General features: G+C 45.1%; 5 protein-coding genes and 1 long non-coding RNA gene across 9 annotated transcripts; 4 read left to right on the forward strand and 2 right to left on the reverse strand.

The window, feature by feature from the left end:
- Window positions 1-1,053: 1,053 nt before the first annotated feature.
- Window positions 1,054-17,989, reverse strand: LOC126545017 (uncharacterized). Its single transcript, XM_050192627.3, has 5 exons — window positions 17,743-17,989; window positions 15,615-15,990; window positions 12,445-12,661; window positions 9,660-9,878; window positions 1,054-5,565 (listed from the first exon to the last, which is right to left on the reverse strand). Exons 2-5 carry the CDS (start codon window positions 15,941-15,943, stop codon window positions 4,843-4,845), a joined length of 1,488 nt encoding a protein of 495 aa, XP_050048584.2. The 5' UTR covers window positions 15,944-15,990; window positions 17,743-17,989; the 3' UTR covers window positions 1,054-4,842.
- A 340-nt stretch (window positions 17,990-18,329) lies between these two features.
- On the forward strand, window positions 18,330-29,063 carry LOC126545025 (THAP domain-containing protein 1 B-like). Of its 3 annotated transcripts, none has more exons than XM_055078088.2 (5): window positions 18,330-18,803; window positions 22,854-22,941; window positions 26,263-26,370; window positions 26,440-26,574; window positions 28,428-29,063. In XM_055078088.2, the coding sequence occupies exons 1-4, from the start codon at window positions 18,474-18,476 to the stop codon at window positions 26,538-26,540; spliced, it is 627 nt and encodes a 208-aa protein (XP_054934063.1). In that variant the 5' UTR covers window positions 18,330-18,473; the 3' UTR covers window positions 26,541-26,574; window positions 28,428-29,063. The 3 variants fall into 3 exon arrangements, with proteins under 3 accessions (XP_054934063.1, XP_054934062.1, XP_054934061.1); XM_055078087.2 differs by having other exon boundaries at window positions 28,919-29,063; XM_055078086.2 differs by having other exon boundaries at window positions 26,440-29,063.
- Window positions 29,064-30,125: 1,062 nt separating this feature from the next.
- LOC126543695 (uncharacterized) lies at window positions 30,126-54,287 on the reverse strand. 2 transcript variants are annotated; one of them, XM_055078082.2, is made up of 4 exons: window positions 54,175-54,287; window positions 41,690-43,115; window positions 39,670-39,780; window positions 30,126-35,266 (listed from the first exon to the last, which is right to left on the reverse strand). In XM_055078082.2, exons 1-4 carry the CDS (start codon window positions 54,197-54,199, stop codon window positions 32,341-32,343), a joined length of 4,488 nt encoding a protein of 1,495 aa, XP_054934057.1. In that variant the 5' UTR covers window positions 54,200-54,287; the 3' UTR covers window positions 30,126-32,340. The 2 variants fall into 2 exon arrangements, with proteins under 2 accessions (XP_054934057.1, XP_054934059.1); XM_055078084.2 differs by lacking the exon at window positions 39,670-39,780.
- Window positions 54,288-65,364: 11,077 nt separating this feature from the next.
- Window positions 65,365-73,815, forward strand: LOC129388063 (uncharacterized). Its single transcript, XM_055078085.2, has 3 exons — window positions 65,365-66,358; window positions 68,550-68,644; window positions 72,389-73,815. Exons 1-2 carry the CDS (start codon window positions 65,518-65,520, stop codon window positions 68,591-68,593), a joined length of 885 nt encoding a protein of 294 aa, XP_054934060.1. The 5' UTR covers window positions 65,365-65,517; the 3' UTR covers window positions 68,594-68,644; window positions 72,389-73,815.
- A 9,642-nt stretch (window positions 73,816-83,457) lies between these two features.
- Window positions 83,458-105,859, forward strand: LOC126545027 (uncharacterized). Its single transcript, XM_055078157.2, has 5 exons — window positions 83,458-83,683; window positions 98,891-99,060; window positions 102,938-103,011; window positions 104,054-104,128; window positions 105,609-105,859. Exons 1-5 carry the CDS (start codon window positions 83,552-83,554, stop codon window positions 105,785-105,787), a joined length of 630 nt encoding a protein of 209 aa, XP_054934132.2. The 5' UTR covers window positions 83,458-83,551; the 3' UTR covers window positions 105,788-105,859.
- A 24,376-nt stretch (window positions 105,860-130,235) lies between these two features.
- On the forward strand, window positions 130,236-137,043 carry LOC140213604 (uncharacterized). The gene is made up of 4 exons (XR_011890506.1): window positions 130,236-130,406; window positions 132,041-132,114; window positions 135,142-135,222; window positions 136,793-137,043. It is a non-coding gene; the product is annotated as an uncharacterized lncRNA (long non-coding RNA).
- Window positions 137,044-143,046: the final 6,003 nt, after the last annotated feature.

Below are 143,046 nucleotides of genomic sequence, written 5' to 3' on the forward strand. Positions count from 1 at the left end.
CACTGTTTGCCTCTGCGTCAAGTGGCAAACAAGAAATGGTTTATTCGGTATGCAGCAGCATAAACAACTGCCTCGCTCATTTATACCAACGCCGTGAGAGAACATGGCCTACAAATGAGCACTTATGCGAGCATGGCACGTTAAAACTGTATGTATGATGGAGTTAAAGAAAAGCGAGAATAAGTTCATTAACAGCCCGTAATATATATATCTGGATCACAGTTGCCGTTGTTTAAGTGGTTCGGCCGCTCATATTTACTCGTCTCAGGGTGTAACAACATGGCACATATGCGCAGATATGTATGTTTTGATACATTTTGACCCTATTTCATATCAGCGATGGATCTTTTCCACAATATTTGACGATAACAACGACCTGCGGCTGTAGATGTTGATGTAAACGGGTGCACTGCTCTAATAAATCCGACGCAGAAGGCTGCGCTCGAAGAATTTTTGAATATGCGAAACGTCTAAATATAATGTGTAAAAAGAATACAAAAAGTGATGTCCAAGTGCAGAAATCGGTGACAAATTCCAAGGCAGCCGTGCCGCCAAACGGAACTCAGCATGCCTTTATCGGCCGCACTGTTTGCAGAACAGCGCACTCAGGCCTGCTCACCCAGTAGTCATTGAGTGCTACATGCCTTCAGGAACGACATGCTGTCCCGAAGAAGCAATTAGTAATGATTCGCGATCCACGAAACGCACAACTGACGCGCACTCAACGTGGGTGCAGGTGCACAAATCAACCGGCGAAAGCCCGGTGTCCCTTCCAAAACGTTTTCAGCGGCGTGCGACAGAGGGCAGCACAGCAAAATGAAAGAGGGAAACGACGGAGCATATTTATTAGAATGTGAAGACGTCTACCCAGCGGTCGATTTGGGCACCACTGGCCTCCTTGAAGCCCTTGGGTTCAGCGGGAGCAGTGGTAAAGCAAACACATCCGCAATAGACATTAGTAAGAGGCGATTGGAGGATTGGTGGAAGAAAAGTAGGGAAGCGACAAAAGACGGAGACGTACAAAAGCACTGTTCGCAATAGGGGATCAGAAAGTTCTTTTTTCATTGGTTAACCTAGGTAGGATATTACGCAGCATAGTAGCAAGAGCTTGGTGGCGCAACCCGAGTACTCCAAAGGGGATGCTCATAACATCCATCCATCCAGAGGCGGATTCCTATTTTCCATGTTTATTTCCCCTTCAACAAATTACAATATTCAAATAGCAAAAATACAAACTCACAATAATTATGTTTATTCAAAATTTAATGTGCTTTACGTCAACCATTTGGAGATTTGGGGTGCTATGTGGCAATTCCTGATCCCCATTTCACCGCAAACCCGACGAAACGACGACCATTCGGCGCCGCATGGCGACGCCACATAGCAGTCTCGATTATTTAGACGAAGCACCCGACCCGTAGTACTGCTAGCACAAAAATCAGTCCACAGTATGCCCCGCGCACCGCCGAAATGCGCGCCTGCAGAGGAGAAGGGGTGCTTCACTGCAACGCAGCGGGCATACGGTTTTTGCTACATGCTCTCGTCCCCTACTCCGCACGCTCCTCGCAGTCGCAGCGGTCGTAGCGTCAGTGCGTGTTCCGTGCCGCTGTAACTGGCTGCTGTTCACCCATCCTCTCTCCACGCCTGCAGCAACGTGTGTGCACGCAACGCCGGTCTGCGCCATTTCTTTTTGTGCGGTGGTTAGGGGTGTTGCAGCTAGCGTGTTCTTTTTTTTTGCTGAAGTGCCAGTGAGCAAAGATGCCAAAGTATAAGACATTAACGCTGCAGCAGAAGTTCTGCTTGATCCAAGCGGGTAAGAACATGTGTTCCAAGACCGAATTGGCTGAAAGGTACAGCGTGCCCCTCTCTATGTTGGTCACAATTGAAGAACAAGTCGAAGGTACTGTAGGCCTACAGCAAGACATATTCTTCGAAGCAGTCGCAAGTACAGGCTCCCATGTACCAAGATGTGGAATCAGCTTTACCTCGCTGGCTGCGGAAAGCAAACGCAGCCCACCTTCCCATCAATGGACCAATACTGCAGGAGGAGGCCAACTACTTGGCTCTACAACTTAGGCACGAAGAGTTCAAGTGTAGCAATGGATGGTTCAGTCATATTAAAGAGCACGATCATTTGACCTTCGTAGCCATCTGTGGCGAGAGCGGCAGCGCAAACGAGAGTGCCATCGACGACTGGAAGAAACACACCTTGGCTCCGTTGCTTAGAGAGTACTACGGTGCAGACGATGTGTACAACCTTGACGAGGCAGCCCCTGAACTTATATCTGAACTTTGAAAATGTTCGCAGCGAAGGACACCGCGGTCAAGGGTTGAAAGCAGGGCAAGCAAAGAATTACTATTCTGTTCGGTGCAAACATGTGCGGTCAACACAAGCTGCCGCTACTTGTAGTTGGAAAGTGTGGGAAGCCTCGCTGCTTTAAAAATGCACGGCTGCCGCCAAGGGATGAGCTTATCTACCGGCACAACAAGAATGCCTGGGTCACAGGGGCAATATTTGAAGATTACGTTTCGCAGCTTGACTGCAAGTTTACAGCCACAGGCAGAAATGTACTCTTCTTTGTTGATAATTACCTGGTGCATGGTGACATCCCACACCTGAAAGCTATCAGGATTTCTTCCTCGGAACACCACGTTGATCTTGCAGCCAATGGGCCAAGGCGTCATTCACCATATGAGGAAGATTTATCGCCACCACCTGCTCAAGCACATGCTCCTTTGCTACGACAACGGCAAGGAGTACTCCATCGACCTCCTCGGGGCCGTACGTCTTATTGTGTATGCATGGAAGCAAGCGGAACCCACTTTGATCATGCGGTGTTTTGAACATGCTGGCTTCTCGAAAGAAAGCACCGTCGATGCTGATGCTGACTATTCATGTGCACTTGATGAAGAAGGAGCCGAGAATTGCGATCCCATCAATGCACTCTGCGTAGAGGATAGCGAATCTGGTGCAGTCGGCTTCACTGCATATCTGAACTTTGAAAATGATCAACAAACGTGCCACTCAGACTTGGAGAGTGAAGCTACCACTGATGCGATGACAGCGACGACGACAACGGTAACGAGCCCTCCTGAGCACCCACTCTCGGGGAAGTTATTGGATCGCTGAACATTATCCACAGTTTTGTTGAGTGCCACAGCGGAAATTCTCAAATGCTGCACATAGTTGGCCAACTAGAAAACGTGGCCCTTGGAGCCTCGAACTACAGGACGTGGCAAAACAGCATCTCTGATTACTTTAAGTATTCCAAAGATCGCCGAATAAAGGTAGCGCATTCCTGAATCAAAATGTTTTGCCTGGGTTGCATTTTTTGGTGTGTTCGGTTGATTCGAAAACCTGCTTAATTCGAAGATTTTTTTTGGTCCCGATGACTTCGAATTAATGAGGTTTTACTGTATATATTTAGGTATATGTATATGCCACGCCTTGCTATACGACATGAAGTATATGCAGGTTATATATTGTCATACCATTCTACCACTAAAGTCGCTCATACCTTGTCTTACATTCTTGACGAAGTTACCCACGGAATATTGAGAATGACAGGCCACAAACAAATGATGTGAAACAGAACACCAAAAGCGCATGCCTTTTACCTTAAATTTTCCTAGACTTAAACATTAAAAGTGCAAAACAATAACAGAAACCTGAAAATTATGAAATTTTTTTTTTGTGTTGCTGTGCACTACCTTTGGGATCCACCCACGCAAGAGGCTGCATTTCTACCAGAAAGCTTGCCTTCGTGCACAGCGTTCGCTGCCAGTGTTTCCCAGTAAACATTACGGTTACATAAGCTGCAGTTGCAGGGAAGCATGAGAAGCAGTTGGGAATCTTTGAATGCTATCGCGTTCCACTCTTAAAGGCAAAGATTAAACGTCCTCCAAATTTTTGCTGTTTGCGCACCCCTACAAATCGTAATTGGTCACTAGTGGCTCTGGGAATTTCATCAAGTTACATTCCACACAGTGTGAGCCTTTCCCACATCATCAGTAATTCATGCAAGATGGTGTAATGTTTCCTTCAGCTGGTTATAAGTGTCCTTTTCGAGAGTGACATTGCAGAGAGCTTGGCTTGCAACTAGGGACAAAGACTACAGAGTTTCGGGTGGAGGCATTAATGCTCTTCTCTGCTACTATACACTAACTATGTGATCTGGTAAATGTTCTGTGCACCAGCCTCCAGAACACCATCGTGCGAGCAGGCCATGTAGGATATCCCGTTTTTGTTGGGCATCCCCCCCCCCCCCCCTCCTCCTGAATGTTGGACAGTCGTTACACTTTCTGTGTTGAAGCAGTTTAGTACATCCTGCAATATGCCTTTCAGAAGCAACTATATGGCCACTTGCCAAAATGGTGCACAATGATTCCTTGATGCTGGTAGCCATCCTGAAGAAGAGCAACTCCCACACTTTCAAATCACGTGCTTGTTTCACAGTGTCATGAAGAGTATCTTTTGCTTTCACTTCCTTGGCCTGTGCATCAGATCTTTGTCTTGTACTGTGCTGCTGTTTCGAGCACCATCAGCAGTTTGCATCAATGTTGCAACGCCCATGTTTGAGCAGACGGAGGCTTTTCACATGAATGGACACCAGAAGGCTTCAAGGCTTCAGAGGGGCGCTCATCGGTACCGTTAGCTTGCTTACTGTGCGCTACGCATGACATCATTCTGTATTGCACCAAGCATCAGTGTACTGATGTGGAGGTGTGTGCCCAATGATCAGCAGTGCTCCTGTGACGCTGTTCCTTGTCTTTGTCGATAGAAAGTCTCCACAGTTGGGCACAAGTGATGTCCAACATCCTCAACGAAGAGTGCAGAGCTTTTCACAGCTTCCTTTTTTCTTCGTCTTCTTCGTCGATGTGCGCTATACGCCAGATCTCGTGCTGCACTATGCCACCCTTTGGGAACTCGGCCGTGCAGGTCGTGCACGTTGTCCATGCCACCGTCACGCGTGGGTAGTAGTTCTGCACGCACAGGCGGATGTCGTAGCTGTCCGTGCTCAGGCGCTTGAGCACCGGCATCGACTCCACCATCCTGCGCACTTCCTCGGGCACCACACACAATTGTGGCAGCGTCCAGTTTGTGACGAGGGTGAGCTGCTCCATGACTGGATGGATGGGCCGCAGGTGCGATGGGTTGGGCGGCCCGCCGACATACGCCGAGATGATCCACTCGCCATCGAGGTAAAGGTTGGTCAGGCCCTCGGCGACGTTCAGAAGGGTGAAGAATGCGTCATCCATGATAGAGTCGCTGATCTCGAGCGATTTCAGTTTCGAAAACATGCCGGATTGAATCTTCTCATTGCAGATGTTGCAGCCCAACAGGGAAAGGCACTCGAGGTTTTTGCAGGTGCGGGCAATGGTTGAAAGATGTGCCCCTTCGAAGTACTTCAACGTCAGGTGCGTCAGGGCCAGCGCTTGCAGCATCTTGGTGATGTAGGGGTCGAAAGGGCACATTCCACCTTGAGCGGCGTACATTATGTTAACGCGCTTCAGCCTAGAGAACTCCGTGATGCGAGTAAGTATCTTCCGGGATGTCGTCGTCACCTGCGCAAAGGGTTAGAATAAATTGTGGCACTTAAAAGGACACCAAAGGCAAATACCGTATTTTCTCGCATATAACCCACACCAAAAATTGAGAAATATATATATCTATATAATTTTGTTTAAAAAGTGGGGGTGCGGGTTGTCTGAGAATATTCGTGAAGGGAGGGGGGATGGCTTCACGGCAACACACCCACGTAAAGCGGCTATTTGCCCAGTGGATGACTGACAGTTTACACACTCAAAGCGACGGGACGTGTGCGAAGGCCAGACATTACACTGCTGTGGCAGTGGATCGTAGATGTGTGGGGGGCGATCCTGGCCGACATGGTGCACAAAAGCTTCAAGAAATGTGCCATAAGCAACAGCTTAGATGGTTCCAAAGATTATTACGTCTTTGAAAGCGGTGATGGAGCCTCAGATGGCAGGAGTGAGAGCAGCGACGATTGACAGAATCGTATTAAAGCGCTCACAACCTAGCGGCGATAGTTTTGAATATTATTGTGACGAGAGCCTTAGTAATTTAGAAGTTTAGGTAAACGCATGACACAATTTCAGACTCCACTGGGACATTCAAGTACTAGCCCAATGACGCAGCGACTCCTCACTGTAGTTCTGGCACTAGTACTCGACCACACATAAGAAAAAGAGTGACTGATTTATTGATTGAAAGCTTTAGTTGCTTTGTCACAGTACAGTGTAAAAGGAGGTGGAGTGAAAAGCCAATCAAATGACGGCATGAGGAGTCTTTTGCCCCTTTTGTCAACTATGACAGCAGCAGCTGAAAGACACAGCACAATATCACAGCAATGCATTTTTTAAGTTGCACATTGTTTTAAATAATGATCGAGCCATAAAAAGAAAACTGAAAAACATAGCTTATACTATAAACAAAGCCGCTATAATCTCCTACACTTAAATAAAACACAACCTAGTTTACACAAAAAAAGCTACCAAGTCCTGCTGCACTTAAATAAGTTATTACATAGTTTGTACAATAAATAGAGTTGCTAATGCTGCTACACATAAATGAGACACATCTATTCCTACGCCATCGCAATGATTTAGAATGTGGAGGAATATACCGAAGCATTTGAAAGCTATATTTAGTACAAAAATGAGGAACTTTCCACATTTCTCTTTTTCTTGTTTCATAGACCTTTTTCATTAAGCAACGATTCACCATCTCCATGAACAGAAAGTCTGAGCTATTGCAGTTAAGACAGTACTCTCATAATAGTCTCTATTGATAGCGGTTGTTCCCTCTGATTATCTGATCATTGCATTGCTTTATAAGATGGAAGAAAATGCTAATTGTTTAATACTATTCAATTCTTAGCGTGCAGCAGTGGCGTATAGGTAGAGCATCCGTCTCGCGTGCAAGAGGACCGTGATTCAAATCCCAGTGCTGCGCAATTTCCCACCAAAAAAAATATAAAAAAATGCATGTTGATAAAATTGCATAAACAGGCCAGGAATGCAGCCTGATCCCGGTGACCAGAACCGGTAACGCACTCCATCACCAGAGCAGGGTTGGCAACCCTGGTACAGTACTTCGCCACAACCTCCTATATGGATACAACAATCAAACCCCAGCCCTCAGTCCCCAGCAGCTGCGAAGCAAATGACCACGGCGTAGTGACATATGAGCTCCGCTGAGGTATCGCTTTGCTGGCCCCAAAAGGCGTCCTTTAAAAAAATGTGGGAACGGCAGCATCTTGGCTTGAGAAATGCAGAGGAGACACTGTGACGTGATCGCTACAGGCACCTTGCCATGTACTTGGAACTGGCTTGTACAAGTAAACTGCATGTCCGTCAGCCTTGCCTGCTTTACACGAAGCTTGCAGACATCCTTCTCCGAGGCATCCAGGTGCTCCATGTAGTGAAGCAAAAGGTCCCTTGCAAAAACGAGGGTGTGAATCATCTACAGGACCTCCCGTGGGGACAATGTTGAGGCAACCTGCCCTACCGTGTCAGCGCTGTCGTCGTGGCCGCCACTGTTGCTATCCGATGCAAGCATGTTTGTGACATTGTCAGTTAGAAGCACTTCATTTCCAAATATATAGCAGTGCGATTTCTTTTCACCGGCAACGTCGTGCATTGCCGATGATCAGCGGGCGGATCAGCCATCTTCTGTTTCGGTGGTGAGTCAAAGGAGCCTGAGAAACAACGTGGCCAGGAACAAAGACAAGCACGAGCGACTTAATCTGTTAGCAGAATAGCAAAAGATAAGTGCTGTAGAACAAAGAACCAACTGTGAGGGCCCAGCGAGCAATCTGGAAGCAGCGCCGGCAGCGTTGTTGGCGCAGTTGGCGTGGTCCATTTGTATTTTTGGAGGGTGGCGCGGCACAGAACTATGGGTGCTGACCATTCGTGTTCGGAGGGGTGGAAAGGCAACGAGAGAGATGTGCATGAGGCTGGTGTGCATCTCTCGTGGAGAGAAGCACGCGGCGGCAGTTGGGGTGGTGTGCAATCGTGCAGCGGCCCGCATTTCACGTTTTCTATTTTCTTTTCAAGGATTTCGCATTCCACTACCTTTCAGCACAGACACCCAGCAGCCAGACTTCATCATTGTAACTGATAATGCGGCATGGGGACATTGTAGTAAGTGGGTTATTTCCCCATTTGATGGTGCAGCATCCTTTCACTGTTATAACCAATATATTGTTAAAACCGGTATGGTTATAAGTGGGTTCGACTATAGATGAATTATCGAGGAAACGGTGCAATCTGAATTGTGATGGTGCGAACTGAGTACAGCATAGACTACTTATAGCATAGTCGGTTACAGTGCAGTCGTGCGATACGAAATACTGGTTATAATGCGGGAAAATTTCACACGCAAGTGTGGGAGCGATTGCGCTTGGGAGAGTGACGAGGGCAATGCGAAGGAGAGGGAGGAGATGTGGAGTGAACAAACAAGGAACAAAAAAAAAAAAAAAGTAGACGCATTGTGATGCGTGCGCGTGGAGGTTGCCTAGGCAATAGAGAAGCCTTTGCTCAGCTGCTTATCAGCGGCGCGCCTTCCAGACCGAACATGTGCGCGTTGTCTCTCCTTGGCACCTTTGGCTCTTCAGCTAGCCAGTCACGATACATGTCGTCGTCAAGTGCAGATATTGCACATGCAACCTTGACTGCTGTCAGTTTAAGCTGTGTTCCACAAATTTGTTTCAGAGCTTTTAGGTTTTACATCCATATGCGAGCTTTCACCGTTCCTACCGGTATGTGCACCTACAAGCTTGGTAGGCGTTTGCAGTAGTTGCCACGGCTGGTTGCCTGAGAAACCAAACTGTGCTTCAGACTGGCTGCTGTCAGTTCAGCTCGTGTAGTGGCTGGTAAGGACCAACTAGCGCGCCTCGCCGGGAGTAGCCGACCAAAGTTTCTGTTTGGTGCCGAGTCAACAAAACATGTCGCAATGACTCTACATGATTTGCAAAGTGGAGGAATAATCTTGACAATGAAAGTGTGCGCACGGGCGGCACAGACAACACTCGAATGGTGGCCACTTGATTCACGGCCCCCGTGTTTTCGATATCGTGGATTGCGGCACCCGGATCAGTCGGAGAAATTGAACGAGACACTGTACGGCGTTTGAAATTTCGGTCGCCATTCTACATTAGTTTTGTGGAGTTGGTGGTGGTGCCATGGGGAGTGTTGAATAAACGAGTGGGTCTGAAAATTTTGTCGGCGAATCCCTTCCCTTATCTAGTTTTTTTTTGTTATCTTGTTTGCTTTATGCGAAGACTGGGCATTCTCAGACTAAACTTTTAATGTTCGTAAATTTAAACAGATGCAAACATCCCGATAGCATGCTTCGATTCTCAGATACATGCAGCTGCTTAGCCTACATGTTTTGCATGTGCGGAACAATTAAAAAAACATTTCAGTTATGGTACACTACTACTAATAGTGTGACTGGTGACTAGCACTATAAGCAGTCTATGCAGTATTTTCAATATTTGATGCCAAGAATGAAAAATAAAAAGGAAATCTATGAAGCAGGAATGCACCAGCAAGGTTCTACTGCATACACTTGCATCACCTCACTATGAACAGCCACACATGCCTTAGCTAAAGTCTCGCTGAGGCACACTTACCTGCAGCTGCTCGAGGTGTGGATACCGTTCGAGTGCCTTTTCGATGCAAGCCAGGCTTGCATCACCCATCATTATGGCATTGCGGTTCGGCCGTCGGAAGTGTGAGCCCAGCTTCAGCTCCCGGCATTCACCGAGCAGGGGTGGCGGATGTGGCGACTGTATCCGAAACCGGTCTGCGAGCAACACAATCTCGTCCAGTGGTGCCTGGATTTCTGACAGCTGTGAAAATGAGGCGAGAGAACAGAGCAAGAAATGTTTAGAGGAAGACTAAGCACAAATATTAATGTTGAATTCCAATGGCGGAGTCGGAGTGGCCGACGGACTCCGCGAGCGAGCACTCGACTCGCGTAGAGCAACGCCTCCAAATCCGCGAGTGGAACACAGCCTGCGCCGCCGGAGCAAGGCAGAAAGCAGAACTTCTATCGCCGAGTTACCCAGGATACCTTGCGTGTCGTCATTTCCTTCCGCTGTTTGCTCCCAGAACCGCCGCACCGGTCACTTGTCTCTTCAGCGCCGTTCACCTGTTTTTTTTTAATGTACGGAATGGATATCTCGTCAAGCCTGCGGCAGCTTTTGCTTCCTCGCGAGTCGTGACTGGTGGCGCCTCCCAGCAGACAAACGCGGTAAAGAAAATACGTCACGCAGAGTTCCGGTCCACTCCGCTGATTTTGGTGGAGCATCTTTTTCTGCTCCACGGAGTGACTCCCGCTCCAGATCCACTCCGACTCTCTCATTGGAACACCTTACTCCCGCCTTCACTTCGTCATTGGAACAAACTTGCTCCGAAACGAGCAGAAAAACTTGCTCCGACTCCACCATTGGAATTCAACATAAGTCATGCTAAAGTGATAGATGAGTGCTCGAGAACACATAAGACGTCAATATTATCGTGAACAGAGCTTTAGTAATCCAGAAGTCGGGGCTATGCCGGAAATGATTACAGACTCCCCGAGGACATTCAAGTACTAGGCCAATGACGAAGGCACTCCTCGTTATATCTCTGTCACTATTACTCAGCCACTCGTAATAAAAAGACAACTGCATTGCATCATAAGACGTAAGAAAATGCTACTGGTTCAGTTCTATTTGGTTTCTAGAAAAAAGTAATCATTGACTTTACCCTTGACAACATTGCGGGCAGTCGAAAGGTTTCGTTCTGTTTTCCCTGTGCTACCTGCGCTTTCACGATTCAGTAGTTTCGTTATAGCGTAGTGCTGCGCTGGTTTTGCTGGCTCGCAAGACTAACAAAAACTGCAAGTAGCAGAGAATGCCATATCAATGAGATGTTGCAATATTCCAGAACGGTTCACGCCACTTGACCAGGAGCAGCTATTGTGGCGAATCTAATGCTCTGTCTTGGCTTGGTTTCTCCGTTGCCGCGCATTTCCATTTTGCATAGAAAATCGTAGCGCCGTCTGTCGAGTACAGTTTTACTCACCGACGGCAGTAAAGGGCAGCCATGGAGTATGCAATGGCACCCCTCCCCGCTCGGGGGAGGGTGATTTGAACTGCGCTAAAGGAACGCAGACCTTTTCAAAGGAATTTTCTCATAAGCTAAGTCTTTTCTTGGCACGATACAAGTGCAGCGAGGTTTCTGGAATGGTATTTGAACAGTCCACGTCAATTTAGCATTTGTCTTTGGTGTCCCTTTAAGGGGCAGCTTTACATCCGAAACTCCCATAAAGAAAAAAAAATAATATCAATGGTGACTTAGCAGCAAATGCGAGAGATATGCACCAGCATTAGGTCACACAACTTTGATGTCCTGGATCAATGATCTAAACATTCTTCCCCATTGTTTGACGTAGTAGTTCTGCAGAAACCCGCAAGGTGGAGAGAAGTAATGAATAAAGGGAAAATCAGACATCCACCTGTTCGTAGCAATTGCTACAAAGGAAACCCATACGGGTTCCTCGAAAGAATTTTCCCTTTATTCATTCTTCCCCATGTTTCAAAGTGTTCAGAAGCTCACTCTACATATGTCCTGCCTCTTCGAGGAACTAAGTGCAACTGACAGTGGTGCCAACTGACAACTGACAATGCTGGCATGATGAAGAGAGGCAGCAGTGGCAAGCGAATTGCCCTTCATGCTGCCTCTCACTTCAACGTGAACTAGGAGCGCGAGAACACAGCGCACATGAAGCCATCAGCTATATCTGAACAACTAAACTTCAAAGGCCAGCGTAGATATTTCCCTCCAAGAGAGGACGCGCATGGCTGCACTCAGCCACCGCAGCTGGAGTAGAAATGGAGATGCGTACCAACATGCTCCCTCCTGCTCCCCCTCCTAGTGCATGAACATCTCCCCGCACCCCCCCTTGTGTATATGAGAAGACAGTGAACACTCTCTCTCCCCACCTTCCTCCCTTGCGAGTGTGTGAAGATACTGCTGCAACAAGCCAGCATCCTAATCGGCTCACCCTCGCAAGGTTTCACTTGCACCTACAGAATATGGCGTTCGGCCGCAGTGTTACTGCATTTGGACTTTATAGGAACATCATGGTGATGCCAACGGCGGACAACAGGGCATGTGGGTTGCATACGCACTCAGCCGTGCTGACGGCCTTGTGCAGCCACAGCCAGGCTAAAGGAGGAGACCCGTGCTCGCCTGTCTCCCTCAGCATGTGCTTGTTCACATCCTGAACTGGAGAATCAAGAGCTGTGGTGCAGCGCATCATGAATTGGTGGATGTGGTGCAGTGAACCATGCGTGAATTGGACGGACCCACTGGCTTGGATGTGATCAATATTCCGTAGACGGCATCAATGCGAAAGATCATTCTTACCATAGGACAGTTTGCAACCAGTGTAGTGAGCGTCAGAGGGCAAAGGAAAAGCTCTTCGGTGCCGAGTGCTGGTGTGGTGCCCCAGACCTGGCAGAGGTGTGACGTGTGTGCCATCTCCCGCACGTGACTTGAGCTCTCCATCTGCAGCATCAGGTCGTGGTACAGGATCAACCTAGTCACCTTGGAGAACCAGGACATCAGGTCTGCTACCAGGTCCCTGCATGGGCCTAGCTGTTTAACACTGGGTTCAAGAGGAAGGTTTACCATGGGGCCACCTTCTATGCCCTCATTCATATACATGTAAAAAGCTAAACTGTTCTCATTACACAGCCAGTAAACTGATTTCAATGAAATTTGCTGCATTTAAAGGAGAAAGCTAAATTCTAACAGCTTTAAGAAGCAGAATTTAGGGCTTCAAGTAAAAGAACTGCCAAAGATCAGCAACTACAAAAGAAACTGAACCACAAAGTTTACAAATCTCTAACTCAGTATCAGCAACAGCCATTGCAGTTGTGTAAACTGCATCTCTTAGAGCATTTGAATTTAACTAATGTGATACATGGGTTAGCAGCTTACATCAAATTGTTACAGTGCTTATGAGGGCTTTGCAAAAGCTCCACTCATGATCAGTGGTGCACAATACATTAATTTTTTTCAAATTAGATGTCTCCGTATAAGTGCATGTTTTTTGCTGCCGAGTTATGAGCTTGTCACTGGAGTTTTTTCATAACTTGCGATATTAAAATTTAAAAATAACAAATTTGATGGACTATTATAGTTATACCCTTATCTATATATATATAAATTCTTATGTATTTAAAGAAAAACACCTGAGGTAAAGCTTCCTTGTTCAACAGACACTCAAGTGTTGTGTCATGAATTGTGTGCCTTCCCAATCAGGTGGCAGTAAGCAAGCTAGCTAAGACTGGCCTCACTACGTCATGTGGTTACGTCACGTGTACGAGCAGGCAAGGTACTTAAGTGCAGCATGAAATAAAGAGAGAGTTCCATTTCATCTGTTGCCTCATCGCGTTCCTTCAGTCCCTGCTGCTTTGGCAGCTGTGGCACAGTTCAGTTAGCCAAGCATGCCCGTTCACCGGTAACACATCAGTGTGCCCCTTTGAGGCATAATAAATAATATCACAAGTATGTTAAAAGCCACAAGTATGAAAATTACACAAATCCTAGTACTATCACATTCAATATGAGCTGCAGTTCTTGAGCTGTGGACGGAGCGATGCTCTCGAGAAAAAAGTGGAAAGGGTTCCATCATTCCAGTAGGATGTATAGCCCCATGCTTCCTGTCATCTGCTGTATTCATGAAACAATAATGTACTGGCCCACCGAGCAGTGAGGAAGTCCTTAGCCCTTAATTGCAGCGTGCTTCATCATGGCACACTGCTGCAGTATCCTCGTGATTGCTCTAGTATATTTAAGCAAAGCTTTCTCTACCCTTTCCTTCAATTTTCCTGTTGCTGCTGGTTGCTATCTTGCTGAATACTTGGCCATCCTGAATACAATATCACAATCAGGCCATTGTCGACATAGCATTATCGTCCCTGTTGGCTCCTAATCACAGTTTTGAATGACTGGCAGGTACCGAACACAGTGCAAACAAACACTGGATTTACTACAAATTAAGGCAGCCCAATTGGCTGCCTTAATAGACACCAGACATAGTGGAAATAAGAACTAAATATAGCATGAATTAATGTGGCTCGTGATGGCAAGTGATACACATGCACAGATGTGAGCTGCAACACCAACACGCCACAGCTGTCATGCTGACATCGTCATTTCATTGCCTTCATGCCATTGTGATCATTCCCTTGCTGTCATGTCATCGTCATCTTTCCACCGTTTCCACTCCATCCTTGTCACTGAGTTATATTGTTGTCATCACGCTGCCGTCATCAATACGTTGCCGACATTCCGTTAATGTCACGCATTGTCATCATCACAGGGTTGCTGTGGTCGTTCCATAATTGTCATTTTGTCGTAGGATTCCATTGTCATTCCAGCTCTGTCACTCCCTTAGTCGCACCATTGTCGCCATAACATCAGCATCATTCTAGCATCAGCATTATGTTATTGTCACGCTGTTGTCACTTTAGCGTCATCCCACGGGTGGTGCACCGTTGTTGTCACACCATTGTCGTCCTCTGGTTAAGTCATCCCCATCAGACCCTCATCGTCATCTCATGGTTGATGTGCAACTGTCATCACACCATTGCCACACCAGTGTCGTCATGCTGTGGTCATCACACCATCATCGTCACTCCAGCATTGCCATCCTATCGTCAGTGCCACATTTTTGTCAACGTGTCATTGCTGCGTGGTTGGCGCGCCATTGTCGTGAAACCATTGTCGTCACTCGAGCCTCGTCATCCTATGATTGTGATGGGATCATCATCATACCATCGTCATCACTCCACCACCATCTCATGGTCATCATAACTGGTTGTCACACAGTCGTCATCATGGTCTTGTGGCTGTTCCATTGTAGTCATTTTGTCATAGTAACTTTAGTGTAGTTATGCTGTTCTTGTCATGCCTTTATCATCTTTTTATTGTCAGCGTTGTGTTGTCATATGTGTCAGGTGCATGATCGAGCACAACACGTTTATGTTGAGGAAAGTGGTTCCCTGTGGAAATGTCCACGTGGGTTGTGTGGTCTCAACTTTCACACAGTCACCAAGCAGCAACACCATTCTTCAGAAAAACTAATGAAAGCTTCCCTTAAACCAATTCTCACAGCGTGTGGAATCATTATGCAGCAATAGCTGCTCGGCGGGCCAGTTTATTATTGCTCCGCTAAGAAAGCAAACGACAGAAAGAAGGGAGTATGCGGATCATTGTAATAGCAAAACACTCTCCACTTTTTCCTCGAAAGCATTGCTGTGGCTTGCACATTGAAGCTCATATTGAATGCGATAGTACTACCCTTTACTCCCATGACAGCTGAACAATTGCCGTGCCAGGGTTCTCTTGAGTAATTTTTGTAGGACACCTTATGGTGAGCACGGAGCACAAGCAGCACTCGGTGAAAGCTGTCCACATTCTAGCAACGACAGGTATAAAATGCCTGGGAACCTGGCATCACCAGAGAGCACCAGTGGAGCAACTCAACAGGCACTGTAAAAATAAGGAGATGCCGTGGCTGAGCTTGCCTGTTGTGCACAATGATCAGCTCCTGTGCCTTGCCGACGATGTCCTTTGCAGCGGCGAGGAATCCCTTCGTTGACTTCAGCGCGGGTAAACCGGCAAAGAGCACTGTAGAATAGCACTGCTTAATAAGAAAGCTTCGGCAGCCTGTAAGGCCTTCCTGGTCTGTTGTGAGCACAGAGCGGCTGGCGTCGGCTGTCAGTTGTTGGGGGATGGTACGGCCACTTGGTAACGGCTTCTCCAGCTTCAACATGACAAGGCCTTCGCTGTTGGCAAGCTCATCGGGGTCCCCCATCTCCCCAACGGCTCGCATCATGTCCTCCCAACAGCTCATGGCTAATAAGTTGGTTCCAAGTCGAAGTTGGAGTCAAACTCTGATTTCTGCGAGGAAAAAAAACGAGAGGTATAATGTCAAAAATGTACTGACACACACTTTGAAAATTGTAAAGAATCTATGTGCTTTTTGCATGTAAGAGGATGACATTTAGTAGGCATTATGGTTGGGAAACATAAAAGCTGTTCTAAATTAATACTAAAGTTGGTCTCTAGATGCTGGAGCTGGCATCTGTTAAAATCTCGAGGAAGATATTAGAGTTATGCCTTAATGAGATGGTGGAACTGGGTGCACCACTAGTAATAAAAAAAAAATGGCAGAAACCATTTCCCGATGACTGTCGAAGATAATGCATTTAGCATTCAATAAATACAGTGACGCAATCAATGTACAGCCACCATAAATATGAGTTACGTAAGAGGGGTGTACTGCAGCACAACCTTTTTTTTTTTGCGCTTCCTTAAGAACACTCGGTGCCATCTAGCACCACTGCTGTGAAGTCTGCACGTGGCCTTCGAAATGCTTGGTGCGCTAGTGCTAGTCAACGCTTAGAAATGAGTAATGCAGCGAGCGGGCTCCACTCTCATGCTTCTTTTTGGACATGCTGCACCACCTAGTGGCACTGCAGTGAAGTTCATGCGTGGCCTCTGAGATGAGAAGCGTGGCATGCTGGCGCCTGCAAACGCTGAGAATTGTTCCCTCGCTTTCCGCACACTCAGTGACCTAAGTTGGCCAGAGATTCATTGAAGAGTGGCACGTACCGAGTACACTCATGACACATCTAAGGCATTGGCGTGACAGACGTTCAATGAGAAGCGGCACATGCATAGTACATTTGTGGCGCAGCCTGCTAAAGCATCGGGTTGCCGTCCTTACGGGACCCTTGTGAGGTGGGCTAAATTCCGCTAAGAATGGGAGAAATTCAAGGGCTCTTTTTCATCATTGTAGAGTGGCACATAACTATTTACCCAAGTTGGCATCAAAGATGTTAATTGAACAGTGGCACACACCTACCTGCACATACCCAGTAACCCAGTTTGTCATCAAAGAGATTCATTGAAGACTGGCACAGACCGAGTGGCATATATGCAGTGCTCCAATTCGGCGTGAAAGACGTTTTTCGAACAGCGGTACCTACCCATTCACGCATCCACTGTGACCCATGTCGGCACGAAAGATGTTCGTTGAAGAGTGGCACATATATACACATTGCCACATATTCAGTAACCCAAAATTTTTTCACGGCTGGTTTCGAACTCCATTTTATCCTCACAACAGCCCGATGTGCTACCAATTCGACCATGAACAACCTAGCGAACGAGGTAGGTGGGAATACAGCTACATACATTACATTACATACATACATACATACTTGGCCCCCGGAATGTGCGAAAAATAATAATTCATTTGTATTCAGAAAGGGTGTGCCAGTCATACAGGGCAGCAGAATGCATAACTGCCCGTGCCGGAGTGGCTTTCGTGCCAACCTAGGGCCATTTTCTCCGAATGCTACGTTAACATTATACTAAGGAAATAGGAGTAAAAAAGAATATAGTCCACGCAAATGCGTGCACGGCTGCGGCAATGTACTTTCATTGTTTTTTTTCTTCGGAATGTCATTCTTGTTGGTAAAATACACCGCCAAGGGGGTGTATCGCACTCATTTTAAATCAAGCTAAAAAGTACGCAGCCATCAGTGATCGAGGTGTGTGAAAGCGTAACTTGGGACTACAACCCCCGCTGTTAGAAGGTCTTCACAACGAAAAAAATGAGCGAAGTTGCGCAAGTAACAAACTTACTCCGCACAGACACAAAATTGCTAGCCTTGCTGTCGACTTGATGACCGACACTGCTTGACAACCCACTTTAACGATTCGCGTCGAGCAGTGGAAAACTGCGGACAACTTTCGTATACTATAATTTTAACTACGCCGCACGAATCGCGTGGTTCTTCGGCGTGCAAACTGCAGTTGGCCTGCGTGTATCCGCGGTCACGCAGCCACACTACTACCGCGCCATGCTCCAAACCGCGCTTGTCAGATTTGATTGATAATCGGCTTGGATGCGCGCAATATTTATGTGGCTTGCGAGATTGCTCTAAACATTAAGTCACTAAAGAAATATTTACGTAGAAACAATACTTTATAAAATTCAATACTTTGCGCAAATAACAAATGAATGAATCTGTATTTTAAGCACGTGTTAAAACTAGATGACATACCAAAAGAGGGCATTGCTTGTGTACACTTTTTTTTTTGTGCTACAAATACTGGTTTTACACGTAATTTTTTAATACGACAACCTTATAAACTTTATGTATGGCGGGTAGGGTTACAATGCTCTAGCTATTGCTGTAGCATGATGGATATCAGCAGCAGACGACGCGAGCACCTAGCGGAAATTAGCGTCAACAGCGGCCCCCGTCAGATGTGACGCATTGATGGCATTACGTGCGGGAGGCGTCTGTGTTGTTCTTAAATGACAGCTAGCCGGGCGGGCCTTGTTTCAAATACTTACTGAATATAGCGCCATGTGTACGACCTGTTCTGCGGTTGGGTGCAGGAACATGCCCCCGACGCCCGGAGTGAGCTTCCACACGTTCCCCAAGTGTCCCAAGTTGCGCAGGCTGTGGGTGCTGGCCATGAAGCGCGATTGCTGGCAGCCCACACCGAGCAGCAGACTCTGCTCGGCGCACTTCAGGGACGAGGACTATGTCCACGACCCGAGCATCGCCCTGCGAATGGGGTTCGAACCATTCTCGAAGCTTTTGAAGCCCGGCGCCGTTCCCTCTGTTTTCGACCACAATCGCAAAAAGGTGAACAAGATTCGAGGAGCTTTCGAAAAACGCCAGCGAAAGGAGGTGCGTATATCGGTGTACAGAGTGAAAGCGCGAGCTTCTTTTCAACCCTGTTTGATGCCCAAACACAGTTATGCATCAAGGAAAATTGGAACAAATTATTCCCTTATGTTTCTAGCCATGGAGAGTACATCTGCATTAATAAACGATAGAATATTATTGTTGATTTTAAACTTAATCTGTGTAGTAAAGTTAGTAATTGGATTGTTTACCAAGTTGCAGAAACTTCACTCTGGTATATGAAAAACCTAACTGTGGGCTTTGCGTTAAGTTTTATACGCTTAAGTCAGAATATTGAGGCATCAAACTCAGGTTAGCATATGTGATAGGCTGGGCATTGGTTAGAGAATCTTAGAGAGGATTGACTGGCAGTACACATAATATGCTTCTTCAGATATGACGAGAAATAAGATTATGCATGGTGCACATTGCAATGACACAGCATGCACAAAACATACCACAACATGCAACATACAAACTAATTAGTGCATCACTAAGACCAGCGTCTTCAGAGTAAAAGGACTGAACCAATTTTTAAGGACCTAGTTTTTTATGGCGCAACGCAGTGCTCACGCTCGGTACTGTTGCACCTGCAGCAGTTACTTACAAAAGCATGTGGATAGTAAAATCGTGGAAGTAAGCATGTTGAAGCAGAATTTTTCGATCTCAGCAGCCTCTAAAAAAGTAAGAGTCCCTCCTCCAACAACGCTGAGAAGTGAGAGCGATGTCGATAGCCTGGCTCGCAAATTGTGAAATCCACCCGTCGTTATGCTTTCACAGGAGTGAGTGTAACTGTGGTTAAGCATCTGCATTTTGATCTTTTCAACCACTTTTGAAAATAAAAAGTTGGTACAATAAGTTTGCATTGTTGTACAGACATTTCCTATATTTGTACCATGTTTTTCTCTAAGTACACACCTATGTCATGGCTGGCTGGCCCCTGTCGTTTTGTTGATAGATGAGCCAAGCCAACTCATAGAAAACAAAGCTGAAGGCAGTGCCACTTTCCTACTCACTGCAAATGAAGGCCTGTCTGCACATTGTAAGTTATAAAAAGTGGTAGGCGACCTTAATCTTTGACTTAGGTGTCTCTTAGTGGCACTTGCACCTTGGCATTGGTGTTCTTTAGGTTAAGTGAGCGAACGTCTTCTTCCTGGCAAGATATACAGGCGAGGAGCGAGGGAGGGTGAGGAGGAAACGCAGCATGTGCCACTTGGCAGGTCATAGCCCCCTAGTGAATGGCACATGAAGCGCACCTTATGCGCCCTCCCCGGTGCTAACGTCGGAGCATGTAACAAGCGTGCACGCGCAGCTGTTGCGAGCGAGCAGGTGAGCACGGGGAGAGCAGAATGCGATGTCACATCCGCTCTGCTAGGCAGACGTTCAGTCTGCCTAGCAGACTGAACTAACATGAATTAGCCGGTTAAATATCATGCCACCTTCTTTAGTGTGATGTCATTAGTGACGTCATTATGCCCACTTTCTACTTTGGGTTTCCAGGAATTTCGCCAAATTAGTGCTCATGTGGTGGGTCTCTAAAGTCTATGATTCTGTGCTTCGGTGTGTGGTAATCAGTGATTTCTAATTAGTTCTAATTATTCCAGACACTTAAGTAACTCAACTGTTAACTAACGTTATGCTCTGATATATGTATAATGAAACCCATGAATTTTGTACTGGACTATTTTTTTTTCTATTTCTTCCTGATTTATTTTGGATGTTGTTCCCAATCATCTAAGGAGGTGAACCGGAAGTGCTGCGCGAGAAACAAGATTGTCGCTTGCTGCTTGCACCACTAAAAAAACTTATAACAGAAAAAAGTGTACTGCGTTTCAATACCAATTAAAAGACCAGGAACCGCATACACTAATAGAAGGTCACGTGATAGGCCTCTTATGCAACTTCATGTTTTTACAGCATGGGGTGCCAAAGGTCATTTTTCACGACCGTCAGTGAAGAATAAAAAATATAAATCCACCTTCAATGAGAAAAATATGATTCATTTTAGCCACTACAATAAGCAATCTTTCCGTCAGTGAGGTTATCTCGATTCATGTTCTGAGCGGTTGTCTGTCGCTTTAAATGTGCCCAGTGTTAAAATTAGGACTGTGAATCATGTCAGTTCCTTTGACATAACAATCACAAAACTGCACTTAGACTGCACTTAGATTGTACAGATATTTTGTACCAGCCACCATGAGACACAGAAGACCATACAGGCTGGCATCCAGACTTATTGCCCAACTTGCAGCTATGCAATAAACATACGTTGGTAATTAAATGGGATACAAGTGATAGTGCAGGTTCAACAGAAAGATGAAAGCCCATGCCACTCTAAACTAACCCACGCGTTCTTAGTAATCATATTAGCCTGCTGAAAACGAAGGGAAGCTGTCAGCTAAACTGACTTGAGTGACCTGATTCTTGTGTGGTTTCGAGCCAGCTACACATGTTTGAAATGCTGTGCGATTGTGCAGCTTCCTGGCCTCCTGGTGTGTAAGTCTCACGACTTGGTTTGTGTCACCATCATGAAAAGCATACTGCTGCAGAACAGATTAACAATTTTCAATTCTCTAGTGAGTTTGTCACATTTACAGGATGTGAACGCAATTTGAGCACCATCTACTGGAGTGCCAGATACAAGAAAATGAGCTACTTCGTGTCTAGCATGCTTGGAAAGAACCCACCCAACCACTTAGAATTATGTGTGCTGGATGTGGAACATTGTACAATCCATAAAAAAAGTGAACCTGTACATGATGACATACTGATACTAGGGCTATTGTTTTTACCTGCACTTCGTGCAGGCTCGTGTAGACGAGTGTAGTGCCGGACAGAGGTTATGACGTCATGTGCTGCACATGGCTTACTTGGCCATAGCCAATCGGAGCAGGCTGTGCGTCATCTTCTGCATCGGCAGACGAAAAGAGCCTGCAGCTAAATGCAGACAAACTGCAGCTAAATACATTGCGAATTCTAATTAAATAATAAAGATGAGGTCACCTTCCTCTGTGACACGTGGTCACGCCAGCACTTCGCTACCGTCTTTGTAGCGAATATTCACTATTGTCGCTTTATCAGTGCTGACACTATGAGACAAAATGGTGCCATGTGTTTGCAGTGCCAGCCTGCTTGTCTGTTGTTGGCTCCCTACACCTGTTGGAACGGCAGTACAGATGGTGTAGTTTTCATGCTACACTGCAATTATAAGAAAGTGGCTTTGTATAGGTGAGCGAAGCTACACTTTTGTACACCCAAGTAAAAAAAAAATGGTGACTTTGTACACTAGCTATGCTCGTGTAGCCAGTGCAGGTAAAAAAATAGCCCTACTGAGAGCAAAAATTCAAACGTCTGACCTCTACCTAATTTTACGAAAGCACCTTACACATATTATTCGAACTTGCAGCTCAGGCCCGATCATAACTTTTTCAACATGCTTCCGACAAACTTTAAATGTCATTGCCTTCATCAGTGCTTTTATTTTCATCAGTGCATCAGGAGGAGCATACACTATCTTGGCTTGTACAGTTGTGCACGCAGAGCCTGGAGGGGTCATCCATTGTTTTGTGAGAGCTGCTTGTTCACTTAAATGCCCCACTTCAAAAACAAGATGTGGACCAGAAAGAGTTAATGGAATCCAGTGGTTCACTGAATCCCATCTGGTTGCGAAGAGGCATGCTAAAGAAAGAGACAAAAAAGAGAAGAAAATAAAAATCCACACATTTTTTTTTTCTGGTCTAGGCCATCAAAAAGGTGTACATATCAGAGTGTTGTCTATTCCTGTAAGAGTACACTAGGCCGTATGTCTTAGATACACTGGGCTGCAGCTCTGTAGTAATGCCTTTTCTCAATGCTGATGCGTTTTGTACTTTTCGCATTCGTGGGTGGTCAAGACACCGCGTCTGACGCTTGGCCTGGGGCAGAACATCAGATGCAGCCACTCACTAACGCGAAAAGCGCTGAAATACATTAGCATTGGGAAAAGGCATCGCTACAAAATCGTGGCCCAAGTTATCGTCAAACAAAGCAAATGTTTTTACTATTTCTCTTTAGATCGTCAATGAGGCCTTGGCAGCTTACGAAGCATCACCTGCAGCACTTCGAAGCACTACGTCACACTTGTGCCAGAAGCATATAAAATGTATGTTATTGACTATTATTTATTTATTTACGTGTTTATTTGTCTGATATCTAGATACAAATGTCTTAAGGACCCTGCAGAAGGTACTGCACAATGGGGGGTACAAAACACGTAATCATACAAATGCATATGAGAAACAGCAGAGATTATGAAGAAGTCAAGTGCATATGAAAACAATCTAAATTATTTATGCAGACAATATGCATTGTGCAAAGCTTTATCGCATGACCTAATTGCAATAAGAAAAAAAAAAAGCCTGTGTACTTATTTCTCCTGGCAAAAGGCAAGAATAACTTAAATTCGTGGTCAGCAAGGGCAGGTAGGACACAGAACATTAGGACAAAAGTAATGTAGCTCGTGGCACAATCTGAAAAAATTGAAAAGCAATGACGTGTGATGGCATTTCACATTTCGGATGGTCAAAGTGGAGTGCAATTCCTGTAACACTGCCATGTGTACGAACTTTTAGGGTGAGCTGGGATCCTGTAATATTCCAGGGTGTCAAGGGATTGGGATATGTGGCAGGAATGAGGATTCCAAACAATAGAGGTGTATTTCGACTGTGTTCTCACAAATGTTGTGTATACAGTAAACCTTCTCAACATTGACCATGTACAGTGTTTTATGCAAAAGTCCCCAAACTTTTTGTGCATGATGTGTCTAATGATGATGTATTTATTGCATGTAATCTGTGATAAGAAAAGGAAATTATAAAGTTTAACTAAAACAATTGCTTTCACCTGTGAAAGCCTCAGTGTTTGTTCTTTTGCTGAAATGTGACTTAGCTGCTGCACGAATTTTGACTGAAAGCAGCGTGTCTCGTCCCCCAATTTAAATCAGGCAGAAATGCACGGGGAGTTGCGCTATCCTTGCCAATGTGCCAATGTACAATGTGCCAATGCCAATGCCAATGTGCAATGTGCAATGCCAATGTGCCAATGTACAATGTGCGATGCCTGTGCCACATAGGCAAAATGATGAGCAAAACGAGAACAAGATGAAAGCAGGAGCCAACGTTTCAACAAGTGGGCTTGTCTTCTTCAAGGCGACATATGCTTTTCTTGCCATAGTATATATAAGGCGGAGTTCTTTTAAAGCGGAGAGGGCGTAAGGTGGGTGGGTGTGGCAACGAGCGAAGGTGTATTAGCGGCGAGGGTGCAGAATTCAGAATAAGGAGTGCTGTGCACAAGGCCAGTGACACGGCTGTCTGTATATCACGTGTCAACGGCCGTGTGTCGCATATGTCGGCTTGAAGAAGACAAGTCCACTTGTCGGAACGTTGGCTCCTCCTTTCACTTTGTTCCTGTTTTGCTCATTGTCTTGAATTTTCATCTTCCGCCTTCCCCGTGTTTTCCCTGGACATAGGCAAAATGTCACTCAATATGAACATTTACAGTTGATACTGTAAGTTAACTTAAGTAACTGGGAAGTGATAGTCGACACTAATATCACTACGCGTTATATTTGTATGACTCCCAGTATAGTTCACTGGTGTCATAAAGGGGCTGAAGGCAGACGTTGACGTTGATCAGTATAGATTTGTTAGATCACCCTTCAGGAAGTGCTTTAAACTGGACATATTATAATTTACTTGCAGGCAATATATGTGCTATAATTATTTGTACTGCAATTTTAGCAGGACAGCTGTGTGTTGTGAATGTCGAAAAAGAAAGAAAACTACTATAATTTTGCATGACTTGGCATCCTTTCTAATTTCATTTGTGCAAGCAGTGCTAAGCAAATTGAGCACCAAGTTGCAACACTTAAGCTGTGGCCCAATCCATTTCACACTGTCATTCTTTACCGAGCAAATTAACAGTTGGTTTTGACAAAGCGCGATCATTTTTTCAATGTTGTGGGGCCCTTTACTGGCAGAATCACCTTGAAGGACGTTGTCGCCATGCACATGGAGCGTGTTTACTTTTGAGATTGCGATATTCTCACAGAGTCTGGTTTGTACTTTCTCCCTCGTGAGAGACAGCTTATTGTAGTGTGTGTTGGAACGCACCGGTACAACAGAAAGCAGCCACATTCACGTGAACAATGGTAATTATATGCACTTCTGTGTAAGCTAACACATGGAAGTGTGCAAGGCCAGTCAGGAGACAGCAATAGACAATAAACATTGTACATCTTTTACTTGTTCGTTAGCCATTATAAGTGGGCAGCCCTGGCCACTTATGCCAATATTTGGCAAGGATAGCTTAATTCCCCATATATTTCTGCCCGATTTAAATTGGGGGATGAGACATGCTGCTTTCAGTCAGAATTTGTGCAGCAGCTCCTTCAGCAGGCGTCGGTGTGTTGAATTCGAAATATTTAAGTCTTGATTACCACACATCAGTTTCTATTCTTTAATTTGTATCCACTTTTGCTTCCTGAAGCCGAGGATGTTTCCAGGAGCTCTGGCCAACGACCCTTCATGTGTAAAGTGTGGGGGTTAACTTGCAGTTAAGGAATACCGACATTAAATTTTTTGATGTCATTTTCTTGTGTGTTACCATATCTTCTATGAAGCTCCAAATCCCTCTAAACTCTGGAAAAAGATACCTGCTCGCAAATTAAATAGTTTACTGTAATACTTCATCCTACGAACGATTTTTGGCTTTGTTACAGTAGAGGTAGACGAGTAGTGATATTAGACACCTGTCCACATTGTTTTGGTGATTGCTGTGGTTGCCATGGATGAGCACAGTCAGAAACACAATGTGCACGGCCCGTTTGTTTACTTCTTTATTAACACCATCATCATGCCTGGCCCTTATCACCACAGGTCAGCTAATTTTGAGGTGTCGTGATGTCAAGATAATGGCAATATAATGGCAACGATGCCAGGTGGGGCATTTCGAAAGCAACTTTATTATCAGATGAAGATATTCTTCAGGTATTCTTCAACTTTAATACTTGCTGTCATTGTTTCACATGCGAGAAGCTTCTACAAATTTGAAAATGTGCCAGTACTTGTAAGTTGCGAGATGGCACGAGCTTTTGGAATAGTCAAACCATGATATAATGAACACAGATATAACAAATTATTGGATCACCATCATCATCGCAATAATGATAACAAATTATTGGATATAAACGAAGTAAATGAAAATTGTCCCACTGCTATTACAGTGCAAGACACACATGCCTAAAACAAATATCGGATATAGTCAAGCTATTTTTGTGTCAGATGAGACTTTGTGAAGTTCGACACGTATTTAGAATGACTGTACTCAGTTATAGCCATAGGAGTGAGGAGCATTCTTGTATTGATATTTGTATTTTGCTCATGCTTGTGAGACATCACACATACAAAAAGCATGAATTCTGCAGGCTGTGACAAAGTGAACCAAAAAGAGTCCATCTCCATTGGAACGAACACGCACCACCCAAAGCGCAACCAAGGCCTGATGACAGAAAGGCCCATGCTTCGGAATGCAGGTAACGGTGTCTGCCATCTTGTGTTTTTGATTGCATCAACTGCAAAGCGCCTCTCTTTATTCCTTGCAGCCGTGCAGACTGGCAAACAAGTCATTTCAACGACGACCTTGTGTGGAATCCAGCTCACACATAAAAGAAAAGGAAAAAGAGGGCATGTACAAAGAAGATAGAAACTGAATGGTTAACTTGGTCCGACTATAAAAGGTTCATATGTGTTTCTTTTGAACTGTGCTGCAAATTTGACATAAAAATTGTAACAGCGCAAACACATGCAACCACAAAGTACCAAGGACGAGACACAAGCGCTGACACAATGTGCTGCAAATGCCCCCTTCTAACTGTAAGTGGTGATAGACTGTGTGAAAGTCTACCATTACATAAGCATTTGTCACACATGTGACACATTTATCAAAGATAAGCATGTTAATGTATGACATAAATCTGTCAAAGGTGCATAATTTTGTTGCAAGGCATTCATATTCCATTAAAATAAAGTAAGCGTGGCAAGATAATGCCTTGTGCACCTTCTAGTGTGTCATTGCAATTACACAGCAATGCTATATCGATTTAGCATACTGTAAATCAGGTAACGTTTGCTTATAAAAATAATTGAGTTTACGACCCAGAGCACGTCCACGAGTTAGTTATTGGCTGCAGGTGTTATGAGAAACGAAGAACTGTTCATTTATCATTGGTGAGGAAAGTAATCAAATATGGCAACGTTTTAAGTAAAATGGTCATGTGAAACAATACTTTGTGCATTTAAGTAGAATGAGGCCATATTGCATATGTACGAAGTTCAGTTTATGTGTATCTTATTATCCGTGAATTTTAATGCATTAGGTTTAAGAGGGTCAAAGTGGGAAAAAAATGTGTGCAAAATGAGGGAAGGCGGTCACGTGGTACAGGTAGAGAGGAGTATATCAGAATGTCAGAACTGGGTTGGGGCCTTGAAGACGCTATCCAGAAACATGAATGAAATAAAATACCTTGACAAACAGGACTTCAGTCAGTGAAACCAATCTTTATTTTTTATCCGCACAAGAACTATGCAGATTGTGGATCTGCCCACATGATATTACAAAAATAGACTGATGAGTTCGCCTTGTCATCTGTTTGCAAGGGGTCGACAACCTTTCACTTCTGGCCAAGCAGTAGCGTGATCATCAAGTCATCAGTGCAAGCAACAGGAGAGGAGTGATTGCTTAATATGGGGGTTCATTTCAACAGAAACATGTATTCTAAAGACAATGGAATCATTCTTAATACTGTAATAACAGCTGTATGTTATGAATACAATCAACATTTTATCTCTTTCGTTTTCCTAACACCGTTGCCTTTCCGATGATATATAATTGTAACAGTGCTTGATGAGTGCACATGTGCTTTTATATTATAATCAATGCAATAGGAGGAGTGTGCTCCATCTTGACATTCCACAGTTGTGCGTATAGAGCCTGGAGCGGTCATGCAATGTTTTGCGACAGTTTGTTCACTTCAGTGTGGTACTTCAAAAACAAAATGTGCACCGGAAAGAGTTAATTAAATCCAGGATAAGTCGCCACTTAATTGTTTACCTTCCCACCACTGGGAACAACTGCCTGTAAAACAAGTTGAGTACTCAAATGTTATATCGATTATACACGTTACACATCACCATCCTGGACTTCTACCCCGATGAGGCATCCCCTTCATGCGGTGACACTCGCACGCATGTTCTGGGAGTGTAGAAACACTTTGCCTGACTCTACCTCGGACAAGTGGGAGAAGATCCTATGAAGCACGCTACTCCGACCAGCAATGGGCCATCTAGCAGGCCTGTGCAGTGGCCGCTAGGTACTCCCTGTCGGTCCCTGCGTGGGAGATGCCCAATGCGTGCCGACGCGCGTCCTGCGGGAACTTTAATAACGTTTATACAATCCAAATACTCAAATGTGTACACATCTATAGAGGGTACGCACATTGTCACATAGTATATAAGATTTGTATTTGGGCACCCAACCTGTGTGGTTCTCTTGTCAATCTGAGCTTTTCTTTTCTTATTGAATTCCATTCAGCTTACCTTGTCCCACCTTGACAAGCTGCATTACTAAAGACTGTGGCACATGTTCTAGTGAAACGGTAAGCGTAATTTGTGGGAAAATGAGATTCGGTATGTGTTGTACTATTCCGCAACATTCTGTTGTGTGCATGTGACGGTCAGTGCTAGCTATCATTGATTAATGAAGTTAGGGGGTCAAATGTGGATTCGAGCCCCTTCTGGGATCTTCACTATGCTTGGAACTACACTTTTGTTAAAGTGTTTTGGTGTGCCAAAATCTTCTTTACAGCAATAGCTGTATAAGACACACCTAGTGGTGGTATGCTGTTGGCTGAACGCAACAGCTTATTGTCAGCTACTCCAAAAATACGAGAAAAAAGAAACTACGAAGGTTGTCATGGGAACTACTGGACTAAAACTGAAATCCCATAGTGAACACCAGCGAGTTAACCCATGTTGCACAAGAAATGTGTGCTCCTTTTGCTTTCTTTTTCTTCTTTTGCACAGACTCTGGAATTGAAGCTGCTGCCCTGCAAAATAAAAGGATGTTGCTAGTCACTTTGCAGTTTTCCTTTCTTAAATCTGCCATCTGGCAGTCAGACTACAAGCAGCGACATCTGTGAAAATTCAAATAAAGATATACTGCACCCCATGTAGTCCTGTGTTTGTACAGCATGCATCATGGTCGGCTGGAGTAAGTCCACCATGATTAAACGAAATCAGCTTCCAAACTATGGTAATGGTAGCGTTTCGCATGTTAAATGAAATTGCATATTTTTCAATTTTTTTTTTAATTGAGCAGAAACCATTGGAGAAACAATTACCCTCTGGGACGTTTATTGTACAAGTCAAGCAACAGCTTCCTGGTCTGCCGAGATATCCTACAGGGACACTTCTTGGTTAACCCTTTATTGACAAGTGTTGCCTACAGGCAACATACTAGAAATAGCCTCCCCCCCCCTTTTTTTTCCTTTTGTGGTGTTTCGGTATTAAGCACAAAGTTTTTATTTGCTAAATGCCTTCTGCCAACACTGAATCACATCACTTATTGGTTTAGAGGAAGTATACGGGATGAGGAGGAAGCAGCAGCCTGGCACACAGCTCTCCTTCTTTTGAAAGCAAAGGGGACAGGCTAGTGCAAGGTCTCCGACTACAGTGGTGGTGTACACACGTGATGTAAAGCAAATCAAATGTATACATATGGATCACGCATTAAGAGAACTGGCTGTGCAAATTCCTGACGAAGTCATAGGTGACTCGGGGTGAAGCCTGTTGTGTCGTCACCATTTAGGTAAAATGTGTAGTGGCACTCCATCACTGAGGTCTTGAATTGTATCTGAGATAGTACGCAAGTGCTTACGTGTGTGTCTCCGTGATGTCACTGATTAGTAGCTCTGTATAGGTATACAAGACGGCCACGTAAGTGCCTTGGGGATCTTTCCATTGTATTGCAAGTGGCAACAAACTTGTTCTAGCTAGTAGGCTCCTGTGTACTTGAATGCACAACAAAGCCCACTTCCGCTTTCCTCCCTGGTGTTTTCCACTATTGCTGAAAGTTGTTCTGCAAAATATTTTTTTTCTTTTCCTTGATTATACTTATCCTACATGTATTTTGCACACGCAAGTGGTTGCTGTGATGTATGGGCATGTCAGAGTGAACGCTGAAGATAGTCCTCAACCCTACCATACGGCGTGATGAGACATCAGGCTGATATACTCATTTTTCCCACACCTGTTGGTCATTTTATTTCAGCATCAATGCCACTTGGTGGGTACAGAAGAAATGCCATCTATCAGGCTCGATAGGATCTGCAGCCCTGAACACAGGCAACACAAGCAAAAATAAACTGCATGAAGAGTATATAGAAGCCAGAAGTCTTAATTGAAAAGATCATAAATTGGTTAACAATTCCTGCAATACGGGTCAAAAAGGGAGCATATTAATTTGTTGTGCAGGTATCGCTTGCACAATGAAACCAGCTCACACAAGTGCACAGACAACATACTGAATTGCAGATTGTTTTGCAATGCGGTAAAAAAAAATGATGCCATGGAAACTTGTATCATCACAGAAGGACACAGAAGTGTTAACATAGAGCTCCGAGTTATTAAGCAGTGCAGGTAACTAAAGCTTTAATTAAAGATAGATCGTTACTTAAACATCAGCTATTGCTGGCATGGGACAGGAGCCACAGTTGGTGGCTTTTGCTGATGTTATGACAGACGTCCATGAATACTGCTGGGGCAGCACAGGAATTGGAGTCCGCCACTGCCATGGAATTACAGTCCACAGCTACACTACCCCATAGACTTAATGAGTAAGGATGAACAAACTTTCACACACACCTGACAGCACGTGTGATAAATCGGACTTCGATTACATGACCATGTGGTAATTTCGCCACTGCGTTGAGTAGAAATAGTGATTTTCGCTTTTATATGTCACAGACATAGTCACCGGCCATATCGCCACTGCCTCCTCGACACCAAACCTAGCAAAGCCTTGTCAATATAGTAGTTGCCAATGAAGATTCTGAGCATATCTGTAGCAACATCATGAAAATGGTCGAGATACGGGCCACAATTTCGTAGCATTGCCTTCCGCCCAGTTATATGCTGCTCTTATCTACCGTTAATGGACAGCCGATTCCAATGATAACATGTGCGGAACGCCACTCTGGCCACTGCACAAAAAGTGTGAAAAACAATAGCATAAAAGACATTGCCAGAAAACTGCAGCCATGGACAGTCAAGGCCTAAAGGAAGCACATGAGGGTGCATCTACGCATTGACGAACTTGGAATGTATAACTGGACGACCACTTTGGAAAGTACCCTTTCATCTTTGAAATATTTCACGTGACTAGAATCGGACAGGCTGGCAGGTGGCAGCATTTCCACACTGTGATAAGACTGCATCCTTGGCAATGCCAAGAATGCCGTCGCTCGCAGTTGCTGATATGTCTTGTGCTAGTCACACGAAAGTGAATTTATCTGCAAAAGCGACAATTAGAGATTACAGCACACCTTTCTGGCCAGTTATGGAATAATGTCACTTATGTTTGGGTGGATTCGGTATTTCAAACCCAATTATTTGACTTTTTGTTGAGCCCAAATTGAGTACCTATTGCAAAGCGCCTGGAATGAGGCAAAGAATGCTTCAAATTAAAGAAAGCCTTCACAGATGCATGCCAATCTGACAAATGATACATTAAAGATAGCTAAGCTGTACAAACAAGTTCCAGTAATGTTGGAGAAAGCAAGTCTGACCTACAGACTTGCAAGTCCATAGGTCCACGAGATTCAGCTTCATCATAGATACGTGTCCGATAAATATTGAATGCCAACAGTACATTCACATGCACAGAGGCTCCTGTCTGCATCTCTACTGGTCCCAGTTTAATCGCTGTGCTACCACAATGCTTCCTCAATGCACCTTCGTTTGACTATTGCTGCAATTAAAGCACTTTTATGCTAGCCGTTATTGCAAAAGTGCGAGGACCACCATAACAATTCTGCATACACGTGTAATGCAACAAATTCTTGTTTGAATGTGACAAGAAGCTCCACAACATGATACAAAGAAGGAAGATTCCTATGCACAGTTTACAAAATGCTTCTATATGCAGGCACAACCACAACGTTCGGAATACTGATGATGTAAATGTGTCCAAAGACGGAACAAGCACACACACATTAATAACAATAAATATTTCAGCAAACAGTCACACACAAGCACTCCAGTCATGTTAAGCAATGTCCACAAACAACAAAAGGCACCTGCAACATGTCAACGCTTCTGGCTTTGGCTTCGTTTATTGGCAATGGAGCACTACATGTGCTACGAGCTGTTCTGTTACTGTTTCTACATGGCCGTTTCTTCCTTCTTACTTGTGCTTGAACCAGACTGTAAGCTTAAGGCACTTGATACTATGGGTTGGTGTCTCTTGTGGGAACCCAGACGACTGTGCACAAAACAGCGCTAGAGCCAAGTTCATCTCCGTCTTGCAAGACTTCTTTCTTAAGAATGTACCTGCCTTGGGAAGGATCAAACAGATGACTTGCAGTGGCAGGATTTGTCGGTTTACTCTTCCCTGCTTCTTCAGTACTGTTGCCACCAGGCAAATCTGTACGGTGCCTCACAATGGCTGAGCAAGATGCACTGGGTTCCTTTGAAACTTTTGGCCAGTTTTTTCCATCTACTGCAGCTTTCGCAACAGGCACATTGAAGGCATGGCTCGAGACTAGTCCGTCACCCCTTTGAACACCATAACCATAGCTCTGCGCAGAAAACTCAGGCAGCCCTCTTTTACATATGTTGTCCTGTTTATTTCTGTTCATTTCACTGTTGCTTGAATTGACAAGGTTACTGAGATTATGGCTCAGCACAGCTACATTAGAGACTGTGACTTCTTTTTGAAACAGTGGCTTTGCTGGTGCATCTAATGTGCGACAGACCTTGGCAGCTGTGCGGAAAGCAGTGATGGAAGCATCGTTTCTATGACTGCTTTCAACATGATGAGGAGGATCAAGATTGTGTCTTTCAGTGGCGACTTTCATTCCCTCTTTGTCTATTCTGTCACTGCTGGTATCAACAAGCTTACTCGCAGAACACATCTGTGCAGACATAGAGGACGCTATAGCATCTTTTGATACTTGTGGGAGTGTCTCTAAGTCAATTTCTAATTTGCCGACCATGGCATCTGCTGTCTCATTGTCAGTAACTAAAACAGGTGGAGTCAAAGCACTGCACATTTCCTTAGGAACAGACTTCACCAGCCCACACACATCCGCATTGGCATCAGAGTCATGGCTGCCTTCCGGGCTTGCACAATGGCTAACAGTAGTGCTGCTGCCTGCATCATCAACAGGACCACAAGTGACCAAAGAACAGGAAATATCTTGCTTCTGTTGCTCTGGCTTATTCCACGCATTGGTGGCCTGCATGGAAACTGATTCAAGGGCACATTTCTCTGAAGGAGTGCCTGAGGGCAAAGGTTTGCAGGTTCCAGTGTTTGTATCTTCTGTATGAAGAGGGGACACTGTGACGACCATGGGACAGTACTTGGCTGCTTCCTCAAGACTCCCTGTATTTACTGATACTACACTAGCACAAACATTGTCCTTGTTCTGCTGTCCTGCCCCTGAATTGTCCCCTATCAACTCTGTTGAAGCTTGGAAAGTGGGCCCCAATTCAGCTGCAGATTTTGAGTTACTGTCTGATGCTAATTTCGGTACTGGGGTGATAGCATTTGAACAGTGCGGTTCTGAGTTCGTGCCAGCAGCAGTCATGGTCTGTGATTCCTGTGCTGTGCCAACAATAGATATAGGCTCAGATTCCTTTCCTGTGCCACTTATGGATCGAGATCCGTGGTTCATTGCAACCACAGTCATTGACTCTAGCTCATTTCCCCCATCAGCGGCTGTAGTGGACTGTGATCCACGTCCTGTGTCAATGGAATTTTCGGACTCTAATTCCTGTGCTGCTTCAGCAGCTGTCATGGTCTGCGATTCCTGTGCTGTGCCAACAACAGACGTAGGCTCAGATTCCTTTCCTGTGCCAGTTGTGGATTGAGATCCGTGGTTCATTGCAGCCACAGTTGTTGACTGTACCTCATTTCCTCCGTCAGTGGTTGTAGTTGACTGTGATATACGTCCCGTGCCAATGGAATTTGCGGACTCTAATTCCTGTGCTCCTTCAGCAGCTGTAATGGTCTGCGATTCCTGTGCTGTGCCAACAATAGACATAGGCTCAGATTCCTTCCCAGTGCCGGTTTTGGATCGAGATCCGTGGTTCATTGCAACCACAGTTGCTGACTGTAGCTCATTCACTCCGTCAGTGGCTGTAGTGGACCGTGATCCACGTCCTGTGTCAATGGAATTTGCGGACTCTAATTCCTGTGCTGCTTCAGCAGCTGTCATGGTCTGCGATTCCTGTGCTGTGCCAACAATAGACATAGGCTCAGATTCCTTCCCAGTGCCAGTTGTGGATCGAGATCCGTGGTTCATTGCAACCACAGTTGTTGACTGTAGCTCATTTACTCCGTCAGTGGCTGTAGTGGACTGTGATCCACGTCCTGTGTCAATGGAATTTTCGGACTCTAATTCCTGTGCTGCTTCAGCAGCTGTCATGGTCTGCGATTCCTGTGCTGTGCCAACAACAGACGTAGGCTCAGATTCCTTTCCTGTGCCGGTTTTGGATCGAGATCCGTGGTTCATTGCAACCACAGTTGTTGACTGAAGCTCATTTCCTCCGTCAGTGGCTGTAGTTGACCGTGATACATGTCCCGTGTCAATGGAATTTGCAGACTCTAATTCCTGTGCTGCTTCAGCAGGTGTCATGGTCTGCAATTCCTGCGCTGTGCCAACAATAGACGTAGGCTCAGATTCCTTTCCTGTGCCAGTTGTGGATTGAGATCCGTGGTTCATTGCAACCACAGTTGTTGACTGTACCTCATTTCCTCCGTCAGTGGCTGTAGTTGACTGTGATACACGTCCCGTGTCAATGGAATTTGCAGACTCTAATTTCTGTGCTGCGTCAGTAGAGGTCATGGATTGCCTATGGTGGCACTTTCGTGGCATTTTGGAGGGGACAGCATTAGGCTTGAGTCCAACTAAACGTTTGCTTGCCAATACAAAGTCCTTTTGTTGGTCAAAGTGCTTGAAGCACACGCGGGGGCTCAATGGCCTGTTGATACTGAAGTCAACAGGCATGCTTTGTAGCCATGCAGAATGCAGTGATGGCTCATCTTGTTTGTCGGGGATTGGGAAGAGCCAGAAGCCAACAAGACCTTCGTCACGTGTGTGCGGGCATCCTGTCACGGAGCACTTGTATTGACTGTTCTTCCTCTTGGTACTGCAGCGAGAGTAAACAAAATGAGCAAAGTGGGTGTGTTAAATCACAGCATGGTGTACGTACAACATGGAAACTACTGACAATCTACCGTAACTGTCAGCATTAGCCAAATGATGATAACTGTAGGACAAATCCATTTTCCAACTTGTAATTAGTACAAGTTTTGGATAGAAATACAGCAGATTCCCTTTAAGATGAACTCGAAGGTATCAAAAAATTTGTTAGTCTAATCAGAAGTTTGGCTTATTAGAACTGTCCCTCCAAGAAGTGGCATCATGCCAGGTGCATCCAAATATCTGTTACTTGAAATAGGAACTGTGGTAGCCTTACAATGGGGAGATAATTACAAAAGAGCATTTATTTCGGCTTGCACATTTGAAAACAGTGGCTTCAAGCACTCTTGCTCAGTTTAATCCAAATTGTAATTCTAGCCCGCTGCTGTGCAAACTGGCATGCTGTCACAAATGAAGACATTTCTCATAGTGAATTTAAAAACCCATTGGTATCCTTATGCTACTGAAAAAAGTGTACTAAAGAATTTTAGCAGGTTTCTGCATCACATGTCATTGGTGCAGGTGCCACACTGGTGTCAACGTCATCAGCAGCATCCTCTAAGCACCTCTTCAATGAGTGTGCTTATGGTGTCAGCTCTGCAGGTTGCTATATCTTTGTCCACGCTGACATAGGCCCTCATGTCTACAAAACACTTTTACTGCCCAGTTTGGAAGCCAGACTTGCCTCGTTTATGTCGTCATCACAATGATCCTGTGCCGAGTGGCCAGGCACCACAAACCCCGCATGGTGAAACAAATTAACGATGGTTGTTTCGATCATTTGGCTCCAAGCATTCGTCAGCAGGTGCAGAGCATTGAGGCGATCCACTGTGTACACACTGCCACTCTACATGCAAAGCAGCATTCTCCGTAGAAGTGATAGACAATAGCGCTCCTTCAAGCTGCTATCGCCCCTTGATCCATTGGTACGAGCTTCGCAATGGAGTTCATGGGCAGAAACTCTACACGGATGACCTGAAGTCTGTTGACGTGACAATGCTCAGGGCAGTTGTCGACCAAGAACACGACCTTACCCTTCTCTCTCAGGAAATGGCAATTCCCGTCCCACAGCCACTGCTAAAGTAATGACTGCATCACCCATCATTTGGAATTACCCATGTACGAAGTTGCCTCATAGGTTACCAGCAGCATTTGCACGTTTTTGAAGCAGTGCAGTGTTTTAGCCTTGCTGATAACTAGCAGCTTCATAATTAAAACTGTTGCACAAAGCGACAGGACATAAGCAAGAAAAGAAAATGTGACACCTGAGCACAAACTATCAACTGCTTGTGCTCGGCTATCGTGTTTTGTTTTCTCGCAGTCCTGTGCCTTCGTCAGTGAGGGCAACAGTTTTAATTACCTAACCAACTAGTCAACTGTAGAATTTTTCTTAGCAGCTTCAGTTTGTCTGTTCCAGACACATTCACGCCAACCAGAAGAGTAATTTTAACCTTGCTATGCTTCCCCCTGTGCAGCTGTCACCACCAAATGCAAGTGTTTTCTGGGGAAGCAGGTGACAGAATAGGGCGGTCTCGTACACATTGTAAATGTTGTCGGGGTCTGCTGCTGCAGGCCACTTCGTTGACAGCAGCAGCCTCGCAGACAATAGACTGAAAAACCAGTGCATACCTTTTGCACAAATGGTTGAGTCATCCATTGTTGCATGAAAATTCAACATTGAAGTGGAGTGCAACTCCCTCTGCCTTGGCCTTCAAAACAATGCCATTGATAGGTAGACTGGTACTCCGAGCTCATTGCGTCCAGGTGAGACAAAGGTCTTCTAAGTCCTTGTGCATAGCTGTTCGCATCTTTTTCCCCTTTGGTGCATAATCACCATTATTATTGTTGTTACCTGAACCTCATCCTTTATGATACTTGTTAGCGTACAATTAGGTATTCCAAACTTGAGAGCTATTTCAGTCTTTGATAACTTTCCGGCAGTCACCTCGGACAATACTTTTGCCTTCTTTGAAAGTGAAATGGCTTTCTTTGAATGCTCGACTGACCAGACCTGGCTGCCCTTATGAGGAGAACACAATGCACAGTGCACCTTCAAGGGATGGCAAGCATGGCACGTACATAGAAGCTTATTTTATCAGGAATTATGGGAAAGCATTTGCTGCGGGATGACAACTGGACAACCAATCTGTGGCAGCAGCTGCCACTCTGTGGGACATCAGAACAAAAAAGGCAGCTGACGGAGTGATGCTAGTGATATACTAGCAATGCTGCACATGATTTCATTTGACTTCTGAGTACCTTATGCGGATTTAAACAGTGTCTTCTTCATCAGCAAGGATGATACTGACATAAGTGAGTTACTTGATTAGTGGCATTAACGTAGCCAGGTCCCCTTTGAGAATATAGAAGCCAAGATGGCCGTGCTGGGCTACCGCTGGACCATGGCAACACTTCCAGACCCATGGGGAAATTTTAATAACCTGATAGAATACAGTATGTTCCCGGTGAATAAACGACACATAAACTTATTCAATCTGACAAATTAAGAACTTGAAGGAATGTAGCCAACACCTGAGGTGCATTCAATGCTGCATGGAGGCTCGCTTTTTTTTTGCAAGCTCTTTTGCAGAGAGCTTGCAGAGGCCGTAACTGCTCTTCGAGCATTCTTTTTCCTTACTTCTCTCGCTCCCACCCTTTATGGAGTGAATTTGCTTTGCACCAGCAAGTGTTCTTTTTTTCTTTCTTTCCCTCCAGTACCATGGATGTCCCGCCAAGACTTCAATCAGTGCTGCACAGAGTCGCCAGTGTTGATGGTCATTGCGAAAGTACGCTTTAACCGAACAGTATACGCGAAGTTGTTTGCACTAAGCGGATTTTTTTGTTTTGTTAAGTCAATGGAAATGCCAACCAAACGTCCCCACATTGTTCGGCATATCTGAAAATTCTGCTTAACCAACTTCGTCTTTACAAGAGTTTACTGTATTGGAAGTAATTGGATATTATGTATCAAAATAATATATGGTTTAAAACAATTATAAGCTACTATATGAACATACACACATGCATGCACACACTAAAGTTGCACATCCTTCTTGCAAACCTTACATGTAGTATGGTACATAATAAAATAGAAATAATATAATATATTAACATAAAATAATAATAATCGATGTATAACGAGAAAGGAGAGTCTCTGAGCACACACATTTAGGAAATTGGACACATGAATACGTCAACGAGATGTTGATGGCCGCTATTGCGCATGTAACTTGTTAGTCAACATACGCAGCAGCTTGAATATCCCAACACGGGCAAGTTTTCATTATTGACATTACTGACAAAAGCACCCTCTCACCATCTGTTTTTGCCATGTCACTCTACCTGAGGAACCAAACCAAAAAAAGTTAGTATGCCTGTCACTCTTCTACCTCCTTTACCACAGCAGCCTACCGCTAAGGATTATATCCACGTGGCACCTCACATTTCAGCGTGTGCCTATAATGCGTGTAAGTAAAAACACATCCTTGAATGAACAAAAATGTTCCAGAACTATCCCCTTGCATTGCCCATTGACAAATGGAACCTGTTATCGGCAAATACAGTCACAATGACTGACATCTCCTCTTACCAAAGGCCTTTGGTGACATACTAGCATGATGAAATTAAATGTGAACAGCGTAATGCGCAGCTTTCGGCAGATGATACACCAACCAATAGGGGCAATGTTGAAGTGCCGCACATGTGCAGTTAAGTTACAGACTTCATAGCTGTGCGTCCTGCTCTGATCTCCTCGAACGTTTGCCATCTTGTTAGCACTTGGATAACATGCCATCAGTGCTCTGCAAGCCTCTGCTTTACAATGTTCGCCAGAGGATGAAATCTTGGGCAAGAGAGTGCAAGAGAAAAAAAGAAAATGAAGCAGATCCCACACACCGAATCGATGTTATGCGAGTCATTTTTCTGGTCATTATGTCATTATGCAACGCAGTCATTATGCAACGCATTACCAGGTGGACCAATGCGTTTGTATAAGACAAGCAGCTATGTTTGCATGACATAACTGACAAGCGGGTGCATGACAATAGCAGCAGAATGACGGTGACAACGATTGTGTGTTGCCGATAGCATGATTTTTGCTTTGCCGTTAGACGTGAGCTTATGACACGTCGATTATTGATGGGTTCTGCATAGGTACCTGAAGCTTAATTGAGATAATGCATACTTCCCTTGTGCCAATACCGCACAGCTCTTTCAGAATATTGCATAGCACGTCTGTGTGGACGCACATGCACACAGGATGGCATCCATTTGGCTACAGTTGCTAGACACGCAAATTGTAAGTCAACTTTACCACTGCCTTTTGCATTGTTTTTTCTGCACGCGCCTCACCGCTTTTTCCTTCGAAGAACATCCGACATTGCCTTTGTCGTCATGACATCACTGCGTCGAGGTCTAGCAGTCTGTGCTTGCATGAACTGCTGTCTCTGCATTTTGGCATAGCTTGCAAACAAACGGTAAGCATTGCATGACATCAAAGTTGGGACCTATGCAGTGTATAAACACTGCACGAGAGTGCGTGTTGCAAAGAATGAAAATAAAGCCCAATTTTACACATCTAATTTAGCTTTGCAGCATTCAATTACTCACTTCATGAAAGCTTCGCTTAACATAAATTTCAACAGCTGCGCTAAATCTACATAATCTTTCCTTTTTTAAGTTTTGCATGTAGCTTTCCGGGTATTGGCACAACACACCATATATTCCTTCCTTTCCAGTGCTAATAATGAGCTGTTATGCCATCACAAGGTAGTGTTTGCCAAATGCACTCTAACCTCATGTTAACCTGTTTGCTTGTTAAAATCTGCATCTGCTGTAAACTGCTTAACTAGATAACTACTATAACTCACTAAATACTTCCTGTTATAGAGTTTCGAACAAAGTTTACTAGACAGCACCCTTGTGCTAGTGTGTTATCGGAGCTGTAAAGATGGTGGTTCTGCAAGTCTGCGAACGTGGGGTATAGAGCATAGACTTGCCTAAACCTCGTCCTTTAGGCATCGGCTGACTTTGTGACTTAGCAAACTGATTATGTGCAACAAAATATTAAAAAAGGGAAAAAATGTCATCCACCCTAGTGCAGCACAAGGCTACCTTGAAGGTTTTCGCAGAAGTTATTTGTGAACAAGATATTGCATTATGAATGCAATTCGCAATTGATGCACGCGTGGAAAGATTTGTTACCTTGCCATATTTATAATGGTATAATTTCTTGAGAATTTAGAAAGATAAAGTGTTATAGTTAATGCTACAAGAACATACAAAGTCACAAGCACAGAGATGAGACAAATCCATGTATTGACCATTATTCTAATGGCAGCTGAGTGATAGCAGTCACAGAGTTCCCTCTGATAATTTTTGCAGTAAACTCCATGCTTCTGTCTAGCTCACAGTTATGTCCATACACTGAATGAAAACTGACTGGTCCTGATAATCTCGGGTCATTTGCTGGCCAAATGTGATAAGCACTGGCCATTTCCGATAGCACTGTACTAGAAAACAGACAAGTCTGTATCAGGCAAAATCAGCGAGAAGCCACAAATTGCTGAGAATCACTGAGTAGCCAAGTGCACTTTTACAGGGCTAAATGTGAAATATTCATGTTAGGTCATGGCAGACAGCTTGAAACAAGTTGGTTATGTGCTCAAAGCAAATCAAGCTGCATGCACAGATCATTAGCATGCAGCAAAACAGTGTTTAGCAGCTCTAACTACATCTGTAACCTTTAGTATTGCATGAAGAATAATTGGGAGGCTTCTTTAGCAAGGACCCTTTAGTTTTTTAATATTAGTAACGGTAATAATCAACCGATGATAGGAGTACAGACCAACCTGGTCCTGACCCTAGAATCAGTGTTTTCTGAAATGTTTTCAAATGGCACTAGTTTGACACACCTTTGATTTCATGTTTATGAAAGCATGCTATCCTGAAAGAGATATTCCAGCACCTTTGAAGGCTTTGGTGTCCCTTCAATGTATGTTGCGCCTGTCTATCAACTTCACAGCACATGGGTGCAGCTAACAGATCCTCTCAAAACGGTAAGGCAGCTTTCCTGCAGCACATCATTACCTGTCATCATGGTGACCTGCACAGTGTTGAAATGATGATTACATGGGCAGCATCCAACTTTTGCATCAGTTATCAGTGCTGCAGCTGTCAAAGCTTAGAAAGCCAACTTTACATTTTTGTATTACTGAACTGACAGCTGGATCAAGAGACAATCAAATCCTTCCAAATAACTGCAAGATGAGGGTACCAGCAGTCATTTCTATTTTCTCATGTTCATGTGTCCTGTTGGACAGTTCATGAACCAAGCTGCAACAGCGTAATCCCAAATCTTATATCAACTTACATGGGTTTCCTAAACTTTGGCAGCCCAATGGACATTATTCTTCTATTGTGCTGGATACCAGCAGGAGCTGCAACCTGCTTGTCTGCTTGCTGGGTGATGCCTGAACAGCTACTGATCGGCTTGAATGTTGCCTCATGACTTTTGCTAGTTTGTGCCTTTTCTCCTAGGCTATCTTTGGATTTCAGGAAAGTGTTCGGTGGCTCTTTCAGCGGCCCAGCAAGCCTGCTGGCTTTCTTAAGGTCCACCTTCCAAGGCTGTCTTAATTGCATGCCAGGATTGGATCTGGCATTTGACCTGAGTGTAGGTTTTCGTGGCAGCACCTGATCATGCGGTTCCTCTGATGTTAACTTCTTGTGGTAGGTTGGGTCATCAACGTCATCAGAGTCTTCAGTGTCTGACATGAGCATGGGTTTCTGTTGCACCGTATTGCGTAGTTTCTGTAACTTTGCCTTCTTGCTTTGGGCCAGGTCGTCAGCATCATCAGAGCCTTTGGTGTCTATCTTGAGCATGGGTTTACATGGCACATTATCAGGCGATTCCTGCGTCTCTGGCTTCTTGCTTTCGGTCACGTCATCAACATTATCAGGGTCTTCGGTATCTGACTCGAGCACGGGTTTCTGTGGCCCTCTATCACGTGATTTTTGTAACTTCAGCTTTTTGCTCTTGGCCAGGTCATCAACGTCTCCTGTGTCTGACTTGAGTATGAGTTTCCGTGGCCCCCTATCATGTGATTCTTGTAACTTAGTCTCCTTGCTGTGGTTTGGGTCGTCAATGTCATCAGAGTCTTTGGTGTCCGACTTGAGTATGGGTTTCCGTGGCACCCTATCAGGTGATTTCTGTAACTTTGGCTTTTTGCTCTTGGCCAGGTCATCAACACCATGAAAGTCTTCTGCGTCTGACTTGAGTATGGGTTTCCGTGGCTGCCTATCATGTGATTTTTGTAACTTCGTCTTCTTGCTGAGGTTTGGGTCGTCAATGTTATCAGAGTCTTCTGTGTCTGACTTGAGCATGGGTTTCCGTGGCCCCCTATCACGTGATTTTTGTAACTTTGTCTTCTTGCTGTGGGTTGGGTTGTCAACATCATCAGAGTCTTCGGTATCTGACTTCAACATGGGTTGCCGTGGCACCCTATCAGGGGATTCCTGCGACTTTGGCTTCTTGCCGCTTTGGGCAGGGACATCAATATCATCACCAGAGTTTTTGAGATGGCTCCCACTGGTCTTGGGAACTCTCCGAGTGGAGGTATCACCAGTGGGTCTTGGTACCTTCTGCGTGGCATGTTGCAAGTTTGAAGGCTGGGACACACCTCTCTGGCTGGAAAGATCGCTGCGCGGCTGCTGCGAGCGTCTGAACAGCAACTTATACTTGAGGGATGACTGCTTGCTCGTGGAAGTCGCAAGTTGCACCGCTCGTCTGGGAACCTTCACTGGACAGGAAAAAAAGGATTCAGAATGTGAGGGATTGATTTGTTGATAAAGAGAATCAAACATTAACACACTATCTCCTTTACTTCCGTAGGTGAGTCTGTCACTCACTCTTTAGTTCCCAAGAATAACTGTAATGTGTACTGAAAAGACTGTAAGCTCTCTGTGCAAAAGGGACAGAGAAAACATGCAATAAATACGCTGCAGTCTGGAAGCACTGCAATCTTAGAGCCTAATTTGTAACCTGTCATGTGCACAAAGTTGACCATATTTTGAGACAAGGGTACTGAAATGCCACAGGAGGCCTTGCCCCAGCTTACAACCATGATGCACTTTTACCACTTCTTACTACTTGGTCAATGTGGGAACTTGTGCATTATTTATTGGAATATTGTTTTACAGTGAAGATTTCTTTGCCAACCCTCGAAAACATTCCTGGCCGTGGCTGCTGGGTGCTGCTGCCATCTTGGTGAATAGCTCACACTTGAAAAGAAAATTGAATTACGTGCTCTATGGTGGGATCGAACTTCAGTCCCCCAGCACCGCAGCCCTATGCTCCAACTATTGGGTTACAATCACATGTATACTTCCATCGAGTCAGTGCCAACTAGCTCTCTGAGATGATTGCCGAGTATGTTGCATTGTGTAGCACAGGTGCACGAGAGCACATACACACGTCAGTTTTCTTTACACTAATGACGCAGGAATGAAATGGGCAAATTTATAGCATTTGATTAATCGCTTCATGATAGCTTGGCTTCACATTGATTCCAAGATGTTCACTGGATCTGGATAATTTTTTACATTTGCAGTTTGCCTCTTCCACTTCTATTGATGACAGTGTGTTACCTTTTTACTCAGAAGCATAAATTAAACACTAATCTGAGGAATTGCCGTAAACTTCTTTAACATGATTATATCTCGTCTTGACAAAGTTCAGTACGAAAGTGCTGTGACACAACTTGCACATTTTTTCCTGTTTATTTTGTATGTCCATTGAATACAGTTTAACCCTGATTCTACGTAGCTGACGGGGAGTGGTCAAACCTTTGTAAAATCAAAAAGTACAAGAGCACCGAGATGAAAGGACCAATTTATTTCTAGCAAAAAATTCACTTATTTTGGCTTGCCTACGCTTTTTTAGTAAGGGAATCACGCAGCTCTCGTAGCTCACAAGAGCGCCACGAGTCTGTTCTCCTCCTTCTTCAGACCCAGCAAATTGCTTGAGGAAGCTGACAACGTCCATGGCCTCACTAGCTGTCAGCACATGGTCTATGTTTGCCTCCGTGTCGTCCTCTTCTGACACTTTTTTTGCAATGGCAGCAAGCTTCACAAGGTCCCCGTCATCCACATTTTCTGTTGCGTCCATGTCTGCGCTGATCAAGCGCTTACGCAGTCAGCAAAATCCATGCCATGCAGGATAGCATCAAGCCGGCTGAGCTGTTCCCAGAAGCTGGCAGCCGACTCTTCAACCTGCTGCTTGGGGCTGGCATTGTCGTGGTACCTTGATTCCACCATTCCAAAACTGGCATGCCTGAAGCTTTGTTCGATTCCAGGCTGCCACCTGCAGAGATCCTTGTGCCATCCCTTAGTTGTTTTTCTGCCCATTTTCTTCGGGGCTGCTTCATAAAATCGGGAGCAACGGTTAATTTCTTTCATAAGATCAAATCGGTAAATGCATTATACTCAAGGAAAAAACATAGGGAATATTAAATTTTTTCATAAAAATAAAAAAATTCGTAACATAAGGGTCACAAGATTGGGATCAAACTGTACTTTGCATACTATAGAATTAGTTATGACAGGCAAATATAGCAACTGTGTAACTAAATGTTGTGCAGTATAATTTAATATTGGAAAGTGGCCAGCCATACCAGTAAGTAAGGTGACAAATCTGTATGCATTATATTAATGCCACGTTTTGTATGTATGTACAGACTTAAACTACACTTGAACCCCATTATAGCGAAATAATGGATATAACGAGGTAAATAAGACTCCTTTTGAAATCCCCCATAAAGGTCCGTGTATTTAAAGCCTCGTGTTAACAAAGTGAAATTCTTCTGCCAGTGGATAGAACGAACTACACTCATCTCCGAAGCCAAAAAAATACCCGACTGTTGCACGCCGCACATATCGCTTTCTGCAGGATTCTGCACTCGTTCGCTGCAGCCGTTCAAAACTCCTGCGTCCCCGCGTCCAATACGTCGTCAAGCAACACTTGTCTTTCTCACTGCCGCACATAGCTGCACACCAGTGCACAAGCAGCTTACTATTGCATTTATCGACAGACCTCTCTCTCTTGCGTGTGCCTGGCTGCGCGAGCTGTGCCATGCTGTGTGGTGGTGCGAAAGATGAGTGGATTCACTGCTGTGCACTGCGCTGCGCAGGCAGGTGCAGTTGGGCGTGGCCCCAGAGATCTCCCCGGCACAACCTCAGGGGTCACGGCTAGGCCATACATTCGCGTGCCGCGTGGGCAAGCTGGCACGGTGAACTTCGCTTGCCTCCTCGATCACACCACGGAGCGCTGTGCTGTGTGCCACATGCTGCTTGAAACTGACAAGCCAAGTGAAAAGCGGATGTGGAAGCCATCGCAATGGAACAAAAGGCTACTATGTAAAGGCTGTCGTGTCAGGTGCGAAGTCACGCGTTGCACAGATGGAGATTATTTTTGTTATATTCAAATTTCATTGCAAGACCGGCTGTGTAGCAGTTTTATGGGCTGCAAAGCCATCTTCTTAGTTCCATATTTACAATTGTGCACCCAATTGGGCACATACTGCAGTAAATGGCAATAATGGATGCAACGAAGTAACGGATATAAAGAATTTCAACTCTTCTTCCAACTTCATTATAACGACGTTTGAGTGTATTCAATACTCTCTTTAATGTTACGCGAAGGACGAGTCAGTAAGACGAGCAACTATTTACAGGGTATATTTACAACAGCAGTTGCAGCGCTGACCGGTTAGATTCACAGCGCGAGCCCAGTTTGTTCTTCCTCCCCTTTTCTTGAGTGATGGCGCCCACGTGCCTCGTTCAAGCAAGCAAATATCGCACGCATGTAGCATAATCGCCCAGCGACAGAAGCGACATCCCGGAGCGTCTAAATGTCATGACTGGGAGGGTGATACTGCTTCAGTCATGTAACGTGTACGATATCACAGGACTGGGAAGCAGATAGGGCGTCAGGGGCGATCTCGTAAGTGACAGGAGTCACGGCACGAAGCATTCAATATGGGCCTATGTAACGAGACAGCAGTTCTTCTGACAGGCCGACCTGATGCGATGGAGACCATAGAAGCACCAAAGAACCAGGCAGGAAGTGCACATCTCGGTGTTGCCGGTCGTACAAACGCCTTTGACTCTCTTGGGATTTCAGAAGGCGGTCATGGGCAATTTCCTTTGCGTGGGCACAGCGGGCGATGGCGCCAAGTGCATATTCACTGGTCGATGCCACATGAACAGGGAAGGTTGTGTCGAGGGGCAGCGCTGGTTCTCGGCCGAACAGAAGGAAAAATTGGGAAAAACCGGCTGTGTCATGGCGCGAGGAATTATAAGCAATTGTGACAAACGGTAGAGCGAGGTTCCAGTCACTGTAGTCTGAAGGGTCATATTTCGCAAGCATATCTGTGAGAGCGCGATTGAGATGCTCCGTGAGGCCATTTGTTTGTGGATGGTATGACGTGGATAGCTTGTGCCTCGTGGCACAGGACTGCTGGATGTCCGCAATAACTTTTGATAAGAATGTCCAGTCACGGTCAGTGAGAAGTTGTTGCGGAGCTTAATGTAATAAAATCACGTCGTGTAGAAGAAAATCGGCGACATCTGTGGCGCAGCTTGTAGGAAATGCTCAGGTGATGGCGTAGCATGTGGCGTAATCCGTGGCCACAGTGATCCCCCTGTTCCCAGAGGTAGAAAGAGGAAAAGGGCCAAGTAAGTCCAAACCAACCATAAAGAATGATTCTGCGGGAATGTCGAGTGGTTGAAGGTACCCATCAGGGAGCATCGAAGGTGTCTTGCGTCGATGGAATTTCTCGCATGCAGCTACGTACCTTCAAACGGAGTGAGCAAGCCCTGGCCAAAAGAAGCGTCGGCGGATCCGGTCGTAGGTACATGACACACCCAAGTGACCGGCAGTGGGAAGGTCGTGAAGTTCGTGGAGAACAGCCGAGCGAAGGTGTTTAGGAATGACAAGGAGTAATGCAGGGCCATCGGGGTGAACGTTGTGGTGGTAGAGTACGCCATCTTGAAGTGTGAATAAGTGAAGGGAACTGTCGGCGAGTGACGATTCCAGAAGATCAATGATGACATATAAGGACGGGTCACGGTGCTGCTTGTCGGCGACATGGAGCAGCAGAAAAACAGAGAGAACACAGGTGTTGGTGTCAGTATCAGACCTAGAGGTCGTGTCTTCGACTGGGTAGTGAGAGAGGCAATCTGCGTCCTGATGTTGGCGTCCCGACTTGTAAGTCACTGTGTAGGGATATTCTTGTAGTCAGAGGACCCAACGACCGAGCCAGCCAGTGGGATCCTTGAGCGATGAAAGCCAACAGAGCGCATGGTAATCTGTGATTACTGAGAAGGGCTTGCCATGTAAATATGGGCGGAACTTTGAAACAGCCCAAATGAGAGCAAGACATTCATGCTCGGTAATGGAATAGTTGCGCTCTACAGTTGTCAGGAGCTGGCTAGCATAGGCTATAACGCGGTTCTGTGTGTTGGCATTGCGATAAGACGGCACCAATCCCATAACCACTGGCATTGGTTCGGACCTCTGTAGGTGCGGACGAGTCAAAGTGGGCCAAGACCGGTGAATTGGCGAGAATCGTGATAAAGCGTGAAAATGCGGCAGCCTGAGGGAAACTCCACGTAAAAGGCACGTCTTTCTTCAGAAGTTCAGTGAGTGGTCGAGCGATGGCTGCGAAATCTTTCACGAACCGTTGGAAATAAGAACAGAACCCCACAAAACTCCGGACGTTTTTAACAGACTGAGGTACAGGAAAAGCCGTTACTGCTCGAACCTTCTTCGGGTCGGGTTGTACTTCGGAAGCATTGACGAGATGGCCTAGCACTGTAATCTGTTGGCGCCCGAAGCGGCACTTCGATGAGTTTAATTGGAGCCCAGCCTTACGGAAGACGTCAAGGATAGCTGCGATGCACTCAAGGTGCATCTCGAATGTAGGAGAGAATACAAGGACGACGTAGAGGTAACAAAGGCAAGTCAACCATTTGAAACCTTGAAGCAGAGAGTTGATCATCCGTTCGAACGTGGCAGGGGCATTGCATAAACCGAATGGCATAACCTTGAATTGGTAAAGGCCATCTGGAGTGACAAAAGCGGTCTTTTCTTGGTCTTGCTCATCGACTGAAATCTGCCAATAACTAGATCGTAGGTTGATGGAAGAAAAGTATTTGGCACTGTGAAGACAGTCAAGAGCATCGTCGATTCGTGGTCTTTTTTATTCACGTCCTTTTTATTTATTCGGTTTAGGTGGCAGTAATCAATGCATAAACGCTACATGCCACCTTTATTTTTGACGAGCACGACCGGCGATGCCCAAGGACTCGACAAGGGCTCAACAATGCCTCTGGTGAGCATCTTGTTGACTTCCTGCTGAATAACTTGCCGCTCTGCCGTGGACACGCAATACGGTAGGCGGTGAATGGGAGCAGCATCACCAGCATCACAAGGGACGTCTGACCAAGAGGTCGATTGTCGGTGTCAAATATGTCGCGGTAGGAAGGCAAAAGGCGACATAGGGTGGCTGCTTGGTCAGGTGTGAGGTCCGGAGCGACCATGGGACGTAATAAGCCGTCGAGGTTCAAGGTAACCTGTGGGTAATCAGGAGGATCTGGAGACACGTCGGCTGCAAAAGCAGTGACATGGTCGTCTGTCACTGACCGGAGTGTGGCCACCATTATGCCTTCAGGTAACACTTGCTTAGTCAAGCCAAAATTGATAATGGGGAGACACATCCTATTAGCGGCAAGGGTTATGACGGAGTGTGGCACAGAGATGTTGCGCACCAGGAAAACATCACGAATAGGTGCGACGACATAGTCGCTATCAGGCACGGCTGCCATTGAGGCCAATTAAACGAAGGTTAGAGCTTTTGGAGGTAAGTGAACAAACGCTGTAGTGCTGAGGGTGTTCGGTTGTTCGGGGCGAACGTCTGAAAGAGGAAGCTCTAGGCACAGCGTACCAGTGGCACAGTCGATGAGGGCAGAATGCGTCGTCAGAAAGTCGAGCCCTAAGATTAGGTCATGAGGGCAACTGGTCAGCATGGTGAACAGGACTGGAAATTGGCGGCCAGCAATTTCTATGCGAGCAGTGCACATACCCTTGACGGCAGCAGTGGCGCCATTGGCGATTCGTATGGCTCGAGTGATGGCAGGCGTAAGAACGTTTTTGAGGTGACGACATAGGTTAGTGCTCATTATGGATACTTGGGCTCCAGTATCAATTAATGCCGTCAACGGAAAACCATCTACGTCTACTTCAATTAGGTTCGTGTTGGTGAGGAGCATCAACGGAGGATTTGGACAGGTCGAACATGATAAGCACTACCTCCAAGAGCTGCATGACCAAGTTTTCCTTTTCCGTCCGTCGGTTTGGCGAGGAAAAGTGGCGAGACTGTGGTAACCGGGAGTGACGGTGTTGGGGCGACGACGATTGCGCGGAGGAGCGGCTGTAAGGGGCATCAGAAGTAGGGTACAGACAGCGAGGTGAATAACGGCGAATGTCGGCGTATGGGCGAGGAGCAGGGAATGAGCTCCAGTAAAGCGGTATCCAGGTGGTGCGGCAGTGGCGGGATACATGGCCAACGCGGTGGCAGAGGAAGCAGATCGGTTTGTCGTCTGGGGTTCACCATTCGGCAGGATTGCATGGTCTGGGAGCGAAATACTGGTCATTACAGTTGTGGAAATGGGAATGGGTGCCGAGTCAGGTCGGGAGACAGAGCAGGTGGCAGGGATGCCAAGGCTTGCAATTTCTTGCCGCACGACTGCTTGGATAATGGAAATAGAGGGGGCCGCTTGGTCAAAGGTACCTTCAGGGGGTCGTGGATGAAGGGGGGCTGGACTCGCCGCTTCAATCTCACGGCGAACGATACAGGTGACTTTCTCTTGAAATGGTCGTGTGGCGGTAAGAGCGGAGCAAGAGGACATGGCAAGGGTGTTTGGGAGCCGAGAAAAGTGTGGGACGACGCGGCACCTTTTGGCTACCTTGAAGCGGAGGCATTCTTTGATGATGGCGTCGGCGATAGAAACGTCGTTATAGACTAGCAAATTGAAGCCGTCCTCCGCGATGCCTTTTAGGATATGGCCCACCTTCTCAACCTCAATCATGTGCTCGTCGACTTTCCAGCAAAGCGCGAGCACTTCCTGTATGTAGGAGACATACGATTCGGTCGACGACTGGACACGGGTGGCAAGCTCTTTTCGCGCAGCCTGTAGGCAACCTGACGAGTTGCCAAATAGGTCATGAAGCCGCTCTTTGAAAATGTCCCAGCTGGAGAGCTCGTCCTCAAGGGTGCGAAACCAGACATGCGTTGTACCGTCCAGATAAAAGATCACATTGGCAAGCATGAGGGTAGGGTCCCAGTGGTGGCTTTGGCTAACACGCTCATACATACTGAGCCAGTTGTCGACGTCAACATAATTTTGGGCGGAGAATGTCCCAGGATCACGGAGACTAGGAACTGTAACATACTTTGTGGTAGGCGCCGCAGGTGTAGGTGACGACGGGGTGGTTCCATCGGAAGTCATGGCTGAGAAGACGACGGTGCGGCCGCTTCGGAGCTCCGTGGTGAGGAAGGGGAACGTTCCACCTCCACCACAGTGTTACGCGAAGGACAAGTCAATAAGACGAGCAACTATTTACAGCTTATATTTACAACAGCAGTCACAGCGCTGACTGGTTAGATTCACAGAGCGAGCCCAGTTTGTTCTTCCTCCTCTTTTCTCGAGTGATGGTGCCCATGCGCCTCGTTCAAACAAGCACATGTCACACGCATGGACCAATATGTTCTGCTTAGGTTATTTTTTCTTGCATCAAAATGTGCTGGTTTAGGTGTGATTCTGTTACAAAAGTTCCCATGCTGGCCAGCATACAGCCAGCCTGGACAGCATACTTGGAGCAAAGGCCTCTGTCAGGCTCTCAGCCTTTTGATTTTGCTTCAATTTCTGTTCCTGTGCAGAAAGAAACAAACTAATCTCAGATTCACCACCATCATCAATCCATTTTGCATCCACTGTAGGTCGGTCTTTCACAGTGACCTTTGATAATCCTGGTTGTGCGTTAGCGCCATGCCATCCTTTCCAGGTCAATTTCATCTCATCGGATCACCTCACCTCGTGCCATGCTTTAACGGCATTTTCTTTCCCTTGGCTACTGTCGTGTTAGTCTTGAAAACTAGCAGTTACTTGTTCTGTGCACTGAGCTGCCAATTTTACTGCTTTCTATTTATCTCACCAAGTATACCGGCCACACCCATTTGCTGTGTAATCTATGCGACTGTCTTCCTGTCTTTTTAAGGCGAGACACTCCTTAAAACAACTTTTTTTATTACTTGTACTAGAGGTTTCAAAGTTCAGACAATTATAGAGTTTTCTATGCAGATTTCAACTATGTCATTACTTTCTGTGCGGCTGTTAACGTTTTTGAGCTATGTGATGTAAAATGGTAAAATATAGTCATCTTCGTGGCACTTGTTCATGTACTGAATTTTCATAAAAAGCATCATGCTGTAGCTTCTTTAGGTCTTTGCAGATCACAAAGTACTGTTATCCAGCCAAACAGCATGTACAATTACTGGAACTATGCAAAAAGATTAGAGCATTTCAACTATTTTTTTTTTTCTTGTCGATTCCCTAAAATATAACCTTGTACTTTTGCAACTACTGCTGTAGTTAGGTATCAGGTAGGTATCATCACTGTACATATCTTCAAGAGTATGTATGCCAAACTTCGTAAGTATAAGAGAATTATAAATGTACAAGGCTATTTTCATGTGATTATGAAAAAAACTTGTTAAGTGTCCAAATTTTTTTCATAGTTGCAGTATTTGCGGATGCTGCTTGAATAGATATCAGCACGTAGCGGTCTACAAAGAGCTAAATAAGCTACAGCACAAATCTTTGTGAAAATTATTACACAATAAAGTGGCCAAAAAATCACAATTTTTCCATTTTGTAGCACATAACTCAAGAACTATGGCGGCAACACAGAAACTAATGACATTTTTGAAATCTGCCTGTAATGCTCTGTAAGTGGGTGGGTTTTCAAATCTCTGGTAGAAATATTTAAAAATGTTTTTTCGAGGAACATCTCCCCTTAACATTACACTCATTATTAAGGCAAAAGCCTTAAGTGCCACATGGGTCGAAAAATCTGTTGTCTGGTGTTATGGTACCAAAATTCAATGGCACCAAATTGATGGTGCCACTCATGACCATTGGTAGGGCTCGAACGCACAACCTTTGGCGGGAGTCGAACCCACGACCTTTGGGTGAGATGAGCCCGCGACCTTTGGTGGAGTTGAGCCCTCGACCTTTGGTGGGACCAAAATTCAATGGCACCGAAATTGATGGTCAAAACCACAACTAATGGTGGGAGTTCAACCCACGACCGTTGATGTTAATTAAGGTGAAGTTATTAAGGCACCACTAATTCAGATAGCTAATTCGGGCAGTCGAACCCACGACCTTTGGTGCGAGAAAACAAGTAATAAGAAGTAACCATGCATTCTAATAAGAATGTGAAGTAATTTAATGGCTGTCTTATGAGTCTAGCACATGCTAAAGTGACTATCAAATCTTTTTTTTTTTTGCATTCTGCCACTCTTTATACACTTCACAGCTTTTTTCGTTATCCTCAAAGTTTTATCGCCACATGAACAATGGTAGAATGCACTGACTGTACACTTTCCTCTTCAAAGATATAGGTAAGCGGCCATGAATTACTTTACCAATGCCTGCCATGTATTCTACAACCCAGTCTTTTTGAAATTTCGAGTAGGGTTGCCTTATGGCAACGTAAAAAAAAAAAAAAACTTATATGAATGTAATGCCACAAAGTGAAAGAAGTCAATAAAGCTTTGTGTTGACAATCATCTTGACTCCCCTTGTTGAAATGAGCATGCCAGTACCTGCAGAGGCCAAACCGTCTGTGTGTTTATGAAGATACTCATTGCGTTAAAGCCAAATGTGATATATGATATACGTGAAGAAAATAATATAAAAACAAGATGGACTAACATTCCACTTGCAGTTCATCGTTTACTTGTCATCGTCTACATGGCAGGCAACATCTTATCAGCCAACTAACACAAAATAATATTACCCATTCGCACGGGGCATTTTCGACCACGATCGAGAAATTCTATACAAATCGGATGTAGTGGATGTTATATTTGTCTTTACGCTTTTGTGGTGGCACGTATACATGTCACTGTGTGAGGGGCTCAATCAGCTATATTACAGCCGCGTTACCGAGTTTCTTTATCTGCAGACTCCAGCAACGGCTCTGCGACTACATGTATCAGCCCAAAAATGGCTGGCACTAATCCTCTTCAATCCGTACTGATTACCAAATCAGTATCAATTTTTAACATATTGGATTCAAGTCAGCTGTCTGCATCTTTATATCGTGTTATATCGGCGTACACGCCACAGACACTTCTTGTGAGGTTCTACGCGCCGTTTCATGCGAAACGCAATAACTTTAGTGCAGACGAACACCAGTTTGTTTCTTTTCAAGCTACACAAATTTTAACGGGGCGCACCACACGAAAAGACTGCAGCCTGCTGCCTGCTACATGACCGCAACTTTACATCGTAACAACCAGGTATTCCAGCGCCGCCTTTGGGTAGCACCCGTGTCAATCGTTTTGGTTACTTTTGGTAACACGACGGGACGTTTGACACGCGCAGTTTTTTTTTTTTTTTCAGACCCAGTGAAAGCGACCACAACGTGCCGCGCAGAATGGACGTAGCACTGCTACCAACTACCCCTCGGCACTCACTCTGGCGTCACAAGCCAAAACATTCGCAATTCACCTGTGCTGCGCAGGGAAGGAGCCATGTCACACTGTTAACGATACGGTTTACGGTCAAAAGTTCAAAACACGAGCGCACGACGTACGACCGGTACAACACCACAAACAAGGCAAACGCACGAAGATGGCAGAGAAACCATATGGATTCCGTGACTATATTTGCTGGAGGCACCACAGACCATGCTACTACCGAAGCAAAAGAAGAACACTCTGGAGTAAGAAAGCCATTGCACAGCTGAAGCAAGATTAACGCTATCTTACCAGGGGCGAAAAGAAAGAGGACTATGGCGACAGGCAGAAAGCACGGAAAGCGCCTTGTTCACGTTTAATGTGGATTTGATTCGAAAAAAATCTGGCCGAATGCACGTTGTCAGACATCGAGCTTTCTAACAATAGGTTTCAGGTGATATAGTAAATATCAAAGGAAATAGATGGATAAATGGATGGATGTTATGAGCGTCCCCTTTGGAACGGGGCGGTGGGTTGCGCCACTAAGCTCTTGCAATTATACCATGATTATACTACCCAATGTCCTACCTAGGTTAAACAATAAAAAAAGAAAACACCATGAACTCCCACAACCAAATTTTCTTATCCTCTATTGTGAACTGTGCTTTTGTACGTCTCCGTTTTTTGCCGTTTCCCTACTTTTCCACTGCTCTCGCTGAACCCAAGGGTTTCAAGGAGGCCAGTGGTACCTAAATCGACTGCTGGGTAGACGTCTTCACATTCTAATAAAACATGCTCTATAGTTTCCCTAGCTTTACCGCAGCAAGCACATGTTTCTTCTTCCTTCTTTTATCTCGCTTTATAGGTGAGTGTTCTAAGGCATACCGATCTCGCTTCGAAAAGTAATGAGCTTCCCTTTGAGTTATCATAAATTGTTTCTTTCCTGATTTCGTTTTTTCCTCGTAAGTAGTTACTTAAGTAGTTACTTAATAAAAAATTCAGAAACCGATTAAATTGTGAGCTACGGAAAGCGAAGACATCATATTATCAGGAGCTCTTTTGTAAGGTAAGTTCAAGGAGACCAGATATTGCCTGGAAAGTTTTAAACGATGTCCTAGGTCGCCGTGCGAATAACTCTGTCACAAAATCTATGCTAGTAAATGGCAACAAAATAAAAGGGAGGGCACTTGCAGAATACTTTAACAAGCATTTTCTTAATAACGTTTCATATCAAGACCTTAGCGACATTACAATTACCACTTATCCTAGTCAGCTTAGTGACACTATATTTTTCGAGCCTACTGATGCAAATGAAGTTTATAACGTGTACATGGGAATTAGTAACAGTAAAGCGTTAGATATCAACAATATGCAGATGAAACCATTGAAATATGTGCTACCCATAATTTGTCCCTTGATTTCACACATCTACAATCTTGCATTTGAGTGCGGGGTTTTTCCTAACGCAATGAAAACTGCAAAAGTATCAGTCATTTTTAAAGGGGGCGACCAAAACGTACCAACAAATTATAGACCGATTTCAGTACTCCCTGTGTTTTCCAAAGGTCTGGAAAAAGTCATTTCTTCAAGAATAACTAAGTTTTTTTTACAAACATAAAGTAATATCTGAGTCACAATTTGGTTTCAGAACTGGTAAATCTACAGAAACAGCGTTATTAACAATGAAGGAAATAATTTTGAACAATATTAATAAGAATTTGTATACGGTGGGCCTTTTCCTTGATTTTAGTAAAGCTTTTGACTGCTTAAATCACACGATTCTTGTTAACAAACTTAAAATGTACGGAATCCGTGGTAGACCACTCACATTGCTTGAAGGATATCTCCAAAACAGAAGCCAGTCGGTGTCTTTAGATAATGAACTTTCATCTCTTTTGCCTATCAATTGTGGTGTCCCACAAGGGAGCATATTGGGACCCCTTTTGTTCAATACGTACATAAATGATATTGTAAGCATAGATCCTTCCATTGATTTTGTAATATACGCGGATGATAGCACACTGCTTCTTTCAGGCCCTAACCTTAATGATTTAATGGTGAAATGTAATGACCTACTGATGAAATTGTCTAAGTGGTCAAGGATGAATAAATTAAGAATTAATCCTACAAAATCCAAGGCTATAATATTTCGCGCAAGAAACAAACCGATAGTACCGCATTGCACGCTTCACTTAGCAGATCACCAGATAGAAATAGTTGAAGTGCACAAAATACTTGGAGTACATTTTTCCTGCTATTTAAAGGAGCACTGACACAAAAATTTGAAGTCGAGATAACTTGCGAGATCGATTTAGTTGGTCACACGCACATCGTCTATAAAATATCAGCGGCGAATATCGCTTAGAACATATTTAAAATCAATTTTAAAGTACGTGCGCGCAGCCAACCGCAAAACAGAGCACCTCGCGACATTGACATCAACCGGGATTGTAAATAGCCAAGAAAACGCTACGTCATGTGGCTACGTCACGAATTTTCGTTGGCTGCCATGCGGCTTACATGTGCTCTTCTTCTCTGTTGTTGCTTGTTCTAGCTGTTGTACTTGTAGTGGGACGCTCTCCGTGTCGCTGCAACTGCAGTTTTTGTCGTGTCCATCGGGATATTTCCCACACTATCAGCTTGACTGCGCTGTCACAACGTTCAACGCCGATTTGTTGTGTCTTACCATTGATTGTGGCTGATGCGAGGGTTTTGTTGAGGTTCGTCCTCGCCATCGCTGGCCGCAATATTTGAGTCGCTAAGTGATTGGCCACATCTAAAGCGCGAGACACATGGCGCGATTTTCCGTGCAATCTGTAGTACGGCGCGTCGTGTGCGACTTGCCGCATGCGGCGATTCGGGACACATGGTACGAATGAGCGAGCGACGGCCCAGAACCGGCGCCCCTGCGTGGAAGTTCGGAATGCTGCGTAACTTCGAACAGAAAGTGAAAGCAACCGTATTTGCACAGCTATATTGTTTGAAACAAACGATGACAATATAAACACGTCTATGCGAGCACTGTAGACGTGTTTCCGCAAGGCCGCGTTAGCAGTATCGGATCCGTTGACAGCCGCCGATAGCCAGCAGCCGTCAGGCATAGCTCGCTGGGCCATCGAATCCTCGTATCGAATCCGACACCGGTTGCGCTTGTGACACGATCGCTTGCAGCTCGTATAACGAAGCGCCTATGTTAGTCGGCACAACGTGTACACAGTAATGTCACGCTTAAATTGCAGCACATTTGATTTCATTGGCGCCGACAGAAGCGAACGAGCATGCCAAGCGAGCTTGCGATCGCTGGGAGAGGATGTAGGCCTAGCTCGCCGGCCGTCTATCCGGGGCCGAGGGTCCTTGCGATGTGTCCGCAGCTCGTAATAAAGCGCCTAAATTCGCCAGCACAATCAATGCCTGAACATTTATGTTTCTCTTAAGTGAAAATACGGTTAGTTTTCCCGGTGTCGTTAGTAGCGATGAGTAAACAGGCCAGTCAGGCGAGCCGCTTCGTGTACAGACGATTGCTGGCGCGTCTGCGCTTGCCGTGTCCGAGTAGAAATCACGCCAACGATTTACTATTTCGCACAACGTTTTATAACTCGCACTCTTTCGAGGTCACTTTATTCTAGAAGTTATTTCGTGTCAGAAACAAATTGTAGCCCATTTATATGCCGCCGTTAGCGGCGAAAGAGGCCAGCGTTTCGACCAGGGAGAGAAAAAAAACCAGTCGGAGCGGCGAGGTGCCCGCTCGCCGGCCCCACCCCGCCGGCTCTACCACGTGGCCATGACGTTCACGCTACCGGCGCTGTCATTGGCTGCGGTCGCCCGACCGATGCGGCAGTCGCACGACAATATTCAGCAAGTTGGTCGCGCACGCTGGCTGCGCGTCAGAGCATACGTCATGGCTTTTTGCGAACACGTGACCACTTTGTTTACATTCCCGTTGGTCCCGTCTCGTTGCTGTCTGGAACCGAAACTTCGACTGGTCGCTACAAAAAAGGCTGCAAACAATTACCTGTCGCGCTCTGAAGTAAATGAGGTTTCGTGCCGTGATTATTGGGTCATTAACTACTTACTAAAGCAGAAAAAACCACGTGGATTTTTTTTTGTGTCAGTACTCCTTTAAACTGGGATGCCCACACTGATTTTGTCTGCAAGAAACTCTCTTCCGTCTGCGGGGTTCTATCGCGATGTCGTGAAACTTTACTTTTAACATGTAAATTACAAGTTTATTACGCACTTTTCTTTTCTCACCTTAACTACTGCAATTTAGTATGGGCCACAATGACCAAAACTAACATAAATAAGATTCTCGTACTGCAGAAGAAAATTGTTCGAATAATCGCCAATATTGATAATACAACTACCTCTAAGTATGCTTTTGAAACACATAACATTGTCCGGGTCAACCATTTGTATCATTTTAAGTTGTTACAAAAAATGTATTTTTCGACGGCATCCATTGCCGATTTTTATTCGACTCTGGCATCTTTGGACATGCGTCATGCTAACATACACACAAGAACTATTAATACTTGGAATATACCACGTTTTCGTACTAACTATAAATTACAAATGTTGTCTTACAACTTGCCCCATGTTCTAAACACATATAAACACACAATAGGATATACTAAAGCTGAACTACGGAAATATTTTGTTGAAATGTGATTTTATGTCATTTATGTTTTGCTTGATTATTCCTGTTTTACTCTGAACATTTGTATGACCATTTGAGCGTCTCTATTTTCGATTTTATTGTTTCATTTTATTTTTTTTTGCAATGGATTGTTACACTCTGTATGTATAACTGGTGAATGCTTTCTCTTTATTGACTGTAACTATTGTATGTGTGTCAGATTTCTGTACCACTCGTGTGCTACTGCTTGTAGGGGTTTTCTGGACATAGTCAAGCTGCTCATGCAGCTTTTTGCCAGAAAACCCTCCAGTTGAACCTGGAAAATAAATTTACTTACTTACTTACTTACTTACTTACTCATGGCAGGTTTCTTTTCCATTGCCGCCACCCATGAGATTATTTCAGCCTCTCTGACTTTCCGCTTGACGTTCTTTGTTGATGTGTTGCCCACCCTACAGCCGCATACTTGCTCGTAAGCTTCCTAGTTCTTTTCCTCCACTGTGAATCAATGTTTCTTCTGTACAGATACCTCAACACTCTCCCTGCCCATTTACTTTCTTCCATATTCCTCAGATCGTTCTTTGTACTCAATTTTATTGCGAGCTTGCCTCACTTCAGAACTAGTCCAGCCCATATCACCCTGCACAGCTTTTTTTGTAGTCTTCCCATGAGCGCCCAATGCGAGGAGACCCACTGACCTTTGGTTCCCATCGAGTCGTGATTGTACCCCTTATTTAAAGCAAACAACTGTATTTCCAAAAGTAAGTCCTGGAACCATTACACCTTTCTACGCCTCTCGACTGTCCACGCAAATCCACGCCTCGGCGACTGCCGCCTCTCGCTATCAAATACCGATCTCAAAGGCCATGCTTTTGCTTGCTGCATGAGGCAGAAGCGATTGTAAGAGCCATAAGCAGGTCAGGGACGTGATGTTTTGAACATTGTGCAAAAGGGACTTGGAACACTGGACACTGGAAAGGAGACTAAAAACAGGAACCCTCTCCTGACCAGTGACTAAACATTAACGTTGTTCGCGCACATGTGCCAGCCTGTCCAACGTTTACAAACTATAAACGTTTCGAAGCGTACGTTGAGGGGCTAGTTGGTATGACGTTATGAGAACAAAGAAAAACTGCGCAAAAAAGAACAAGACAGAGAAAGAACCACACGACACAGGCGCAGACTAACAACTGGTTTAATGCTCCAACGCCACTTTCCTACCAACAACAGAACGCATGCGCACCAATCGCGAAGGCCAATGCCGCTATCAATAGTCAAGCCTAGAAACGCCAACTCCTTGCGGTACAAATGTATGGAAGCCTCGCTAACACATTTATCCAGCCCTAATCTCGCGATTTCTAAAGCTTCGATTACTTCAGGCTCTTTCTTATCACTTGCGCGTCCGACAATCTTAGTCCTGCCGAAAAGTGGAGTACAAACTTTGCCGTCATGCCTACAGGTCTTGCAATGCTTAGGAAGATGCTGTCCTCTAGATTCAAACTTTACCGTCATGCCTACAGGTCTTGCAATGCTTAGGAAGATGCTGTCCTCTAGATTCACTATCTAGAGGACAGCATCTTCCTAAGCATTGCAAGACCTGTAGGCATGACGGCAAAGTTTGTACTCCACTTTTCGGCAGGACTAAGATTGTCGGACGCGCAAGTGATAAGAAAGAGCGTGAAGTAATCGAAGTTTTAGAAATCGCGAGGTTAGGGCCGGATAAATGTGTTAGCGAGGCTTCCATACATTTGTACCGCAAGGAGTTGGCGTTTCTAGGCTTGACTACATGATAGCGGCATTGGCCTTCGCGGTTGGTGCGCATGCGTTCTGTTGTTGGTAGGAAAGTGGCGTTGGAGCATTAAACCAGTTGTTAGTCTGCGCCTGTGTCGTGTGGTTCTTTCTCTGTCTGTACTCTGTACTGTACTCTCTGTACTGAGGCCTTGGGGGTAGGGTACCTAACCGCCACAATGTACGAAGGGCACACCATCCTTATATCCAAAAGCGATGATGAGACTAAATTGCAAAAAGTGGAAGGATATCGGCCTATCTCCTTATGCAATGTGGATTATAAAATGTTTGCAAAAGTATTAGCTAACCGTTTGAAAGTTGTAATAAGATCTGTGATCGGTGATCATCAAACATGTGTCATCAGGGGCCGGTCCACTCAGACGAACATTCATGTTGCGAGATCGGTGCTAGAGTGTGTAGCTGAGGGGGTTGGACAGGTGACAATGGCACAGATAGATCTGGCTAAGGCGTTCGACAGGGTGAATCACTCATTCTTGTTTTCTGCATTACAGCATATAAATATTGAATCCCTGCTCCTTAGAGGTGTCAGGATATGTTATGCTAATGGCTCAACGAGGCTGATAGTGAATGGCTATCTCTCCGATTCGATTAGGCTTGTATCATCAGTACGACAAGGATGCCCTTTGTCACCGCTTCTGTTCTGCTTGTATTTAGAACCACTTTGTATGAGCATTCTTAAAGAACAAAATTTCCAAGGGTTTAAATTACTGACTAATGAGGTTCGGGTTCTTGCGTATGCAGACGACGTGGCCTTTCTTTTGTACCGATCAAAAGAGTGTAAAGACTGCTCTTGCAATTACAGAACAATATTGTGCGGCTTCTGGTGCAAGCTTTAACATTGAAAAAAGTTGAGATTTTTGGTTTGGATTATGGGCCACAATGCCATGACATTACGCAGGCATTCAATAGAAAGAAGATCTGCGTTATTTAGGTGTGCCTCTCTCACAGTATAGAAACAGCAACGCTCATTGGTCGGGAGAAGTTGGCAAAATTCAACGTAAAGTGAATTCATGGCGAGGGCGGAATTTGTCAATGTTCTTTCGTGCTGAAGTGTGCAACGTGTTTGTAGCTTCCCGTCTTATGTATGTGCTGCAAGTACTGCACTGCTCACGACTTCGCTTTCATGCACTGCATCGTATATTTGCAACATTTATTTGGAGTTAGAGTTGTGAATCGATGCGGTGCAACACTCTGTTCCTTCCCCTTGAACGTGGTGGTCTAGGATTAGTCCACCTCTTCGTCAGGCACATTGTTTCTCGCCTGTTTTTCTTTCGAGACAGTGACCATCCGTTCTTGCGTGAAATGTTGCAACTCCGTTTAGTTCATTATGTTCCTAATATAGTAGTGTCATCAAATGCCAAAGATATCCCGCAGGCTCCTTGGGGCTTTCTTAAGGTTGTTGTTGACACATTACTTTTCTTGAAAGTTGAAAGTCTTGAAAGTTTTCTTGAAACACTCCCTGTTAAAACTTGGTTGAATTCGAGGGGTTGCTCTGTGCTGTGGTCAACAAACTGTCGGCTCTGTCCACGTGCCGAAACCATAGATCACTGCTTCATAGACTGTAGGGACGCTGTACTTTTTTGGGACATTCTCCAACGGATGCTTAAAAAGGACATTGACATGACTCCATATACAATTAGGTTTCTACCGTTTAAGGTTACGGGTGGTCCTCCCTATGACATGTTCATAGTACTTGGTTTGCATAGCCTATGGAGAAGTAGACTGTGTGACCGCCATGCCGAAAGCGCGCGATCTACAAAGTTCTTCTTTCGCGAAAGTGCTGCTTATGTAAGAAGTGTCTACGCTGCGCAGGAACCCCCGCCAGACTGGATGCACTTGTTGGATGCATGTGTGTGTTTGCCTGAGTTTTAAGTGCGTAGTTGTGTCCACTTTGTAATACACCTTCAGTTTTCTTTTCCATGTAATAAAGAAAAAAAAATTCGGCGTGATGCAGTGGTAAGATGCGGGATTCGGGGTCCTCAGGTCGCGAGTTCGAATCCCTGGCGGGGAAGTCTTTTTTTTACTTCTGATTTTTTTCTTTTTTGTACTAACAAATTTACATAGCCTTAAAGAAGTCTCTGTCAATTTTTAATTAAATATTGATCAAGAAGTACAGCACTTTCGACTACAGGATGTTACACCACAGGACGTCACACTACAGACAACAGAACGTCAGACGACAGAAACAGCGTCCCAAAATACGACATACTGAAATTTTCTGTTGTGTTTTTCAGGTCGTGCAGTCGCGCGCGCGGAGAACGAAACTATGTCATTTTCTACCGTGTTCCAGCGCCGCGATCATGGTCTTTTTATACTGTTAATCAGGTGTTCTCGTGCAGTGTGCGCAAAATCGTCCTATGCGCGAAACGACACAAACGTAACAGCTCGCGCATGAGCCCATCACGGGAAGTGCGCCACTCAGCAAAATGCATTTACCAACATATTTCTCGCTGCGGCAGGTGTTAGAATCTTATTGAATGTTATTAATTATTCACGCCTAGCTTGCGTCATGCATATAGAAAAATTATGGTCGAACTCATCTCACGATGACCGTCGACCGTAATGTGAATAGCAATCAAGCAATTTAGCGACAGATTACGTTGCTGAAGTCTGGGTTATTTAACATGCTTAGTGGTAATTATTACACTTTTTTTGCTTCGCCTATATGCCACATAGACCTATATTGTTCCACTTTGCTACGGCACGCGCCTGTCAAGGTCGACCACGAGTATGGAGACATGATGATGACTGTAGGACGGCGATGCAATGACGATGGAGTGACGTAGAACGCATGATGTCGATCTTATGACAAAGGCGTATAACGACGACTACATGTCGACAATGGAAGGTAGTTCTTCAAACTATGATGATGGTATACGACAACTTGAAGACGACGGCATGAGGACAGTGAGATGGCGACTTATGACGACGGTGGCGTGACGACAGCCGTATGACGACAAACCAGATGAAGGAGAGAGGATGACGACGATGGCATAACCAACAAGGCAGAACGGCGACGATATGACAACAAATACGTGATAGCGTGTGTGTACGACGTCGCAATGAGGACGACGGCATGATCCCGATTGAACGACGACAGCATATGGATGCGATAGAATAAGGAACAAGGGAGAATGTCAATGAACCAACGAAGGTGGTACGATGACGACCAGACGACAACAGTGAAATGACGATATTCAAGTGATGACAATGCTCCAATGACAATGTGGCGACGATGGCATGACGACAAAGGTTTGACGACGACCGCATGACAAGAGCCGGATGTCGAAATTACAATGATGACGATGAAACGACGGCGGCAGCATCCTGACGAAGTCAGTATGACGAGGATGCAGTGACGGATGGTTGCACGATTACGGAAGGACAATGGAATGACTACGAGTGTACGACGTCGATGGTGTGATGAAGACGGCATGGCGAGGGTCGTATGACGAAGTTAAAGTGACAACGATGACACGACACGACGGCATTGCGACGACGGTCTGACAATGGAGGCATGATAGCGGCTGTCTGACTGTCACGGCACGACAAAGGGCAGTCTAATTACGATTCAATGACGATAGTATGATCAGAGTACAATGACGAAGAAAGATTGACGTCGATCGAACGAGGCAGGCGGTATGACGACTACTTCATGACAGCAAGAGCATTACGTTACTCAGGTGGTGACAATGATACAATACAAGATAGACCGCTGAGTGTCACGTTCACTTAGATTTCAACTTTTCAGCGCATGCGCAAATCCGAAAGCCTTGCACGCAGAAGTTACGCGGATTATAGTATATGTGGTATGAGAAGCAACCCGCCACGTTGGCTTAGGGTCAATGACATTAAACTACTAAGCACGAGGTCGCGGGTGCAATTTCCGACCGCGGCAGCCGCACTTAAGTCCGGGCAAAATGCGATAAAAGCTCATGTATTCATATTTAAGTGCGCGTTAAATAACCCCAGGTAGTCAAAATTATAGCGATGTCCCCAACTAAGGAGTGCCTCATAATGAGATCATGGTTTTAGTAGGTAAAACCCCAGAAGATGTTTTTTCTTTTGCTCTATGGAAATCTATAGCTAATGCATTTTCAAATGCTGCCGAAATACTTCGCGCAATAACAAGCGTGTAGCGTCCACCTCTTTGCCAAATAAAGTTGTGTGGGAGTGTGATCACAGCGAATTGGTAACATATCCTGCCCCATTATGATATTATTGTACCAAAATGCAAAACGTGAAAAGGAGCGTGTATTTCGAGGTATCAGGAAGCTCGCGCACAGCCACGCAATTTCGGATTTTTTCAGTTTTCTCTCGTGCTTTCACCGCGCATTACCCTTGCAGACGGTCTGAAAACCTCAACATTACTTGCTAAGCGAGCAATAGATCTCTCCCAATGGCATCATAACCGTATTCCTGTAGTTGGGTACAATTCTTGAGGCACAGCTAAAGCTGGTGATGGAACTCCTGGGTAACAATGTAGCTATACAGATAACATTAAATATTTTACGCGGTGAGCGCGAACGTTAAGGTCTTTTTTTCTGCACTGGGCACTTTTCTCATCGTGTGATTGCATTTATCTGGAATCTTAAGCCTTGCGTAACATCGAACCGATGGAGACACGTAGTGGCGTCAGGTAGCGCTTCATTCGCGTCCTACAGCGACCACTTGATCTGTTTAGAACAGCGTCAAACGCATTGCGTTGCGACTTGAAGCGCCGGGATGCGATACAATTTAACGTCTGTGGCCAACGGAGGCTATAGTGATCACGCAAGTGATGCTCGATAAGGACGATCACTAATCTTGTATTTGAGAAAATATGACCATGCAAGGTTCAATTATTCCCATTCACTGTCGTAATGGCAAGCAAGCTACGATGAGTGCGCCTGCTTGCCCTTACGACAGTGACACTCATGGAACAGTCTTTACGAGATATGTACTCTGCGCATGCGCAACCACTGTCCAGCTGACGACGGGGAGTCCACCAGACGGCGACTCTGCTCGCTCTCCCGCGGCAACTGCCGCCGAGACGGAACAAAAGTTTCTTGGCAATGCCAGCAAACCATAGTGCCTGTACACCCGCGGAACGTCACAGCCGCCAAGCGACGCCATCAAGGTAGCCAAGTGCTTCCACCACCTCTAGAATCTCAGATGACAACCAAGGACGTGGAGGCTCTCTGCGTTCGTCTTGGCCAGCTGTCCGCGGACGAACTTCAGTCTCTCGATGACGTCAAAGCGCCCTGGCTTTCTCGGCTGAAAGGCGAAACAGCGGTAAATGCCGTCAACAGGATTCAGCGCTCTCTCGATGCCGTCAACTTTTGGGAGCATCGGCTCGCTTACGTCGCCTGGCTGTATTGCTGGCTCATGCGGCGGGACAGGCTCAGCCCTTGGCTTCTGTACCACTTTGACGTCCCTGCTGCTACAGTTGACTGTTCCGAGCTTCTGGGACACTTGGTTTCTTCGATGATGGAGCCCATCTCCAACACGACGGCCATGCAGGCTAGTGAAGGAGGTGCCTTGCACGCCTGTCTTCTGACCATGGAGCCAGGATTTGAGCCGTACGACCACAAGTTACTGTGCTTGTGCCTCTGGCCCGGGTTGCCCTTCGTGGCCGCCCATTCGACGGGACTGAGGATCCAGCGCCGGCTGATGATCGCGCTCGGCCGTGCGCTGCGCGAAATTCCAGTAGAAGTGGTGGGTGGTGTTCACAGAGACCTGAGTTCCGTGTTTGGTGCGGCCATGCGTTATTGCAGCGACCCGCTCGAGCATCGGACGGCCGACAGAACTGGTAAGCCGTCTCGTAGGAGACACTGCGTCTACGTAGCTGTGGTATTTTGTTCTGTAGAGTGCACAAGTAGTCTGCCCCGTCATGACAAATGCACTGAGCAAGTGCCACCTCTTGCAAACATCAACGTGCGCCATCTTGCAGATCTATGTGGCCAGTGCGCGTTATCTCTAACCAAGAAGCCACCACCAGGCGTCCACCGCGTCAATCGGAGCTAATCCGAGCCGCCTGCTCGTGCACTCTAGACAGAATTGAGCGGGACGGTGCTTGGTCCCCGTATAAGGGAGTTGGATAAAGCCAACAACCTGCGCAGCAGTCATGCCACAATTGTGACGTACTACGGCTGAGAACGATGTTGAAAGTTTGAATTCCTGCCGTGGCTTTCATTCCCAACCATGACCGCCGCATTTCAAAGAATACTGATTTTGAAAGCAAAAAACGCACCGCGAAGCATCGATTTCTTCGGTATCCTTCACTCAGGTGCATTGCAGCCCTAGTGTGAATTTACTGCTTTAAGACTAAACAGTCAATGAGTCAAGCAAACAATCAACCATTGCCTATGCTTTCAATGGCCGGATTTCGGATGTCGCCTGTAAGGGGCAAGGAAGATGATGAGACGGTAGAACTTAGTGGGCTCCCTAATGTGCGCATTTCAAGAGTGCGCATGGCTATGCCTCCCCTGCCTCCACCTTCTTGACCACGTGTGCTAGAACGCGATGTTATCTGTAGTCGTCACTGCGAAGAAGTGCTACAGAACCTGCGTGGCTATGGCCACACGTAGACGTCTAGCATTCGGTTTGTAGCTTTTGAACTGAAATGAGCATGTTCGAAAGTTTTGCGCTCAGTCATAATATACGGCAAATATTGATCGAACAAAACTGATAGACGTGACGTTAAGAGACGGGAAGATGGCGAATTGAACTGCAAGTTTAAACAGAAAATTCATGGTCCCCAGGTGCGGCAATCTCAAGGTAACAGGAGCCAAACTCGAAGGTCATGCTTGTTTGTCGGCTGCGTGCAGCGGAAGCAATTGCAGCAGCCGAAAACACGTCAGAAACGTCAGGTTTGGTACCATCCCGCAGCCGAAAGAAAGGAGACAACAGAAATAGCCCAGAAATAGAAAAATAGTGAGCCTGCTATTTGCCCCATCAGATTAAGATCCTAATTCATTTGATATAATACGCAGCCATTCACAAACTAACCCTTCACTACACAGGTGCGAAGTTTGGAAATGGTTAGTTCACTACGGGGCTTTCCCAACCAATACTACTCCGTGAAAATGAAATTCTGACAAGCTCATAGCGAAGTTCAAACTATCAGCATGCGTATTTCCCCTTAGAATCAAGCACATTTATTGAAAACTGCACAGTACAGTACATCAAAATTCAGTACTGGTCTCAATTATATGCGGCATGCCCAGTCAAGAAGTACTAATCCGGTATTATTGACGAACCCATAGTTCGTGGGTTTACTCGGGGTGCGGATGAGTATAATTCGCTAGAAAAGTTGCGCACGTGTACGGAGAGCCAAGTCCTCTAAAAGCGGTAATGTTCAAGATTTGCACGCTTTTCGTCGCTGCACCATCGTTAGCCTCTGAAACCTGCCTGCGTTTGCGAAGTTGGTCGGTGAACTGCAGAATCGCCAATTTCGACGCGTCGCAAACTATTTTATCGAGCTTAAGGAAAAACAAGAATCATTCTAGACACGCACATTACCCTTCTAAGCTTTTTTTGTCGAGGGATAACGGTGATATGCTCGTGGAAACAAATATGAAGTACAGATTTCTGTTCTTATCCTCGCACTCGAGTTTCGAGTCTCAAGAAAATTGCCAGGCGGCGCACGAAAATATGTATTTGTGCGTTTATGGGTTTCTCTTCTCTCTCTCCTCCCTTCCACCAATTTGCGCAGTAAAGTTTTACGCAAGTATTAACGTTCAGTGAATGGTTATGTTGAAGTCTTGCTCTATTTCTTTTTATACGTAGAATTCTAAAGTATGGTGTTAGGGGGGGAGGGAACCATTTGAGCACGCCACCACGACATGCCCAGGTGCGTTTCATGTCGATCTCGTTTCATGTACTAGAAGTAGAAATTTCTAGTTAAAATAGACACTTTGCGGTTCCAAAACTTAATAGACTTTAAAAGTAATGTTTGCTCTTGTCGCTTCAGAATATCTACCTGTTTTCAATTGATGCAGAACGCCAAACCACCATCCAAGAAGAGCGGCAACAGGGGCGATAATTGTCCCGGGAAATGACACCGAAGGTCAAGTTCAAGGCCGTCACCTTCCAGGTGAGGATGACAGCCTACACTCGCGGACAACTTTCTGTGGTTACGAAGGGAAAGCTACGGGGGCTGAGCCTCTGCACAAGTGTTAGTGCGCCAAGAAGTCCGCCAGAGTTTGACAGTGCTTTTGGTTGCTCGGAACATGCGCTGAGTCGACGCAACTCCCACCTGCGACGGTTTCACGTTTCTCTAGACGCGGAAGCGAAAGGCCGTAAAATACAAGCTTTTACATTCAGCGATGCATTTCGACTTTTTTTACTGTTTCTAATAAGGTGTTCCCAGTTTAAAGTAACGTGGATGAAAACGTTGGACTTTCTTCAGAAGCGCTCTCACTTGTGCGCGCTTTGCCTCCGTAGCTTTCCCTTCATAGCCACAGAAAGTGGTCCGTGGGAATAGATGTATCTGGTGCCCGTATATTTCCATCCTGTATGTGCTACTGCAAGAAAACCGACCAAATGTTGTTGGATTCGGTGCTCGCATGGGCCACTTATTTTTTTTTTACAGCGAAGCTGTATATGGCTAGCCGATTCGTCCGTCCGTCTGTCTGTCGGTCGCCTGTACGCCGGAAACTCCTTCGGCGCCACCCCATGCGCATGCGCGAAAAAGACAGAGAGAGGCGCGCGATTAGCCAACACCACCTAGATAACAGAGGGCCTGTTCGCTCCGGTTCATGACGTCACGCTCCCTGGCCCGAAATATCCATTGACAAGACTAGCGTGATGAAAGCGGTGACGTCAAAATCACTCAATGGCAGTCGGGCCAGGAAACAGGACGTCATTGATAGGAGTGAAAAAGGCCTTGTGCTATCTGGTGGTGTTGAATTAGCTGCGCCAGTAGTGACGCCATTGCATGCCGTCGTAGCCAAGCGCGCGCGCAGCAGTTTCTCTCCGGCTTCGAAATGGGTAGACCACGCGTCATACGTACTCTTTAGGAGCAGGCAGCTTTCGATAAGCAACGCCGCCAGCAGTCCCGGAAACAAGCTCGCCTACGCCGTGCCGATGCTGCAGCACGGGCACAAGAGCAGGCTTGTGCAGCCGAGTGCAGGCAGCAACTGCGTACCGAGGATTGGGCAGCCTACATGTATACCACGCCGTCATTTAATGAACCGTTGGGACATCAGCAGTGATAAACACCGGGGTCACACGTTTGAGTCGCTGGTTAATCATCTGGACAGACTGCTTAGGTGGTAATTTTTTCAGGGACCAAATGCAGGGAAGGGGACATATGCGTATCCTGATATTTTCGCGCCCTGGGAAAGCTTGTAGTTTTCCTGAGAATTCGAAGCGATTATATTATGCATAGTGAGTCTTGAGCAGCTCCGCCCGGTGTCCGTTGGAGTGAATATTTGCACGTAAGCGCCAGCAATTCGATTCAGAGAAGAAAAAAAGAATTACAATGTCGTCGACTCGAGCCTGAATCGTCATCGTATGTGGATGCCGCGCCGCGTGGTGGTGAAGCGGAGTGGAAAAGCTTTTTCTGCCTCCTTTTTACGACTACGGCTTTTGCTTCAAACAGTTATGTTTGTTTAAATTATTTGTGCTTTGAGCTGAATTGTACATATGCCTCAGATCATGACCTCAACTGGTGAGACCACGGTCTTCTGCCTGATTTTTCTTCGCCGCTTTCACACTGGCAGACGCAGTATATTGCCAGGAAGTCTTACACCGTTTTGTACGGTACGCGTTGGTGTTGGACGAATCCTAGCAGATGAACGCTCATGTTCCACTGCTGCCTGCGTGCAGCTGTCCAGCATAAAGGAAATTCATCCTGTGGCTCGATCCAAGCATTATAGAAAAATTTTGAATCTTCTAGGTTCCGTCATCTTCGCCACAAAGTGTTGATTGTTGATGTTCAAGGTATATCGACAGCGCCGGTGATATGGTGGGTTCCAGACCTCTACGAAATGTGCAAAGAAAGCATCTACGGCTGACGCACTTGCTGCCGCTGAGTGGTTGCATGAAGTCAGGGATCTGTTGCTGGGAAGGTGGTAACGGGTTGGAATAATGATCGCAGCGAGAACAATTTGTTGCGGGCTGCCATCATAAGCTGAAGTCATGCCGTATACTGATATATTTTTAAAGCCTGCGTTGGGGGGTTCAAATCATTTGCGAACTAGACTTCACGTGGAGCCCTCTTGCAGCTTTGGTATATTGGGTGCCTGAGCATTCATAATTTCGCAGACGAAAGAAAGAACTGTAGAACAAAAAGTGGTTAGAACTGTCTCAAACATTTCAGACAGGTAGTCATAAAAATATGTGCCAACCAGAATAGCTGAGCAGTTTCTATTCGTTGGGGTTGTTGCGAACAGTAACCTAAATGTGAACGCTAAAAGGTATGCACCTGATACCCATAGTCAGGGCACCCGAAGTTGACTCAATCGCGATGATATAAGACAACAACTGTTTGGTGACAGTGACTGAAAGAAAGGTTGGATATACGGAGATTTCGTTCCGTCGTTGTTGTTGAACAGTTGCTAATCTACGCTTCGTGTGTGTGTGTGTAATGTTTTAGTTCTTTGCGCCTGTGTGTGACGTATTGTTTCGGTTAGAAGTGTTCCATCATGAGTGTATCACTTGTAGGCGCCGCATGTATGTGTTGAATGTGCATGGGCGTGCATGAAAAGACATCGCGGCATCACTGAGTCCTGTTTTAGTCGACGTTCATATTCATAACTTTGAGCGAGCTGTACGAGTACGCAAACGCAAATATAGAAATTATGAAATCCTGTTTTCAAAGAAACCGGACAAAGCAGCCCTTTAATTGCTCTACAGTCAAAACGGAACTCGATGCAGTTTTTATTGCAGTTTTCTTGCAAGGACAAATTTTATTTATTTATTTATACTGTAGCCCAATGGAAGGTCTAGCAGGAGTGGGAACAATATACATTGTTATACATCATACAATGAAAACACACACATACAGAAAATATGAATGATTAAAAAAAGCGCTTTAGATGTTGGCGAGGTGATTACCAATTGGTAGCTATATAATCTTTTAGTGATAGTGAACGAATGTTACCGGCTAGAGAGTTCCAAAGCTCTGCCTGACGTGGAAAATAAAGTGTATTTTAATGTGTTAGTACGAGCAAAAATACGTGTTATGTTCAAGACGTGGGAGCTGCGGTTACAACTTGCGTTAGTAAATGTGATATATTTACAGTAGAAAAACCAGAGGTGAAGTTATTAATTGCCTATGAAAGATTTGAGGCTTCAATGCGATAACGTTCAATGTTCAAATACTGTTGAGCCTGTCATGCTAAGAAACTGCGGCTGTAACTTTGGCAAATGAAACAGATTTTCGTTCAACGTTATTGAGCGAGCTCATTTCACATTGTTTTGAAGGGGAACCAAACGACAGATGAATATTCTAGAGCATGGCGAATTAACGTTTTATATAATAGCATTTCAGTATTGCGGGATTCTTAGCTAAAGTGTGGCGCAAATATAATTTTTTTAGGGCGTTCCCGCTTACATATGCGATGTGTTTAGACCAAGAAACATGTTCGATTAGAATGACACCGAAGTATTTATGTTGTGATACTCTTTTAAGTTGGATGCCATGCAGAATATTCGCTTTCGAAGCGGTACAATACTGTGATGATTGTTCCTTGTCCGAAATCAAATTGTTTTTTGAGTGTCTAATTCAATTACACTGGGTAATATAACCCTTACGGTTCTGGCGCCTAGAATATATATTGCTAGTGGGAGTTACGTTTGTGCCGTCTTATACTGGTCCTTTCCTTTCCTCCAGGGGGTGCATTTTCACACACGCAACCACTGCGACAGCAGCGGAGGCTTCTCTTGAGTACCACGCTTCTCATCGATGTCACCACGAAAATATCTTACGTCCAGAAGGGCGGCTAGCGGCTCAACCTGAAGGCATTTAATACATTTCATGAATGCCCCACAGAGATAGCTGCACAGTCTACGCAAGAAATCATTCGAAGGAGCAATCTGCATTCGCGCCCACATGAACATTTAGGGCACTGTGTGGTACGGCACGGTCAGGGTGCTTGCTCGCGAAACGCTGTCGTATTCGAGAGGACGTTGCTGGCATGAATTTGCACATCGAAACCTACATGACATGTTGAGGCACTATGCCTGATTTTAGGGGTAGTATGCGGTCATGGTGCTCGCTCTTCACTATAGGATGATCCGTAAAAGGCCCATGCCATATCCAAGTGCGGAATAAAATGGCATGCTGATACGGAAGAAGTGTAATGATAGGTGGATGTGCTTGAATCAACGGTGCCCTAAACTCGCAGACTTAGACAAAATAATTTCAACGGACAGTTTTCCTTCATGTATGAAAATGCACATTGCGCGTAAGTTTTATTAACGCCAACTTAATTGTCAATGACAGACATCGTAAGCAGGAGCGTAGGAAAGCTATGTTCTAGATAGCGGACGCAACTACGCCATGTAGGCTCGTGTACATTAATCATTTATCCAGAATTTGCAGCCAGGGACAACCAAAGACCCTTCAGTGATAAAGGGTAAGAGGTGACGACAAGCTTTGGCGTCATTGGACTGAGAAAAATTCTGTGGGTGCCCAAACGGCGATCTCTGATTTTTTTTATTTTTTCAAACTTCAGAGACAGCGGACTGAAGTATTTCTTTTGCAACCTAATGTCATCTTTTCTTTTATTTTAACTCACTCATTCGTCACGCTCACATTCTTGTATGTTTTTAGTACTCGTTAAGGCTCCGTGCAGTCCTGCTCTCCTCTAGTTTTATGCTTTCGTCTTCGATGATTCCTTTATGTAATGTGCGCAATATGTGTTTGTGTTGTCCTTCTCAGCACCCACGAATTCCTCCCATATTGTCATAAAGAAACATTATCGCTTCTGGTGCAACAGTATAGCTGCCGCGTTTTTTTCCAATGACCTCAGTTGCCTGATTCGCCACACTGTGTCTCTTGCAATAAATAAAGGTATAACCAGTTAGTTCGCCATATGAGATCTTTATTAATGCAGGTCATGCGCCTGTCTTATTTGCTTCACTGTCCGGTCTTCTTTGCTTGTATGGTCTGTATGACTAAGTACGAGAAGTTTTCAATTTACCATCATAACCATGCGGATCGGTCTATGACGGTGTTGTGCCAAACCACGTGCCTATCATCGAGGCGACGGGGGCTGCCATACTACGTGCACCACGTGCATATCGGCGCGCGCTAGGCGACGGGAGCTTCCACTTCTCCGTGACGAATCAATAATTCGAAGAGGGGGACTTCAAGAAGCACCCAGCCATCTCGGCGACGAATCAAGAATTCGATGCGAGTGACGTCGGCACCTGCCAAACTTGTTCCTGCCGACGACGGGTGGGACTAAAAGGAGAACTGGCCCATTGTGAGAAGAGTCTCTTCCAGCCGCCCAGTCGGTCTGATACACTCTTGCAGCTACATGTACGCTATCATCTACTATCTGTAAATATTGTATAAAGTTTTTCGTTTCTTCTTCGTCTGCGGAAAGAGTTCGTTATTTCATACTCCACCCCGAAGTCACCCAGCGGTGACGTGCAAGCGTTTGCTCGAGGGAGCCATCTGGTCATGTTAATGCATTTGAATGATCGTCATTAGAGCGCTAGTCTTTATCGGGAAACAACACGACAGCGCGAGAACGTACGAAAGGCCAGACGATAGTTCATCATTCACCTGCTTGTAGTTGTGTGCAATTGGTTCTTTGAATTTTAAAGCAGATATTTAATTTCGGTTTCTGTTGATCACAAACTGATCGCAAAGAACGTGTAGCTCCCAAACGCGCAAATGAGTATCCACTATGTGATGCTTTGCGCCATGGTAGTCCCCGTTAAAGAGGCCTTGGGGAACTTTTTGAACATCGTAAGAAAACATTGCTTATCTGTCGTAGAGTCGGCGGTGAACACGTGAGCCAAATATAGCTGCACTGCATGCGACATGGTATTGATAATGTCGTGTCAAGAACTGAAAAATTGCTTGCTATGGCTTCCGCATTGTCGTTAGGCAGGGTCATTGCAATTATCCTCCTTTGCCACAACCACGTCGTCCAAACAAACTTGAACGCCCGGTATTTCCCACAGGATGGCTTCCATGCGTTTCTGGAAGATGGCCGAGGCGGGTAGAGCGCTGATAGAGCGCTTCAACGCACAGTCTCAAAAATCGACCCTCTGCGGAACGCGATATGTTCCATTTCATTTTCATCTTTGTAGTAGGGGTAATACATAAGGGGAGGGGATACAATCCTGCTGTGTCTTGGCAATCCTGCTGCCTAAGACCAGGCGTTCTTCTTCATTATAATGGCCTCATCGGAAAAAGGAGTCACTCTGGTGATTTAGTCTGCAGATGAGACCGCATAATAGTAATACGGGTTGAGCCGCTGCACTTGGATGACTTCGTGGTTGCGACGACGCAGGTCAGACGGTGGTGTGAGTGGCTCTATGAGGTAGTTGGTGGGAGAAATTCGCTGCAGAACGCGGTGTGGACCATCGTATTTAGGAAGAAGTTTTGAAGCGAGCCCTGGTGTGCGGTTCGGTACGAATAGCCAAACGAGGGTCCCGAGTAGAAAAGTTGGAGTTATATTGCAGGCATCGTGTTTTGATTTTTGGTGATTCTGATCGTCGGAAGTGAATCGGCGGGCCAACTGACGACATTCTTCAGGTTCTCTGGCGGTATGAAAAATTGGCAGGCATTCCGATGGGTCTGGGCCGTAGGGATGAGTGGCGGGAGAACTGAATTTTGAAAAAGGTATTCGGACGCTTCAGATGCAATTTTCTCGTAAACTAAGTCATTTCATGGCATGAAGTATGCGTTGCGAGGTTTCTGCAACTGTATTTAAATAGTCCACGTTGACTTATTATTTTCCTTTAGTCTACCTTTAAGCTTCTGGCGAGAACACGCCTATGACTAAATTGTACGTGTCTCACTCCCACGTCAAAAATCACACATGGAACAAGATGTGCGTATTTCCCTTCTTTTCTCTTTACTCTTTTAGCATGCTCCCTTAGCTTTTTCTTCCAGGCATATAGAAATAGATCAATTTGATCGAAAGATTTTCTACGCTCCGCTCAATAGTGTCTCTTCAATTCTTCTACTAGTAAATTAATGTACCCTCTGAAATGACGACAGAACTATTTTTCGGATTCGACTATTTTTGACAGATTGGGTAGTCTGGAAAAAGGGATGAATGGTATCGATTGTGTGAGAAGCATGGCAGCTGTAAAGAAGATAGAAGGGGGAGAAACCGGTAGTGGATTGCGTTGTGGTTTTGTAGGCGTAAGTGACGAATGGGGGGAGAACTAGGTCCCAATTGTAGTGGCCGGATGTGATGTGCATAGTAAGCGTGTCACCAAGGGTGCGGTTAAAGTGTTCCGTGGTACTATTTGTTTGAGGGGGACAGGTGATGCAGGTGTGATAAACAATAGCGCATTGTTAAGGCAAGAAGACGCGGCGTCAGTCGCTTAGGAGTTCACGAGGTCCTCCATGACGAAGCACAAAACGGCGCAGTATAAAAGTGGTGATTTCCCGCGCTGTAGCAGCTAGGAGGGCAGCAACGTCTGTATAGCGTGTCAAATGGTCAACGGCCCCTATAGTCCACCGTTTGCCTGACGTAGTCAAGGGAAGTGGCCTATATAGGTCTATAGCAACATAATCAAAGGGTTCAGATCGGCATGGCAGAAGGTAGAATTCACCGGCTGAGAGATGCGGTGGAGATTTTCGTTGCTGACATTCATGGCAAGGGTGGACGATGTTCCGAACGAAGGTGTACATCCCGCGCTAGTTTTTCGCACGTCTTGAAAACGCCGGCGTGGCCACACGGGGAGATCGAATGGAAGAGAGAATAGATCTCTGACCTGAAGGCTCTCGGGATGACAAGCAACCACGTACGTCACTCTGGGGCATAGTTGCGTCAGTATACGAAATGATTACGGATCTCAAAATGCGGAAGTTGGTGCCGAAGTGTTCGAGAGCGAACTGCCGGAACTGTTCGCGTATGCGAGAGAAGATCGAAAAGGGGTGAAGTACAGGGTTGATAGGATAGATGCAAAATTTCGAACGAAGCGCCGGAAATAAGAGCATAAGCCGATAAAATGCGAAGATGTTTATTATAGTGGGCTAAGGAAACGCAGAGACGACCCGCAATTTTGAGGGTTCCGGAAGAATGCCACCCTTGGAGACAACATCACCGAGGATCGTCAACTTGCGTCAACTTGCGGCGAAGCCACATTTAATGAGATTAAGCTGCAGACCGGCTTTGTTCAAGAAACCCCGTACGTGCTGTAGGCGGCGGAGGTGTGTTGCGAAATCAGGGCCACCGTCATGATGCCATCAAGGTAACTTTGGCAGATCTTCCATTTGAGGCCGCGCAAACCATTGCCCATGGTACTTTAGAATGTAGCAGGCACATTACAAAGGCCGAAATTTTATTTATTTCTTATATTCAAATACTGTTGGCCGTGTTAGCCATAACAGGGCGGGTACAGCAAATTCGCATAAAATTGCCAGTCTTCGGCACTTCAAGGCCGACCTTACAATGTACACAGTCGCTTCTCCGACGTGGGACTCTCGATCAACTGACGTGCGAAATCGTGGTACTTATCCACCACTTAAGTGAAAAAAGCCATGACATCTGTTTACAATGGTTAGCAGGCCATTGCGGTATCATAGGAAATGATGACCCGCATAAGTCAGCTCGGACATCAAACCAGGGAAACCGCTGCAGCCCCCTTCCTCTCTCAATGACAGACGCTGCGAGACAGGTTCGCATTGTAGCCTGCGCACTTTCGTTAGCTGAGTTGAATACCGCAGATACAAGGTGCACCATCTTGCACAGACTAAACGCTTCGCTGGAACTCGGACCTTCGGCCGGACTGCACCGACGCGAAGCGTATCTTCTCTGTGTCGGTTGTCGCTGGAAGTTGACTTCACGCAAGCTTATTCAGGGCTAATTGGAATGGCTGACAATCCTGCATGTGATATCTGCTGCTGCGAAGAGAACATTCACAATCTATTGTGCCCCTTTCTTCCGTTTGAAGTACAAATGCAATCCCTGCCCAACGCACTCAGGAAACTAGATGATCGTCCTCTCATTGAATAGACAATACTAGAACATCGTCCCCACCGATCATCGGCTCAGAGGGAAGTGAAGACACTTTTATGCTTTCTGAGAACGTCTGACTTGAGCGAGCGCCTTTGACTCCGTAGTGCTGTCCGTGCACGTCTCTCGTCCATTCTCTTTCCCACTTCTTTCTCTACGTTTCTTCCCTCTTTCTATTCCCCTCCAACTTCCCCCAACGTAGCTTAGCCAACCGGACTCTTGATTGGTTAAAATTTCTGCCTTTCTTTTTGTTGCTCTGTCACGCACTTTTTCGTACTTTGACATTGCTAATGCTAACGTATTTTTCGGAAAGCAAGAAATGGGGGCAAGGAACAGCAAAATCAGGACAATGGAAGACTACTATCCATATTTGAAAGAAATGTTCTAGTGGCTTGTGCTATCGGTAGTGTGCTAGCTGGCCTACAGCATGCGCGAAATCGCATGTTTGTAAGAAGTATGAGTTATAGAAGCGTCAAAATGATAAATGAGAGCCTGCGAGGTCGCCGGGGGCGCACGGGCGCGCACCTGTCGTGATGGCACAATATAACTATATATATACTTAGCGCGACTATGTTCGGAGTGGAAAACAAGCTCGACTTCGCGCTTGTTTTCCACTGTGTGCACAGCTGGTCGTCGCATTCAGGTGCTCCCGCACTCGAATTCAATAGAATGCGACAGTGCCGGAATATCCCGATTTGCCACGATATGTTTCGGGCAGCAAACTAAACATTTCTAGGAGGCATGGTCGTCTCAAACATGTGGAGACATTACGGAGGTTTCAGAGAAATTGAAGTAGTTCCAACAGTTGACGTTAACAAAATTTCTTCAGTAGAAGCAAACAGTGCGCCTTCTCTCCCTCTCTCTCAGACACACACAACGTTACAGGAGGCCAAGGTCCAATGCCTCCTGGAATAAAGAGGCCGCCCACCACGGGCAGAGATTTCGCTTGCTCAGAACAATAAAGTTTTTCGTCATCATTATCATCAACATCGCAAGCTTACGACTGGGTTCTCAGGCGCATGCGCCTTTTAAGACTACGCTAGGACTCGCTAATTCCGTGCAGTGCAGCGAGTGCTTGGGTTCGTGTTTGCCAATCAGTAACCAGAGCTGGCTGCGTGTTCTAGAGAAGGGAATAAGGCTCGCCCATTGCGCCCTACCAATCATTCCGTAAAGCCTGCATTCCGTAGACCTGGACGGCACGGAAGAAGATCTGTTTTATATAAAGTTTTGTTCATCCATTCATTTTCCGTGGGGCTCACGCGGAAAGCGATCAGAGGCAGACAAGGACTTCTGCTTATCTTTTCTGATTGGCTGATGAGATTCGTGGCTTCCGCTGGAGTGCGCGGTGTTGGCGAGACGACGTGTAGACAAGATTAAGACATGAGTCATCCACAAGAGCAGCCCGGTCAGTGCCGAAAAGAAGCTTAAGCGTACCCACTCCTGTGTTGCCAAGGGCAAGGTAATTACCATACCTGGACTTTTGGCATTTTCGTTGCTTGGCTAACGATTTCTTGACAAAATGTAGTAGCGTTTCATTACAAGTCGAGCATTCTTTGATGACCGCGCAGTAAGCCTTCGAAAACAAGACTATGAACACGTCGTGTCTAAAACAATCACGCTCATGATTTGATGCGCGTACTGAAGTTTCGACGTATAATATGGGTAGACAATTGTCGTGTATAACCTTGTCCAACCAGCCACTGCCATAAAAATGAGTGACGGTGTGTTATAAATAGCCAAGTTTACAGCAAGTGGAACGCATTTACCTCGGGATAGACGGCTGCAAGTGCGGCCGTAGTGTTCCGTTATGCTGTCCCAGGGATCGGCCAAGTTTACTCGGAGATACAGCCCTTAGGAGGCATGCCAAGCCCTCAGGAGGTGAGCGAATAAAGCGTCGCTGTAACACTTCGCTTTTTTGTAAAGTCGTATGTAAATAATCGTCGAGGTAGCCTTCAGCGCAGATTCGAATGGATGGCCCCACAAGTATTCTAAGCAATAACTGCGTTTTTCGATATACAACCCGCACATATTACGAGTGAGCAACCAACTCTACTCACCGTTTGGTGAGCAAGTCATTCTAGTAGTATGTTCTCGATCGCCCCTTATCTATAGTGAACCATAATATATATTCTAGTTCACTGTACCCCTACCCTACTCTCGCTCTCTTCTCATGATCTTTGTCGTGCAGCCGGGGCCCTATAACGTAAAACTATTCCAAGCTGTTTTGTTCCAATCTCCTAACGTCAAATTTACGTAACCGCCGACGTTTGAACCATTGCTTGAAGCATTGTTTGAACCGCCCAATCAAATCCTCGTTTATAGGAAGTCACTTTTGTTTGCTTTCAGATCTAATAGAATCGACTACCTTAATTGACAAGGCTTTCTTATCCAACTGGCTTACAAGAGACGAGGAGCACAGAGAAGTGGAGGTGATTTCGATATGGGCCGAGCTAACGCAACGAAAGAATTAAACCGGTTGAGGAGGCGGGTGTTGCCGGCGTGGAGGATTAGCCCGTTGCCCCTTGATTTCATTGCTGCAGCTGATCGATAACCACGGTGGCATGTAGCGGAAGGTTAAAAACGCCGTTAACACGGATCCCCGGAGTAGAAGAGTTGCCATAGTGATCCCTTATACATGCCGAAAAAGCTCGACAACGTTATAGTGTCACGTGAAAACCTTTACGCAAAGGAATTCAATTTTCCTGGCAGCTCCGAGTAGCCAGGGCCAGAGTGAACAGTGGGTAAGCGTCTTGTATTCCTTTCGGAACGGGGTAGTCACCAGCTATCTGGCGAAAAAGTTTGGTTGGGCATAATAATGCATAGTTAGTTCGTACATGTTAGTTTGACGCGGTGAGTTTTCGAGGCTTTGTGATTTCGCGTGGTCGAAAAACGAAGTGAGCGCCGTCCAAAAGGTTTTGACCAATAGCAGAGGGCTAATGGTGAAAAATGTGTCCCCACAGAAATAATTTTTGTTTTGTTTCGTCTAATCATACATAGTCAGTGGGAATATGTAAAATCAGATGAAGAGTTTTTGCGGTTTACGTGACATAGCGTTACAGACAGGCGAAGTGGGGATGACCCGAAAAACGTTTGACCAATCGTCTAGGGCTGATTACAGAAGTGGAATAGACATGTTTGGATTAGCTTTACGTTATAGCGCCCGAGTAACCATATCCAATATCAGGCCCGAAACATGGTCGTCACTTGCGGGGTTCACAAACTGAAATACAGGTCATGGCCATAATTGCGGGAGATGTACACAATGGGTGCTCTTTCGGGTGCAGCCGCGCGTCCCATCGTAACGGAATAGCAAACAGCCAAAAAGAAAGTCACATCTAACGAACAAGCTTAGTTATCGAAAAAGATGCGCGGTTATACACACTAGAGATCCACTGAGACATTCTGGCGATCTTCCATGAGCGTGCCGCCAAAGCAAAACTCAGAGAAAGCCCACCTTGTGGAGTGCTTGCTAACTGCACCAAAGCCTTGCACGCCTTGCTGGCTAACAGAGGGCGCGGCGGTCAAACCGTGTCTGCGTTTGCATGCAAATTCACTGCGTCTCCAGATTTTGGCAAACCAGTTCAGCGGAAGCCCACGAGATGGGGGAAGACTCATGAAACAAAGAAGTCGTCATCCACCCGTCTTGTAGCCCGAAGCGGCGAAGAAGACCCATACGGCTTTTAACAGCAGAGCTGTTTAAGCTTTTAGTTCCGCCGTGGAGCGCTACCAGAAAACTAAGCCCAGCTCTCCGCCGCTTCGCGTTGCCTAGCAACCACCTGCGAGAGCACCAGGCCACGTAACCTCTTCGCACCCCACGTGCATAGGGCGGAGTCGTGACGGCACAGGCGAGTAAAAGATCGGAACAGCCGGCGCGGCGACACACCTGTCACCTCCTCTACTCTGTGCGTACGTGCTACTGCCATGAGAAGACCGACGAAAGTCCGGACGCCCGAAGAAAAAGCGGCTTACCAGGAAGAGCGCCATATTGCCAAGCGAGAAGCGATCAGTCGCCGCCGAGCTGATCCGGAGCACCGCGCCGAAGCTGCGGCTGAGAAGTGGCGACGCCGAGTCGAGGACCCCGAGCTTCAGTCCAGGGAACGCGAGAGTCAGCGCCTGAACGCTTGACGTCGCCGAGATGGCGATCCAGGCCTGCGACTGCTCGAAAACTTCCAGCGTCAAGCCCGCCGAGCCATGGAGGGTGCGAACGGCTGATTCCAGCGCTAATTTCTGGGCACAGAGTTTGGGCACAGCTGGCGCACCTGTGACCGGCTCTGGTTCGACGTGAATCTGTCCACGGTAAGCTCGGTGCAGAACTTTGAACAGAAGAGCTATGCTTTGCAAGTGCTTCGCGAAGCCTTCCCCCACGCCACCGACCACGACGAGATGAAGGTCTGCCGGACTTAGCAAAACATATCAACACTTAGCAAAAGCCGGAACTAGCTCCGCTGTCACCCAGCCTTGCATTACTAGTGCAAACGGCCCACATTTTTCAGTACGAAAGCGTTGTGTAGTGGCAGAAAAATTCGCCCTGGTTGGTTGAACCTTTTTATGCTTACGAACAGGCGTCCCAGAAGACTTCCGGTTAAGCCCACTGGAAGAATACCAGCTACAATAGCCTATAAATTTACACAACCCTCCAGCTGGCATCAGTTTTCCTGTAAAGTTGGTAGGTTCGACAAGTGAATCTTATTGTTCAGTGCAACAAACAAAGACCATACATGTGATCGACACATGGCGCACTTTCTTTGTATCTGAACACATGAAGAATATGTGCCTATAGTAAACTATGCTACAAAATACTTCCGTTTTCTTAACTAACTGACTGACAGAAATGCATAACCAGAAGTTTTCTGGGGTCATGGATGCACTGCTGCCACAGTGCGGACAAAAAGGGGTTGTAGGCGGTCGCTCTCCAGTCTAGGGTAACCAAGGGGCTACCAGATTACAGATGCCGTAATAATCCACAACCGGAAGCGAGCAAACATAGAACATGGCAAATCAGTTCTGTAAGCTTTCTTTTATTGTTTTGCCCTGCATTTCAATGGAACTCAGGAAAACCATTTCCTCAGGTGGAACTCCCTTAAAAGTTTTGCAGGCGTACAAGAAGGAGTCGCTAAATATTGGGGAAGACCACAGTAATATACACATATGCACTAGGCATTCACGTGGAACAATTAACTTTTGGAATTTCTATACAGTTAATTAAGGCAAAATACGGGAAGTCTGAAGGAAATCAGCGAGGACGGGCGGAAGCATGGCACCTTCTTTGCGTTTTTCGCGCGCCCGTGCTTTAGGAACGTATAATTCACTCTAAGTGAAAACTCAGTTCGCGTTCTGCCATCGGCGAAATCTGTGACATGACATGATATAAAGTCCTTTATATTGCAATAGGTTTGTGTGTTGAGTTTACTGGTACGTATATACAAAAATACGCGAGGACAGCGTGACAGGGTGGAAACCATATCAGACAACGCCAAATCAGACGTGAAGAGACAGGACAAGGACACACGGCACTCGTGCTGTTTGTTTTTGTCCCGCCTTCTCATTATGTCCCCGGGATGCCTTAACCAGTATCTTTCTATAAATAAACCTGGTTTTCGCGAAGTAGACGAGACACTCGCCAGTAGGGGTGAGCGAGCGGGTGAGGTACTCGAACATCCTATTTTTCTGTACAACGCTCGAGCAACATCTGGCCTTTCACTTGGGTATTGTTGTCTGACCATATGGCTTATGGGAAGCGGCGTAACATGTTAAGAATGAGACTTGCTGGGGTGTTTCTTGGCGGATAAAAGGAAGCTTCATTGAAGCGAGCTCTTGCCATTCGTCGCTGACCACAGACTACCATGTCGACGTGTAAAGGTATTTTGCTTGCAACTGCTGCCATCTACGCTTCTTGCTTTTGTCCCAGCTTCACACAGGCAAAGTATTACCCAGAAGTGCCACCGGATCTGCAAAAGTATCAAGATCCATTGACGGTAAGTGCTTTCGTTCCATATCGACTGATACATGGTGTTAATTCACGTTCTGATACCAAGGGGGCCAACGCGTGTAGTTCACGGTAATAATAGTTGCTAAACCGCTGTGGTATATACTGAATTCTCGCGTATGTCCTACTTTGAGTAATGTCAACATTCCATGCAAAGGGCCGATACTGCGTGTAGCAATGGTGCAGTTGGTCTTTATTTTTGTTTCACGCTAGCAGGCGATGAAGGCAGATCAATACATTGTTAACCACAGTTTTGCTAAGCTCGTCATGCAGGGCAATGACAGGGTCATGAGTTACATGAATTTGCGTGTACTAGTTAGCAAACCTTGCATTTCGCCTAGAGTGTGTTGATCTTAATTCCACTGAGTAAAAAAAAAACCACAAGAAAATGTTTCTGTGTGTTTTTCTGTGTGCTTGCGTGTGCTTTTTGAGGCTTTACATGATTCCTTCCTCTGCATAGTGAACCACAACTTCAGCGCGTTTTCCCAAGCAGCAGATGTTTACTCTAGCTGCAGCTTTATGGCATTTGTATCGAGCGTGTTGATTATAGCGAACTAGAAACCGTGGGAAATATACTTTTAGCACTTTGGTACTCACTTGTATGCGCTTCATCAGAATGGCGAGTTCATGCGCAACATCTGTGATGTTGCAGCCAACTTTGGCGCTTCACGTTATTCGGGAGCTTTTCAATAACTACCACAACTAACGTCGTCTGCTCAAAACGCGATGCATGTACTTGATGCAATGAGTGCAGTGCTGGTGTGCCCCAGCGAGCAGTGAAAGGCTCCACAAGACAACATTCTTTATTGTTCTGCATATCCAAACGCGGCCTCATCGAATCCAAGTACGAAAGATTGTGCGCTTCCATCGAATAACCGCCTGTATGAAATGCTACACACTTCAGCATACTTTTTAAATTCGCAATTGCGTTGTGCTGCGCCCTATTGGTGCTGCACAATGTTTGCTGCTCTATATTTTTTCCTTTCTTCGAAGCGCAGAGCAGCAAACCGCAAATTCCTATTTCGGTAACCTCCTCTTAATTCCCTTCCTTCTTCTATCTCAAGGTGTTTCAACTTGATGATAAAAATGTTGAATAATGTGCTGTCTAGTACTGACAGATTTGAGGTGGTTGAAAGACACGTGATAGCTCCCCACGTGTGTGCAAGTGTAGTTTTCTTATTTAGCACTGACTACGAAAAATACACATCATCTTACGGACACAACTAATCTGGGTCGAAATTCCGGGTATACTTAGGCCACTTTGCTGGGGCTAAAGTGGTGCAGCGGCGAGCAATATATTTGCACGGGCATGTTTTTGATCCTCGCTAATGCAGTGTATAACTCATAGATGCGGCCATGTTTTCCTGTCATCCGCTTGTACCATAGCTTTCTGTATCAGCTAGCAAAGATGGTCGAACCGCACTGGGCACAAGCAGTACAGAGAAACGGTTTCTGATTCTGCAATATCTTTCTGACGAGTTTTCGTGGCATCATTGTTTTCCACCAAAACGAGAATGTCGCGAGTTAAAATAATAAAGGTTGAAACTTACCGGGTGTTCTACTTTTAACGTTAAGATAATTTTTTAAACTCACCATGTGACATACAGCACAACTCTGCTCATGGAGGTGAATTAGCTCAATAAGCGGGCATTCCACTAGAAATCAAAATGCAGGATTGAAAATGAACAAAATTTAACTTATCAGCTCGTCAACAGGGACCCTAACGCACATATTGCAATACTCGAATATAAGCCAGTGCTTTACAAGGCACATCCACTTCGAACTAATTTTTAAACTTACATTTGTTTTTGCATCAGTGCTGCAAAACTTGCGGTAAAAGCACAAAAAATTAAAAATGAAATGCACCTATTTATGCAATGAATCTCGAAAATGACTGGAACGCGAGTGCATTTTATCGCAACACGATGGGAACATATATCTTAAAAACGGTGTTATCCTCAGAAGGCAATATTCAGCCTGATGAAACAAATGTCTACAGACTTCCGACACACGAAACATTTTATCTAAATTGTGCCTCTGGTCGCGGTTAGAAGAAATTACTACGGCGAAATTATTTCACAATGTTCAGTAATAACAAGTGAGTATGAAATCCTGACAGTTAAACTACAAATCGCAGCAGTTGTTGTGTGCTACCGCCAACCAAACGGTTCAACATTGCGCTTTTTTAACTACTTAGACAAACTATTTACCTGTATCACTAATAATAACTTGAGCCTCATCTGCGGTGGGGACATGAATATTGATATGATGAAAAATGATACCGCAAAAACCAATTTTGAGATCCTGGTAAATACCAATGGGCTTAAAAATGTAATTAACCTCTCGATAAGTGTATAATGTGAATTCACATTCGCTTATTGACATGTTTCTTACCAATATATGCCAGGATAAACTTGGATTAGGGGTATTTTCTTTCGACGTGCGTGACCACTTACCAATATTTCTTTGCACTGAAGGATACACACACAGTAAGTTGTCAAGACAGACATCAACACTCCAACATACTACAGAACAGAACCTTCTGATATTCCGAAAAAAAATAGAGGAAGTATCCTGGAAGTAGGCCTTAGAAAGTGACGATGTCAATGTATCTCATGATATGTTTCTTGAATTACTGCAGCCTATATACGCAATAAGTTTTCCTGAAAAATGTGTTAAACAAAAGAGAAAGACAAAGAAACCTTAGGTCACAGCTGAACTGAGTTTAAGAATTAATCATAAAAATTACCTATACAATTTCTTTAACAAAACTTAAGATCAGAATAAATATAAAGATTTTAAAGTTTATCGAAATCGTTTAAGCAAGGACTTAGCAAAAGCGCGACGTTAATGTTTTGCAAATCTTCTAGATTTTAAAACAGGATCAACAAATGTCACATGGAAGATATTAGCTTCATTACTGAATTATAAGGACACATGAAATGTGATCCGGAAACTGGATATAAAGGGTACCGAAATAACGGGGAAACCACTTGCAGATGCGTTTAATAAATATTTTGTCAATCTTAAGGTGCAAGATACAATTCACAACAATCTGGAAAACATTCGATAGAATAGAGAAACAACTTTTCTCAACCCGACGAGCGAGACTGAAGTGTTTACAACAATACCTAGCTTAAATAAGATGAATAGCGAAGATGTCGATGGTTTTAAAACTAAACCTCTTAAGTATATCGCTGATCACCTTGCACGAGTTACAAAACATATTTTTAATCTATCTCTATTCTACTTATTTTATCTAAAGCATTCGAAAAAGTTGTATTAAGCCGCTTTAACAAATTTGAAGCGAAACACAAGATAACTAACTCTCAGTAGTATGGCTTTCGGCAAGGGCTAAGTACAGAATTTGTCCTATTTTAATGTATTTTAATGTATTTAGAGCAAGGTAATTTCGTACTTTGATTATTTCTGGACTTTTCCAACGCGTTCGACCTCAAAAGTCATGGAATATTTCGAAATTTTGAGCCGTATGGTTATTGTGAGAAATCCTTAAGTTTAATACAGTTTTACTTGGAACACCCGAAACAAACTGTTAAAGTAGATGACTCTCCGAACAACTACGGGTTTCTAGTGGCGTAGTATAGGACAGTATTCTAAGCCCATCTCTGTTCAATATGTATATAAATGATATTACAAACATTTCTCGTATAGCACAATTTATTATATATGCCGACGACAGGAGCATTTTACTAATAGGAAAAGATGTTGAAGAATTCTGTAACTCCGCAGAATCTACACTGCTTGCTTTAGAAGACTGGTCTGAAGAAAACCGCCTGACGATCAGTGTTCAAGACGAAATGTATATGGTTCAGGGCAAAAGAAAGAAATATAACTGTAAATATAAATATAACCTTACAACTCTATTCCGATCGAAATTGTGCCTACATTTAAAACATTAGGAGTAATTTTTCATCAAGCTTTATCCTGGGATCATCATATTAACCATCTAGCAATAAAACTCTCTAGTTTAGGCCTCATATCGCAACCATAGTATTCTGTCAAGGAAGGTTATGCTGGTCATCTATAACCCCCTGTTTCCTCAAGCTTAAACTACTGTCAATTAGTGTGGGCGTCTACAACGAAGGGAAATATACAGAAGGTCCATAGACTTCAAGAAAGGTTTCTTCGTACAGTAGAACATGTGCACAGTCGTTTTCACACACATGAAATATTTTCATAATACAAGGTTACGCCTATTATGATGATATACGATTACCGACTAAGTAAGCTTTATAAACAGGAAATAAATAATGGCGGCACATTCTTAAAACAGTCAGCGAACCTACATAGTGACGCCCCTAGCCATGTCACCCGTTACAACGAATACTGGAATGTAGAAACATACCGCAGAACATATGCTCTTCAAACACTGGAAAATCATTTGCCGAGATTATTAAATAAACTGAATAGAGAAAATATACAGCTGGAAATACATACATTTATAGAACTCCTAAAATATTGTATGCCTGAATGATCATGTCTTCGACTGTCACTGACAATGTGCAATTACGCGACTCTTTTTTTATCCTTATTTCGTTATTCTTATTCTCAACCAACTTATGTTTTAATTTAGTCCTTTGTCCTTATTCCAGGTGACCATGCTTCCATTCGCCATTGTTATTGTATATGTATGGATGTTATTTCCACCTGATGAGTGAATTGTATTTATGTCTTGTATTTTTGAATCGTATATTGAATTGTAATTTGAATTGCAGTGAATTATCTTTCTTACCTTAGTAGGCTATACCTTCGTATGAATTATTTTTTAATTGGTTCAAGGTATTTGTTCTGTCATTGCTTTCTGCCTTATATCAAGACAATATTGTTTACTATTATTTATTTATTTATTTACATCATACTGCAGACCCTAAATGGGTTCTAGCAGGAGGGGCAAAACAAAAAGAGAATGACAATAACAACTGCAAAAAGCACAGCAAATTACATTGCAGTAAAGAATACATAAACAATACCGGAAAATTGAATTCATTTATCAGGGTGCATTGTGTACTGTAGTGTGTATTGTGTCTGTTTCTTTTCTCTAATATAAGCAATGCCGCTATACCGCTGTCAAGTGCAAGGGGGCCTGCGGCTTTGTAAAGCTCTCATTTATGACAGCTTTTAGTGCTGGCCTGCAGTGTAGTGTACGCTACATGTGACACAAATAAAGGCATTATTATTATTATTATTATTATTATTATTAAGGTCACTCCAAGTGGGTATGACTTTCGAAGTTACCGGCAAGAATTCTTAATTTGTATTATGGGCCGGAAATTAATAAATATAAAGGCGAACTAGGAAAATGTTTTAATTATTCAAATATTCATTTCAAGTTCTCGTGCAAAGAATGTCCACCTCTGAAAGTGATCTAGCTCAAGAAAGGTTATGCTGCTATGAAAAGTTATTAGCCGCTATGACATTACTATGGGGCCACCAGTGATGTTGAGATCTTTTAGCGACGTAGCAAGAATGGGCTTTGCCAATTAGGAGTGATTTCCAGCAAAGCACTAGGAGACTTGGGCATATTTTTACCCCGTCCCCAAACACCCGTCATTGCATAAACAAATGCACTGTGTTTTTTCAAGCAGTACTTGTATTGTATAGTCTTCTGACTCATGGTACACGCGAGCCTGGAGAAGAACAATTGGTGTGGCTATTTTCAATGATTACAATTCCACTATGCACGGTCGTGTTGCTAGTGCGTTTTTGAACTGCTAAAGCAAGCGTACGTCCGTTCTTTTCCGCTTTTCTACGCCATTGAATAGGGGCATAAAAGAACACGCGACGCAGAAAAGTGCTTGTCTTGTTGGACTTGTCGGTAAGGGTTAGCCTGTAAACGCGAAGCCATAAAAGAACAATCGGTGCGGCTATTCAATTCAGACATTTCTATGGCGAACGGTCGTGGTGTTAGTGCCTTTTTCAACTGCTAAATCAAAGGAACCTCCATTCTTCTCCTTGCATCCAATGGAAATAGGCGGGGGCATAAATTTAATAAATGACTCACCAAAGTACTTGTTCTGTTTAGCCTGCTGCTTCGTGGTATGGTGTAAATGCGAAACCACGAAGGAAAATGATGATGATGATGATGTGTGTGGTTTAGTGGCGCAAGGGCCAGATATGGCCAAAGAGCGCCATGTCCGTGTTAATTAGTTTGCAGTGAAATCATGAGTACTATGAAGTTGGTGTGACGTGGCTGTAGAGGGGCCTTAAAAATGGCAGCGCTAAAGTGCGTAAAATCTGTATAATAAGATTATGGCGATGACTTATGACGTGTACTATGAACATTAAGACACATTTAAAAAGGATGGTACGATGTCTAAAAATCTATCAGGTTATATAAGATATACTAGAGCACTACTGCCTCCTTAGAGCCCTTGAAACACAAGGGCCTGGAGGCATGTGCTATTCAAAACAATTACCGCAGCGGCATCCTCTGGAGCGAGGATGCTCTACGAATTTAATGGGCTTATAACGTGTAGCACTACATCTTTTAAGAAGTCGAGGACTGCCTTGGTATTAAAAAGCGGTTCATGACCAAGAAACATAGCCGGGTGTAGAGGGATGTGATGTTTGTAAGCAAGCGGAAAATGTTTCTTTCTCTCCGTTTCGGCTTCCCGACACTCCAGGAGCACATGGAGGACAGTAAGCATCTCACCGCATCTACCACAGATTGGAGGTTCACTTCCAGTAAGCAGATAATTATGGGTGCCAAATGTGTGTCCTATTCTGCACGAAGGAAAAGTCGGTGCTTGCATTCAATATCAATTTCCTTGGTGGAGGGTCGCGCTGTTCGTAGGCTTTTGAATTGGTAACGCACACGAACGCCCAACGTTTTCTTTCGTCCAAACACGAATGGGTAGTAGAAAAATAGAAACTCGTGACACACAAATGCCGAAAGCGACAAGGCCAAGCAGACTATCATCCCACTTCGCTCAATCCACTGTGCCGGAACCAGGGCATCGCACCATTGAGATGCAATGCCAACGCCACAGGAAAGCCCTTCATCACGCAAGCGTTCGGAGAAGCATTAAAGGCCACGTTAAGCCTTGATATCGCTTCCAATTCCTCGCCTTCGTGCGAAACTGACAACATCTTGCGCTAACTAGTAACTGGAGAAACTATGGCCAAGTACTTTTGTCCCAAATCAAACGACTGAAATCTTCTTAGCTGTGACAGTATCATTATGATTGAGTGACAACTTACACATATATGAAAAAAAGTCACAGGCCTGCGCGGCACACACAGTACAGCGTCACAGCGTAAGGTGAAGGAGCGGCTCCATATGATCTTCATTTTCGGCGCCATGCACTACGGGGTCTTCGCGGTGAAGTCTCTTAGCGTCGTTTTCATGAGAACGATCAGAACTGCCCGCCAGGCGTCGACGGCGAGCGGCGGCTTGTCCTGTTCTCTGCACAACGGCCTGCTAAGCCTGATGTCGCCGTGTTGCCGCCGCTTGCGTAGCTCTACGATTCGCTTCTTCTGCATTGGTTCGTACCTGGCGTGGAGGCGCCATAACGTGTGCCGAAGAGTAAACACTGTTAGATATGGGGCTGTTTCCTGTGCCTACTTCGAGTTCCCCAGACCACATCGAATCGCACAGCTAATTGAGAAGCGCAGAAAACACGGAAAGCACATTCCAGAGGAGCGCCCGAGCAAACAAGTTCACGTGCAAACAAGTTCGTACGCCGCCGGTGGAGCTATTCAATGCTTGAGTTTTCCAGAAAACGAAGGGATAGCCCGGCATTGTTGCAAGGAAAGTGGGTCCCGAAACAAGACGGCTGCGATGTACTGGGAAGGCCTGGCAGCGTCGCCCCCACCTGGCTTTTGTGACGGCGAGTTGCTAGTCAGCAAGGCAAGGGGGATCAAGCGATCAAGCAAGGGGGACCAAGCGGCGACTCTCTTCGCCGGGTATGACACCATCGCACGGGCGCCTACCATTGGCCGAAAATGGCGTCATCTGAGCGGACTCTCCCATTGGTCGAACATGACGCGACTTCCAGTCCTCGAAGGGTTTAAAAGAAGCATTCCAGAGAGACCAGAGCATTCCCTGATTCACCTCTCTCGAACTTCTTGCCGCGGGCCGCAGCGTCCGAGTTGCTGCCGGCCCGTAATGACTCTGACTGTTCATTGAAGTCTCACTGTACATAATGTAAAATAAATCCTCCCAAGTTTTTTTCATCCCGAAGTCCGTCCTCAACCCCTACAGCACAGGTATCTAGACTACGTGGCGCACGTGTCACATCCCTTGACGCATGGCACGCTACGTTGCTGCTGCTGCTGCTGATGATGATAATGATGGATTATCGGCATCAGCTTCGATACGAAGAGGTGACAAATAGCGACCTAGCCTGCTTCAGTTAACCAGCTGCAGTTACGCGCAGCATGCAACTGCTATGCAACTGCTACATGTTGGGACACCTGGTGGAACATCGCAGAATGCCAGCCCAAATTCCAACGTAGGTGTTTCTTTCGAGTTGTTGCAAAAAATCAGTTTCTCCCGAAAGGCGACGCATCGATCGCGATAGCAAATCATTAGACAGCTATACGAAGTAAGCAAAGTAGCTTTATGGCCGTATAAACTTGCAAACATTCGCTTACTAACCAAATTAACCAGCACGGTATCTCGCGCGTTCAGGCAAGCACGAGCACATCTCACTTAATGACCGCAGACACACGCTGTCGAAACGTTGGAGTGGGGAAGAACGGCAGAAGCACTGAGGCGAATTGACCGTCGTGCTGCCTCTCGCTTAGACGCGAACTACGCGGCGAGAATACAGCGCACGCGAAGCAATCAGCCCTCGGATCACCTAAACTTTGTGCTCATTGCAGATCGCTTTCAAGATGGGGCCCGCGCGGCTGCGGTCAGCCGCGCCATTCGCAGCGGCCGCTAGGGTAGAACGCGCACCCAAGTTCGTGCTGGCGTGCGAGCGCCACATTTTTGCGTTGAGAGAGAAGGTTCCCGTTGAAAATGTTTACAAATTGGCCGGGTTCGCTATACTTGCCAATCGTCGCTAAACAAGGAAACTATGGTGGCACTCAAGCAATTCGTATGATGTGTAATGCGAGAGCATCACTTGTCGCTGAGTACGCCACTGAAGTATGTCGCTGAGTTTAGTGTTGCGGCGAAACGTTGCTAAGTTTAGTCCTGCTTCGTTATGTTCCCAAGTGTAATGTTATTCCTTATAATGTCGCAACAAAGCAAGATGACTAACCGGCCATATTGTGATCTCAAATCTGAGTTTTATTTGCAGAGTTCTCATTTTCAGTAGTGTTTCGCGCACATTGCGTTGAGTGATCTCTCGATGACATCAGTTTTCAGCATGATGACACCACTTATGTCGAGCGATGACAGTACATCTTCGAGTGGCATCACGATATCGACACCACATTTCTTCATCGAGTTCATAGCCTAACTCCACTTCATACTCTTGGGTGATATCGCAGTTGTCCGATGAGTACATGAAACGCGTTGCACGTTATTTGCCATCGTCGTCTGCGGGTCCAAGTTGACGCACAGTAGCATGGCCTTGCAGCCGGAGTAGTGACTCGATACGTCGATCGCTGTAGTGACATGGCACCTCCGGCCACGCTTTGCTGTCTCGACTGATGATGTAGGCGCGATCAATCCAAACCTTAGACGACGAAGACTCCATAGCGCCGACAGTGGCGCCACCAAAGTCATGCGCCATCTGGTGAATCGCCCACCAAGCAAAGCCCAACCACGTGCACAGCCTCGAAGATTTTTCGTCACTGTCGCCTGTTGCAACGGCGGCGCAATGAAACGGTGGCGCATCCTACAGAGAACATTGAAAACGGAGTTGTCATTTAGTCCGCATGGGATGCGTTGCCTCACGTTTGAAAGCGACGATGCAGTACCATCTGATCTTGTTATGATCCTGGGCCTGCACAGCATATGGCCAACTCGAATGGCTGTACACAATGCAGATATTGATGTGAGACCCGTTCCGAAGCATTTTTGCTAATTTGCGTGCCATGTGTCCCATTTTGTCGACGTGCAGAAGGCGCAGACAAATGTGCCAGAGTGGGTTCCAAGATTGAAAATTTTATTGCACATGCCAAAACACTGACGGCTTGTAGTCAGCAAGCAGCTAACGGTTCTCAGTACTATGATATTGTTATTCCGTTTTTCTCAGCTCGTAAACTTTGTCATGCGAGACAACGACGACGACGACGACGACGACGACGACAACAACAACAACAACAACAACAACAACAACAACAACAACAACAACAACAACAACAACATTCGTAGTTAAGGTCTCGCAATAATAGCGTTCTTCGTGAACACCAGCAAATTCTTCGCTCAAACCGACTTTCACATCAAGTGGGAACCCCACGTTTATTTTTTCTTCTAACATTTCGGAAAGCCATTACAGAACGTTGGGAATTGTCTGCAGAATTTTTTCCTGCAATTGGCTTGTGGTAATGCGCTTATTCAAACGAGGTATTTACTATACGTATCCACGTAAAAGCTATGTGGTTTGTATTATGTAAGTGTTCTTTTTTGTTGCAATCAGCATTCAGTGGAAGATAAACGCGCTCGCGTGCTCATGTTTGTTTACTTTGATGTGGAGCTCTGTATGACGGGGCAAGCTTGCCATCAAGCGTCAATGCCAGCATATATGCCTGGTCTTATTCGCCACTACGTTGCGGAATAAAATCATTGTAATTTAATTCAACCTATGTAGAACGAGTGTCCTTAAGTGTTGGCTATTCCGTTGTATCATCCTTTTGCCACTGCTACAATAACATCATCATGATCATCATGATCATCATCAGCATCATCAGCCTGCTTTAGGACGAAGGCCGACAGGCCGACAGGACGAAGGCCTTTCCCTGCGATCTCCAATTGCCCCTGTCCTGCGCCAACCGATTCCAACTAGCGCCCGCGAATTTCCTAATTTCATCGCTCCACCTAGCCTTCTGCCGTCCTCGACTACCTTCCCCTTCTCTTGGTACCCATTCTGCAACCCTATTGGACTAACGGTTATCTAACCGGCGCATTACATGACTTGCCCAGCTCCATTTTCTTTCTCTTGATGTCAATTAGGATATCGGCTATATCCGTTTGCTCTCTCTCTTTCCGTCTCTTAACGTCATGCCTAGCAATCTTCGTTCCATCCCTCTTTGCGCTCCTTAACTTGTTCTCAATCTTCTTTGTCCATCTCCAAATCTCTGCCCCATCTGTCAGCACTGGTAAAATGCACTGATTGTTCACCTTCCTTTTCAATGACAATGATAAGCTTCCAGTCAGGAGCTGACAATGTCTGCCATATGCGATCCAACCCATCTTTTATTCTTCTATAAATTTCCTTCTCAAGATCAGGGTTCCCTGTGATTAATTGTCCTAGGTAAACGTACTCCTTCACAGACTCTGGAGGCCGACTGGCGATCGTGAACTCTTGTTCCTTTGCCCGACTATTTATCATTATCTTTGTCTTCTGCATACTAATCTTCAACCCCACTCTTACACTTTCTCAGTTAAGGTCCTCAATCATTTGTTGTAACTCGTCAGCATTGTTGCTGAATAGAACAATGTCATCGGCAAACCGAAGGTTGCTGAGATATTCGCCGTCGATCTTTACTAAGCCTTCCAAGTTTAATAGCTTGAATACTTCTTCCCAGCACGCAGTAAATAGCATTGGAGAGATTGTGTCTCCCTGTCTGACCACTTTCTTTATAGGTGTCTTCCTGCTTTCCTTCTGTAGATTTAAGGTAGCTGTAGAACCTCTGTAGATTTTCCAAGGTCCTTACGTAAGCGTATTGTACTCCTTGATTACGTAATGCCTCTATGAGTGCTGGTATCTCTACTGTGTCAAATGCCTTTTCGTAATCTATGAAAGCCATATAAGAGGCTTATTGTACTCTACGGATTTCTTGATAGCCCGATTGATGACATGGATGTGATTCATTGTAGAGTATCCCTTCCCGAAGCCAGCCTGTTCCCTTGGTTGACTAAAGTCCAGTGTTGCCCTTATTCTATTGGAGGTTATTTTGGTAAATATTTTATATAATACTGGGAGTAAGCTAATGGGCCTATAATTTTTCAATTTTTTAACGTCTCCCTTTTTGTGGATTAGTATAATGTTTGTATTATTTCCGTTTTCTGGGACCATTGCAGTCGATAGACACTTCGTATAAAGAGCCGCCTGTTTTTCGAGCATTATGTCTCCTCCATGTTTGATTAAATCGACTGTTATTCCATCTTCTCCTGCCGCTCTTCGTCGTTTCATGTCTTGCAAGGCCCTTCTGACGTCATCGCTAGTTATAAGAGGAGTTCCTGCATCCTGTTCATTGCTCTTTCTAATTAAGACATCCTGCCTTCTCTGGGTACTGTACAGGTCAGTATAAAATTCTTCCGCTGCTTTTACTATGTCTTCAAGATTGTTTATGATATTACCCTGCTTATCTTTCAGTGCATACATCTTCGTTTGTCCTATGCCAAGTTTCTTTCTCACCACTTTCAGGCTGCGTCCATGTTTTACGGCTTCTTCAGTCTTTCTCACGTTATAGTTTCGAATACCACTTATTTTCACCTTGTTCATCAGGTTTGACAGTTCCGCGAATTCTATTTTATCTCTTGAGTTGGACACTTTCATTCCTTGTCGTTTCTTTATTAGGTCCTTTGTTACTTGGGAGACCTTGCCTACTGGTTTCCTTAGTGCCATGCCTCCCACTTCAATTGCTGCCTCTGAAGCCAGCCTAGTTGCGGTTTCATTCATTAGCTTTATGTCATCATAATCTCTCTGTTCTAAGGCTGCATATTTGTTTGCAAGTACCAGACTGAATTTGTCTGCTTTTTACCCTGACTGTCTCAAAGTGGACCTGTTTCTTCTTGACCAATTTTGCTCTTTCTCTCCAAATTGAGGTGACTCCTAGCCCTCACTAACTTTTGATCACTGCACGTTAGCCTACCTATCACTCCTACATCCTGCACTATGCTAGGATCAGCATAAAGTATGAAGTCAATTTCACTTCTTGTTTCACCATTAGGACTTTTCCAGGTCCACATTCTGTTTCTAGGCTTCCTGAAAAGGGTGTTCATTATTTGAAGTTTATTCCTTTCTGCAAATTCTACCAGCATCTCTCCTCTAGTGTTTCTAGAATCAACGCCGTAGCTGCCAATTGCTAGTTCACCAGCCTGGTTTCCCCCCCCCCTGTGGCCTTGAAGTCGCCCATTACTACCGTATACTGAGTTTGAACTTTTCTCATCGCTAATTCAACATCGTCATAAAACTCATCTACTTCCTCATCATCGTGACTGGATGTTGGAGCGTAGGCTTGTAATACCTTTAATCTATACCTCTTATTAAGCTTGATTACGACGACAGCTTCCCTCTTATTATAGCTGTAGAATTCTTCTGTATTGCCCGCTATGTCCTTATGGATTAGGAATTCTACCCTGTATTGCTTCTTATATAGCAGACCTGTATAGCAGAGAACATGTCCGTTATTCAGCGATGTATAAGCCTCACCAGCTCTTCTAAACTCACTAAGGTCGATGATAACCCAAACCATGTCTGATAGTTCCTCAAAGAGTCCTGCTAAGCTAGCATCACTGGAGAGAGTTCGGGTGCTAAACGTTGCAAGGTCGGTTTCCATTGGCAGCCTGTCCGGACCCAGAGATTCTTAGCACCCTCTGCTGCGTTACAGGTCTGATCGCCACACATCTTGGTCAGGTGCTTCGCAGCTGCTGGGGACTGAGGGCCATTGGGTAATTGATTGAGTCATTTGGGAGGGAGTGGCTGAATACTGCATCAGGGAGGCCAATTCCTCTTCTGGTGAGGGAGTGTCTCGTTGAAGCTTGGTGGGTCTTCCTAATTTGGTTGTACCCAGATTAGTATAGCCCCACTCGATCTCGGCATCTTTTGCCGGTGACAGGCGTCACTCCAAGCTTGGAGATGTTGTGCACTGGAGGAGGTGAATTTGAAGCTCACCATTGCCAAAAAAAAAAAAAAAAACAGCCACCTTATAGAGGGATTTGAACTTCCGACTATGGCAACCGAGCATTCGACATAGCTCAGTGAGATAATCCCATAGGCGGCGAGGCTACCTTATCGCCGACAAGTACGGCCCATAGGGCCTACATGGCTAAAAACTTTTGTTTTATCCGCGATAGATGTGTAACTCAATATAAAACAATTTCTAAACGGTTCTGGCCCCGTAGTTCCGGAATCGCACGTACGCAGACGGCCGTGAACTCGGCTAGGCAAGCCCTACAGGCTTACCGACGACCATTCACAGTTGCGAATACATGATCGTGATCTACAGAAGTACGAACGGAAAACCGCAAAAACGAATATACGTGCCAATGTAGAAGAAATAACTGAACGCAAACTACGACTTTTCTTTTACTTGATGAAAATTTTTATGTGATCTTTGCAACAGTTGACCTTACGTTATTTATTTCTTATTGTTTGCGTGCTACTGGAAACATTCTCATCACTTTTCTCTTTTTAGCAATGCAACTTTTTTTTTTGGGGGGGGGGGGAGGGGGCTCTGATTAGAAAGTCAGCGCAAGGCACGTCGGTAGAGTTAGTTTAAGTCCATTTTGTATATCTCAAATGCCTGAAAACGTGCTTGAATTATCGGCGGTATACGAGTGTTGATGATAGCGGCAGATACAACGGCATAATATATCTCAACGGTTCTAACACATAAGTATCAATAAGCCACTAAGTGGGACATCCTGATCTTGTTCCACACAGATTCTTAAGTGGGACATCTTCGCCAAAATATTTCCGTTGCTCAGCGGAACATACGTAGAATGAGATTGAGAATGTGCACTTATGTTTAGGTGTACGCGAAGAATTTTATGAGGTCTCGTTTATTCCGAAGCCTTCCCCTCTCATATAAACAGCGGTACCTCTTACAATGCGTGAGTTCATTCGTGAGGTTAAACACCATAATTTTATTACTTTCCTCCTATTCAAGGGTGCGGGCATGGTATTCCTCTCAACGGACATTTGCGAGCGCGCTTCTCATTATGTTATTGCTGATATGTGTTTGCGTAAAGTAATAATGGCGCTATTACGCCATATAATAATATTACGTAAAGTCAAATAACCATCGGCCTTAACGTTCAGAACATTTTATAGTGTATTTCATGGCAAGGCTCTTTATTCATCTTATTGAAATTTTATTCTTGCCTACGCAGTGCCCAGAGACACCAGACAAATGGTACATGATGTACAGAAATTACCCGTACGATCCATTCTACGGCGGAGCGGCGAAATGTGTCAATTTCCAGAGGCTTGGACCAAGCAAAGATTTCGCAGTTCCATCTAAGTTCTCATGGCACACTAAGGGAGCTGGAACTCAGTCAGTGTAAGAGCCTTCAGTAATTTTCTGCACGAAGCTGTTCCAATGCGAAGCATTCTTCGCCTCTTACCAGGTATTATGAGGTAGGTATAGTTAGGTGACTATACCGAAGCGCTTGGCACTTCTTCGACGAAGAACATTACGTGTCCGGTGATGATATTTGAACCAGGGTTCCCCAGCGCAATAGCTCGATGCTCTAAAGCCATTTAGACCAAACACACATGCATGGTACGATACAATTACAATCTCGCCACTTTCCTTCTCGCACACCAGCGCTTTGAGACGGTTGACATGTGCGTCGCGTCACATATCAACAACTTGCCCGTACAGGCAACAAGTTTCCCCCATAGCTCTTCGAGACTCTATGTTGAAGTTGAAGTTGTTGAAGTTTATTCAAAATAGGAAAGTACACAGGAAATGTTGTACAGGACATCCCAATCCCTAGCTAAAGGCTAGTTGGGATCCATGCTAGTTATAATTCACAATCTTAACATCAGTACGAAAAAGTATAAATAAATCATATATACATAAACATTCATTTATAAACACAAGGCAGGGTACGTGTACTTGCTACGAGAAACCCACAGAAAGGAATTTGTATTTAGTACATTATACACTGCAAGTGAGAAAGGTAAACATACGTACACCATTGAGATGAAAACTCTACGCAGATAATAGTAGTGAGTGATAATGGGATTTCTGATGTTGATATAGATAGTGTTTTGATATTGAAAAACATTTTGCTTGTTTTACTTCCGATGCTAAGCTGTTCCGTAGGAGTGATCCAGTGTTGTTTAACCTTCGCCTTCCATATACATTATGCATGTTTGGCAAGAGAAAAATTTTCCTTAAGAGCGCTGCGTGTATTGCTTCTGGAATGTAACAAAATTGATACACTCAAAGGACATTTAGTGGTTATGCTATTATGAGTATGCATGCAATATAGCTTTAAGATCCAGTAATAAATTAAAAGGCAGTATATTTAAACTTTGAAGCAGCGGCATTGATTTAGCCTTGTAATCCGAAAAAGTCATAAATCGCAAGGCCGTTTTCTGACGAAGTACAATAGGTTCTACGTATGAAACGTACGCGTTACCCCAAGATGCAATACAGTAGAATAGATGACTATGGAATATGCTAAAGTAAATTGTTCTCGCAGTGGCAGTGTCGAAGTAATAACGGCATTTGTACAGCATAAAACAAGCCTTGCTCAACTTTTTACACAGCAATGCAACGTGAGGCTTCCAATGAAGATGCCCGTCTAGTGTGACACCCAAGTATAGAATTGAGCTCACCCGCTCAAGCATATTATGGTTTAGAGAAAGCGAATGACAATCTCTTATTGGTGCTTTCCACGAAGAAGTAAAGAGAATATATTTAGTTTTCTTGATATTCAGAGTTAGCATATTTGACGCGAACCACTGGTTAACACTTCGAAGTTCATCGTTAGCCAATTGAAATGTTTTGTCCAAGGAGTCTAGCGCACAAAGTAGAACAGTGTCGTCTGCATACATCACAGCAGAGAAGTTTTCTAAGGCGTCAGGAAGATCGTTTACAAATAAAGAAAAAAATATCGGCCCCAGTACTGAGCCTTGTGGGACCCCTGTAACAATGTAAGAAACGTCGGATTTGGTATCTGCAATGGAAACTAGTTGTTTTCTGTTATTGAGACAGCTGCGGAAAAATTGAAGAGTTAGACCTCGAAAACCATAGCATTCTAACTTATTTAGCAGTATGTCATGATCCACAGTGTCAAACACTTTTCTCACATCTGGAAATATGCCTAGGACACTTTTGTTGCTGTTCAAGTTAGAATTTATTTAGTCAGACAAAGCTAACACTGCTGTGCTTGTCGACCTTTTAGCTCGAAAACCATGCTGGCAATAAGACAAAATGGATTCACGTTCAAGAAATGAAGTGATTCGTTGGGCGATAAGTTTTTCAAAGAGGGTGTTTAAGCAACTTAAGACAGATATAGGACGGTAGTTTTCTAATAAGTTATGGTCCCCATTTTTGTAAATTGGAATAACCTTAGCGATCTTTAGTAAGTCTGGATGAGTAGCAGTATAGAAGAGAGATTGAATATTTTTTCTAATGGCATGCATAGTATATATATACAATGCTTTAAGGCCATTGTGGATATGCCATCGTGACCAGTAGAATGTTTGAATGGCATGCCGTTAACTACGGACACTATCTCCTCCGCTGTAATGTCCACAAAACCAAATGAGTTTGTCGTCCTTTCTGGGTAAGTAATGGACGAAAGAAGCGGTACATTATTAGATATTACGTGACGAATCACACAGAAGTACGAGTTACACGACGAGACTAAGAATTACATAGATATTCCTAAGATTTTCAAGTCTGGCATTGCATATTCTCTAACCGATAGCTTAATTACCGAGCTGATAATGCGCCGTGTAGCCTTTGAATTACCAGAATTACGGATTATTAAATTTGTGTAATACTCTTTTTTACGAATACGTATAGCGCTAGTTACTATATTTCGAGCCATACGAAATTTTTGTTCATATTATTAGTTACCTCTATGTGACTTTACTTTAGTGTGCCAAAATTATTTATCTTTAATAAATTTTAGCAGTCCTTTCGTCATCCAGGGACAATGGACAATGTGGCATTGCACGGCCTTTCGGATTGATACAGTTTACCTTCATCGTGAAATGCCCAGGCAGGAATGGAAGTGGTCGTGCCGTATCTTCTCTGCAGTACAATGTAACTGTAACATAAACACTTGCGTCACGCACACTATTGCTCACCTTAAATAGACATGCCGCAACATCTTGCGGCACTTTTTGGAATCCCGAATGACGCTAGATAGCCACCTACCTGCAAAATGTTTCGAATAGAATAGATTGATTCCCCATGGTACGGCGCATCTGAAGGCGCGAAGACAGCCACACGTTAGTGGAACCTCTTTTTCGCCGAAGATCATCTGCTAGTACCGAAAGACAAAACACACAAGACGACGAGAAGCCGCAGCACATGTATTCGTCTTCTCCTGTTTTGTCTTCCGTTACGCGCTGGTCTTAATCATCATAATTCGCTAGCCTATTCCATTCAGCCCGACCTACTGCTTATCACTTCAGGCATCGCTTGCAATTGCTTACTGTAAGTATTGTGCATACAATAGGTCCTCCTATCGAAACGTTATCCAGCCTTTCTGAGGCAGATTATCCCTTTTTATAATCTTTATGGTACATATTTTCGTGGGTGCGATTCGTGACACGGCGTTGATCATCAATTCGAGCCACGCTCATGTGAGATTATTTTAATTTCGAGGTCTCTGCGTTATTCGGTGTCCTTAATGAACGTACTACTTACGTAATCTATATAATAGCGTTGTTCAAAATGGCGACACCTGTAGCTCCGTCTTCCGTGCGACCTCGATACCTTTCGTTGCCAACAGTGGAAATCGTTAGGTGGTGCTTTCTCTGAACTTACCTGATTCACATTAACATGAACGGCTAGCGTGCCAAGTTTCGGAGACGGTTTGGTAATTTTGATGACCCCGCACCTGTCGAGACAAGTTGGCATAGAACGGCAGAAAGAATGCTTTTGGATTCTGTTGGCTTGGATAGATTCCCACTAGATGGCGCCTTGTTTGCCTAAGCTTCCTTTACGTTAAAGCTCCCGTACTTTGAGCTATTACTTCAAGTAACACGTATTTATTGTCCTGTAAGCTGGTTGTGTTTACAAGTTACTTTTCGCTATACATTAAAGCTCTCTAGAATCATGCAGGCATAGCCTCCTGCGTCCAACAGTATTCACGTTGGTGCATGTGCGTGAAGCTGTGAAGGCCAAATAATTTCTGCGACGAAGCAACGTGTAACATATTCGGGAATCTACCATATCTTTTTTTCAGTGTCGGCACGTATGTTTCCACTTCGATGCCCGGATACAGAAACAAAAATTTTCACACCTTCTTTCCTAAGAATGGTAAGTTAACACTACCAACTGTACTTGAATGAGGTCTAGTTGAACATATCTTTTTTTGGCTGGAGCTATTTCTGGTTGGTGAAAATTTCAGTTTTAGCATGCTGTTTGCATCTGCGGAATGTCTGTAGGAACACACAGCAGCAGAAGCAATAAATAATGCGAATTTTGGAGGGTGTTTGATGCCTCCGCGAATATGGACTTGGCACCCTTTACTCCCACAAACACTACAACTATGAAACCACAGTTGGCTATCTCACATGGTGTTTAATTGGGGAACACGCACGCCGTTTGAGAAGATTACCAGGCGCAAGCTATTGTTTTCAATGACGAAATACTAGCACCAGCTGTAGGACCACACAAACTGACTGCGGGATAAAACGCACAGACGTCTAAGCTTTCATCAAACACTGTATTCTAGTACATTTTACGTATATTACCAATACTGATCTCCGACCCGTCTCGTACGCTGTGCACTGTATGCCGTCAAGGGCATCATTCATTAAATAAAACGAATAGCTTTGCAGAACCGTTCGGCGATTCACCGAAATTGACTATAATCATCATAAGTTTCTGCGCAATATTTTTTCTTTGAACTATTTTGCGTCCTGGGTGGCGACGTTGCGAAAATCGCCTGCTACTGCTGTTCGAAGTCGTAATGCCCCACAAATGAGCGCAATTAAATGTGTTAGCCATTTGCAGATTGTGACAAACCAATGAGGCAAATGGACGTTTCTCTCTACATGACTCACGATAGAGGTTGGGTGCATCAGACCAGATAATGGAAACACTGCGTGAATTGTTTAATTCCGGTAAGCAGTATTGACCCTAATGCCCGCTTTATGCCGTCAAAAAGAAACCAGTCGGCGCTGACATTATCGCCTTTTCTTACGTATAAGCGTCTTCCCACTGGTAGGACAGTGTGAGTGCGTCAAAGTTGCACTTCCAAAATGGTGTCAGCGATGCGGAGGTCGGTAGTGCGTATCAATTTTTTAATGAAAGTGTTGATGACACTTGGTCATTTTATTTGCTTCTTTTCTTTCAGCTCCATTTGCTTGGCAGAAGTATACGGTGTTTGTTGACTGCGGCAACTGCTACATTGGTCGTCATCCTTACGCTGGTAACGCTAAGTTTAGCAATGGTTCCAAGCACGGGACAACTGCCGGAACTGATTTTATTAAATACAGGCAATATTCTTAGGAGAACATCAGGCAGCAGCTCGCATATCATATATTGGCTCGAGCGAAATATAGATTGTCGCACGGAATCGTTACTGCCTTTAGCCATTCAGAGATACACATTAATATTAAATAACTTGTTTCTAAGTTTGCTCACGTGTAGGAAAGACACATTAAGGCGTGATGAGACCCACAAACAAAAAAAGGAAACACTGCGATGGTTTCATGTACCCACGTTGCGGATTTCTTAATGGCTGATCTTCTTCAGTAAACCAAAAAAGTAAAGCCGGGTTTATTTATTCACATAGCAATAAATGAAGTATGCTTGTGACCCTATAATGATGGCGGCTACTTTTCTTCACATGATATTAGTAACTAAATGAGGTGAGATAAAAAGAAATAGCAGAAATCAAAGAAACTCAAGAGCGAAGCGAGATTGAGAAAGTAAACGAGGTTTCTATATAGTCTGAGACACACTTGAGCATGGAGATACTAAAGACCACGACATGTTTCCGCAGGCTATTATACTTCGTACAAAAGAATTGAATAGGGACACAATGCCGCGATTCAGGATTGGATAAATAGAGCCACAAATGAGGGAAATACAGAGACGAAATATTGGAACATAGAAACGAACGGCGAAAGCAGGCTACGTCATCAATGATGCGCGCAGATGAAGATGACTGACATATGGACAACACATGCATGTGCACACAAGTTGCGAATGTGGTATCTAACACGCATGAGATGTAGGCTAGGCTGCACTTACAGTTGCTTACTCCTTTCCGGCTGCAGTGTGAAATAAGTTTCTCAAACTGGAGTGTACGGTGCCTAGCATTACTGAACAGTTTTCGTTGCCTGAACAAAATGTGGAACACTATAGCCGGAGATATATGCCCGTCTCTTCTGTTTCTGTATGGCCGTGCAATTGATACCTTACCCCCGTAAGCTTATAACCGTGGCCGACAATTTCCTTTTGTCTATGGCCTTCCAATTATGAACTCGAAAGCTTACTGACAAAATAGCTGTAATTATTAGGCAAATGTAGGATTGGGCCTTCACTCCACCAGGTCCATCCCGCAACCACTGAGCAGTCTAGTTATACCGTATATAAGTGATTGGCAGCGACTAGCAAGTCCAACGCAAACTTCACGACTACTTTATATCTCTTGGAAACGTTAGTAATAAGTGGCACACTTGTACGCCACATTTAACTGCGCAGAGTGTTAACTGTGCACCCGTTAAAGGGACAAGCTCTGGTGGAGAAATAGCCCACTCACCTTTGCATGGCTACATCCGCCTGTAGCTAACACCGTCCTCACGAGTTTTCCAATGGAGGCGACTTAACGGGGAAAATTCAATTTTTCGATATTTCAAGAATGGCTGGTGAACTAATACACTCCATGTTCATTTTCTCGGCAGGACACGGCTGCACGTTGTGGCGTCGTGCAGGAAGTGGCGTCGTTAAAGGCACCGACCACTGTGACTTTATCTTCGTCTTACTCTGCGGCTCATTTCCCAAGTACACAGTGTACGAGCCAACCTGTCCACGTGAGCTTGGCAAAGGCCCAGTGGAAGCTCTCGAGGGGATCAGTGGCTGACGAGTTCTTCTCGACGTCGCAGATGCGAGCAATGTGCATGAATACTGCAATAAAGAACAAACTTCTTTCCAATATACGCCGTAAACTGATAATGTGGCGTTGATCGCCACGTTTTTGCAACACCTCTACCACTATGCACACAATACTTACCTAAAAGACGCGTGGAATGACCTACATTCATCAATCCAAGAGCGGCATAACCATGAGTCAACCTTAAGGGAGCAGGGAGATGCATCCTTTAATGACAGCTGGAAGCGCATGCCTAGGCATACGCCTGGCATACCGTATTCCTGATGAGATGGTGGTGACTCACAGATACACGTACTACTAATACGATCTTGAGCGGGTTAGGTGGGTCTTCACCGCAATGATCAGGAAGTGACGACTAAGCCGGGCATCGTTATGGTGAAAAAAAGTTGAAAAGATTGTATTCACTTCATTGGTACACGGATGTGACTCTCACCGTAGTCTCGGGTGGTCCGGATTAACACGGGGGTCAGCACGGCCTTAAATAACCCCTGGCGGTCTTGTGGTTGCCGATATCTTCTTCGTGAGCCTGTGGAAGCATTCGTGCTATAGTCGTCCAAACTTCACAATGGAGAAAACGAGATTTCAGCGCGTATTTCAACCAGCCTAATGCCTAACGTTCTTGTGTTTCCTTTTGTGTCAGCTCGGGGAGAATGGGTGGCGCCGCCTTGACCTTCGGTTTGTCTTCCTTCGTCCATCCTTTTCTGCCAGCTCGGGGAAAACGGGTTCACGCTGTTTCGGGAAAGGGGGTAATTTTGTTGACATGGGGAATCCCGTTAGAACGCTTCTCACACTTGACAGGCCGATCGTAGCAGCCCGTCGACCGCCACAGGGGGTTTCGAAGGGGCTGCAGTGTGTCCAAGCACCTCGAAAAGACCTGTAGACCTCGCGCCTCTTTCTTCGTTTCGCCGATCGTTCCAAGGCCTGCCTGGTGACACCTTCTGTAAATAAACCACGTCAAGGCCAGGGCACAACAAACATGGAGCACCCAACTAACCTCGAGAACTGCCAAGTTCACACGTTCTTCACCCAAAACCCTATGAGAATCATGCCTGGAGCCCTCGCTCGATATTTCTGAAAACCTCACAATGGAGAAAACCAGATTTCAGCGCGTATTTCAACCAGCCTAAGGCCTAACGTTTTTGTGTTTCCTTTTTCCGAGAAAGCCACGGTTATCGAGAGACTGAGAACGTATTGAAACCCAGCAATAAAAGCGTTAATTATAAATTCACAAGGGACAAACACAACTCGAAAAAATCAAAGAACAAAAGGGGTCCTTTACAACAAAGAAGAAACTCGAAGAAGCTCGATTGGATTGCTGTCTGAATGCCTTCGGGCCTCGCCGAAGACGACAAAGGGCGCCAGGCATACGCTGCACTTTCTTGTCGTCTGCTACTTTGTGTGCCCGTGGCTTGCTTTTTCATTCCAAAATGGAGGCCACAAGCGGGGTAAGAATTGCCAGTCTGCTTTTTCCCTCACTCTCGCGGCGCATTCTACTGCAGTGATAGTCTGACTGGTCCTGACTGGTCACCTGGCATTTGCTCAGCCTTTAGGATCTCCTTTTCCCCGGACGCGGCTAAGGAGCCCACGGTTAGACGCGGGAGGGTCCCACCCTCGCGTGGTCGGGTACGTGGTGTAGCAACACACCAAACGCCTGCTGTCATAGACGCCCTTGCGGGGGTGGACCACTGTTAGTTGCACTACACATGTACACAAAACATACACATGAACGCTTTTCTCAGCTCTCCCATCCCCTGTCTATACTTCGACCACGTGAGCGGCTTCCCACACTGAAAAACGGCCAGTTTTCCGCACTTGAAGGCCGGCCTTACAATATACGCAGTCACTTCTCCGAAGTGGACGCTCTCGATCAACTTACGTGCGAAATGGTCGAACTTATCAATCACTTCAGTGATAAAAGCCATGACATCTGCTTTCAGTGGATAGCAGAGCGTTGCAGTATCATCGCAAATGATGGCCCACATAGATAAGCTCGGACGTCAAACCCGAAAAATCGCTGCACAGCTCTTCCTCTCTCAAGGACAGACGTTGCGAGACAGCTTCGTATTCTAGCCCGCACGCTCTCGTTAGCTGGGTTCAATACTGCACAAAAACGGTGCAAACCCTTCACTGGAACTCGGACCTTCGGCTGGACTGCACCGGCATGAAACGTATCTTCTGTGTCGGTTGTGGCTGGAAGTTGACTTCACGAAAACTTCATCATCATCATCATCATCATCATCATCATCATCATCATCATCATCATCATCATCATCATCATCATCATCATCAGCCTAGTTACGCCCACTGCAGGGCAAAGGCCTCTCCCATACTTCTCCAACTACCCCGGTCATGTACTAATTGTGGCCATGTTGTCCCTGCAAACGTCTTAATGTCATCCGCCCACCTAACTTTCTGCCGCCCCCTACTACGCTTCCCTTCCCTTGGAATCCAGTCCGTAACTCTTAATGACCATCGGTTATCTTCCCTCCTCATTACATGTCCGGCCCATGCCCATTTCTTTTTCTTGATTTCAACTAAGATGTCATTTACCCACGTTTGTTCCCTGACACAATCTGCTCTTTTCTTATCCCTTAACGTTACACCTATCATTCCTCTTTCCATAGCTCGCTGCGTCGTCCTCAATTTCAGCAGAACCCTTTTCGTAAGCCTCCAGGTTTCTGCCCCGTAGGTGAGTGCTGGTAAGACACAGCTGTTATACACTTTCCTCTTGAGGGATAGTGGCAACCTGCTGTTCATGATTTGAGAATGCCTGCCAAACGCACCCCAGCCCATTCTTATTCTTCTGGTTATTTCAGTCTCATGATCCGGATCCGTGGTCACTACCTGCCCTAAGTAGATGTATTCCCTTACCACTTCCAGTGCCTCGCTACCTATCGTAAACTGCTGTTCTCTCCCGAGACTGTTAAACATTACTTTAGTTTTCTGTAGATTAATTTCCAGACCCACCCTTCTGCTTTGCCTCTCCAGGTCAGTGAGCATGCATTGCAATTGGTCTCCTGAGTTACTAAGCAAGGCAATATCATCAGCGAATCGCAAGTTGCTAAGGTATTCTCCATCAACTTTTATCCCCAATTCTTCCCACTCCAGGCCTCTGAATACCTCCTGTAAACATGCTGTGAATAGCATTGGAGATATCGTATCTCCCTGTCTGACGCCTTTCTTTATTGGGATTTTGTTGCTTTCTTTGTGGAGGATTACGGTGGCTGTGGAACCGCTATAGATATCTTCCAGTATCTTTACATATGGCTCATCTACACCATGATTCCATAGTGCCTTCATGACTGCTGAGGTTTCGACTGAATCAAATGCTTTTTCGTAATCAATGAAGGCTATATATAAGGGTTGGTTATACTCCGCACATTTCTCTATCATCTGATTGATAGTGTGAATATGGTCTATTGTTGAGTAGCCTTTACGGAATCCTGCCTGGTCCTTTGGTTGACAGAAATCTAAGGTATTCCTGATTCTATTTGCGATTACCTTAGTAAATACTTTATAGGCAACGGACAGTAAGCTGATCGGTCTATAATTTTTCAAGTCTTTGGCGTCCCCTTTCTTATGGATTAGGATTATGTTAGCGTTCTTCCAAGATTCCGGTACGTTCGAGGTCATGAGGCATTGTGTATATAGGGCGGCCAATCTTTCTAGGACAGTGTTCCCACCATGCTTCAACAAATCTGCTGTTACCTGATCCTCCCCAGCTGCCTTCCCCCTTTGCATAGCTCCCAAGGCGTTCTTTACCTCTTTCGGTGTTGCTTGTGGGATTTCAAGTTCCTCTAGCCTATTCTCTCTCACCTTATCGTCGTGGGTGTTACTGGTACTGTATAAATCTCTATAAAACTCTTCAGCCACTTGAAATATCTCATCCATATTAGTAACAATATTGCCGGCTTTGTCTCTTAACGCACACATCTGATTCTTGCCTATTCCTAGTTTCTTCTGTACTGCTTTTAGGCTTCCTCCGTTCCTGAGAGCCTGTTCAATTCTATCCATATTATAGTTCCTTATGTCCGCTGTCTTACGCTTGTTGATTAACTTAGAAAGTTCTGCCAGTTCTATTCTAGCTGTAGGGTTAGAGGCTTTCATACATTGGCGTTTCTTGATCAGATCTTTTGCCTCCTGCGATAGCTTACTGGTTTCCTGTTTAACGGCGTTACCACCGACTTCTATTGCGCACTCCTTAATGATCCCCATAAGATTGTCGTTCATTGCTTCAACACTATGGTCCTGTTCCTGGGTTAAAGCCGAATACCTGTTCTGTAGCTTGATCCGGAATTCCTCTAGTTTCCCTCTTACCGCTAACTCATTGATTGGCTTCTTATGTACCAGTTTCTTCCGTTCCCTCCTCAAGTCAAGGCTAATTCGAGTTCTTACCATCCTATGGTCACTGCAGCGCACCTTGCCGAGCACGTCTACATCTTGTATGATGCCAGGGTTCGCGCAGAGTATGAAGTCGATTTCATTTCTAGTCTCACCATTCGGGCTCCTCCACGTCCACGTTCGGCCAACCCGCTTGCGGAAAAAGGTATTCATTATCCTCATATTATTCTGTTCTGCAAACTCTACTAATAACTCTCCTCTGCTATTCCTAGAGCCTATGCCATATTCCCCCACTGACTTGTCTCTGGCCTGCTTCTTGCCTACCCTGGCATTGAAATCGCCCATCAGTATACTGTATTTTGTTTTGACTTTACCCATCGCCGATTCCACGTCTTCATAGAAGCTTTCGACTTCCTGGTCATCATGACTACATTTAGGGGCGTAGACCTGTACAACCTTCATTCTGTACCTCTTATTAAGTTTCACAACAAGACATGCCACCCTCTCGTTAATGCTATAGAATTCCTGTATGTTACCAGCTATGTTCTTATTAATCAGGAATCCGACTCCTAGTTCTCGTCTCTCTGCTAAGCCCCGGTAGCACAGGGCGTGCCCGCTTTTTAGCACGGTATATGCTTCTTTTGGCCTCCTAACTTCACTGAGCCCTATTATATCCCATTTACTGCCCTCTAATTCCTCCAATAGCACTGCTAGACTCGCCTCACTAGATAACGTTCTAGCGTTAAACGTTGCCAGGTTCATATTCCAATGGCGGCCTGTCCGGAGCCAGGGATTCTTAGCACCCTCTGCAGCGTCGCAGGTCTGACCGCCGCCGTGGTCAGTTGCTTCGCAGCTGCTGGGGACTGAGGGCCGGGGTTTGATTGTTGTGTTCATATAGGAGGTTGTGGCCAAGTACGGCACCAGGGTGGCCAATCCTGCTCTGGTGAGAGAGTACGTTACCGGTTCTGGTCACTGGGATCAGGCCGCACTCCAGGCCTGTTTGTGCAATTTTCTCAACACACGTTTTTTTTTATTTTCCGGTGGAGAATTGTGCGACACCGGGATTTGAATCACGGTCCTCTTGCACGGGAGGCGGATACTCTACCGACCCCGCAGGAGTTAAATTAAATATTCAATTATGGGGTTTCACGAAAGCTTACGCAGCACTAATTGGAATGGCTGACAATCCGGAGTGTGATGTCTGCAGATGCGAAGAGACCATTCACCAACTAGTGTACCCCTTTCTTCAGTTTGAAGCACAAAAGAATGTATGCCCAAGGTATTCAGGAAAATAGGTGATCGTCCTCTGATTGAAAATACAATATTAGAACATCGTCCCCACCGATTATCGGCTCAGGAGACAGTGAAGGCACTTTTGTGCTTTCTGAGAACGCTCGGCTTGAGGAAGTTCTTTGACTACGTAGTCCTGTCCTTGCACGCGTCGCTCACCCCTTCTCTTTCCCCTTTCTTCTGTCTTTCTTCCTTCTTTCTATTCCCCTCATCCATTCCCCCAGCGTGGGGCAGTGAACAGGACGGTTGACTGGCTGAAATTTATTTTTGAACGCTCTCTTATGCACTTTTTTCCGCTTTGAAGAAATCAGGAATATAGACGGACACTATCCATATGTTTAAGAAGTTTATAGTAGCATGTACTATCGCCATTAAGCTAGCTGGCCTACAGCATGGGCGCAATCACAAAGTCGTACGAGATATGGGTTATAGAAACGTCAAATTGATAAATGAGAGCCTGCAAGGTAGCCGGCGGCGCACTCGCGCACACCTTTCGTGACGTCACAATATAACTATCCATATAGTTAGCGCGGCTATATTCGGACTTATGTTTTTTGTAATTTTCAGGCAGACAATAGTATTCACCTTCCTGCTCGAATTCGCGCTTGTTTTCTACTGTGTGCACACCTCGTCATCGCAGTCCGATTGTCATGAATTTCAGCGCTCCAGAAATGGACAGCGGCACAATTCAAATACGTTAAAGGGCCCCTCACCAGGCCCCATAGCAAATTTTGGTTATACGCTGGAAGTTGCTAGGTGTCCTCTAGGGAGCGTTCTGCCACGAGAATTTTTCACATCGGCTCATTATAGCCGAGATAGAAACATTTCAGTGCCACGAATCAATGATTTCAGCAGGTGGGCTCCACTGCAAAGCAAAAAGCTCTCTCCACCCGCCCCGTCTGGCCTTCGCAAGCGAAATTCCTTCCCTGCATTTTCCCATAGCAGACCTCGAGGATCGCGTGACACATACGTCACAGTATGTGTCACTTTTTTATCACTTTTTTGTCTTCGCTTTTTTTTACGGCCCAACGCATTTCCGCTGACGGCGTCGCGCGCGAGCTGAGGAGGTATTCTGTAGGAGTCCACCTAGTGGACTGTCCATTTCGGCCGCTGCTGAGTGGCTGCGGCCGCTCGTCTCCTCCTCACTCGTACAGCTGCGTCGAATCAGCAGCGGCCGAAATGGACAGTCCACTAGGTGGACTTTTACAGAATACCCCCCCCCCCCCCCCCCCCCCCTTAGCCGGTTGTCTCGTTCACGCAACGCACGATTTTGCGCGCTGTGCGCAAGGAAACATGACTAGCGGTATAATTCAGTGCTACACAAATACTGAGGCCGAACAAGCGGATCGCAGAGCATGATCACGCGCTGGAGCACCGTAGAAAATGACATAGCTTCGGTACCTACGCACGTGATCGCATGACCCTGGGAACAAGTAGACGAAGCGGAAGCACATCTCTCTTCCTTCTGTGCGAAGTGAAACAAAAACCCGCAGACATTCCGTTTTCCTTTTTTATTATTTCTCCAAATCTCATTTCGTCAAGCAACAGATCGCACAGATAACAGATGTCTTGAATAATTCTCGAAGTCACGTGTCACCACGAGCGACGTCACTCTGCGGACACGACTACGTAGGTGCAGGGGCTCGACCACGTCACCGTCCGGCTTGGAGCGCGGCGGCCGCGAGAAGGAAAAACGGCGTTAGGTCTGAAATTTCAGGTCTTTCCGCGGCGCATAGCGATGTAATACTTTGCAGACACGATTGTTATCATGCAATGTATTCTCTGCGCTTGTCAGCTCACAATGGCCAGATCTGGTGAGGGGCCCTTTAAAGAACATTTATGTAAAAAAAAAATAGCGAAAGGAAAAAAACCAGCAAACTACCCTGACACACTATAAACACTATATACACACGAGACACTGCAAAAACTAGCTATACACATAAAAACAAACAAGCCCTCCGCTACGTATTGTTCCTCCGCTCGACTAACCAACGCAACGCACGAGCGAACGAATGTTCTGACCGTCGCCAGTCGTGTCAGATTCCGGTCCAGCGTGGCAAAGGACGTTGGCTTGCGTGGTTCCGACGAGGCGTGGGCGTCGACCTCCGACGACAGCGATGAGGTTGTGGTCTTCCACAGAGACCGGCGTGGCACAGGACGTGATCTGGGCCAATCGGCCATTGTGACGCTGACGTGGCCCGGCCCTTGCCTTCGTGGCACGGGACAGCAACCGGTTACGGTGGCGTGGGATTGGACCGGGGCCGCGGAACACAGTCACTGCGAGGCAGTCGAGGCTCAGGAGCTGGAGTTGTCGCTGGCCGACTCACCAACTCATGGCCAACTCACAACTCCGGTCCGTGTTTCTCGAAGCTGCTGCCTCCTGTCTCCAGAGTACAGCTGGAGATGCCACTGTCTTGCTTCTCGACCACGTCAGCAATGCTGTTGTTGTTGTTGTTGTCCTATGTGGCCGTGGCACATACCCACAGTGGGGGATTGGCCAAGAATCAATGCCCACTCATCTATGCCTGCCCCCCCCCCCGTCTGCTTTTTCTTAATTTCTTCTTTTCTCTCGTGCTTCACGTGCTTCTCGCTTGCGGGTCCCTTCTCCGTTTCGTCGACCAGCGTCTTCGTCTTTTTCATATTATAATACAGGTCTTGCCGGTGACTCATGACACCGATGCCCTCGCATTTTAATTCAATAGAATTTATCCCCATTCGCGACGGCATGTTTCGAGCAGCAAACTAAATACTTCTAGGATGCATGGCGTGGGGACATGAAGAAGGTATGAGAGAAGCTGAAGTGGTTCGACAATTGACGTTAAAAATTTCATCAGTAGCAGCAGACATCACACACGCACACGCACACACACACACACACACACACACACACACACACACACACACACACACTAAATAATAGGAAGCCAAGGTCCAGTGCCTCCTGAAATGAAGAGGCCACCCATCGCGCGTGAAGGTTTCGCTTACTCAGAACAATACCGTTTATTCAACCTCAACATCGCAATGCCCGTGACTGGGCTGTCAGGCGCATGCGGCTTGCGCTGGCTGCGTACACCTGAGAGGGCTGGCTCCAGGAGAGCTGGAAAGCTGGCTCCAGAAGAGCTGGCTGCGTGCTCCAGGGAAGGGAGTAAGACTCGCCCATTGCGCACTACCAACCATTCCGTAAAGCTTCCACTCCGTACGTCTGGACGGCCCGGACAAAGAGCCGTTTCAAATCAAGCTTTAATTATTGATTGATTTTCCGTAGGCCTCGCGCGGAAAGCGATCAGAGGGAGACTAGGACTCCTCCTTCTCTTTTCCGATTGGCTGATGAGTCCCGTGGTTTCCGCTGCAGGGCACGGTGTTGGCGAGATGACGTTTTCCACAAGAGCAGCTCGGTCACGGCGCAAAAGAAGCTTAAGCGTATCCCACTCCGGTGTTGCCAACCGCAGGGTGATTACCCTACCAGGACTTTAGGCATTTTCATTGCTTAGCCACCATTTTCTTGACAAAACACAGTAGCTTTCCATTACAAGTCAGACATCCTATGATGAGCTCGCAGTTAATCCTCAGAAATTTAGGACCATGAAACGTCTAGTCTAAAATCAATGCGCTTCGGTTTTGGTGGACGTACTCATGAATTCGCCGGATAATATGGGTAGATGATCATCGCGTATGACCTTGTCCAGCCAGCCATTGCAATGAAAAGGATCGACGGTGTCTTATATATAGGCAAGTTTACAGCAACTGGTAGACGTTTATCTCTGGAAGAAGGCTGCAAGTACTGCAGCAGTCTTCTGTTATGCTAGCTAAGGGATCAGCCAAGTTTACTTGGAGATACAGCCTGTAGGAGTCACACCAAATCCTCAGGAGGTAGGCAAATGAAGCTTCGCTGTAAGACTGGGCTTCTTGGTAAAGCCATAAATAAATAATGATTGAAGTAGCCTCCAGCTCAGCTTCGAAAGGGTAGCCACACATGTACTCTAAGCAGTAACTGCGGTTCCCATAAACGATCCACACATATTACGAGTGAGCAACAAACTCTACTCGCTGTTTGGCGAGCAAGTCATTCAAGTAGTACGTTCTCGACCTCCCCTACTATATATAGTGAGCAAGAATATATGTTCTAGTTCACTATACTCTTACCCTAATCCCGCTCTCTTTTCATGATCTTTCTCGTGATGTTCTTTTTTTAAAGCTGTTTCTATGCCAATATCCTAACGTCAACTTTAGTTAACCGCTGATGCAAGAAGCATAGGGAAGTGGCTCGCGCCATTGTTGAACTAGCCAATCAAACGTTCTTCTCGTCTATAGGAGCCCACTTTTGTTTGCTTTGAAACCGAATAGGATTGCCTACCCTATGTGACAAGCAATTTTTTTTTTTATTTATTGGCTTACAAGAGATGAGGAGCACGCAAAAGTGGAAATTGTTTCGAGGGGGCCGAGCTAGCGGAGCGAAAGTATGACCGCTTGACGAGGGTGGTGCCGGCGTCGGAGGTTGGTCCATTTCCCCTTTCTTAGATTGCTGCAGGTTATGTATAACCGCGGTGGTATGTAGCCGAACGTTAAAAACGCCGTTAAGGCGGATCCTCAGAGAAGAAGAGTTGGCAGAGCGGTGTTTTATACGCGCAGAAAATGCTCGACAACGTTAAACTGCCGCGAGAAAGCTTTTTTCTATAAGTAAACAACTCCGTTCTTCCTGGCAGTTCCGACTAGCCAGAGCCAGAGAGCCAGAGTGACCGGCAGGCAGACGTCATGTATTCCTTTGAAATGGGGCAGGCTCTACCTATCCCGAAAAAAAGTTGTGTACGGTACTTTAGGCCATCTTTAATATGTACACATCAGTTTGACGTGATGAGTTTTCGAGGCTTTGTGTTGTCGCGTGGCAGAAAAGCGAGGTTAGCGCAGGCCGAAAACTTTTGACCGATAGCGGAGGGCTAATGGTGAAAAAGGTGTGGAATCAGAAAAAAGACCCAGGTGTCCTTAGCTATCAACTAACAGATGCCAAGACGAAAGCCTTGTAAAGCCTACTGCAATTCATCTTAATCTATCTTAATCCACCCTAATCCACGTTATCCCTTTATGTCCACTTCAGTCGGCTTAAACCACCTTAATCATCGTTAATACACCTTCATTTACACTAATTCATCTTTAAACGCGTTAATCCAGTCACTAATTCATCATTAAATAACTTTGGGAATTATTAATCCACTGTCATACACGGCTAGACATGACGTCCTGACTTCTGGCCTTTTTTGGCGACGTGATAATTCGTACCTCACAACTCGACCTTGAAACAGAGATGTAAGGCTTTCGCCTTAACTATTATTTTTATTTTGCTTCGGCTAATCATACGAGACATGGTGTGGAGATATGACATCAAACGAAGAGTTTTCGCGGTTTTCGTGACGTCGCGTTAAAGTCGGGCGAAATGGGGATCACGCTGAAAACGTTTGACCAGTTGTGGAGGACTGATTGCAGCAATGGAATAGAAATGCTTGGAATGGCTGTACGTTACAGCAAACGAGTAGTGGCATGCAATGACATGCTTGAGACATTGTCGTCACTTGCGGGGTTCCGACGACAATGATCATGGCCATGATTTCGGTACATGTACACGACGCGTCTCTTTCGGCGGCAGCCGCGTGCCTTGTCGTAACCCAATAGGGAACATGCAAAAAGAAGACCACCTCTCACGAACAAAATTAGTTATCGAAAAAAATGCGCGGGTATACATACTAGAGATCCACTGCGACATCCGGGTGAATATTAGCATGCCATAAAACGAAAACTCAGCGAAAGCCCACCTGGTGGAGTGCTCCCTAACTGCACCAAAGCCTTGTGTCTAATAGATGGCGAGGCGGTCAAACTGCGTCTGCTGTTGCATGCGAATTCCGTGTTTCTTCAGATCATGGCCAATGAGTTGAACGGAAGCTCACGAGATTGGGGAAGACTCATGAAACAGAGAAGTCGTCATCCACCCGCCTTGTAGCCCGAAGTCGCGAAAAAGACCCATACCGTTTTCTCAGAAAGTGAGCTTTCTATAGTTAAAAAAAATTGCACTGGTAAGATGATCAATACCGAGATAAGCGTGTTTTTTGGGCGGTCATTCTCCAATCTAGGCTAACCAAGAGGCTGTGAGATTACCGAGGCCGTAGTAGTTAACAACCGGAAGTGAACACAGAACATGGGAGATTAGTTCTGTAAGGTTTCTTTTATAGCTTGGCACTAGAATTCGGTGGAGGTAATTTTTTCTCTTTCTTGTCTTCACATTCTGAAAAATCATTTGCTCAGGTGGAAATGATTTAAAGGTTGTCCAGGCGTACAAGAAGGGGTTGCTAAAGCTTGGGCAAGACCACAGTATAGTACACATATGCGCCAGACTTTATTGTGGATCAATTACATCTTGGAATTTCTAAAGACCTAATTAAGGAAATACTGATGGACGTGAAGTCTGAAGGAAATCAGCGAGAACGGATGGTAGCGTGGCACCTTCTTTGTGTTTTTAGTGCGACTGCACTTTAGAAGCGTATAATCTACATTAAGGGAAAACTGAGTTCACGCTCTGCCATCGGCAAAATATTTGACATGACATGAGATAAAGTCCTTTACATTGCAGAAGGGATGTAAGTTGAGCTTAATGGCAAGTATATAAGAAAATAGGCGGGGACAGCGTGACAGGGTGAGAGCATATCAGACAACGCCAACGCAGACGTGGAGAGGACATGGACAGACGTCACTCGTGCTGTTTCTCTTTGTCGCGCCTTCTCGTTATGTCCCTAGGATGCATTAACCAGTATCTTTCTATAAATAAACCAGGTTTTTTTTTGGAGTAGACGAGCCACTCACCAGTAGGGGTGAGCGAGCGGTTGATATACTCGAACATCCTATTTTTCTCCACAACGCTCGAGCAACATCTGGCCTTTCACTTGGGCATTGTTGTCTAACCATATGACGTACAGGAAGTGGCGTAACATGTTAAGAATGATACTTGCCGGGCTGTTTCTTGGCGTATAAAAGGAAGCTTCTTTGAAGCGAGCGCTCACCGTCCGACGGTGACCACAGACTACCATGTCGATGGGCAAAGGTATTTCGCTTGCAACTGCTGCCATCTGCGCTTTTTGCTTTTGTCCCAGCTTCACACAGGCACAGCATTACCCAGAATTGCGCTACGATCTGCAAAAGTATCAAGATGCATTTGCGGTAAGCGCTTTCGTTTCATATCGACTGATGCACGGAGTGAATTCATGTTCTGTATCAAGGAGGCAACGCGCGTACTTGAGGGCCATAATAGTACGCTGTACCACTTCAGTATACACTGAATTATCGCGTACGTCCTACTTTGAGTAATGTCAACATTCCGTGCAAAGCTCCGACACTATGTGTAGCAATGGTGCAGTTGGCCTTTATTTTGGTTTCTCGATAGCAGGCGGTGAAAGCAGGTGAACACATTGTTAACCACCGTTTTGCTAAGCTCGTCATGAAGGGCTATGACAGGGTCATGAGTGACATGAATTTGCGTGCGCTAGTTAGCCCACCTTGCATTTCCCTTAGAATGAGTTGATCTTCGTAATTCCACTAAGCAAAAAAAAAAAAACTACAAGGAAATGTTCGTGTTTTTTTTGTGTGCGTGTGTGTGGTTGTTGAGCCTTTACACGGTTCTTTCCTCTGCATAGTGAACCACAACTTCAGCACGTTTTCCCAAGCAGCAGATGTTTACTCTAGCTGCAGCTTTATGGCAATTGTATCGAGCGCCTTGATTATAGCGAATTAGAAACCATGGGAAATATACTTTTAGCACTTTGGCGCTCACTTGTATGCGCTTCATCAGTATGGCGAGTTCATGCGCAACATCAGTGATGTTGCAGCCAACTCTGCCGCTTCACCTTATTCGGGAGCTTTTCAACAAATACCACAACTAACGTCTGCTCAAAGTGCGGTGCATGTACTTGATGCAATGAGTGCAGTGCTGGCATGCCCTACTGACTACCAGAATGGTCCACAAGACAACATTCTTTCATGTTCCGGATATCCAAAAGGGGCCTCACTGAATGCAGGTACGAAATATTGCATACTTCCGTCGAACAACTGTGTGTGTGTGAAATGTTACACACTTCAGCATACTTTTAACAGCAAAGCTATTTCAGCTTTCAGTTCCGCCGTGGAGCGTTACCAGAAAACAGCCCAGCTGTGCGGAGCCTCGCGTTGCCTAGCAACCACCTGCGAGAGCACCGAGCGACGTAACTTCCTCGCACCCCACGCGCGTTGGGCGCAGTCGTGACCTCTGCTCCATGCGTACGTGCTGCTGCCATGGGAAGACAGAAGAAAGTCCGGACGCCCGAAGAAGAAGCGGCTTAGCAGGAAGAGCGCCATACTGCAAAACGAGAAGCGATGCGTCGCCGCCCAGCTGATTCGGAAGACCGCACCGAAGCTGGGGCTGAGAAGAGGCGATGCCGAGTCGAGGATCCCGAGTTTCAGTTCAGTGAATGCGACAGTCGGCGCCTGAACGCTCGACGTCGCCGAGAAAACGATCCGGGCCTGCGACTGCTAGAAAACTTCCAGCTGTGATGACCGCTGCGATGTGCGGGGGACGAACCAGAACGTGAATGAGACTTAGTGCAGCCATGCATAACCTCGCCAAGCCTAGATACAACTTTGAAAACCCTAGCATAACCTCGCAAAACCTAGTAACTACTTAGCCAAGCCTTCAAACAACTTAGCAAAACCTAGCATAACCTCGCGAAATCTACAAACAACTTAGGCAAGCCACGTAAAAGCAAGATGATCGCAAGTTCCGCTGTTGACTACAGCCTTGCACCAGTAATGCAAGCTGCGCAGTTTTTTTTTATATTGCCGATTGTGTTGTGCTGCGTCCTATTGTTACTGCAGATTATTTGCTGCTTTACATTTTTTTTCATTTCTTGCTTCCCTTTCCCAGCGCAGAGCCCATTATTTGCTACTTTATATTTCTTTCCTTTCTTTCTTGCCTCTCCGGGCAGGGTAGCAAACCGGAAATTGTCATTTTGGTAGTCACCGTTTAATTCCCTTCCTTTTTCTATCTCTACGTGTTTCGTCTTGATAATAAAACTGTTGAATAATGTGTTGTTCACTAGTGACAAATTTGCGGTGTTTGAAAGACACGCAAGAGCTCGCCACATGTGTCCAGGTGTGGTTTTCTGATTTAGCACTGACTACGAAAAACACACATCAGGTTATGGACACAGCTTTCTGGGTCGAAATTCCCGGATATACTTAAGCCAGTTAACTAGCGCTATAGCGCCAGCAACGAGTTCTGACGAGTTCTCAAGCATAATTCTTTTCCACCAAACGAGAAGGTCGCGAGTTTAAATAGTAAGAGCCGAATATTGCCGGGTGTTCTTTTTTTAACGTTAAGAGAACTAACCATGTGACATATAGCACAACTCTACTCATAGAGCTGAATTTGCCGAATAGGCGGGCATTTCACTAGAAATCAAATGCAGGATTGAAAATTAACAAAATTTCACTTATCAGCTTGTCAACAAGAGAATCTAACGCACATATTGCAATACTCCAATAAAAGCCAGTGCTTTCTACAAGGCGTGAATGCGTGAATTCGAACTAATTCTTAAACTTGCATTTGTTTTTGCATCAGCGCTGCAAAACTTGCGGTAAAAGCGCAAAAACCTAAAAAAGAAAAGCACCTCGTTATGCAATGAATCTTGAAAATGACTGGAACGCGAGTGCATTTTATTGCAAAACTATGGGAACACATATCTTAAAAACGGTGTTATCTTCAATATTCCAAGTGGATATGACTTTCGAAGTCACCGGTAAGAATTCCTAAATTGTAATATGGGTCGGAAATTATTAAATATAGAGGCGAACTAGGAAAAAATTTTAATTATTCAAATGTTCATTTCAATTTCTCGTGCAAAGAATGTCCGTCTCTGAGAGTAATCTAGCTCAAGTAAAATTATGCTGAATTACACAGGTGATATTTAAATTTGCTTAACATAAAAGAGCACCCAGTTTAGTTTATCTAGCTGTCCTCCATACGCGGTCGCAAATATAGGAAGTTATTCACTGCTATGACATTGCTATGGGGCTACCAGTGATGTTGAGAACTTTTAGCGACGTAGCAAGAGTGGGCTTCGCCAATTAGGAGTGATTTTTAGCAAAGCACTAGGAGACTTGGGCATATTTTTACCCCGTCCAAAAACACATGTCCCTGCACAAATGATTGCATTGTGTTTTTTCAAGCAGTACTTGTTTTGTACCGTCTCCTGCTTCATGGTACACGCGAAGCTAGAAAAGAACAATTGGTGTGCCTCTTTTCAATGATTACAATTCTACTGTGCACGGTCGTGTTCCTAGTGCGTTTTTGAACGACTACAGCAAGCGCACGTCCGTTCTTTTCCGCTTTTCTACACTATTGAATGGGTGCATAAAAAACACGGGACACAGAACAGTGCTTGTCTTGTTTGAACTGTCGGTTAGGGTAAGCCTGTCAACGCGAAGCCACAAAAGAACAATCGGCGCGTCTATTTGATTCCGAAATTTTTATGGCGGACGGTTGTGGTGTTAGTGCGTTTTTCAACTGCTAAATCAAACGAACTTCCCTCCTTCTCCTTCCATCCAATGCAAATAGGTGGGGGCATAAATTTACCCAATGAGTCGCCAAAGCACTTGTCCTGTTTAGCCTGATGCTTCGTGGTATGGCGTAAATGCAAAACCACGAAGGAACAATTGGTTCTTGTATTTAATATCAATATTTTGGTGCAGGGTCGTGGTGTTCGTGTGCTTTACAATTCGTAACGCACGCGAGCTCCCTACAAAGTTTTCTTTGGTCGAAACAGAAATGGGTAGTAGCAAAATATAAACTCTTGACACACAAATGCCTAAAGCGACAAAGCCAAGTAGGCTATCATCACGCTCTACTCAATCGACTGTACCGGAACCAGGGCATCGCACCACTGAGATGCAATGGCAACGCCACAGAAGGGCCCCTCATCACGCAAGCGTTCGGAGACGCATTAAGGGCCACGTTAAACCTTGGTATCGCTTTCAATGCCTCGCCTTCGCGCTAAATAGAGTTCCTTATTGTGCTACGAACTGGAGAAATTACGGGTAACTACTTTCCTCCAAAATTCAAATGACCTAAATCTTTTCAGAGCGAAGCTGTTTAAGCAGACCATGTGCCATCGTTGTCGGACATCGCTAAAGCTATCATCATCAGCAATAGCTCGAGCGTCGTCGTTTTCTTCCACAGCTAGCTCGTTGGCACTCGCCATTCTAGCGTAGAATTTCACTTTTGTCTTCGTAATGGGGAGGCCGCGTTTACGGAGGTACGAGTCATTCATTGTTTTACGTGACGGGCAGATTTAATTGTGAAGCAATTTAAGTTTGAAGAATCTCAAGTGGTAATGCCAGGCGGATGCTGCTAACCATACTACCAATCAAACTCGAGACATCGAACGAAAGCGACAACGGGGGACTGCGGGCATAGTGTCATTGATGTCGTTCTCTACGTCGCAGCCGAACGTGTATGTAACCTCATTAAGGAACACAAAGACGTCAGTCGTCAAACCAATCCAACCAATCGTCAAGACGATAGTAGCGCCCACATCTCGAGTGGTGTGCCTTGCGCCCAATATACGGAGCTTTGAATTAATGGTTCCGCACATGCCATCCCAGCTACAACTATGGGAAGACCACGAGCCGTGCATACTCCTCAGGAAGAAGCTGCCTACCGCGAGCGTCAGCGAGAGTGGGCTCTTGAACGGGCTCATCGTCATAGGGAGTGTCTCATGCGCAAACAAAAACACTGAGGGAAGAGCAAAAAAGAAAGCACTCCTAAAGCTTCCTCACCACGCAAAGCACGCAAACGCGAAAATGAGGCGAAAGAATGGTGAAACAAAAGATTTACAACATAGACTACTGGCGAAGTTTGTCTTGCGTCACTACACAGCTTCGTTGTTCGAGCATCTTGACGGACTGGAAGGGGCAGTGATTTTTCGTGTGGCAGTACCATTATGATTGATCGACAAGTAACAGATATAAGGAAAAACAAAACCATCAGGCTTCTGCAACTTTGCAGAATATCAACTACAATTCCAACCAAGTTGTTGAATTCTTTTGAGCTGTCACAAGAAATCATTTTCTCCAAATTTCGATGCCAAATTATTAGACAACTATACTAAGTAAGGATAGTAGTTTTATGGGCCGAATGAACTTGTAACCATTCGCTTACTAAATAAGTTAACAAGCACCGTATCACACACGCACAGTCAAACATGACCACATCTCGGTCGATGACCGCTGACAAACGCTGTCGAACCGTTGCAGTGGCGAAGAGCGGCAGCAGCAGTGAGCGAATTAACCTACTTTCATCACTATTCTCCCTAAATAGTGATGAAATATTCATCACTGTCTGCCTGAAGTTGTGTGCGAGGCTGTTAACTTTGATGAAACGCTGGAACTACGTTTGTCTTGTTAAACATTGTGTTACTGAAGACTCCTCTAATATTTGTCCCAAGAGTATTCATTCATTCAAATAACTTAATTGAGTGACGTGCGGTTTGGTGGGGTGGGCTTCGATACCGACTAGGTTTCGGCCAAGGCTTGTTGGTCCTTGGCGGCTTCCTCGGCTCGCTGCTCAAGAGTATTGTTGGAAATTTTTTCTTTGCTGTTCTCATTTCTCACTGTACTGTAAGTCCACTCCTGCTTAGGCCATACTGGCCTGCACTATTGGGAAATAAATGAATGAATGAATGAATAAATAAATAAATAAATAAATAAATAAATAAATAAATAAATAAAAATTTCGTGCTGCGTCTCGCTTTAACGCGAACTAAGCGTCAAGAACACAGCGCACACGAAGCTATCAGCTCTGTGCTCACTTAAACTCGGTGCTCATCGCAGATCACTTTCAAAATGGCGCCCGCGTGGCCATGCTGTGCCGCGCCACACAGCGGCCGCCGGAGTAGAGCGCCCACCCAAGTTTGTGTTGGCGTGTGAGCGCTAAAAGTTTGCGTTGACTGGGGCAGCATATAACACCTGAGCTATCTCGAGCCAAGCTAGCTTAGCAGGACTCTTTGAGCAACTATCAGGCATTGTTTGGAATTTGATTGGCCTTGGTGAGGTTAGAAGAACTGGTGAGGCTTACACAGGCTGAATAACGGCCACGCCCTCTGTTATTGAGGGCTCCCAGGTAAGAAGCATACGGGGTAGGATTCCTAACCAACAACGACATAGCCGGCAACATTGACGAATTCCACAGCATTATTGAGAGGGTGGTAGTAGTCGTAATCTATTTATTCATTTCTTTTGAATACCCTAAAGGCCCCGAAAGCCATTACATAGGGGGGGGGATACAATTCACACATGATATGTCAACACAATAAAAACGACTGAAGACAACAATCAAGCACAGATTTCGGCAAAAGATACGGTTTGTAAAAAAAAAGAAGAAAGAAAATTAAAAGAAATTAGGGGGAGAGTACACGGTAGAATTCACATGTGCTATACATGGCACGCTTCAAGAAGGCCCACGCGGCAGGTGGGCGTTGGAAAAATGCACATTTAAAAAACATATATATATATATATATATATATATAACAGGCCAGGCAAGAAGTGGCAGCTGAACCTTTTATACATTCTATAACTATAACTAGCGATGAAGTTGGAGGGGCCTTGAAAGACATGATACGAGGAAAGACAGCAGGAGGAGATGGAATAAAAGTGGATTCAATCAAAGATAAAGGAGACATAATGCTTGGAATACTGGAGGCCCTCTATACGCACTGTATCGACATCAAGGGCCCCAGGGAGCTGAAAGAATGCCAACATTATACTAGTCCACAAAAAGGGAGACGTTAAAGAATTGAGAAATTATAGGCCCATCAGCTTACTTCCAGTATTATATAAAATACTCACCAAGATAACTTCAAATAGAATAAGGGTGGCACTGGACTTCAGTCAACCAAGAGAACAGGCTTGCTTCAGGAAGGGATACTCCACAATGAATCACATCCATGTGATCAATCACGCAATCAATACATCCGAAGAATTCAATCACCCTCTCTATATGGCCTTTAGAGATTACGAAAAGGCATTTCATTCAGTAGAGATACCGGCAGTCATAGAGGCATCACGTAATCAAGGAGTTGGTCAGGCTTACATAAATATTTTGGAAAATATCAGCAGAGATTCCGCAGGTACCTTATTTCTACACAAGTAGGAAGATACCTATAAAGAAAGGGGTCAGACAAGGAGGCATAGTCTCTCCAATGCTTTACCCTGCGTGTGTGGAAGAAGTATTCGAGCTATTAAACTGGGAAGGCTTCAGAGTGAGCCTCAACAGTGAATATCTCAGCAACCTTCGGTTAGCAGATGACATTGTCCTGTTCAGCAACACTGGGGACGAGTCACAATAAATGATTGAGGACCTTAACCAAGAGAGTGGAAGAGTAGGGTTGAAAATTATTATACAGAAGACAAAAATAACGATCAATAGCGGGGCAAGGGAACAAGAGTTTAGGATCGCCAGTCAGCCTCTAGAATCTACGAAGGAGTAGTGATTAGGTCAATTACTCGTAGGGGACCCTGATCACGAGAAGGAAATATACAGAAGAATAGAAATGGGTCGGAGTGCATACAGCAGAAATTGTCAGATCCTGACTTGAAGCTTACCATTATTCTTGAAAAGAAGGGGGTAAAATCAGTGCATTTTACCGGTGCTAACATATGGGGCAGAAAATTTGAGACTGGCAAAGAAGCTTGAGACCAAGTTAAGGGCAGCGCAAACAGCGATGGAACGAAGAATGTTACGCGTAACGTTAAAAGACAGAAAGATAGCGCTGTGGATCAGAGAGCAAACGGGGATAGCCGATATTCGAATTCACATTAAGAGAAAAAAATGGAGATGGGCAGGTCATGCATTTCGCAGGTTAGATAACTGGTGGACGATTAGGGTTACAGAATGGGTGCCAAGAGAAGGGAAGCGCAGTCGAGGATGGCAGAGGACTAGCTGGGGCCATGAAATGAGTAAATTCGCAGGCGCTAGTTGGAATCGGTTGGCGCAGGACAGGAGTAATTGACGATCGCAGGGTAATTGGCGATCCCTTCGTCCTGCAGTGGATACGAAATAGGCTGCTGCTGCTGATGATGATCAAGACGTTTCCTGGTGCAAATGTTTCAGACTTGGTTGGCTTCGTTATGCTAGCCAATGGTCGCTAATGAAGAAAACTTTGGTGGTACTCAAGAAAATTCTTATGTGTAATGCCAAAGCCGTACTTGTCACAGAATGTATCGCTGAATTATGGCATTGAGTTTAATGTTGCGGGGAAATGTTGCCGAGTTTATTTCTGTTTCGTCATGTTTCCTAGTGTAATGTTGCTGCTTATAAGGTTACAACAAAGTAAGATGACAAACCGGCAATACCGCGAGCTTTCAGCTGAGTTTCAGTAGCGGAGATTTCATTCGCAGTAGTATTTCACGCTTATTGCGTTGGCTGGTCTTTCTCGATGCGATCACTTTTCAGAATGGTGACACCACTTTCAGCGATGACAATACTTTTTCGAGGAGCATCATGATGTCGAGACTACATTGCCCTATCGAGTTCGTAGGTGAACTCCACTTAATACTATTGGGTGATGTTGTCGTCCCCAGCCATGGGCTGCCACGACGGCGTGTGCAGGTCCAAGTTGATCCACAGTCGCATGAAATTGTGACATTGTAGTGGGCGTAGTGGGCCAATTCAGGGAAACTGGTGCCTCTGGCCATGATTTGCTGTCTCGCCTGATCATGTAGAAGTGAGCGATTCAACTTCTGCCGATTAAAGCTCCATAGCGCCGACAGTGACGCTACCTCTGCCATGCGCCATCATAGGGAATCGCCTATCAGGCAGAGCCCAAACACGTGCACAGCCCCAGAGGTATTCATCACAGTCGCCTGCTGCAACGGTGGTGCCTCTTAAAGAGAACTCTGAAAAAAGAGTTACAATTATTCCGCATGCAATCCGTTTTCTCACGGTTGAAAACAGCGATGGCGTGCCGTTTGACCTTATTATGCTCGTGGGCCTGCAGAACATATGGCCAACTTAGACGGCTGTACACAATGCGGATATTGATGTTGGACCCCTTTCGCCACCATTTCTGCTAATCTGTGTCCCATTTCGTCGAAGTCCAGAAGGTGCAGATATTTGTACCCGAGTGGGCTCCGAGATTGCAAATTTTGTTGCAGATGCCGAAATACTGATGTCTTGTAGTGAGCAAGCAGCTGACGGTTCTCCGTACTATGATCTTGTTATTCTGTTCTTCTAAGGTCGTAAATTCTGTGTCATGGCAGGCAATAGAGAAATAAAAAAAAAGCAACGGTGGCGAAGCAATTAGCGTGCTCGGCTACAGAGTGGTAGCAGTGGCGGTCGGGCAGAGGATCGAATTCTCACTGCATCCACTTTTTTTATATTGCGACAGCAATTACATGGACAGCCCAGGCGCATTTTCGCCGCCGGCGTGATGCTCCCCATAAATTCCAAGGGAGATAACACCGCCGCTGTGCGTCGTAGGCTGTATGTGCGAGTGAAAGCACGCGAGGAAAGCCGACAATCGCGGCTAAATGTGGCGCGCGCGAAGGAAGAAAGCGGTGAGCAAACGCGTCGTCTTCCGTTGCACGAAAGGCCGTGCGGCGGTGGGAAGGAGGGAGCGGCGTTGTGCTCCGGCAGCTACTGCACATTTTGCGACCGGGCGCAAAGGGTAACCGACTATCGCGGCTCAATCTCGGGCGCGATATATGGAGGAAAGCGGGGAGGCAGCGCGGGACGCAAGCGGGGCAGCCTCAGGTCCGCCATCAATTGCGCGCTCTTCACGACTGCGCGTGGTCACGTGCGCCGTATCATGAAAGGGATCTGCAGAAGGCTTACACCTGTGTGCGCGCTGTGTTTAGCTGCTCTTGCGTTGAAGCGATAGACGGGGCGAAGGTCCCTTCGCTCGCTGCTGCTGCCGTGCATGCCCACACCAGTACTTTTGACAGCGTGTCGGCGCTCGTCGAGAGTGATGTGTTCACGTTTGGTCGTGCGCGCCGACACCACGCTTGTCAATTCAGTTACTAAGCGAATGTTTGCAAGCTTATGCGGCAGATTAAGCTACCATCATTTCTATGTACAGCTGTCTACTAATGTGCTCTCGCAAGCGATGCATTACCTTTCGGGCAAAATTGCGACTTTTTTTTAGATTGGTGAAGATGACGTTTTGGTGTTTCGTTTTTATGCCATGGCTAAGTCGCACAGTGAGCCAAGTAATGCTCTCGCAGTAATAGCGTTCTTCGTAAACGCCAGTGAACGCTTCGCTCAAACAAACTTTCACATCGCGTGGGATCCGCGCATTTATTATTTTCTTCAGGCTCGTTTAAAGCCATTACAAAACATTGGGAAATGTTTGGATAATTTTGTTGCTATAGCTAGCTCATGGGTAACGTGCTTTTATTCAAACGAGGTATTTACTATACGTAGCTGAGTACAAGCTATGTGGATTGTATACACGAATGCGTTCTTTTTTGTTGCAATCGGCATTCAGTGGAAAATAAACGCGCTTGCTCCCTCATGTTTGTCTGCTTTGATGGGGAGCTCTGTATGACGTGGGCAGCTCGCCGTCAAAATGCAATTACAGCATTTTTGCCTGGTCGTCAACGCAACTTTGTTGCGGAATAAGTTCAATTCAATTTGTTTCAATCAATGTACAACTAATGTCCCTTAGTGTTGACTCCTACTCTGCAGAAGCTGTATGCCACTGCTACAATAACAAACACTAATATATTGTTGCACATAGGTTTCAATAAGTGGAACATCCTGATCTCGGTCCACGCAGATCTGCAAGTGTGTGAACATCTTTGCCAAACTATTTCACTTGCTAAGCGGAACATCCGTGGATAGGGAATGAGAACGTGTACTTATATTTAAGTGCACGTGAATAATTCTACGAGGTCTCATTTACTCTGACGCCTTCCGTTTCTTATACAAACAGCGGTGACTCTCATAGTTTACCTGGTTATAACCGACGGGAAGAAACACTCCTGTGCCACTTGCGAGTAGGTGTTTCTTTCACCAAACGCCTGCTCATTCCTAATTGGAATGGCGGACAGTCGCAATTGCAGCAGATGTGTTGTCGAAGGAACAACCAAACATATCCCGTGTGACTGCCCTACATACAAAGGCGAGAGGAGTGCCCTTCGTAAAGCTTTGGAGCACTTAGACGACCGTCCTTCCTCAGCGGAGAAGATCTTGGGCCCGTGGCCTCGTGCGTCTGCTATGTGCAAGGCCGCAAATGCGCTGGTGTGTTTCTTGAGATGCACCGGCCTGTACGACAGCCTGTGACTGACTTAGTGGTGCACGCTTGTGTGCGTAACTGTGGAGACTGTGAACTTCCTGTTTTTGCTTTTTTCAATCCCATTTCCCGCTTCCCCAGTGCAGGGTAGCCTAGCGGGCTCAGCCTGGTTAACCTCCATACATTTACCTTATTACTTATCTCTCTCTCTCTCTCTCAAAGTCTGAGAGTTCATTCTTGAGGTTAAGCTTCATATTTAATAACTTTCCTCCTATTCAGGCAGGCGGGCATCATGTGCCTTTTAAGAGACATTTACCAGCGTGTTTCTCATTGTGTTTGTTGCTTATAAGTTGTTCCGTAAAGTAATAATATTGGCAATAATACGCAAAGTCAATCAAACAACGGTCTGAGCTTTCAGAGTATTTAAAGTAAATTTCATAGCACGGCTCTTTGTAAATTTTCTTGACATTTCATTCTTGCCTACGCAGTGCCAAGCAAGTCCCAGCCAATGGTACATGGTGTACAGGAATTACCCTTACGATCCATTCTACGGCGGAGCGGCGAAATGTGTCACTTCGGAGAGAGTTGGACCAGTCAAAGATTTCACCTTTCCGACTAAGTTGTCATTGCGCACTAGCGCAGCTGGAACTCAGTCAATGTAAGAGTCTTCTCTGATTTTCTGAACGAAACTCTTTCAATGCGAAGCATTCGTATCTTACCAGGTATTATGAGTAAGTATAGTTAGGTGCCTATGCCGAAGCGTTTGGCACTTCTTCAACGAAGAATATTATATGTCCGGTGATGATATTTGAACCAGGGCCGCCCAGTGCCACAGCCCGATGCTCTAAACCCATTTAGGCCACACACACACACACACGCATGACACGACGTAATAACAACCTCACCACCTTCCTTCCCTCGCGCAAACAAGCGCTTTGAGACGGTTGACATGTGCGTCACGTCGCATAGCAAGAACTTGCCTGTACAGACAACAAGTTCTTCCATAGCTCTCCGAAACGCTATGTAGCACTGCATGGCCTTTGGGATTGATCCAGTCTACCTTCGTGAAGGGACCAGGCAGGAACGGAAGCGGTCGTGATGTTCCTTCTCCGGAGTGCAATGCTACACAAACACTCGCGTCACGAACACTATTGCGTTCCTTAAACAGACTTGGCCCCCCTCTTGTGACATTTTTTGGAACCCCGAATGACACTGGATAGCAAGCTGCCTGCAAAATCTTTCGAGTATAATAGGTTGATTCCCCACGGTACGGGGTACCTGAAGGGGCAAAGAGAGGAGCGTGTGAGTGGAGCCTTTATTTTGCCCATCATCTGCTATTACCGAGACACAAAACACGGAAGACGACGAGAAGCCGCAGCACTTGTCTTCGTTCTCTCGTGTGTTTTCTCTTCTGTTACTCGCTCGCCGTAAGAATAATCGTGCGGTACCCTATTTCATTCAGCCCGACCCACTGCTTATGAATTCAGCAAACGCTTGCAATGGCGTATTGTAAGTGCTGTGCGTACAAAAGGTCGTCCTATCGAAACGTTATACAGCCTTTCTGTCTGGATAACGTTCTGTCTAGATAAGGCACCTTATCCCTTTTTATAACTTCTACTCTACACATTTTCTCAGGTGTGATTTGTGACCTGGCATTGATCATCAATTCGATCCGCGTTCTTCAGAGATTATAGTAACTTCGACGTCTGTGCGTTATTTGTCGATCATATAAAACGTACTATTTACCTAATCTAAGAAGCAGTGTCGTCCAACGTGGCGGCACCAGCAGCTCTTTCTTCAGTGCGCTCTCGATAATTTTGATCGCCAATAAATGGTGAATTCGTTAGGATTTGCTTCCACTGAACTTATCTGATTCACATGAACATGAACAGCCAGCGCGCCAAGTTTCCGAGACAGTTTGGTGATTCTGAATACCCTAGAACTGACGAGACATGCTGGCTTAGAAAAGGCAGAGAGGATCCTGACGCATTCTATTGGATTGGATAGATTTGCAATGGAATGTGCTCTGTCAGCCTAAGCTTCTTTTGCGTTAAAGCTCCCGTACTTTGAACTATGACTTCAAGTGACGCGTACTTATTGTCCTGTAAGCTGCTTGTGTTTAAAGGTCACTTTTCGCTATACGTTAAAGCTCTCTATTAATCGCGCAGACATAGCCTCCTGTCTCCAACAGTATTTACGTTGGTGCATGTGCGTGAAGTTGTGAAGGCTAAATAAACTCTGCGATTAAGCAAGATATGTAAAATATTTGGGAATCAACCATATTTTTTTCAGAGTCGGCACTTATGTTTCCACTTCGACGCCTGGGTACAAAGTAAGAAATTTGCACACCTTCTTTCCTAAGAATGGTAAGTTAACACAACCAACTGTACTTGAATGCGGCCTACTTGCACATATTCATTTTCGGCTGCTAGCTATTTCTGGGTGTTGGAAATTTTAGTTTTAGCACGCTGTTTGCATCTGCGGAACGTCTATAGGAACATGACACAAGCAATCAATAATGTGAATTCTGGAGGGTGCTTGATGCCTCGGCGTCTACAGACTCGACACCCCTGACTATCAGAAAGACTTGCACTATGGAAGCACAGTCGACCAACTCACATGTGGTGTAATTGGGAAACACCCAGGCCGCTTGAGAAGATTACCAGGCGTAAGCGATTATTGCCAAAGATGAAATACTAGAACGTGCAATATGACCACACAAACTGGCTGCGTGAAATAAAAAAAAACACCCGGGCGTCTAAGCTTCCTAGCACATTTTGCGCATGTTATCAGTGTTGAGTTCCGAACCGTCTCATCCGCTGTACACTGTATGCCGTCAAGGGCATCATCATCATCATCATCATCATCCTGGTTACGCCCACTGTAGGTCAAAGGCCTCTTCCATACTTCTCAAACTACCCCGGTCATGTACTAATTGTGGCCATGTTTTCCCTGCACACTTCTTAATCTCATCCGCCCACCTAACTTTCTGCCACCCCCTACTCTTCCCTTCCCTTGGAATCCAGTCCATAACCCTTCATTACCATCGGTTATCTTCCCTCCTCATTACATGTCCTGCCCATGCCCATTTAGTTTTCTTGATTTTGACTAAGGTGTCATTAACTCGCGTTTGTTCCCTCACCCAATCTGCTCTTTTCTTATCCCATAACGTTAAACCCATCAATCTTCTTTCCATAGCTCGTTGCGTCGTCCTCAATTTAAGTAGAACCCTTTTCGTAAGCCTCCAGGTTTCTCTCCCGTACGTAAGCACTCGTAAGACACAGCTGCTATACACTTTTCTCTTGAGGGATAATTGCAACATGCCGTTCCTGATCTGAGAATGCCTGCCAAACGCACCCCAGTCCATTCTTATTCTTCTGATTATTTCAGTCTCATGGTCCGGATCTGCGGTCGCTACCTGTCCTAGGAGGAGGAGTAGATTTGAATGAAGAGAAAGGACGAGAGATTGGCCTGGAGAGCGTGTCTCTAGCCTGCTACTCCTCACTGGGGAAAGGGGAAGTGGGAAATAAGTAGAAGTATTCCCTTACCACTTACAGTGCCTCACTACCTTTCGTAAACTGCTGTTCTCTTCCGAGACTGTTAAACATTACTTTAGTTTTCTGCAGATCAATTTTTAGACCCACCCTTCTACTTTGCCTATCCAGGTCAGTCAGTATGCATTGCAATTAGTACCCTGAGTTACTAAGCAAGGCAATATCATCAGCGAATCGCAAGTTACTAAGGTATTCTCCATTAACTCTTATCCCCAATCCTTCGCCACCCAGGTCTCTGGATACCTCCTGTAAACACGCTGTGAATAGCATTGGAGAGATTGTATCGCCCTGCATGACGCATTTCTTTATTGGAATTTTGTTGCTTTCTTTATGGAGGACTACGGTGGCTGTAGAGCCGCTATAGATATCTTTGAGTATTTTTACATACGGCTAGTTTACACCCTGATTCCGTAATGCCTCCATGACTGCTCAGGTTTCGACTGAATCAAACGCTTTCTCGTAATCAATGAAAGCTATACATAAGGGTTGGTTATATTCCGCACATTTCTCTATCACCTGATTGATAGATTGAATATGGTCTAATGTTGAGTAGCCTTTACGGAATCCTGCCTGGTCGTTGGTTGACAGAAGTCTAAAGTGTTCCTGATCCTATTCGCGATAACCTTATTAAATAATTTGTATGCAACGTGCACTACGCTAATCGGTCTATAATTTTTCAAGTCTTTGGCGTCCCCTTTCTTATGGATTAGGATTATGTTAGCGTTCTTCGAAGATTCCGGTACGCTCGAAGTCCTGAGGCATTGCGTATACAGGGTGGCCAATTTTTCTAGAACAATCTGCCTCCCATCCTGCAACAAATCTGCTGTTACCTGATCCTCCCCCGCTGCCTTCCCCCTTTGCATAGCTCCCAAGGCTGTCTTTACGTCTCCGGGCGTTACTTGTGGGATTTCAAATTCCTCTAGAAAATTCTCTCTCACCTTATCGTCGCGGGTGCCACTGGTACTGTATAAATCTCTACAGAACTCCTCAGCCACTTGAACTATCTCATCCATATTAGTAATGATATTGCCGACTTTGTCTTTTAAGGCATACGTCTGATTCTTGCCTATTCCTAGTTTCTTATTCACTGCTTTTAGGCTTCCTCCGTTCCTGAGAGCATGTTCAAGGGCATCATTCATTAAATAAAACGAATTGCTTTCCAGAACCGTTCGGCGATTCATTTGAATAGACTATCATCATCATAGGTTTCTGCACAATATTTTTCTTTGAAATATTTGGTAATCTGTGGCGACGTCGCCAAAATCATCTGCTACTGCTGTTCGAAGTCGTAATGTCCCACAAATGAGCGCAATTACATGTGTTAGCCATTTGCGAATTGTGGCAAACCAAACAGGCAAATGGAAGTTTTTCTCTACATGACTCACGATAAAGGTTGGGTCCATCAGATCAGATATGAAAACACTGTTTCACTTATTGAATGAATATTTGATGTTTAATGGCGCAAGGGCCAGGTGTGGCCAAAGAGCGCAATGCTAGTGTTAATGAGTTCGCAGTGGACTGATAGGTTCTGTGACCTTAATGTGACGTGGCCGTAAAGGGCCTACAACAGTTCATGTCAATTCCATAAAATTGCTTCATTTAATTAATGCCGGTAAGGAATATTGACCCTAATGCCCGCTCTTTGCAATCAAATGGAAACCAGTCGCCTCTTACGTTACCGCCTTTTCTCACGTATAAGCTTCTTGCCACTGCTAGCACGGCGTGAGTGCATCAAAATTGCATTTGACAAATGATTTAAGGAAGCCAGCCAAGTGCTTCAAGTTTTTTTTATAAGATATTGATAGCACTTGGTCATTTCTTTTGCATCTTTTCTTTCAGCTCTATATGCTTGGCAGAAGCATACGGTGTATTTTGACTGTGACAACTGCTACATTGGCCGTCATTATTACGCTGGTAACGGTAAGTTCAGGAATGGTTCTTCGATAGAACCGCAGGAACTGATGTTGTTAAGTACATGCAATATTCTTCGAATAACGCCAGGCGACAGCTCACATGTCAAGAATTGGCTCCAGTGAAATATAGAGTACCGCACATAAGCTCCATTACCCGTTCAGAGATACCTAATAATCTTAAATAATTTGTTGCTAGGTTTGTCCGCGCCTAGGAAAGGGTAAAGCAGGCTTTCTTTATTAAATAACAATAAATGAAGTATGCTGGTGACCCTATAATGATGGCGGCTACTTCTCTTCACATGATATTAATAACTAAATGAGGTGACATCAAAAAGAAACAGCAGAAATTAAAGAAACTCAAGAGCGAATCGAGATTGAGAAAGTAAACGAGGTTTCTATATAGTCTGAGACAAACTTGCGCATGAAGACACGAAAGACCAGGACATGTTTCCGCAGGATATTATACCGAGTACAAAAAAATTGAACAGGGACACAATGCCGGGATGCGGGATTGGATAAATAGAGCCACAAATGAGGGAAATACAGAGAAGAAATATTAAGAGCACATAGAAACGAATGGCGAAAGAGGACTACGTCATCAATGATGTGGGCACATGAAAACGACTCCTATGGACAACACATCCATGTAGATACAAGTGTCGAATGTGGAATCTCACACGCATGAGATAAAATCTGGGGTTGATTCACACACGCTTGCTCTATTTTGGCTGCCGTGTAAAAGACCACTCTCTCAATATGCGGGTGCCTTGCTTTGCTGAACAGCTTTTGTTTCCTCAACAAAATGTGGAACTCTATAGCCGGGATTATAGGCCGCTTCTCTTCTTTTCCTGAATGGCCGTGCAATTTATACCTTATGGCTGTAAGCTTGCAACAGTGCTCGACAACTTCCTATTGTCTATGGCCTTGCAATTATGACTGCCATGTTTACTGACGAAGTAGCTGTAATTAGCAAGGAAATATAGGATGTTCTCACTACACCATATCCAGCCTACACGCCGATAAGTCTAGTGATGCTACATTTAAGTGATTTGTGACAATTAACAAGTAGTACGAAGGTCACCACTCGTTTATATCTCTTGGAGACGTTCATAGTAAGTCGGTACTTCTACAGTATATTTATTTTGTAGAGAATGTTACCTGTACTCCCATTAAAATTACGCAAACTAGTAGAGAAATTGCCCGCTCGCTTTTGCATGGCTGCATCCTTCTCTAGCCAATACCAAAAACTAAATTATGGGGTTTTACGTGCCAGAACCACGATCTGATTATGAGGCACGCCGTAGTGGGAAACTCCAGAAATTTGGACGACCTGAGGTTCTTTAGCGTGCACCTAAATCTATGTACAGGAGACTTTTTGCATATCGCCCCCATCGAAATGCGCGGCCTCCATGGCCGGGATTCGATCCCGCAACCTCGTGCTTAGCAGCCCAACACCATAGCTAATACCATCTTCGTTATCTTTCCACTGGAAACGACTTAGAGTACAATATTTAGCTTTTGAGTCTCCGAAGAATGCGTGCGTAAACTAACAACATCAATGTTCATTTTCTCGGCAGGACACGGCTGTGCGTTGTGGCGCCGTGCGCAAAATGGCGTGGTAAAAGGCCCCGACCACTGTGACTTTATCTTCGACTTATTCTGCGGCTCATTTCCGAAATACACAGTGTACGACTCGACCTGTCCACGTGAGCTTGGCACAGGCCCAATGAAAGCACTCTAAGTGACCAGCGGCTGGCGAGTTCTTCTCGACATCGCAGATGCGAGCAATGTGTGTGGCTGCTGCAATAAAGCATAAACTTGCTTGCAATATTCATCGCAAACTACTAATACGGCGTTTGTCGCAACATTCTTGGAACACCTCTACGGCTGTGTGCACAATGGTTATCTAAAAGGACGCGTGAAACGACCTGCACGCATCAATCCAGGGGTGGCATCATCATGAGTCAACCTGAAGGAGAGAGGGAGATACAGCCAATATGGTATGCTTCGCCATACGCCTGGCATGCCATACTGCAGATGAGATTATTGATGACTCACTCATACACATACTACACACTCGCGCACAACGTGCATAAGTAACATACACAGGCACACGCAGTAACGAATATCCACGGCGCCTGGTCAGAGTCCCGGAGGGACGTTAGAAGCACCTTCGTTGCGTGGGAAGCAGCAACAACGCTGTTCCAAGGTGCAATAATGCTATAATGCAGCTCCAAAGAGCTGTCACGTAAAGTAGATGAATATGAACGCGTTGGTACCCACAAGGGGCGTGCACATGAACAAAACGTTTCTTCGCGCACATTGCACACGTTAGCAGTGGCGATCGCATCAACCGCAGTTTGCGTCAAAAGGTAATTCGTATTGCCGACGTTTAATTGAATGCGATGTAGACATGTGTAGACAGAACCGATCTCGAGCCTGTCAACCTGAACGTCATGCTCGTATTAATTCTATTTCCCGTTTTTTCTCGCGCCATGCGGGCATCAGTATCATGCTTATCAATTGTCGAATTGTAAAGAATCAAAGTGACGAACTAGCTGCCTTACCATCCTCTCCGAATACAGATGTAGTTATTGGCTGCGAATCTTGGTTAGATGAATCTACTTCCAGCGCTGAAGTGTTTGCTTCCGAATATGTATCGTACCGAAAGGACAGAAACACACGTGGAGGAGGCGCGTTTTTGCTCGTGAGGCAAAATATAGCAAGCTTTGCGGTCACTATCGGTGATGTCAAATGTGAATCAATGTGATGTAAACTGGTACTTGAGAATCATGAAGACCTCATGATCAGTGCATTTTATCGCCCGCCTAATGACGACTTCCGTTCTCTTAATGCTCTGCTGAAAGTTTCAACTGATTGTTTCCGGATCGGAGGAGACATTAACATGCCTAGTGGTTAGTGTCATAACAAATTGCCAGTGCTCTCCTCCCACTCGTCCTCGTCTAACACCTTCAATGAATTTATCTAGACACATGGCATTCTTCAATTTGTGGCAAATCCGACCAGGTGACAGAATGGGGCAACCTCAACTCTTGACCTTTCGTTCTCAAACGATCCTTTGTTGCTCTAGTCTCTCTCGGTTGTGCCTGGAATAAGCGATCGTGACGCTGTGGTAGCCCTATTGTGAGTCCAAAACCAATCATCCCTGTGCTGCGGCCTCGCAATGTTTATAACCTTAAAAGAGGAGACTATGATAATATTATCCTTGCCCTTCAATGGGAACTTGAGAGCTTTGTTCAATATAGCGCTACCCGAAATGTTGATCAATTCTGGTCTCACTTGCAACATAAGGTTCTAGACGTAACTGACACTTACATACCTTGCCGAATACTTTCAATAAAACGCAGAAGGTCCAAGCCATGGTTGAAGAAAGAAATAAAGAAGCTTATTAACAAAAGAAATCGTATATTCACAATCGATAGAGACCAGGCTCACTTAAATAAGGAAGGAACAGCGCCAACTAAGACGGTCACACAAGGGTAGAACGACACAGGACAAGCGCCAATTGTCCTGTGTCGTTCTCCCCTCTTGTGACCGTCTTAGTTGGCGCTGTTCCTTCCTTATTCAAGTATGCACCATCTAGCCCAAATGAATGTTGTCCTGAACCAGACTCACTTACCTGCATTTTTGAGACTTGAGCAGTTGAGTGCGGAAATATACTATAAAATCAAATTAGCAGAAAATAACTTTCTCTTTCACTTGGTCCACGAATCGCAAGTAATACAAAAAATTTGTGGAACTTAGTTAAGGAAAATAATAAAGATGACGTCGGGATCCCACCAACAACAAATGAAGGTAGCATTCTTATCAGTGATGAAGACAAGGCAGCCTGCTATAACCAATATATTGTCTCTGTTTTTTGGGACTCGGCACAAAGGCTTACCCCAGTTACCTTGGGTGTCATTCCTGAGGTCATTCCTGACAGTACAATCAATAGGTCTGGTATTCTTAATTTTCTTCGGAAGCTAAAATATAACTCGGCTCCTGGCCTTGACGGAATACCGAACTTTGTCCTTAAATGTTGTGCAGACATCATATGTGATTATTTATCCGTACTGCTCGCAAATTATTTGGGCACTTCTGCACTCCCCAAGAACGGAAAATAAGAAATGTAGTGCTTATATACAAGAAAGGATTGAGGCACAACGTCTCGAACTACAGACCGATTTCTTTAACTAGCGTTCCTTGTAAGATACTTGAACACGTAATTTACACTAACATTTGTTCCCCTCTTGATAATAATAAATTCTTTGTCGATTATCAGCATGGGTTTAGATGAGGAAGGTCTTGCGTTACACAGCTAATTGAGTTTTCCGAAGACATATTTAGCTCATTCGATGATGGTTTTCAAACTGACTGCATTCTTCTTGATTTTCATAAGGCATTTGAGAAGGTTTGTCACGCGCTTCTCTTCCATAAGCTGTCCGCTCTCGGTTTCCCTCGAAATATCCTTCTATGGCTGCAAAATTATCTCACTGACCGTCCACCTAAAGTAATCATAAATGGAGCTGAATTTACTACCGCTCCTGTGTCATCCGGGGTGCCACAGGGCTCTGTTTTAGGGCCTCTTCTTTTCTAATTTATATTAAGGACATTGGTTGTAGAGTAACATCAAAAATAAGGCTGTACGCTGATGACTGTATTTTATAAAGAGAAATTAAAAAAAGATTCAGACCGATTAGCTTTACAGTCAGATCTCCATAGTATATCCCGTTGGTGTCAAAACTGGCTTATGTCTCTAAATGTTTCCAAATGCTGCTATATCCGTTTCACTAGAAAGCGTAAACCCATGCAACCAAATTATCATATTAATGGTCAGCCCCCTTGCCACAGTCAACCAATATAAAAACCTTGGAGTTACCTTTTCTTCAGATTTGTCACGGAATCGTCACGTTGAATGTATAACTCAGAAGGCGGGTCGCGTTCTTAACTTTATTAAAAGAAATTTCAAGCATGCCCCACAAAACGTTAGGAAAACACTATACGTAAACAGTGTCTGGCCTATCTTTTGAGCATGCCTGCGTTCCACACACAGCTTCTCATTATTAGCTTAGAAGCTATCCAGAACCGCGCCACTCGCTTTGTAACTAGTTACCAATTTCCCAGCAGCATTGTGATATTAAACGTCGAACTAACTGGGTGGACCTTTCCTTGCACCGTGAACGATTTGGCCTCGTATTTTTGCGGGACGTACTGTACAATGAAACACCGTTAGTTAAAAGTAGATATATACAGGCACCGAGTTACGTGTCTGAGCGATGAGATCACAGCTTAAAGATTATAGAAATTTTTGCCCGCACGGTTGTTTAAAAGATGTTTTTTTCCGTACACTATCAGTGAGTGGAACCGGCTGCGTCCTGACATTGTTGCAACTGTTGCTGATCGTGCAAGGTTTTTCGATATGCTTAGTCAGTATGTGTAGATTGTTCATTTGTTTTGTCCAGTGATTGATTGCGTGTGTTTGTTGCTTGCGTTTATTATTTTGGTGCAATGAAGTGTTTGTCTATGTTGCCACACCCTTCACTGTAATGCCCATCAGGACACTGTATATTATGCCTGTATACATTCAATTTACAACTTTGGTGCTGTCAAGTGTTCCTTTATTTTGCCTCGTCCCCTCTACTGTAATACCCACCAGGGCGATATGTAGGTACTTGAATAAATGAATAAATAAATGTGCGGTTAGGCCGCTAAAGGCCACTCGGCATGTAGAAATCATGTTTTACGCTTATAATTGGAATGGGTGTGTAGTTTGCACTTTTCGTCGTATATAGTGATTATATTAATAATAAAATTTACATTTTTAGTATTTTAAATCCAGCAGGGGCTATCTCACTATAGACGTCACGTTAATACGATTGGTACTGAAGGAATGTAGTTACACACCATATTGCCAGCGTCGAAACGTGTACGCTGCCGGCCTGCTCTATAGCGCGTCTTACGGCACACGCTGCGCCATCTAGCGGTGGCGCGGACATTACGGTGTCGAATAATTTGCTATCGCAATCGAAGCTTCGGCTTTCGGGCGAAACTGCGACATTATTTTTGTTTCTCAACATTCGTAATTGCTAAGCGGCATCTATTCTAAGTGCGAGAAGCGTGCGGTAGATTTGGAAATTGCACAACTCGGAAAATGCGTGTCAGTCCTCTCCTAAACCTATTTCACGAGCCGCGTTTCTGTGATACGGAAAGCTCCGTCTAGGCTCCCGCCACTGTCGCGAAATGTTTGTTTCATATACTGGGACTTCCAGATGAACCTCTGAGCTCGGGAGCTGCAGCAGTTCTCAGTGGCAGTGCTAGAGCGTCCGCTGACGCATCTTTGGAGCCGAAAGCAGGCCTAGACGCCGTATATACACAGATGCCGTATATGCCTAGATGCCGTATATGCCCAGATGCCGTATATGCCCAGATGCCGTATATGCCTAGATTCCGTATATGCCAAGATGCCGTATATGCTCAGAAGCCGTATATGCCTAGATGCCGTATATGCCTAGATACCGTATATGCCCAGATGCCGTAGATACAGCATACTGTAGTCGAATCACAATAGAGTAGAGGTTAGTCTGCACAGATTCATTGTTAAGGACTGCTAAGAAACGGAATGAGAACGCTCTTGTGCTGTCTATGGTGTTTTGTGTCCGTTTGTTCGCGCTCCTTAACACCAACACGGCCTGCAAGCAGCGAGGGCGCGCTCACGCTGGAGCGTCAGCGCGTACGTCACATCCTACTGCCGCGCCGCGATTGGTGCGATTCAGAGCAGATGTTGGCGCCGCGCAGGACCGGCATCTTCGCTCGATGCAGCTGAAATCTCACATAATGCACAGCGTGGTAAACGGGCCGCAGACCAATGTAAAATTTGTATTTATAGTAACCTCATCGTTCATCTGAACTCACTCCTGCTCCCGGCAGCATTTGCGTCCCGACGGTATCCATTGTGTACTCGGAGAGGATGGTTTAACGCTTCTGGGCATTATGTCGCCTTGTTGCTTATTGTTCGCCCAAACTGCGTTGTTCATGCTGTTTTTTTGGTTGCCCATCGTGTGCTCGTTTTTCTTAGCTTGTAGTGCATAAGTTTTCTTTTTATCGATCTTGCCTCGTGAATTCCTTGTTCAAATCCCCCCTCTTCTATTTTCCTTTCCTCATTCTTACGCTGTCCTGATTGCTTCGCTGGAGCGCAGATTGTACAGGGGTCAGGGCCTCAGTCAGGCGCAGGCTAGCGCCTTTAGTCCTGAACCTTCTGGTTTTCTGTAAGCAAACTGGAAAACTTGTGAATAAAAAAAAAAGCTTCAAGCGGCAAGTAAACACACCCAGGCACACGAACACCCTCACACACACGCAAGAAATGACTCTTCTTTTCCCACAAGTACTCTCTGCCAACTATTTATTCGCCATATTGGTACCATGGTGACATATGCGCTATCGCCATGCATTCTAGATACAGCATGACGCGCTGGTTCTTTTTCCTACTGGTAAGAAACACCTCCAAAAGCAAACGCGGTGTTCTTTTAGAGGGACAATAAAGGCAATCATTAAGTCTAACTAAAGTGATAGATTACTGCTTGCGAATCTCTTATGCGCCAATATTATATCCAACAGGTCCTTAATAATCGAGAAATTGTAGTAAATGTAGGACATGTTTAGAGACCCCACCGGGAAAGTCAAGCACTTGCCCGATGACGAAGGCACTCAGTTAAATTCTGTTACTGATACTCAACCACTCGTTGCAAAAAACATGTCCGTGTTGTATTATAATGCGAAATAAAATGTTACCTATCCAGTCCTATTTCGTTTTTAGAAAAAGAAACTCATT

This window comes from Dermacentor andersoni, chromosome 10 (assembly GCF_023375885.2).
Source record: "Dermacentor andersoni chromosome 10, qqDerAnde1_hic_scaffold, whole genome shotgun sequence".
NCBI classification, from domain to species: Eukaryota; Metazoa; Arthropoda; class Arachnida; order Ixodida; family Ixodidae; genus Dermacentor; species Dermacentor andersoni.

What these genes read in the sequence shown, in the direction of transcription:
- LOC126545017 (XM_050192627.3), bottom strand. Translation starts at nt 15,943, where the DNA reads ATGAGCTGTTGGGAGGACATGATGCGAGCCGTTGGGGAGATGGGGGAC. An exon ending in TGGTTGCAAACTGTCCTATG is followed by an intron (nt 9,879 to 12,444) that starts GTAAGAATGATC and finishes TCATTTTCACAG; the next exon opens with CTGTCAGAAATCCAGGCACC. An exon ending in CACACCTCGAGCAGCTGCAG is followed by an intron (nt 5,566 to 9,659) that starts GTAAGTGTGCCT and finishes CCCTTTGCGCAG; the next exon opens with GTGACGACGACATCCCGGAA.
- LOC126545025 (XM_055078086.2), top strand. Translation starts at nt 18,474, where the DNA reads ATGTGTACGACCTGTTCTGCGGTTGGGTGCAGGAACATGCCCCCGACG. An exon ending in AAAAACGCCAGCGAAAGGAG is followed by an intron (nt 18,804 to 22,853) that starts GTGCGTATATCG and finishes ATTTCTCTTTAG; the next exon opens with ATCGTCAATGAGGCCTTGGC. An exon ending in GTGCCAGAAGCATATAAAAT is followed by an intron (nt 22,942 to 26,262) that starts GTATGTTATTGA and finishes TGAATTCTGCAG; the next exon opens with GCTGTGACAAAGTGAACCAA.
- LOC126543695 (XM_055078082.2), bottom strand. Translation starts at nt 54,199, where the DNA reads ATGGCTCCTTCCCTGCGCAGCACAG. An exon ending in TCCTTCCCTGCGCAGCACAG is followed by an intron (nt 43,116 to 54,174) that starts GTGAATTGCGAA and finishes TTTCCTGTCCAG; the next exon opens with TGAAGGTTCCCAGACGAGCG. An exon ending in CCAAAGTTTAGGAAACCCAT is followed by an intron (nt 39,781 to 41,689) that starts GTAAGTTGATAT and finishes TTTGTTTGCAAG; the next exon opens with CTATGCCAAAATGCAGAGAC.
- LOC129388063 (XM_055078085.2), top strand. Translation starts at nt 65,518, where the DNA reads ATGCGCAACCACTGTCCAGCTGACGACGGGGAGTCCACCAGACGGCGA. An exon ending in TCGGACGGCCGACAGAACTG is followed by an intron (nt 66,359 to 68,549) that starts GTAAGCCGTCTC and finishes CAATTGATGCAG; the next exon opens with AACGCCAAACCACCATCCAA.
- LOC126545027 (XM_055078157.2), top strand. Translation starts at nt 83,552, where the DNA reads ATGTCGACGTGTAAAGGTATTTTGCTTGCAACTGCTGCCATCTACGCT. An exon ending in AGTATCAAGATCCATTGACG is followed by an intron (nt 83,684 to 98,890) that starts GTAAGTGCTTTC and finishes TTGCCTACGCAG; the next exon opens with TGCCCAGAGACACCAGACAA. An exon ending in CACCTTCTTTCCTAAGAATG is followed by an intron (nt 103,012 to 104,053) that starts GTAAGTTAACAC and finishes CTTTTCTTTCAG; the next exon opens with CTCCATTTGCTTGGCAGAAG.